This window comes from Microcaecilia unicolor, chromosome 3 (genome assembly GCF_901765095.1).
Source record: "Microcaecilia unicolor chromosome 3, aMicUni1.1, whole genome shotgun sequence".
NCBI classification, from domain to species: Eukaryota; Metazoa; Chordata; class Amphibia; order Gymnophiona; family Siphonopidae; genus Microcaecilia; species Microcaecilia unicolor.
In genome coordinates, this window is record NC_044033.1 from 214,025,660 (window position 1) to 214,141,700 (window position 116,041).

The 116,041-nt window shown below is 47.0% G+C and overlaps 2 protein-coding genes and 1 long non-coding RNA gene across 6 annotated transcripts; 1 reads left to right on the forward strand and 2 right to left on the reverse strand.

The window, feature by feature from the left end:
* Positions 1 to 904: 904 nt before the first annotated feature.
* Positions 905 to 102,092, reverse strand: SPACA4 (sperm acrosome associated 4). 4 transcript variants are annotated; one of them, XR_003941523.1, is made up of 4 exons: positions 101,903 to 102,092; positions 75,024 to 75,143; positions 74,306 to 74,684; positions 48,403 to 48,437 (listed from the first exon to the last, which is right to left on the reverse strand). XR_003941523.1 is itself a non-coding variant. In XM_030197445.1 (3 exons), exons 1-3 carry the CDS (start codon positions 101,952 to 101,954, stop codon positions 1,215 to 1,217), a joined length of 381 nt encoding a protein of 126 aa, XP_030053305.1. In that variant the 5' UTR covers positions 101,955 to 102,091; the 3' UTR covers positions 905 to 1,214. The 4 variants fall into 4 exon arrangements, 3 of the variants coding, with proteins under 3 accessions (XP_030053305.1, XP_030053304.1, XP_030053303.1); XM_030197445.1 differs by lacking the exons at positions 48,403 to 48,437; positions 74,306 to 74,684; positions 75,024 to 75,143 and adding exons at positions 905 to 1,423; positions 1,864 to 1,983 and having other exon boundaries at positions 101,903 to 102,091; XM_030197444.1 differs by lacking the exons at positions 48,403 to 48,437; positions 74,306 to 74,684; positions 75,024 to 75,143; positions 101,903 to 102,092 and adding exons at positions 905 to 1,423; positions 1,864 to 1,983; positions 24,127 to 24,358.
* On the forward strand, positions 27,342 to 28,035 carry LOC115466284 (sialic acid-binding Ig-like lectin 9). The gene is made up of 2 exons (XM_030197446.1): positions 27,342 to 27,430; positions 27,673 to 28,035. The coding sequence occupies exons 1-2, from the start codon at positions 27,394 to 27,396 to the stop codon at positions 27,984 to 27,986; spliced, it is 351 nt and encodes a 116-aa protein (XP_030053306.1). The 5' UTR covers positions 27,342 to 27,393; the 3' UTR covers positions 27,987 to 28,035.
* On the reverse strand, positions 57,996 to 69,432 carry LOC115466285. The gene is made up of 3 exons (XR_003941524.1): positions 69,422 to 69,432; positions 65,607 to 65,609; positions 57,996 to 58,086 (listed from the first exon to the last, which is right to left on the reverse strand). It is a non-coding gene; the product is annotated as an uncharacterized LOC115466285 (long non-coding RNA).
* Positions 102,093 to 116,041: the final 13,949 nt, after the last annotated feature.

Below are 116,041 nucleotides of genomic sequence, written 5' to 3' on the forward strand. Positions count from 1 at the left end.
GGGGGCACCCCCCCCCCCCCCGAAACTCTCCCAGAGCTGCCAAGGGGACCCGATCTTTGAAAGGGAGATGTTAAGCCATGCCCCATCTACACCCTACCTTGTCCAGTCACGCTTCCAGACCCGCCCACTTTCTCTCCAGGCTCTACCCCTGACAGATCTTGGCCATAGCACCAATAAGCCACCTCCTCCTCAGGCAGCAGGAGAGACATCTTAACAAAACATCATCTCCTTCTGCCACGGCCCAGCTGTGAGGTTTTGCAGCTCTAATCACAAGGCTGGTCCTACGGCAGCGGGAAATGTTGTCTTATTAATGCATCTGCTGAAGATGGAGGGGGAAGCAGCTCAGCAGAAGATCTTCACTCCCCAGCAAGGGTGCGGGAAATGAGCCACGAAAGCGGGAGTCTCTCCCACAGATTGAGGGAGACCGTGCGGGTCTGATCTCAAGGAGCTCCCTTGCTGAAGCTCTTCCTGAGTCACAGCCAACCCTCACTGTGAAAGAAGAAAAGAAAAATGTTCTCCCCTTGCTTGAGCACAGTACCTTGAGAGGCCTTTCGTAAAGAGGAAACAATTTGAAAAGTGATCTTTATTCTGTAAATTAATATGCAATTCCAAGCCAAACAAGGTTGAGAACGTGACTCTGGAAATGTTCCCTGCATGATCACTAGAATTTAAAGCTGTGGATTAATGTTTACAAGTCTCGACCTAGTACATCAGCCAGACCTCACTTGAGTTGCTGAAGAAGGCCCAACCAGAGGGGAAACAGCTAGCAACTGCTACTACTATTAACTTTTCATTTCTATAGTGCTATTGTATGTATGCAGCTCTGTACAAAACATGTATGATTCAATCCCTTGCTCGACAGAGCTTACAATCTATTCAAGGCAGACAAACAGGACAAATAAGGGATGAGGGAGTTAAATTTATTATGGGGATGATTAAATGGTACAGATAAAAATCATAGAGCTTCCTTTTAGTGAAAAGACATTGTCTCAAAACCAGCAACTTAAAAATGCTAAAATTGAAATAAAATGCAGTGATTCGTCCAGTCATGTGAAATGAGGAGAGTCAGACTCAGACTTCCTGATGTCGATGGAAGCCATTTTGTTTAGCGGAACAGGATGTCTACTCCCAACACCCACAGCAAGGAATGCCTTATTTTGAAGTAAATGCATAGGTGTGTGTGTGTTGGGGGAGGGAGGATGGGTGAGAGGACACTACAGGATCTTTGTCAGAAAGAAACACAGGAGAGCAGTAAGACCTGCAAGCAAGGAGAACCTGATGACCCCCACTCCCGAGTTGCAGAAGTCTTCCTCACAGCAGACGGTGGAGGTGGTATAGGTGACACCCACCCAGGATGTAGTGTCATTTACACCGCACCTGCTACGTTCCACACAGTTCCTTTTAGTGATGAGATGTGCCGAGCCTGGTGGAAGAAGAATTTTAAAAGAGTTAGTCTCCCCTTGGTGGTGTTGTAGACTTTTTTTGAAGTGTTACTGCAGAGTTACAGTGGCTTCAGAAGCTCGGGATGCGGTGCCTTTTTTTTTTTTTTTAATATCTAACTGAAGAACTATAAACTGTTCTCTTAGCTACAGGTGACCTCAGTGGTCATGGGAACAAACCAGAAACATATTAGAAGCTGTACACAGCAGTTCCCAAATAAAAGCCAAGATGGAGGAAAGCCAAGTGTGATAGCTCTTAATGAGATTATTATTATTAGCATTTGTATAGCGCTACCAGATGCACGCAGCGCTGAACACCTGACACAGAGAGACAGTCCCTGCTCAATAGAGCTTACAATCTAAAAATATCTAGATGGGAGAAGGGAAGGCCATGCAGCGAGGAAGTAGAGGTTATGCTACTCACCAGCTTTCCCTTTAATGGTTGCGCAGACCTCACCAGTGTTACATGTCACTGTGCTCTGGATACACGGGATGTCCCCCAAGGTGAAGTCGCATTTTATGCACCTTTTCACTTGTCCTTCTCCTGCAAGAGACAGAAACATGGTGGAGAATCAGATTAGGTCACTGGGAAAGCCCCTCCCCACCAAAAAAAATTCTAGAACATTCCTCGGTCCTGTGCTCTGTAACCGAGTCAGAATCCAAGAGTTACTCAGGGGCCCTTATACTAAGTTGCGTAGGCACGTAGGCGTGTCCTAGGTGCGTCAATTGTGAACTACCGCTCGACTACCGCATGGCCTGCGCAGTAATTGCATTTTTTATGCGTGTCCATTAAGAGGGTGGTAATCGGCGTTGTATGCGCGTGGACCATTACTGCCCGGTTAACGCGTGAGACTTTACTGCTAGGTCAATGGCTGGCGGTAAGGTCTCAGGCCCAAAGTGGGCGCGTGTCAATTTTTATTTTGCCGCAAGTCCATTTTCGGCTCCCCCCCAAAGGGCCTTTTTTGTAGGTGTGCTGAAAAATGGACCTGCGTGCTTCCAATACACATGCCTACACAAGCTCAGGCCATTTTTTGACGCACCTTAGTAAAAGGATCCCTTAGTCTCTTCCTGCGGTTACAGGCAGCAAGCTGACAGGGGCCACCAAGGGCACCACATACTGTTTTAAACTGGCAGTGGTCAGCTTTATGTCCAGATATTCAAGGCCAGGCAATGTCCAGGCACTGGCACTGGATCTCCGGGCAGATGTGACTGGATAAAACCAGGGCTTTTTTTGAGGGGGTACTTGGGGGTACTGAGTACCGGTACCTTTTCCATTGTCTACTAAAATTGACCCACGGACCCCAAATTTTAATGAAAGAGCTCAGGCTCTACACATCACTTCTGGCTATTGTGGGGTGGGTCCTTCAGTGATCACTCCACCCTTGATGGGTGGCCTAGCATTTGAGTACCGGCACCTTTTTTGCTAGAAAAAATGCACTGGATAGAACTTATGCATGCAGTTAAGTGCAATGTTCATTACTTAACTAAATTGTTTATTGTGTATTACTTTTACTATATCTCTCTTGTGAGGCAAATCAGAATGGTTTACAATCACTAAGGGGGCATTTTACTAAGGTGCGCTGAAAAATGGCCTGGAGACTAGTGTGGACATGTGTTTTGGATGCACACAGAATCATTTTTCAGCGCACCAAAAATGGACGTGCGGCAAAATGAAAATTGACACACATCCATTTTAGGTCTGAGACCTCACTGCCAGCCACTGACTTAGCGGTAAGGTCTCACGCACTAACTGGGCGGTAATCGTCCACACGCATACTATGACAATTACCACCTATGCGCTGGAAAATAAAATATATTTTCCGGTGCGTGTAGTGGACGCGCGTAAAAAATGAAATTACTGCACAGGCCATGCGGGAGCCGGGCGGTAGTTCAAAATCGACACACGTTGGACGCACATCGGCGCTTATGCGGTGTGTGGGGCTGCCCGATTACCGGACGGTAGTTCCAATTTCACACACGTTGTATGCGCGTAGGTGCTTACGCACCTTAAGGGCCCCTAAATAACTAAACGGGGAGGGGACACTGAATATCATCACTGGATGAGATGCAATGAGAGCAACGCAGCAAGCAAGACATAGACAAATGAAAGTAATAATCTTAAACAGATGTGGGGAAAGCAAGAGAAAAATAATATGCCATTAACTGAGTTTTGAATTTTGAAAAAGAGGTTTCCATCCTGAGGTAGAGGGAAAGATTATTCCAGAGGGTTAGCTTAGCAGGGTTTAAAAAAGGTTTGGATGGTTTCTTAAAGGAAAAGTCCATAGACCATTGTTAAAATGGACTTGGGGAAAATCCACTGCTTATTTCTAGAATAGGCAACATAAAATGTATTGTACTATTTTGGGGATCTTGCCAGGTACTTGTGACCTGAATTGGCCACTGTTAGAAACAGGATGCTGAGCTTGGTGGACCTTCGATCTGTCCCAGTATGGCAATATTTATGTACTTATGTACACTGAAGCACGAAGTTCTGTTAGTCTCTAGAAACACCTGTCATAAAGAAGGGATAAATAGAAGATGTTGTGTCACCCGAAGAACCCTATTAGTTGAGTAAGGAGTAAGATAGGCAGGCCAAAAAAGAGAGACAGTGCCCCAGTGTCCCCCAGCTTGAGCAGTTAGGTTTCTATAATCCTTGACCCTCCCTGGGATACACAATGCCGTTTTCTTAACAATATTGAAATATTTTCTATCTAGCAGGCTGCCAAAAATTTGTCATTGTAGTTGCAGACAGAACATTCTGGCGCCTGCTCTAGAAAATAGAGGTGTCGGAGTGGATCAGTCCGATCCGGATCCAATAGGATTCAAATTTGAGTTTTTGTAGGGAAATGTAAAACCTAAGGATTTGGGAGGAGATATGTATGCCGTCTAATTCCAGAGGTTTCCTTCATTTGAAAAAGGCTCACCTCCTGTACATTAACGCCACTGAGGGATTTAAACGTCTCAATCATATCCCCTTCCTTCCTTCTTTCCTTCCCTAGAGGGTCCAGCAAAGAAGTCTTTCCTCTCCCAGGAGACAGGGCCGTCGAGAGACTGAACATAGCCCAGGGCAGGGCTGCTGCCACCAGGTTCGGAGCAGGGCCACTGCCCTCCCCCTCGATCGCTGCCACTGCCGCCCCCTATCGCTGCTGCCCCCCCCCATCGCTGCTGCTGCTGCTGCCCCCGCAACATGATTGAAATACCTTGGTTGGCGGGGATCCTGAGGCCCCACCAGTAGAAGATGTCCTCCTCCAGCGCTGACTGCCTGCCCCTGAGGCTGCTTTTCCTCTCAGGACATGCTCAGTTTCAAAACTGAGCATGCGCTCCTGAGAGGAAAAGCAGCCGCTCAGCAATGGGCAGAAAAGCAGCGCTGGAGGAAGTTCCAGGTCCTCCTCAGCCTCCGGGGGGGGGGGGGACCGGCACCGGAGTTCTCTCTCTCGGGGGGGGGACCGGCGCCGGAGTTCTCTCTCTCCTGCTCCTGTTGGGACGTGATCACTCAGGTCCCATCACAAGCAGGAGAGAGAGAGAGACCCCGGCGCCAGGCCCTCCCCCCCTTGCAGGGGCGTATCTGGACTCCGGCGGTAGGGGGGGCCAGAGCCAGAGAGAGGGGGCACATTTTAGCGCGCCCCCCCCCGCCGCCGCCGCCGCCGCCGCCCCCACCGCCACCAATGACTTAGTCTCTCCACCCCCCTCCCGCCGCCAACCCTCCCCCGCTGCCGTTCTTACTTTTGCTGGCGGGGGACCCCAACCCCCGCCAGCCGAGGTCTGCTTCCACCTGCCGCTGCCTTCAAAACTTCTTCTTCAGCCGGCGGGGGACCCCAAACCCCGCCAGCCGCCCCGCGCTGTTTAAAATTCATCTTCGGCCTCCGTGGCCGTGCTGCTGGGATAGGCGGCGCTGTTGAAATCCACTTCGGAGTCTGACGTCGTTGTACGTTGTACGTGCTGCGACGTCAGACTCCGAAGTGGATTTCAACAGCGCCGCCTATCCCAGCAGCACGGCCACGGAGGCCGAAGATGAATTTTAAACAGCGCGGGGCGGCTGGCGGGGGTTTGGGGTCCCCCGCCGGCTGAAGAAGAAGTTTTGAAGGCAGCGGCAGGTGGAAGCAGACCTCGGCTGGCGGGGGTTGGGGTCCCCCGCCAGCAAAAGTAAGAACGGCAGCGGGGGAGGGTTGATGGCGGTAGGGGGGTCCAGGGCAAAATCTGCGGGGGCCCAGGCCCCTGAGGCCCCACGCAGATACGCCCCTGCCCCCTTGGAGGCCCGGGCCCGGGGAATTTTGCCCCCCCCCCCTCCTGTCTCGGCGGCCCTGCCAGGAGATTTGCCATTTCTTCCCTAGAGGAATTCAGCAAGGAAGTCTTTCCTCTCCCAGAGGGAATTCAGAGGTGAATAACCCCACCCTGGGGCCCACCGCAGCCTTTGCTCCCTGCTCAAGGGACTAAAAGAGAAGGAGAAATGGTAATATAGGGGCTGCCAGTGAAGCCTTAAGGAAGAGAATAAAGTATTCCCATTTTGCAGTTAACTTTTCAGAGGTCAGTCTGATCCACAGCTGTCCCTCTGAGGCACAGAGTGCCCTAAGGCAGAAAACATGTCCCCTGAGAGACTGGATTTAAACCTTAGTCAGAGATGAGCAGAGGTTGAAACTGCAGACAACTGAAAATCCTATTGGGGAAGGGATATAAGGCTGAAAGCAGTGGAATCGGTAAATGCCTACTTCCTAAAAACGACAACAGATATTTTACCCACTCAGCTGCTTATCCTTATTATCCTGCTCACAAGACAAGCTTAAAGCACTTTTAACACCAGCACCGGGATAAGAACACAATTAACCCTGGTACCACCCAAAGGGGGAGAGAAAGAGAGAGAGAGAGAAGACATTGAACAGTACATCATTATAACCACCTGAAAGACACTTTGTTACATTATTTTAAGGACTAAGATTATCTTCCCATCTTTATTGTTACTAGAGAAATGAAAGACCCTGGAGCTAGAAGTGCATGAAATTCCACCAAGAACACTTCTCAGTGTTTCTTTAATGAAATGCTATGACAAACATTGCAACCAATTTACATTAATCTTATGGACAATTTGTCTTTTGGTTTTCATTATTCTTTTACTGTACATACTTATTAAATATTGGTGTGCCCGTGAAAGGGACTTTTATCTTAAAGCCCCCTTGGTCTCTGGTACTTTTGCTGTTTTTCTTGGGGAGCTCACCAACCGAGCGGAAACCCTTTTCTAGTCCGTATGCCTTAGGGTTAAGGAGACGGAGCATGTAACAAAGGTTGTGGCCACAGATACCATAAATATATTATGTACCTGCCTCTAGGGTGACTCACAGCCCTAATCTGTGAGGAGGCTGCAAGAGCAGTGATTCCCAAACTTTTTTCTAAAATATTTTTCATACACTGTGAAACCCCACTTCTTCCTCCCCTGGAACTACATGTAGGACCCTCCTAACTCTGAGCCTACTGTATCGTTTAGCAGGGGTGTAGCCAGACTTCACAGTGGGAGGGGGCCTGAGGTGTGGGGGGTACATTTTGGTCTGCCCCTCGCCGCCCTGCCGCTCCCCACCCACTGCCGCCGCAAATACCTTGGCTGGCAGGGGTCCCCAACTCCTGCCAGCTGAAGCCTTCATCCAACGCCGGTCTCCAGCGCCGCTGTGTTGCCTGCCCTGCTCTCTCTTCCCCAAGCTTCCTGCATGCTCCTTTTAGTGAAATCGAGCATGCTCACTTTCACTTAAAGGAGCATGCCAGACATGAGGGGAAGGAAGAGACGGGCAGGCAATTTAGCGGCACCGGAGACCGGCACTGGACGAAGGCTTTAGCTAGTGGGGGTTGGGGACCCCCAACAGCAAAACTAGTGGCCCAGAGGAAATTTGCGTGGGCTCAGGCCCCTGTAGCCCCATGTAGCTACACCACTGGTCTAAAGGGGGCAGGAGCGATCCTCAGTTGCTCCTGCTTATACTGGTTGCTGGGACCTCTTGTGGCAGTCTAGCGGTACTGCTGCTTGAGGTTCCAGCAGCCATTTTGAGATTGGAGCTGGCATGGGGGCAGGAGCAGTCTGCCGTGCTCCTACCCATATTGGCTGTGGTTTCAAAAATAGCTGCCGGGACCTCTCATGGCAGTCTTGTGATACAGTAAACTAACATCATGCAAATTACTGCAGAGTTTAAAAACTTGCACAGACAGAAAAATGTTCACAAAAGCTGTGGTAGCCTGCATCTGGTTTATGCTCTGTCCTGGAGTCAAATTTCAGTTGGTTCAACATCTGTTCAATGAACGTATTGAAGTCAGACCTCAGGGTTAATTTGTGACTACAGTAATTAGCTCTACAGGAAGGGGTAGAGGATGGAATTTGTCTTTGATATACCACCTTTCTGTGAGGTTTTTTTGTATGTTTGTTTGTTTGAAGTGTGAATTAAGGTACTTCATGTTGAATTTCAGTGAATATTTATTACATATATCTCTCTATATCTATCTATCTATAACTATATCTATCCATATCAATATCTCTATCTCTCTATGGCCTCCTTTGACAAAGCAGTGTTACTAATTAGCATGAGCTGAAGCCCATGGGAACTGAATGGGTTTCTTTGCATTCAGTACTGTCTCTTTGTAAAAGTTCCCCCATCTCTCTCTTTTATTTATTTAGATTTTATACCTGAGACAGTGGAGGGTTAAGTGACTCGTCCAAGATCAAAAGAAGCAGTATGGATTTCAGTGGTGTTCCTTGGTCGGCTGCCAGCCGGGGTTGATTGCCACTGTGCACCCCCCCCCCCCGGGTGCAGCGTCCCCCCCCCCCCGGTGCTTCGCCTCCAAGCTCCCCCCCTCGGGTGCAGCACGACATCCACCAGGTGCAGCGTATGTCCCCATGGTGCTTCACCTCCAAGCTCCCCCCTCCTTCAGGTGCAGCACAACATTCACTGGGTGAGCATCCCCCCCCCCCCCCCCGGTGCATCGCCTCCAAGCTTCCCCTCCTCGGGTGCAGCATGACATCCACTGGGTGTAGTTCCCCCCCCCCCCCCCCCCAGTGCATAGTCTCCAAGCTTCCCCTCCTGGGTGCATTCTTCTTACCTCCTAGGGTGCTGGGAGCAGCCGTGCAGCTGTTGGCTCTGCCGGTTCCCTGCTCCCTCTGCCCCGGAACCGGAAGTAACATCAGAGGGAGCAGGGAACTGGCGGAGCTGACAGCCGCACAGCTGCTCCCTGCACTCCTCCTGCAGTGTGCACTCGGGGGGGGGGGGGACGGACTGCCCCCTCCGCCCCGCCCTCGGTACGCTGCTGAGTGATTTGGGGCTGTAACCACTAGGCTGCACCTCCACTCATAGATATAGAGATATAGAGAGAGATATAGGGGTCCTTTCAGAAATCTATATCTCTCTATAGGGCCCTTTTACTAAGGTGCATAGACACATCTGCGCTTCCAATGCGCATCAATTTGGAACTACCGCCAGGCTACCATGTGCCCCAGGCGGTGATTCAATTTTTTTACACGCGTCCGATACACACATAAGTACATAAGTATTGCCATACTGGGAAAGACCAAAGGTCCATCAAGCCCAGCATCCTGTTTCCAACAGTGGCCAATCCAGGTCACAATATACCTGGCAAGATCCCCAAAAAGTACAAAACATTTTAAGCTGCTTATCCCAGAAATAGTCTCAGGCCCAAAACGGACGCGTGCCAATTTTTATTTTGCTGCACGTCCATTTTTGGCCAAAAAAAGAGAGGCCTTTTTTGCAGGCGATCCAATACACGCGCCTACAACAGCGCAGTCCATTTCTTGGCGCACCTTAGTGGGCACTTGCCCAGAGTGGAGGAGTAGCCTAAGAACCTACAGAACTGGGTTCGATTCCCACTACAGTTCCTTGTGACTCTGGGCAAGTCACTTAACCCTCCATCATCCCAAGCACTAAGGGGTTCTTGTACTAAGGTGTGCTGAAAAATGGCCTGCACTGGTGTAGATACGTGTATCGGACGCGCGCAGGTCCATTTTTCAGCGCACCTGCAAAACAGGCCTTTTGTTTTGGGGGGGGGGGGCGAAAATGGACGTCGCAGCAAAATAAAAATTGGTGCGCATTCATTTTGGGCCTGAGACCTTACCGCCACCCATTGACTTAGCGGTAAGGTCTCACGCCTTAACCGAGTGGTAATCACCAGCGGGCTTACACTGCAGATTACCGCCCGGTTAGCGACCTGTGCCAGAACTTTTATGGTGCGCGTACTGGACACATGTAAAACATGAAATTACCACCCAGGCCACGTGGTAGCCGGGTGGTAGTTCTGAACTGGCGCTCGTTGGACGTGCATAGGCGCCTACGCAGCTTAGTAAAAGGCCCCCGGCCTAAATAAGTACCTGAATATAATATGTAAATTGCTTTGATTGTAACCACAGCAAGGCAGTATATCAAGTCCCATATCTATATATATATTGTGATAAGGAAGAGGCTATCCTACCCTGGTTAGGCCCCTAGAGGGCGCTGTTCCCCTAAAATGTCCAGGGAGAAGGGCTGGGTGAGTCACTAAAGGGAGCCAGTAAGGAGATGTATAGATGGAGGTCGCTAGGACCGGGGAGAGTCCTGGGGGTGGAAGCAGGTGCAGCAGGTTATGGGCTGGGTCCTGTTTGGCCATTAACCACTTAATACCCCACCTGAGTTGTGAGGGAGAGAGGAGAGCTAGCCGCTGCAGAAGAGAGCTGGTAGCTGAAGCAGGAAGATCCCCATGGAAAGTACTGGCTGAGCCCTATGGCCTGGTGGTGAACTGTGTGTTACAAAGAAGGACTGAGTTAATACGGCTGGGGTAAGAAGGCCCTAGAGCCCTGATGGCAAACCTATGACACGCGTGTCAGTACTGACACGCGTAGCCATTTTCGGTGACACGCGGCCGCATGTGGCCGCATACAGAGAAGCAGCAGCGTTCCCCGGGGCGGATCGCCGATGCGCCCCCCCCCCCCCAGGTGCAGCGCGACCTCCCCCCCCCCGGTGAAATCACCCCCCCCCGGTGCATGTTTACCCGCTGGGGGGGTGCCGTGTGCGCTCCTATTGGCTCCCTCCGAGTCCTCCGCTTGTTCCCTCCATGCTGCTCCCTCTGCCCCGGCTCCTGCACGGCCGTTAGGGGATCTTTGACCTCACTTCCGGCCGGCGGAGCAGAGAGCAGCGGAATGCCGTGGGGGACGCATCTCTGGGGGCCCTGTGATCGCCATTACCACATAACCACAGCAACCATCATGCAATCTACTGTTCTGGGGTGTCGTGGATTTCTAATTGACCATCATTACTGAGATAGGTGAGGGGGAGGCTGGGAGAGGCGAGGGCATGTGCTATGGGTGCCGTTTCCCGCCATTAGAAATAGCGGCAGCCATCTTAATTTACATAAGGTGGTCAGTTAGGCTAGTTAACCCCTAATTGCCTGCAGGGCTAACAGGCTATCTATAATTCTATCTTCTGTCACTGCCCCCCTGATGGAGAACCCAAAAAATAAAAAACCAAGGTTAAGTAAAGGAAGTGGTAGTAGCAGTAGCCGACCCTTTCAAGAGACATGGACCGAGATGTATGGCATTATAGAAAAAAATGGCAGATCATTTTGCGTTCTATGTACTGAAACGGTAGTAAGCAGAACGTGGAATATAAATAGACATTTTGAAACTAATCATTCCCAGCTCTTGAAAAAAAGTGAGGATGAAAGGAAGGAATACATTTCAAGGCAGCTACACTTTTATAAGAGCCAATCTAATTCCATCCTTAAATTTGTAAAAGGTTCTACAAATTTAACATCTGCAAGTTTGAGCATTGCTCACTCCATAGCTCAGCATGGAAAAGCACTCAGTGAGGGAGAATTTATTAAAGAAACTCTCCTAAGATGTACACCAGTTCTATTTCACGATATGCAGAATAAAGATGCAATTATTAAGAGAATATCTGAGTTACCACTCAGTAGAAATATCAATTGAAGATTTAGCCAATGAAATTCAGCAACAAAAAAGTCACTAATAGGCAGATTAGTTAAAGAATTCCCCCTCCCCCTCACTTATCTTAGTTCACGGCACCCCACACAAGTTAAATAATATCAAGACCAACAAAAGAAACCGACTGACAGATGAACAAAGAAGTCACTAAGCAGGTAAGTTAAATAATTAGTTTTTGGTTTATTAAATACAGTTATATATTACAATTATACATTTTTGTTATTTAAACTATAAATATCGCGAAATTATGTTTTTTTTTCTCGAAGTGACACACCACCCGAGTTATGCTCGGTTTTTTTGGCGAATTTTGACACACCAAGCTCAAAAGGTTGCCCATCACTGCCCTAGAGTATCAAGTATAAGAACTGTGTGCTACAAGGAAGGACTGTGTGTCCAGGACTGAGTTAGTACTGAGCCCAGATGCCTGTGTGGGAGGGCTCACGGGGAAGAAATCTGTTGGGTATTGAACTGTGCAAGAAGAAATGTTTAAGCTTTAAGATTGCACTGAGTAGGAAGAAATGGTTAAGCTGGAAGAACTGTTTAAGCTTGTGAAAGTGTTTTAAGCTAAAAAGAAGTGTGCCCCAGAGGCTGGAATAAAGATTTGTATGAGAAAAATCCTGTTGATGAGACCTGACTATGTTTGCCTTTTTGAGAACCAGGTCACCCCGAGTAGAAAGGGGTAGTAGACTAATTTGCATAAAATCTGCATACTGAGAACCAGCTCACCCTGAGTGAAAGAGGGACCTGGGATCCTGAGGTGGGAGCTTCATCTTCACAATATATGATTTATAACTTTCTATATCTATATATTTAATGGATGTTAAGAAATTTTATCCAACCTTCATGTCAGACTCAAAGTTTTGTTGGGTCAATAGCGCAAATCTTTTTCATCACTGGAGAAGCTCTGAGTGCACTGGCCTAAGCTCATAATTCTGTTCTTTTTGTATTCAACAGGGATTTTCTTCCTGCTCTCCTAACTTTAAATTCTGACCGTAGCTGCCTTAGGCACTCTGCATTTTCTTCTAATACTGCCACTCTGTGGGTCAGCTAAAGTTTCTGGCACTATTTCTAAAGAAGAACATAAGTTTAGCGTTAGGAAGGCTGATTATGGCATCCTTTTTATTCCTTGTCTCATTTCTCGCCTTTAAGACTTCTCTGTTTGTGGTTCAACTTGGTATGTGCATTTTCCTACGTTGTGGTTCTCTGTTCAGCTGCTGCTGTGATTTTACTGACGTTACAGTTCAAAGCTTTTCCTTATTTCATATGCAACCCTTGTTTGCTCAGTGAGCATCAGTGTGTTGGTGGGGGGCAGTTGACAGAGCAATCCACTTACTCAGCACTCTCCTTGCATCCAATAAGTCAGTCCAGAAGCAGCAGTTCTGAACCAACATGGGTTACTTTTTTATTTATTTGGATTTTGCTCACACCTTTTTCTGTAGTAGTTCAAGGTCAGGGCCGGTCTTAGCAAGTGATGGGGCCCTATCCTAGCCCCGCCCCCACCCTAGCTCCCGGGCCATCCCTTCCGAGCTCCAAGGCCCCCCACCCAGCTCCAAGGCCTCCCTCCCTCCCTGCCAGCTCCAAGCTGTGGCGTAGCCACGGGTGGGCCTGGGTGGGCCAGGGCCTACCCACTTAGGGTTCAGGCCCACCTAATAGTAGCACATGTTTAGTGGTAGCTGGTGGGGATCCCAAGCTCCACCAGCTGAAGACTTCCCTCTGATGGTAACGAAAAAAGCTACTCTCCACAATACCAATACCTGCTCATGCTCAGTTTTCAGCGTATTCCTGCTGCACTGCCAAGGTGCAAAGAAGCATTTTTCCACCAGCTGAGATATTTTTGGGGTGGGGGGGGAAGAACACTTGGTGCCCACCCACTTCTTGCCTAGGCCCACCCAAAATCTGTTGTCTGGCTACACCCCTGGCTCCAAGGCCCCCCTGCTTCCCACCCAGCTCCAAGGCCTCCCTGCTTCCCACCCAGCTTCAAGGCCCCCCTGCCTCCCAACTCCAAGGCCTGCCCCCCCCCCCGAATTTTAAAAGTTTACCTCGTCGACGTCAGGTTACAGCGGCCGGCAGGTAGCAGCAGCAGTGAAAAGCGTGCGAGCTGCTCGGTGCTTCGGGACTCGGGCCTCGCCCCGAGGGCGGGACTAGAGCTGAGAGAAGGAAAGGAAGGCTCCCGAGTCCCGAAGCGCTGAGCAGCTCGCACGCTTTTCACTGCTGCTGCTACCTGCCGGCCGCTGTAACCCAACGCCGACGAGGTAAACTTTTAAAAGTCAGAGGGAGGGGGAATTGGAGCTCGGGCGGTCGGGGTGAGTTCAAGTGCATCGCGCGAGGCCCTATGCAGTTGCTTTGGTCACCTTGCCCTAAGACCGGCCCTGTTCAAGGTGAGTTACATTCAGGTACACTGGTTATTTTCCTGTCCCAGGAGGGCTCATAATCTAAGTTTGTACCTGAGGCAATGGAGGGTTAAGTGACTTGCCCAAGATCATAAGGAGCAGAACTGGGATTTAAACCGGCCACCTCTGGATTGCAAGACCAGTGCTCTAACCACTAGGCCACTCCTCTACTAGTACCAACATTCCATGTAGAATCTCAAATAGTACCAACATTCCAAGTAGAATCTCAAATATATATATATATATATATATATATATATATATATATATATATATATATATATATATATATTTGTTACAGTTGTATCCCACATTTTCCCATTTAGATTTTGCTCACACCTTTTTCAGTAGTAGCTAAAGGTGAGTTACATTCAGGCACACTGGGTATTTCTCTGTCCCAGGAGGGCTCACAATCTAAGTTTGTATCTGAGGCAATGGAGGGTTAAGTGACTTGCCCAAGATCACAAGGAGCAGCATCAGAATCCTTAGACTTCACTGATATGGCAAAAAGGAGAAATTCTTTAGAGCTTCTATTTATGTTAACTGTATATCCCAGGTATTAGTAGCAAAAATCTTAGTTACCCTTACAGTCTCTTGTATACTCCTGAGCAGATATTTAAACTTTCAGTTACAGGATTTTCCCTTGGCCCGCATCAAGCCCCCTGTTACTTCAGCTTCCCAGCTTCCGGCCTATCTGAGGCTGACCCTATAATGACAAAGCTCATAGACCTCCTGGTCAAATGAATTCAGATGTTGCTGAAATCAATAAGTGGCCAATCGTTTAGTATCGCTGTCTATTCTGGATGACCTGCCCATCTGTACTGGACTCCTAGGCAACTCACCCCTTTGCCAGACCCAAAGGAGGATGGGAAATACCTGCAATAATTCTGGTTTTCAACCTAAGGATCTCCAGTTGCTGAACCATTCCAAACTAACCCAATCCAACCCATATGTGGGTGGGATGCTGGTCACTTGATAAGAAAAAAAGCCCAGCTCAAGCCAAGTTAGTTTTAATAGAGGCTGTGCTGGCACTCCAGGCTCTGTTCTAAATTTACTTGCGTTACATCGCGTTGCACCATGATCCTTCTTTTCTTCCAGTCGGCTGCAGACCTTTGCAGTGGTGAAAATTCAAACGCAGGTGGGTAGAGAATCTTAGGTTCTGCCTGCTTTCTGACAGACAGACGAGTTTGATCTTTTTCTTATCTCATAAGAACATAAGAGTAGCCATACTGGGTCAGACGAATGGTCCATCTAGCCCAGTATCCTGTTTTCCAAACAGTGGCCAATCCAGGTCACAAGTACCTGGCAGAAACCCAAATCGTGGCAACATCCAGAACCCCAAAGAGTAACAAGATTCCGGAATCCCCAAGAATAGCAAGATTCCATGAAGAATCTCAAGAGTAGCAACATTCCATGCTACCAATCCCAGGTCAAGCAGTTGCTTCCCCATGTCTGTCTCAATAGCAGACTATGGACTTTTCCTCCAGGAATTTGTCCAAATCTTTTTTAAACCCAGATACACTAACCGCTGTTACCACATCCTCCGGTAAAGAGTTCCAGAGCTTAACTATTCATTGAGTGAAAAAATATTTCCTCCTATTTGTTTTAAAAGTATTTTCATGTAACTTTCTCGAGTGTCCCCTTGTCTTTGTACTTTTGGAACGAGTAAAAAATTGATTTACTTCTACTCGTTCTGCACCCCTCAGGATTTTGTAGATGGTAGACCTCAATCATATCTCCCCTCATCTGTCTCTTTTCCAAGCTGAAGAGCCCTTCCTTACTAAAAGGAAGATTTCTGGCTACTACAGCTTTTGAACCTAAAAGACAAGAACTGGGAACCAGGCTACAAACCCTAGAAAGCTGCTGGACTGCTTCAGGTGATCACTGGATTGGGGAATCAGTCCACCACATTACCCCCCCCCCCCCCCCCCCCCCCCCGAAAAGGTGGTGAATTCATGGAACGGCCTCCAGGTGGAGACAGATTGCATCCAAGAAGGCTTGGGGAGGGAAAGGGAAATGGGACTTGATATACCACCTTTCTGAGGTTTTTGCAACTACATTCAAAGCGGTTTACATATATTCAGGTACTTATTTTGTACCAGGGGCAATGGAGGGTTAAGTGACTTGCCCAGAGTCACAAGGAGCTGCAGTGGGAATTGAGCCCAGTTCCCCAGGATCAAAGTCCACTGCACTAACTACTAGGCTACTCCTCCACTCCACGTGGGATAAGTATATAGGATCTCTAAGGGAGAGGAAGGGGTAGTAAATGGTATGAATGGGCAGACTGGATAAGCCATATGGTCTTTATCTACCTTCATTTTTCTCTGTTTCCATGGGGTTTTTTTTTCTATGCTTATGTTTATTAATTGCATAATATGCCACCTAATGAGTGGACACACAAAGCGGTTTAAGAAAATAAGATACCTTTTTTTATTGGACATAACTTAATACATTTCTTGATTAGCTTTCAAAGGTTGCCCTTCTTCGTCAGATCGGCTACCACACCTCTCTACAAAGCGGTTTAAAACTAAAATCACTTAATAGGACAGGAAAGAAGAAGAGACAGGAAGAAACAAAAATAAAACATAACCTTAGAAACATATACACATAGTAAACCAGTCTAGTTCTATCAAAAGCCTTTCGAGTACAATGGTTCCGAAGGAAGAGTTACAGGCAGGCATTCCACTGGGTCGGGGCAATATAGAAAAAGCAGGTTGATGGATGGACTCTAGACTAGGAAGATTCCCCAGATTTGCCAAGGTCAAGACTTCTTCTTAAGGATACGTTTCATTACATGGTTGCTCTGCAATATGAATATGGGGCTCATTTTCGAAAGAGAAAAATGTCCAAAAAGTATCATAAAAGCACCATCTGGACGGTTTTTTTTTCTCAAAATGTCCAAATCAGTATTTTTGGAACCTATTTTGCAGATGTTTATCTATGCATTTCGTCTGCAATACATCCAAATCACAAGAGGGCATGTCAGGGGCATTTCCAAGGCGGGCTTAGAGCGTGCCTAACATGCGGACGTTTTACAGCCATAATGGAACAAATTGAAAACATCTAGTGTGAAAACGTCAATGTTTTGGTCTAGATTGTTTCTCTAACGAATAAGACACAAAAAGATGACCTAAATGACCAGATGACCACTGGAGGGATTCAGGGATGACCCCCTCCCCTTACTCCCCCAGTGGTAACTGACCCCCTCCCATGCCCCAAAAATGTGAATAAAAATGTCAGCCTCAGATGTCCCTCATAGGGACGACTTCCCTATGAGAAAAGGCTAAAGCGGCTAGGGTTCTTTAGCTTGGAGAAAAGGCGGCTGAGGGGAGATATGATAGAGGCCTATAAAATAATGAGTGGAGTTGAATGGGTAGACGGGAAGCATATGTTTACTCTTTCCAAAAATACTAGTTCTAGGGGGCATGTGATGAAGCTACAATGTAGTAAATTTAAAACGAATCAGAGAAAATCTTTCTTCACTCAAAGTGTAATTAAACTCTGGAATTTGTTGCCAGAGAATGTGGTAAAGGTGGTTAGCTTAGCGGAGTTTAAAAAAGGTTTGGATGGCTTCCTAACGGAAAAGTCTACAGACCATTATTAAATGGACTCGGGGAAAATCCACTATTTCTGGGTTAAGCAGTATAAAATGTTTTGTACTTTTTGTGACCTGGATTGGCCACTGTTGGAAACAGGATGCTGGGCCTGATGGACCTTTGGTCTTTCCCAGTATGGCAATACTTATGTACTTATATAGGTCCATTAGAGCAGCAAGCAGATCCCCAGCAGCAGCCTACATTTTAAAGATTTGGAAATGAATTTCCTGCCTGGGGGTAGAGGAGTGTGGTAGTCTACTCTTAAGGGGGTAGCCATCCCTCAGCACAGATTCCTGTTTCCACTCTCCCCTCAGCTGGCTTGTGGAGTTTGCTGTAAGCCCAGCTGCGAATTGTTCACCAACCCAGTTACTCATAACTCTGTGGGTTTTGGATGGAAGATTCCATACCAGCCACACCCAGGCACGGCTCCTTTGCTAAATCAGCTTAAAAATAGGCACATACAAGACCCTTTGCAAACCAGTGACTCATTGCTCATGATACCTGGTTCCTTATAAGGTGTCTGCAAGCCAAGCAGAGAAAAATGATAACACATGACAGAGATGCCAAGCTACCCAGTTCCAGGCTGCAGACTTCATGGGCAGTCCAGATTTTGAACTTGTATCCCAAAACAATGTGGGATTTATAGCTGATTCTGCCCACTGAAATCAGTGCTGCAAGTCTATAATACACCAGGATGAGGTGGTCAGAAATCCAGGATTATCCCCAAATCTCCAGTCTGGAACTAGGTAACTTGGCATTTCTGATACGATAGAAGGAAGAATTATACATTTGAAGGCGGACTGACAGTGATCTGGGTCCCTGGGCAGTAAGCTCATTAGGCTCCCCCAGCTGCTGCCCACTGCCCCCCCCCACCGCGTGCTGCTGCCCCCCTCCTACACACAACACCCCTACCGCTGCAGCTGCCGTCCCCCCCCCAGCCTACCTTGAAAGGCCTGGTGGTCTAGTAGCTTCTTTGGGGGCAGGAGAGAACCCCATTCTTTCCTGCCCTCTATTGCTATTGTGCCTGGTGCCACCGTGTTTTCAAAATGGGTACCAAGACTTCCCGCGGTAGTCTCACGGGTCTTGACAGTCTCGCAAGATTGCTGCAGGGAGTCTCGGCAGCCATTTTAAAAATATGGCAGTGCCGGGCAGAATAGCGGCAGCAGGCAGGAAAGAGAGTAGTTCTTTCCTGTCCCTGCAGAGGCCACTAGACCACCAGGGCCCTTCAAGGTGGGGAGCATCTTCTGAGGCTCGTGAGGGGGGGGAGAGCCTCTGGGCCCTCGGGCACTGCCCGGTTATCCATATGGTCAGTCTGTCCTTGCTCTCATGCTTATTGATCGTGGATATCCAGAAAAGCAGACTGGCTGGGTGTGTCTCCAGGACTGGTTGCAGATTCACTGTGATCAGGTGATTCAAGCCTCAAAAACATTGTTCATTGTTTCCCAACCCTTTCCTGGAGGCACATCTAGCCCAGACCGATTTCAGCCTGCCTACTCTTGTGCTGTGAGGTGGAACAATCTGCCTCAGTCAAATTGACATGTTAATAATCTTTTAATTTTCCGCAGAGTTGTCAAGACTTTTCTGCTTAATTAAATAGATGCTAGACTTTTTTTTAACTGTTTGGTAGGATTTGTTTAATGTATATATTTTTGTTTGTTTTATGATTGTATATGTATTTTTGTAACCTGTTCTGGGCATTATCAGTGGAGCAAGCTAAATACATGAATGAATAAATAAATACATATGCATGAAAGAGATTTGCTGAGATGCCAAGTTACCCACACTGCTTTGGGATGTAAGTTCAAAACCAGGAATGGCCAAAGATCTACAGCCTGGAACTGAGTAACTTGGTAGCTCTGGGTTTGTAGAAACAGATCTGGAAGGGAGACAGCCAAGAGTAGTGCATAAAAATGTTTTCTTCACTCACAGACCCAACATGTTGCGTAGTCCAGCTCTTTGGTGCCAATGTTTTTTCAGATGTGTTTTATGTACACCATGATAGTAATGAATTTCACTGTTACGCCAGGATGAAAAGACATTCTTACAAATATAGCTGGACTACACAGCGTTTATATGGAGATTTAATTCAATTTGTATATAAGGACCCCAGACACAGGCCCACTGTTCCCTCTAAGCTGAGCGGGAGTCCTCCAACTGCATTGCTACCAGTAGGGGGCGATGTTTCAATATAGTCACTAGGGACAGGCAGGTTCTCTGGAGCTTGCCTGTCCCTCACTATTGAAAATGTGCTAGTGAAACAGCATCCCCCCACTGGCAGGACTGTAGGTGGAGGACTCCCGCTCAGCTTAGAAGGAACAGTGGCAGGCCGCAGGCACATGCCTGTGCTGGGTCTGTGAGGGAATAAACACATTAATATAATGGAGCATGTAATTTCCTTTGGCCATCTCTGTTCCTGCTCTGTTTCTTTGCGATCTCCGGGGTGTGTTTGTTCATCTGTTTCAGAGATTTGTATACAATGAAGGGTTTATAGTCAGCTGGTCAGTTTTGCTGACCTCTGCTGGTGTTGTGCCCGGAAATTCAATGCCGGGGGGCCCTGTTTGTGCCTCCAGGAGAGGGTTGGGAAGCACTGGTCTAAGGCACCAGACTTAAGAGCACCCGTTTCCTCGTGTTGGGTAGCCTGGTCTCCCACTTCCAAGACGGCCCTTTTGACTGGAAGGAGTGGAGGAGTGACCTAGTGGTTAGCGTGGTGGACTTTGGTCCTGGGGAACTGGGTTCGATTCCCACTGCAGGCACAGGCAGCTCCTTGTGACTCTGGGCAAGTCACTTAACCCTCCATTGCCCCAGGTACAAATAAGTACCTGTATACAATATGTAAGCCGCATTGAACCTGCTATGAGTGGGAAAGCGCGGGGTACAAATGTAACAAAAAAAAAAAAAAGAAGAGCCAAGCAGTTAAAGCAGCAGAGTGAGAACCAGGGAGGGCAGAGTTCAAATACTACTGATACACCTTGCAACGTCTACCTGGTTATCTCCTGCTCATAGGCAAACCCGGACAAACAGGCAGGCTGGCAAAATGTGCCCGGTTGCCCGGCCATGTCCTCAAAAAGAGGACATGTCCAGCTAAAACCAGATGTATGTAACTCTATGTATTGGGATTTATTAACCGCCTTCACCCAAGGCGGTGTACAGTACGTACGGTTTAACACCAAACTTATAATTTTATTAACAGCATAACAACAGTAAAACGTACAAGTATAAACATAAATATGATGAACGAGGAAAACTGGAAAACAGGAACCTAAAACCTAATAATAGGACTACCGTGAAACAGGATCAAAAATATACACGTTTAACAGCACCAAAATTCACATTTTTGGCAGTCTTTTCTGACGCCTTAGAATATTGTTAACCACAGTGATCTGCTTGTTCAGATATTGCGGTATATCAAGAAATCTCAATGAACGAACAAGAACATGTCCAGCAAGACATAACTGGATACTGCCACCGAAAACTGGGGAGACCACTGTGGCAGGTATCTGGCTAGTGCTGGGTTGTCTAGGGGCACAATCGTGGCAGTGATGATCCCCAGAGCTCTCTCCGATTAACACAGGACAGCTTGCTGGCGGCAGCCAGTGTTTTTAAAAAAATGCTGTCCCTGGTTGAATATTAGGCCCCTAAAGAATAAGCCCTCTGGGGAGAGGGAAATCCCTACTGCATTTGAATGTAACTCCTCTTAAGCTATTCATAAAAATGAGCAGAGCTAAATCCAAAATCCCTTATTCTTTCTCTTCTGATTTCTACATCTTCCTCGAAGGAGATTTTTAAAAAAAAATTTGCATGTAATAAATTTCTTACAAATAAACCCTTGAAATATAAAAGCACAATAGAGAAATACAAAAATAAAGAAAACGGAGTCCCTGCTGTTCTGGAAGCTCTTTCCATTTAGCTAAAGTGCTTGTCCTTAGGAGTTGACAGGATGCGAAGATCCCCATCAGGGCTTTGCTTCCATTCATATAACCCCCCCCCCCCCCAAACCTAAACATAGTAACATAATAAATGACAGCAGATAAAGACCTTTACGGTCCACGTCCATCAAGGTAAACTTATTTTACAAGGTATGTGATATTTTATATGTATACCCGAGCTCAATTTGTCCTTGCCATTCTCAGGGCATAGACCGTAGACGTCTGCCCAGCACTGTTCTGTTACTAAAAGTTCTGAAGATTCTGGAATTCCAAGGAGTTACAAGATTCTGGAATCCCAATTAGTAGCAACATTCCATGTAGAATCCCAAAGAGTAACTTAGTAACATAGTAAATGATGGCAGATAACGACCTGTACGGTCCATCCAGTCTGCCCAACAAGATAAACTCATTTTACATGGTATGTGATACTTTATACCCAAGTTTGATTTGTCCTTGCCATTCTCAGGGCACAGACCATAGAAGTCTGCCCAGCACTCTTCTTGTACTAAAAGTTCTGAAGCTAATATCAAAGCCCCTTAAAATTTACACTCCAGCTCATCCTTATCTATTCAGCCACGATCAGGGCGTAGACCATAGAAGTCTGCCCAGCACCGGTTTTGCTTCACAATTACAGGCTTTGCCACCCAATCTCCGCTAAGATTCTGTGGAACCATTCCTTCTAAACAGGATTCCTTTGTGTTTATCCCAGGCATGTTTGAATTCCATTACCGTTTTCATCTCCACCACCTCTCGCGGGGGGGCAATCCATGTATCTACCACCCTTTCCGTGAAAAAATAAAAAAGCCAGTGTACCCCCTTTGCCAAAAACCAAGCAAGGAGAAACAGAACAAAAAATGACCAGAGAAGTACCAACCAAGGGACATAGGGGAAGAGGGAGGGGGGAGGGAGGGAGGGAGGACAAGGGATATAGGTTTGGAAAAAGGGTATATGAGTCAGTTATTTGGTTGAATGTTAAAGCTGTTTTAAAAAAACTGCAATACCTATGGTTGTAACAAGTTTGAGAAGTGAATATGTTGTGCTTCTGTATTGTATGGGAAAACCACAAAATAAACAGTAAAAAAAAAGAAAAAGACATACATTCCATAGAGATCTATAAAATCCTGAAAAAGGTGGGAGCAAAAATCCAATAAATAAGTAAATAAACATCAAGACTCGACACAGTCCTGGGTTTTGGCTGTCCATTTCACTGTTTAATTAGGCTTCATCAGTGCTCGAATCACATCACCGTGCTCTGATCCAAGCCAAATTTCAAGCATGGCGCTTACTTGGATCAGAGCACAGCGATGTCATTTGAGCACTTAGGGCCCTTTTACTAAGCCACATAAGAGTCTACGCACGCTCAACTCACGCCAAGATTGAGTTACTGCACAGCTACCGCATGGCCCTTGCGGTAATTTCATTTTTGGCGCGCGCCCGCTACTGCCCAGTTACTGTGTGAGACTTTACCACCAGGTCAATGGCTGGCGGTAAGGTCTCAGACCCAAAATGGATGCGCGGCAATTTTGATTTTGCCGCACGTCCGTTTTCGTCAAAATTTTTAAAAAGGGCTTTTTTACAGGCACGCTGAAAAACGGATTGGCGCAAGCCCAAAACCTGCGCCTACACTACCGCAAACCATTTTTCAGCGCACCTTATTAAAAGGATCCCTTAGCCCCCTGATGAAGCTTGGTCAAATAGTGAAATGGAGAGCCCCGTTGGGCACAAGAATTAAGCTAAGTTCTTTTTTTTTGTTTGAAGTTACAATATTCTATGAATAACTGGAAAAATAATGTTTCATGAAATTTGAATTACAAAGTTAGAAGGCAGTTGGAGAAGACAGAGTCCACAATATATATGTATAAAATTTAAAAAATTATAATTTGGAAGGGGTTTTTAGACCCATGAGAAGACAGCTGGCACTAAGATGTTTTACTTGCTGCCAAGGTGGGACGTTTGAGGTCTTTTTCCTCCATTATTGATGACAGAGGAATTTGAATATCATACTGAATATGGTTTAGGATAACAGATATACAAATACAGTGAAATTTTCAGTTTATAAATTTGTCACATACACCTAATTTTTGCTGAAATTGTGTCTAGAAATCAGTTTGAAAATACAGCACAGCCAACTGATGAGCAGATTCTCAGTAGTGCCCCCTGCAGGTATCACACTGTTACAGCTGGAAAGAGAACTTAGGGTAGATTTATATAGACTTGGGTGTGGCTATAAACATTGAAGGATCCATAATCCAAAGTCTTGAAGATAAATATGTTTTTAAAAAAGTAAGAAAACTACAGAAGAAGACTAATAGTGCCTAGATTAGAATTAGGAACAGGGCAAGCAGATAGTTTTGAAACTAACTTTAATACAAGCAGCTGTCTAGGGTACTGCTTTAGAATGATGACATATAAAAGAGAGTTAATTAATTGGCGATATTCTGGAGCAAAGAAAAATCTGAAAACAGTTTTTCATACTCTTTAAATCCAAAGCCCATGTTGTGGTGTATGAGGATCACCTCCAGACCCCTCAAATGTCTGCAGTTGTGATTCATTCCTTCAGGAACCAACTCCAACCACAAAATTACAGAATACAAATATTTAAATAAGATTTAAAGAAAAATAAGATATCTCTCCAGAGAGAAACATACGATCTTACAGTCCTCAGAAAGGACAGACCCATCTTCCAGATTAAGAAGGTATTTTTTTTTTTTTTGGAGGGGGGAGATGTTTTTTTTCCATTTAACATAAAGCTGCTGATACTTGCTTTGGGGAACAAGAGAGCAAGAGAGATTTTAGAAACATATTTTTTGGATTTCTTACCAAAATGGATGCACAGGAGAGTGACCAGAATCAATAGAAGAAGCTTGTTCATGGTTTTTCTTTCAGCTGATCTCTTCCCAAACAGAAAAAGCTTAAAGTCCCCAAATTGGACAATCCAGTACTTTCCAGCTGTGCTTTCAGCTCCTCAATGCCTCTTAATCCAAAGGATGCTTTGAGGTCTTCTGTAAAATAACCTCAGCCCTTCCCTCAAACCTTACACAGCAATTACCTCTGATCCTGGGAGGCTTGTCTGTTCTCTACTGGCTTTCTAAAGAGCCTTCCAAAATCAGCTCCACCTTGTTTTGGAGAAAATCATGAGGGTGGGTGTTGGGCGAACTGGCAGCAAACCCTGACTGTTTTCAGCAGGAAAATGCATGTCACTGTGACTAATCCTGGAAAATATTTTTTACCTAGCAAACCCCCCCCCCCCCCAAAACCCACAACTTCTAGGGCCAAAATATATTGCTTTAACCCATCGCTTCTGTGGCTTCTACCAAATGTTCAACTTGTAACATGCATTTGTTTCCAGTCTTCAGTTTAAGATTGACAGGGGCACAGGGACACTTTCTGCCCTGGGGTTAGAGGGGAAGGGATGGGTGGTAATCAGGGCTGAGGGTTTATAAAAGCAAACACATCTCAGACTGATGGCATGTATTTAGGAGTGGGGGTTAAATGAGGAGTAAAGTAATAAAGTCATTAGTGATTGTAATATTGGATTTTTTTACGCTGTAAAGAGATGACGACAGATAAAGACCCGTATGGTCCATCCAGTCTGCCCAACAAGATAAACACATAGAGTAAGATATGATGCGACACAACATATGCATGCTTGATCTTAATTTATCCTTGTTATTTTCAGGGCACAGGCCGTAGAAGTCTGCTTAGCTTTTGGCCTTGTTATCCAACTACTGAAGTTGTCATCGAAGCCCCTCTCCAGCCCACCCAAATCTGTCCAGCCATGATCAGGGCACAGAATGTAGGAGTTTACCCAGCACTGACCTTGTTCTCCAACTACAGAAGCTGAATCTGTCCAGCCATCAACCGGGCACAAACCCTCGAAGTCTGCCCCGGCACTGGCTTTGCTTCTTAATTACTGGTGTTGTCAGCTTGTTTGGTTCCATGGCTTCTATATAGAATTCCTTTGTGTTTGTTCCAAGCATTTTTGAATTCCGTTAGCATTTTCATCTCCATCATCTCCCGCGGGAGGGCGTTCCTACCACCCTCTCCATGAAAAAGTACTTCTTCACATTATTCCTCAGTCTGCCCCCCCTGCAATATATAAGTGCATAAATATTTATTTGTTATATTTGTATCCCCCATTTTCCCACTTATTTGCAGCCTCAATGTGGCTTACATAATACCGTAAAGGCGTTCGCCAAGTATGGTAGATAACAAATACAAATACATACTGGGACAGACCAAAGGTCCATCAAGCCCAGCATCCTGTTTCCAACAGTGGCCAAGCCAGGTCACAAATACTTGGCAAGATCCCAAAAAAGTACAAAACATTGTATGCTGCTTATCCCAGAAATAAGCAGTGGAGTTTCCCCAAGTCCATTTTAATAATGGTCTATGGACTTTTCCTTTAGGAAGCCATCCAAACCTTTTTTAAACCCCGCAAAGCTAACCGTCTTTACCACATTCTCTGGCAACAAATTCCAGAGTTGAATTACACGTTGAGTGAAGAAAAACTTTCTCCAATTTTGTTTTAAATTTACTATTCTGTAGTTTCATCGCATGCCCCCTAGTCCTAGTATTTTTGCAAAGAGCAAACAAACTATTCACGTCTACCCGTTCCACTCCACTCATTGTTTTATAGACATCTATCATATCTCCCCTCATCCGTCTTTTCTCCAAGCTGAAGAGCCCTAGCTGCTTTAGCCTTTCCTCATAGGGAAGTTGTCCCATCCCCTTTATCATTTTCGTTTCCCTTCTCTGTATCTTTTCTAATTCCACTATATCTTTTTTGAGATGCAGTGACCAGAATTGAACACAATATTTGAGGTGTGGTCATACCTGTACGTTCCTCACCTGGCTCCAGGCCTGCGTGGCCGATTCGCCGGCGAGCCGTGGTCCGGCTGAGTAGCCAGCCATTTTGGATGTGGTTTCTCCAGGAGAGGTCGGCCACCATCTTGGAGTTGAGTAGTTTCAGGAAGGAAGCCCATATTTGGGCGAAGGGCATCTCTGCTGATGGGGGCAGCCATCTTGGATCAGCTGCACATGCTTGAGCCTAATTCCTCCCCTACTTAAGGCACTGCCTCCACCCCTTCATTGCTTCGGCTTCTGCTGCATAGAAGTCGTGGTTCACATCCGTGTTCCTTGTCGGTTATCCAGATTCCAGTGTTTCCTGTGTTCCAGACCATGGCTTGTTTCCTGACCACGCGTTGTGTTGCTGCCTGCCTTTGACCTTGGACTGTGTTTTGACTATTCTCAGCTCTACTGTTTTCCTGGCTCTTGGACTGTGTCTGTTGGCTACCTGTCTGGTCGGTGGTCATGCAACCCTGCCAGTTCCGGACGTCCTGCCGGCCGCTCGAACCCAGGGGCTCAACTCCTGGGGATCAGTGGCTAAGTGCAGGTGAAGCTAGGGGTTGTCTGGCTGCCTGACTGAGTGTGGTGGCACTCCATCTTCGCCGTGCCCAGTCGGAGCACAAGGGCTCACATCCCCAGTCATAACAATACCATGGAGCAATACAAAGGCAATCTCAATTCATGTTCTTTAGTTCTATCACCTTCCAGTCTCTGTAAAAGCAGGGCCGTGCCAACACGGTAAGCGGGGTAAGCGCCTCAGGGGGGCGCCTGCTTTCAAGGGCGCCGCTGCGGTGCTGCCCCGCCATACCGCTCCCCTGCTCCGCCTCCCACCTACCTTTAAAAAACCTTTTTGCAGGCAGTGCCTCGCGTCTGCCCGTCTGCTTGTAAAACAAGTAAATCTCTTCTCCTCGCCATCGTCGTGCCTCACTGTGTCCCGCCCTCCTCTGAGGTAACTTCCTATTTCCGCGAGGGCAGGACACAGTGAGACCCGATGATGACGAGAAGAGATTTACTTGTTTTACAAGCAGCCGGGCCCGGGCAGCTGCCTGCAACTCGGCTTCACAAAATGTTTAGCAGCATATTTTAACAGACAATGAAAACAAAACACCTTGATGATTTCCCTGATCTGTAGGGGACATATTGAACCTTGACTGCACAATCAGGATCGATGATGCCTTGAAGGATCATGGAAAATATTTCTTAAGGATACAGGGAGAGGATTTCAGTTACAGCTACAAAATGCCAAGCTCAACAAAACCATTTGTGAATGTAACAGGTGAGTACTGTTAAGTATTTTACGACTTTGTATCTGTCTGTTTGACTTTCTAGAATGATCGACAGCATTTCGCTCAGATGAACCAGACAGACGTGATTCATGTTGCTAAAGTTGCAGTACAGTGTGGAGCATGTGGCTGGATTTCCCCGTACTTTCCCCTGGTACTGGCTCTTGTTTACTACAGGGGTAATAACTGCGGGAGGTCTGGACTGTGACAGTCTCTTCCTGTGTCGCTTGTTTAGATCTGTGGGAGCAGCCTGAGCTCTGTCCCTATGCAGAGCTGGTTGCAGGGACTCCTGTGAATATCACCTGCACAGCTCCAGGGAGGTGCTCAGGAACCCCTCCCAGAATCACCTGGACAGGAACTTTAAATACAGCTAATTCCACACTTATCACCCAATCTATGAACAGGGACAGGACAGTCACCCATGCATCCATGATCTCCTTCATCCCATCTGTAGGAGACCAGAACAAAACACTGACCTGTAAGGTGTATTACCCTGCGGTAGGACAATCCATTAACACAAGGCTCAGCTTAAATGTGCAGTGTAAGTAACTTTCCTGTTTAGCTACTCTAAAGAATCAGTCACACAGCAAAGTAGAAATGAGACACTGGGGGGGGGGGGGGGGGGGGGGGGAATTCAAGCAGCGATTTTGCTCAGATCTAGCGCAAAAATTCTGGGGAAACGAAAGTGCAGGCACAGTTAAATATGGTAAAAATCATTATTGCCAAGGATTTTGCATTCTACTTTTTTTTAATCATTCTTTTTTTTACAGGCACTTTAAAGCTACAGAGCAAACCAGTCTTGTCTTTCATAACACAACCTCTAAGCCTAGCTTCATGTATTCCCGTTCTTCTCTACAGAAACTACAAATCCCAGTATATAATTAAAATAAATAATCAGAATTCCCTCTGAAGTAATCCACTCCCACACACAGAAACCTTAAAGGATATAACATGCTTGCCGTGGATCCTGAGTTACGTAAAGCCTTACTAAACCATCACTGTTCCTTATGCAAAATTACCCTTTTCTCTCCCAGATATTATCTTAAAGGGTTTCCAAATCTTTTCAAACGGAATCACTGTTTTGTGATGAATTCTGTTACCATTTGCATGATATAAACCCTCCATATCCTTCTAAAACAATTTTAAATATTTGGGGGTTAAGGGGCTTTTTACTTAAATGTGTTAAGCAACACACATTTAACACCTGGAAACCAGGTAAAAACCAGATGACCATGGGCAGGGAGAAGAAGCCTAATGGTTAGTGCAGTGGCCTGAGAACTAGGGGAACTGGGCTTGATTCCCACTACAGCTCCTTGTGACTGGGCAAGTTACTTAACCCTCCTTGCCCCAGGTACAAAATAAGTGCATACCCTCCTCCCCCATCTTAATTGATTTTGCATTAGTTTTCCTGTTTCCATCCATTGAACTGCCATTACTTTGATCATTTTCTGTCATGGGGGGGGGGGGGGGGGGGGGGGGGATGACACAGAAGCATTATTCAGGTAGCATGCTACACTTTCCACGTGCAAACTGGTAACTCACTATTAATATGGGCCACATACCATCTCCTAATTTGGCACCATGCATTAATGGGAACATAAATGCATGACCTGCAATAAAGTGTGGGAATGTCCCCAAAAGTAGCAGCGCAAAATTTGCAGGCATCATGCAGTAAAATCCTGCATTATGCAGCAGCAACTGCAGATTTTACTGCTGTGTAGTAAAAGGGTCCCTAAACGCTCTCACATTGCCAAGCTCACATCTTGCAGTAATGAAATGTTGGGTGATCAGTTTGTTTTTCCAAAAGCCTTTGGTGCAAAGAGCCTCAGTAGGAATATCTTGGAGGCCCATAGTAGCATATTCCCGGATATTTTCCAGATCCAGCCTGACACATTGTTCCCAAAAGGGTCAATTTTGGGCAGTCCCACCATGCTAAGGTATTAGTTGGATCCCATATTCTACTGACATCTGTTCTTTATCCCTGTATAAATTTGCAGGGGATTATGTGTAATTAGATACTTTCTATAATAGATTTTATAGGACATTGAAATTCATCTTTCACTCATGCAACAAGACACGTTTTATGGAGATTTTTGGCCAATGATGACATAATAACCTATTGAGTGCTGTGAAGATGTCAGTGATAAGTTTGCTGTAGCACCGAGGTTGATTGAGGTCTTTTCCTCCATGTGTTATTGTTATGATTTTTATTTTTATCTTCATTTTTGCTCAGCACTTTTAGGAACATCCTTCAGCAATTAACAATTTAGATTCTAAAGTATTTTGTTGAAAGGAATTTGAGTCATGTTTTGGAAGGCATCCAACAGATTACAGTTGATTGTAGAGTATGTGATGGTTGGTAGAGATACAAAGTAGATGATTTTGGTATTTATGGTATTTTATGCTGGGGGGGGGGGGCGCCGACTGATAGTCTGCAGGGGGGCACCAGAGACCCTAGGCACGGCCCTGTGTAAAAGGTCTGTTTGTGGATTAATTACTTTCAAATATTGGAATGTCTGTATCATATTACCCCTGTCTCTCCTTTCCTCCAGAGTATACACGTTGAGGACTTCGAGTCTCTCCTCCTATGTCTTGTGGCACACATCTCATACCATTTGCAACGCTTTTCTCTGAACCGCTTCGTCTTCAAGATACGGCCTCCAAAACTGAATACAATACTCCAAGTTGAGGTTGATGGTTGAAATTTGTTTATTGTTGATCTTAGGGGTGGGCAACCTCGGTCCTTGAGGGCCGCAACCCAGTTGGGTTTTCAGGACTTCTCCAATGAATATGCATCTTCTCTTCTTAATGAGTAACTCAGTTTCACTCTAGTTACAAACTCAATTACCTCCCACAAAAGTAACTTCAATTCCTGTTATCTTATTATACTATATTGAAAAAATTATTATTATTTAAAGACTGAACTATTGAACATGGAAATCAAGAATAGTGCCATCTGGCTGTAAGAGCACAGCAAAAGATTCAAGTTGGTGGATACAAGTTTCTCACACGATCTCAGAAGGCTATAAGGATTTTTGGGCATATTGATGGGCATACATTCTATGACTATTGACTAAGGGATTTTTTTTTTTACTAAGGTGTGCCGAAAATTGGCCTGCGCTGGTGTAGATGCGTGTATTGGTCGCGCGCAGGTCCATTTTTCAGCGCACCTGCATTAAAGGCCTTTTTGGGGGGGGTCAAAAATGGATGTGTGGCAAAATGAAAATTGACGCGCATCCATTTTGGGCCTGAGACCTTACCGCCACCCGCGCATCAAAAATGAAATTACCACCCGGGCCACATGCTAGCCGGGCGGTGGTTGAAAATTGACGCACGTAGGACATGCGTACGAGTCTATGCGGCTTAGTAAAAGGGCTCCTAAGTTGGTTATTTTGAAAGTGCATTACATGATGGACGTATACATCATAATAACTGTGGCATCTGGATAAGATGCTTATTTTTTATGTATTCTGCTGTGGTGTCACATTTGTCAATATATGAAAAATGCAAGCAATAGTGATGAAGCTGCAAAAAATATAGTTGAAGCAGTATGACTATTTTCCTTAGTCCTTCGGAAGAATGAGTGTGAGGTTATTTTAATAGTAGATGAGTGTGCGTGATTAAGTTAGTACATAAGTATTGCCACACTGGGACAAACCTAAGGTCCATCAAGCCCAGCATCCTGTTTCCAACAGTGGCCAATCCAGGTCACAAATACTTGGCAAGATCCCGAAAAAGTTCAATACATTTTATGCTGCTTATTCCAGAAATAAGCAGTGGATTTTTAATAATGGTCTATAGACGTTTCCTTTAGGAAGCAGTCCAAACCTTTTTAAAACTCTGCTAAGCTAATCACCTCTACCAAATTCTCTGGCAACAAATTCCAGAGTTTAATTTACATGTTAAGTGAAAAAAAATTTTCTCAGATTCGTTTTAAATTTACTAACTTGTAGTTTCATTGCATGCCCCCTAGTCCTAGTATTTTTGGAAATAGTATACATGCGATTCACATCTACCTGTTCCACTCCACTCCCCTCAGCCGTCTTTTCTCCAAGCTGAAGAACCCTAGCTGCTTCAGCTTGGAGAATGAGTGTGAATATATTTTGTACTGCTGCACTGACCCTATTGGTCCTTTTCATTGTCCTCTAGGCTTCTGGTTCTTGTCCCCTCCTTCCTGCAAGGCAGATTGTCCTTCTTGGCTCTGAGCACCTAGCACAGCTCTGTCCCTCTCCTGCTGGAAAATGGACTCTATTTTTCACCATTTGTCAAACTCATCTTCCTCCATTTAGCTCCACAATCTCCTTTTAAGCACAAACATTCTTTTGCCTAACCCTTTAAATAACTTCCTGTCATGGACCATCCTCTGTAATAAAGGAGTGCCTTCTCCAGACATCCCACATCCCATCTCTTTACAATAACGTCAGCTCGTCAGCAATTGTGAATATCCAGTACAATGACTCTTGCCCTGGGGAAGAAAGACTTCTGGTTTGCTTTTTTGCTTGCTGTAAATAACTGTTCTATTTATATTGCAATAAACCTTTGCAATTCAGGGGAAGAAAAAGTCTTCTTTGTGGATGCTGAATGTTTAACTGTCCAGATAGTAATGCATGAGTATGTTTTCTGAGGCCAGAAACATCCCCTCCTCCCAAATCAGAGAAGGATGATATCCCCTGATGTGGGGGGAGGGCCTGAAATTTGAATTTATGCCACTGGTGACTACATACTCAGAAAGGAGTTTCAAGCAAGGAGAAGTAGAGGCTGACCAGCAGATGAATCCAACACTGGAGATATTATGAAGAATTACTTAATTGTCGCTGATATAGGAGGAGCCGACATGGTCCATGTTTCGTTGTCGCAAAACGCCTACATAGTTCCTCGGAAAAGAAAAAGCATGCGCAAATAAACACTGCTGGCCATTTCGGTTTTACAGCAATCCTCGAGTCGGCATCTCCTGACTGTTTGGTATATAAAGTGTTTTCCGAGGAACTATTACAAGACCCCCGATGTAGACGTTTTGCGACGATGAAACACGGACCGTGTCGGATCCTCCTATATGTGCGACAATTCTTCATAATATCTCCAGTGTTGGATTCGTCTGTTGGTCAGCCTTTACTTCTCCTTGCTTTTCCGGAGATGGGAAGGCGGTAGAACTAGAGGACATGAATTGAGGTTGAAGGGGGGCAGACTCAGGACTAATGTCAGGAAGTATTTTTTCACGGAGAGGGTGGTGGATGTGTGGAATGCCCTCCCGCGGGAGGTGGTGAAGATGAAAACGGTAATGGAATTCAAACATGCGTGGGATAAACACAAAGGAATCCTGTTTAGAAGGAATGGTTCCGTGGAATCTTAGCGGAGATTGGGTGGCGATGCCAGAAACAAAACGGGAGCTGGGTAGACTTTGGTTTACGCCCTGGTCGTGACTGAATAGATAGGGATGGGCTGGGAGTGTAAATTTTAAGGGGCTTCAGAACTTAGTTCAATAACAGTACTGGGCAGACTTCTACGGTCTGTGCCCTGAGAAAGGCAAGGACAAATCAACCTCAGGTATACATATAAAGTATCACATATCATGTAAAATAAGTTTATCTTGTTGGGCAGACTGGATGGACCGTAAAGGTCTTTATCTACCATCATTTACTATGTTACTATACTGCTTATTTTCGAAAGAGAAGGGTGGCCATCTTCCGACACAAATCGGGAGATGGCCGGCCTTCTCCTAAACCCAGCCAAATCGGTATAATCGAAAGCCGATTTTGGCCGGCTTCAACTGCTTTCGGTTGCAGGGCTGGCCAAAGTTCAAGGGGGTGTGTCAGCAGGGTACTGAAGGTGGGAAGGGGGCATGGTTAAGAGATGGCCGGCTTCGGCTGATAATGGAAAAAGAAGGCCGGCTCTGACGAGCATTTGGCCGACTTTACTTGTTCCTTTTTTGTTCACGACCAAGCCTTGAAAGGTGCACGAATTGACCAGATGACCACCGGAGGGAATTGGGGATGACCTCCCCTTACTCCCCCAGTGGTCACCAACCCACTCCCACCAAAAATAAATTGTAAAAACATTTTTTGCCAGCCTCTATGCCAGCCTCAAATGTCATACCCAGCTCCATCACAGCACTATGCAGGTCCCTGGAGCAGTTTTAGTGGGTACTGCAGTGCACTTCAGGCAGGCGGACCCAGGCCCATCCCCTGTTACATTTGTGGTGGTAAATGTGAGCCCTCCAAAACCCACCCGAAACTCACTGTACCCACATCTAGGTGCTCCCATTCATCCCTAAGGGCTATGGTAGTGGTATACAGTTGTGGGGGTTTGGGTGTTGGGGGGGAGTTTGGCGGGCTCAGCACCCAAGGTAAGGGAGCTATGCACCTGGGAGTAATTTGTGAAGTCCACTGCAGTGCCCCCTAGGGTGCGCGGTTGGTGTCCTGGCATGTGAAGGGGACTAGTGCACTATTAATGCTGGCTCCTCCCACGACCAAATGGCTTGGATTTGGCCGGGTTTGAGATGGCCGCCATTAGTTTCCATTATCGGCAAAAACCAATGGCGGCGATCTCTAATGCAAGGACAAATCAAACTTAGGTTTACATATAAAGTATCACATACCATGTAAAATGAGTTTATCTTGTTGGGCAGACTGGATGGACCGCTCAGGTCTTTATCTCCCGTCATTTACTATGTTACTCTTTGGGGTTCTACATGGAATGTTGCTACTAATTGGGATTCCAGAATCTTCAGAACTTTTAGTACAAGAAGAGTGCTGGGTAGACTTCTACGGTCTGTGCCCTGAGAATGGCAAGGACAAATTAAACTCGGGTATAAAGTATCACATCCCATGTAAAATGAGTTTATCTTGTTGGGCAGACTGGATGGACCGTACAGGTCTTTATCTGCAATCATCTACTATGTTACCATGAACCAGGGAATAAGCCCCTCACTCCTATTCATTTCTCTGATGCAAACACTAGAAGAAAATTAAAGCAACCTTAAGATATCAATTGGTCTCTTTTTGCTCTGCAATAAAAGGCAGAGAGGAGCCCAGGGTGCACAAAAAACAGGTTTTTCTAAAGGGGTTTTGTCTTCTGAAAACACTGGATAGGTTTTCTGTTCCAGCTTTTGTGTGTGTGTGTGTGTGTGTGTGTGTGTGTGTGTGTGTGTGAGAGAGAGAGAGAGAGAGGTGGGGGTACATATAAGAGAGGGAGAACAGATGAAGGATGGGGGGACATGGGGGAAAGAGAGGGAGAGAGAAAGGGGGCAAGACTGGATGGGGGGGGGGAGAAAGAGAAATACAGAAAACAGGACAATGCTAGATTAGGAGAAAGAGAGAGCAGAGACAGGCTAATAGTGAATAGGAGATGGGGAGAGAGACAGGCAATGATGACAAATGGTGCGGGAGGGGGGGAAAAGAGAGAGAGAGCGAGAGAAGGGCAGAGAGAGAGACAGGGCCATCACAATTAGGAAAAATTAATTGGCCAGACAGCAAAGTTAGAAAAAATAATTTTATTTTTAATTTAGGATGAAGTAATGTAGTAGCCGTGTTAATCCATAAATAAAAGAAAAAATGGAAAATAAGGTGACAACTTTTTTTGCACAATACAATTGTTGACTAGCTATCAGAGGCCAAAATCACCTCCTTCAGGTCTGGACTGTATAGTGTTGTTATCATATGCTTGTCCTGACTTAAGGAAGGAGGTTTTGGCCTCTGAAAACTAGTTAAAAATGTAGCAAGTAAGTCCAATAAAAAGGCCTCACCTTATTTTCCATTTTATTTGTTAATTTATGATACAGCAACTGGAATATGTCAGTTTTTGACATTTATATCTGCTCTCTATGTGTGTCAGTACAGAGGGACATGTGTCACTCTCTATTTTTCTGATGTTGTACTATTTGCAAAGTGTGACTTCTTGGGGGTTGAGGAAGATGCTGGACTAGGGAGCTAGGCCTGTCTGGGAGGCAAGTGTTAACAGACTTGTATGTATTTCCTGAATACTGTAAATATTGTTGCATTATTTTGAATTTTTTTGGCACTTCCTGGAAGTGTGAGTATGTGATTCTCATAAAGAGCGTGAGTGTTTCGACCCTCTGAATGTTACAAAATGTGGCCCCTGATAGGAAAAGGCTGGACAAGTCTGCTGTAGTGGTTGTTCTCGTGTCACACCTGATGAAGTCTGAATGTACTCAAAAGTGGAGTACACGAGCGTCATCAAAGAAAGTCCAGAGAGTAGGGTAGGCTGGCTCTTCCAAAGGAGACGCTTGCTCAAACATGGGGTCTTTATTGAAAGTCATAAAGCAACTTAAACGACTCAACATAGCTACTGTGTTTCGGTGCCCAAGCGCCTGCTTCAGGAGTCTTACAGTATAGGCTGTACAGTGGTGATTCCAAGGTCAAATCCTACCAAAACAGATAAAAGTTGTCCACAGTATAAGGTGAACGCATACAACAGCAAAGGCTGAAAGATCAGTCTGAATGTACCATGGCACAGTGAGCGGGAGACATAGTCTTAGTCTGTAATGAGTACCAAGAAAAGTGGTTACCTATATTCAATCTTGATATTTTGCAAACTCTGATGGCTGAGGTGGGGGTGGGGGGCAGGGCACTAGGACAGGTTTGGGAAGCTGTGTCCTAGCTGCTGGGGTTTGGTCTTAACCCATCCCCTTTCTGTGCATATCTTAGGCGCATGGCCTGCCTCTAATCAGGAAAATCCAACCAACTATTGTCGTTTTTACAGCTCTCAGCACTTACTAGAGTCTCTGATTCTTTCGTAAGCAACTGCGTATTTATTGATAACCTCAGCTCTCTTCTCCACCCCTAAGGAACCCAATAAACCAGTGCTTCTCAACCCTCTTCTGGAGGCATACATAGCCAGCTGGGTTTTCAGGGTGAAAATGAGTATCCAAGTTATGTCATACAAATTAATTGTGGCAGTGGTGATTTATGTCAGTTGTCACCCGGAGCGCATCGCCACTGCGTACCCCCCCCGGGGCATCAACTCCTGGGGGTGCAGGGAGCAGTTGCACGTCTGTCGACTCCGCCGGTTCCCTGCACCGGAACAGGAAGTAATGTCAGAAGGAGCAGGGAACCGGCGCATCCGTGCACTCCCCTTGCAGCGTGCACCCTGGGCAGACCGCCCCCCCCCCCCAGCCTTGGTACACCACTGCATTGTGGTAATACTGAAAACTTGACCAGCTTGGTGTGCGCCTCCAGGAGAGCAAGCATTGCAATAAACACACCTCCAGGTTCCAGATTTTTCTATGAGAGGAAGAGGCCGTAGTAATCATGATTAGCATAAGGATTACCAGACCTGGGGGCCAGTGAAAGGGCTGTCTCGCCTGACCTCCGTCTCCAAACACCAAGAAACAGATGCTTAGAGCATTGCTTCTCAACCCAGTCAACGGAGCACGCTGAGCCAGTTGGGTTTTCAAGATAGCCACAATAAATATAAGTACACTAGTAAAAAAGGCCCGTTTCTGACACAAATGAAACGGGCGCTAGCAAGGTTTTCCTTGGAGTGTGTATGTTTGGGAGAGTGTATGTGAGAGTGACTGTTTGAGAGTCAGAGTGAAAGTGTGAGTGTGTGAGAGAGAGAGTGAGTCTGGGTGTGAGTGTGTTTGTGAGAGAGTGTGTGTGTGAGAATGAGAGTGTGTGCAAGTGTGTATGTGAGACACAGTGTGAGAGAGAGTGTGTGTGTGTGGGCGAGAGAGAGAGTGTCTGTGAGACACAGATTCTCTGTGAGAGTGAGTGTATGAGACCAAGCGAGTGTGTGAGTGACTGTGTGGCACATAGAGAGTGAATGTGATACAGTGTGAGACAGAGTGTGTGAGAGTGAGAGTCAGAAAGACATTGTATATGAGAGAGAGAGTGTGAGCCGTGCCCTCCCAATCCATGGCCATCTGTCCCCTGCCCCCTCCATTCATCCTTTTCCAGCAATTCCCCTATCTCCCTGAGCCCTGCCCTCCCAATCCATGGCCATCCATGTTTCTCTGTCACCTGCTCCCTCCATTCGTCCCTATCCAGCATTTCCCCTCTCTGCCTGAGGCCTGCCCTGCAATCCATATCCATCCATGCCCATCTGTCCCCTCCATTCATCCCTATCCAGCAATTCCCCTCTCCCTGAGTCCTGCCCTTCCAATCCATGTCCATCCATGCTCCTCTGTCACCTGGCCCCTCCATTTTTCCCTATCCAGCATTTCCCCTCTCTGCCTGAGGCCTGTCCTGCAATCCATATCCATCCATGCCCATCTGTCCCCTCCATTCATCCCTATCCAGCAATTCCCCTCTCCCTGAGTCCTGCCCTTCCAATCCATGTCCATCCATGCTCCTCTGTCACCTGGCCCCTCCATTTTTCCCTATCCAGCATTTCCCCTCTCTGCCTGAGGCCTGCCCTGCAATCCATATCCATCCATGCCCATCTGTCCCCTATCCAGCAATTCCCCTCTCCCTGAGCTCTGCCCTCCCAATCCATGCCCATCCATGCTCCTCTGTCCCCTGCCCCCTCCATTCTTCCTTTTCATGTAATTCCCCTCTCTTCCTTCCATGACCCCCCCTCGCATCCATGCTCCTCTCTGTCCCATGTCCCAGCCTGGCCCGCCCTCTTCTTCCCCCCCCCTCTTCGCATCCATGCTGTCGTTTTTCCCCTGCCCTCCTGCTCCCAGTGTTCAACTTTGCTGCCCACCCTCTTCTATCCCCCCAACATCCCTTTTCTTTTTTTTTTAATTTTTTTTATTTACCTCCGTGGTGGCGGTTCCGGCAGCGCAGCGTCAGGGAAGGAGGCGGCGTTTCCGACGTCTAGCCTTCCCTTCGCTGTGTTCCGCCTTCTTCTGACGTCATCATTGACGTCAGAAGAAGGCGGAACACAGCGAAGGGAAGGCTAGACGTCGGGAGCGCCGCCTCCTTCCCTGACGCTGCGCTGCCGGAACCGCCACCACAGAGGTAAATCTAATATAGTAAAACGCACCGTGCGTGGGTGCGATCCGTTTGTTTTTTTTTCTGCCCTCGCGATCCGTGTGTTTTCCCCGCCCTCGACGTCATGACATTTGACGCGAGGGCGGGGCAGAGACGGCTGGGTGGCTTCACACCACGAACACCACGAACGCCACGAACCCTCTTCAGAGAGTGTTTTAGTGACTTCAGAACGTTGTCCTCATTAGAACGTTCATGGTGCGTTTTATTATATTAGATAAGTATTGTCATACTGGGACAGACCAAAGGTCCATCAAGCCCAGTATCCTGTTTCCAACAGTGACCAATCCAGGTCACAAATACCTGGCAAGATCCCAAAAAAGTACAAAACATTTTATGCTGCTTATCCCAGAAATAAGCAGTGGAGTTTCCCCAAGTCCATTTTAATAATGGTCTTTGGACTTTTCCTTTAGGAAGTCGTCCAAACCTTTTTAAAACCCCGCTAAGTTAACTGCCTTTACCACATTCTCTGGCAATGAATTCCAGAGTATGATTACACGTTGAGTGAAGAAACATTTTCTCCGATTCGTTTTTTTTTTTTTGCATTTCCAAGCATATGACATCTTTAATTCTAATGAAATAAAATCTAAAAAAAAAAACCCCGTCTAAATCCAGAGTTTAATTACATGTTGAGTGAAGAAACATTTTCTCTGATTCATTTTAAATTGATTACTTTGTAGCTTCATCGAATGCCCCCTAGTCCTAGTAGATTTGGAAAGACGCTTCACGTCTACCCTTTCCACTCCACTCATTTTATAGACCTCTATCATATCTCCTCTCAGCCGCCTTTTCTCCAAGCCGAAGAGCCTTAGCCGCTTAAGCCTTTCCTCATAGGGAAGTCGTCCCATCCCCTTTATCATTTTCGTCGCCCTTCTTTGTACCTTTTCTAATTCCATGAGCATGCACTGTTTCCTTGGTATTGTAAAGGGGTCCGCTTCCTCCACTCTGGGTTGGGGCCGGCAGCCCTGTTAGGCTCACAGGTTTCCAGCAAAGAACCAGACTGCCATATGGACTTAATACTAAAGTGCTTTATTCTCAATTTAGTTCCACTCTCAAAATTGAAATGCAGTTCACAAACAGGGTTCGGGCCGGGTTCCAAACTCCAGCCAACATTCAGTTCCTTAACAATTCAGGCCCACTTCCCTGTTCCCTTGCACTACCTTCCCCTCTCCCTCAGAAGGGCTCAGTCAAAGTTCAGTCTGCTATTCTATACATCCCAATAATTAAACCCTTTCAAAAACAGTCTCTTCAAAGGAAACCACTATTTAATGCCCCTCCTTTTCACAGCACCCAGGAGGACCCTGTACCAAACAGGTCTGGCAGCATTCCTCCTACCTCACAGCACCACACCCCTGTGGCCTCTCACACTACCTTCATGTGCTGGACAGGGCTACATTTACATTCTCCCACTCCATGGCAGCTTACTCTTCCCCCCCAGGGAAGCTCCAGTGGCAGGCCCTCCTGTCCTCTAGGGCAGCTTCTCTCTTACTCAGTTTCCTCTCCCTCCTGGTGGCTGGGAGTCACCCAGAAATCTCTCCCCCTCTCACAGCTGGAGGGAATTATATACCTGAGATGCAGCTAAGGGACTGAGCTTCACCTCCCCTTCTCCCTCTAGTAGGGAAGGGAGTAACTGGCTCCCCTAGCACTGAACCACTGCTCCCCCCTGCTGGGCTTGGAAATCCATTCCACCCTTTGGGGCTACCCTCCTCTCTCCTGCTTGCAAGGGCTTCTGGGAACCGTAGTTCAGGGATTAGCTGCTTCTCTGTGGGGCCTCGAGTGCTAGCTTTGTCACAGTATGCAAATCTCTCTTAGAGGAAATATATAAAACAGGGTTTCCAGTTGGTTCCAGATTTGCCCAACAGGGTTGATCCAGTCCTGGGTTTACTACACTGCATGCAGGAACTTGTAGTTTTGATTTCCCTAATGTATTCTTTAAGACAGAGGTTCCCACTTCCAGTCCTGGAGTACTGTAGAAAATGAACCTAACTATGAACATTGGTTCAGGCCTAAAATGATTATAAAAGCTGACAGGCCAGAGCTTGTGTGACACTGGCCTGAACTCCAGTGTGGCTCAACTCATGATCTGTTGAGACACCCTGGAGCAAGCAGAAATGAAGAAGGGGCGAGGATGGAAAAACAGAGTAACATGGTTTAGCAACAAGATGGTCACAGATGTTTTAGTGAAAAATAGAACAAGATAACTCCTCAGGAAGATGACTATCCAGCTCATTTTCGAAAGAGATCGCCGGCGATCTTCCGACACAAATCGGGAGATCGCTGGCGATCTCTCAAAAGCGGCGAAATCGGTATAATTGAAAGCTGCTTTTTTGACACCATCATCGCTTTCCCGTTGCCGAGCCGGCGAAGGTTCAAGGAGGCGTGTCGGCGGCATAGCGAAGGTGGGGCATGGGCGGGCATGGACATGGCTACCAGATAGCCAGCTTCAGCGCATAATGGAAAAAACAAAAGCGGCGTTAATCAGTATTTCGCTGGTTTTACTTGGTCCTTTTATTTTCACGACGAAGCCTCAAAAAGGTGCCCCAACTGACCAGATGACCACCGGAGGGAATGGGGTATAACCTCCCTGTATTCCCCAAGTGGTCACCAACCCCCTCCCACACAAAAAAAAAATAATAAAAACCTTTTTTGCCAGCCTGTATGGCAGCCTCAAATGTCATACCAGCTCCCTGACAGCAGCATGCAGGTCCCTGGAGCAGTTTTTGTTGGTTGCAGTGGACTTCAGGCAGGCGGACCCAGGCCCATCCCCCCCTACCTGTTACACTTGTGGTGGTAAGTGTTGAGCCCTCCAACCCCCCCCCCCAAACCCACTGTATCCATTTGTAGGTGCCCCCCTTCACCCATAAGGGCTATGGTAATGGTGTACAGTTCTGGGCAGTGGGTTTTGGGGGGGAAGGGAAGGGTGCTATGCACCTGGAAGCTAATTTGTTTTTGTTTTTTAATTTTTAAGTGCCCCCTAGGGTGCCTGGTTGGTGTCCTGGCATGTCAGGGGGGCCAGTGCACTACAAATTCTGGCTCCTACCATGGCCAAATACCTTGCTTTTGTCCGGATTTGAGATGGCCAGGTCCGGTGTCCATTATGGCTGAAAATTGGAGCCGGCCATCTCATCTAAACCCGGTGATCCGCTGGCGATCCTATTCTAAACCCGGCGAGCGATTTGGCCACCGCCAAGCATATTTCGAAAATATGCTTGGCTCTGCCCGCTTACGGCGCCGGCCCCGAAGATGGCCGGCCATCAATTTCGCTGGCGCCGTTCAATTATGCCCCTCTATGTCTTCCAAGAAGAGCTAGTCCATTATTAGCTTTTCCAGTAAGTACTAACCACATTATTATAATAGCCAATCAGTGTAAACCATAATATTATCATATATCCAATAAGTGTGATTATTGTCAGATTATCTATGTAAGACCTGTTATGTTAATGAATGTATATAAGTAATTGTATTTCCTACTTCTTTGGAGACAGTCACAGCCAGTACCTTTGTGCAAGCAGGGCTGCTCTCCCATGAGAAACTAATCAATTGTATCTGCATTGGCAAGTAATAATAAAAGAATTGTTTTTCTTTTAAAAAATAAATCCTATTGCTTTCTCATACGTAGCCTTGGGTCTTTTATCTTTGCAAATTGGCTTTGGCTGTATTCTCATGAGAAATTACTATTTGCTTTCTATGCTTGGTAAGTAATAAAAAATTGCATTTCTCATACCTACGTAGCCTTGGTTTATTTATTCCACCTATTAGGGGGTGGCTGGTCCATACTACTCTAGTAAGGGATAAATAAACCTAAATAGTTCAGTACCCTTTGCCAGTCAGGTTTTCAGGATATCCACAATAAATGTGCATGCCTACTATCTCTATTGTATGCAAATGTCTCTCATGCATATTTGTGAGTAGTTATTTTCCTGAAACTCCCCAGGCGCTACCTGTATTACCACAATATTCATTAGAGAGAACCTGAAAACCCGACTTGTTGATGGCCCTCGAGAACTGGAAGTGGATATCTTAAAAATCAGACTGGCTGGCAAGGGGACAACCGGCGGTCAGCCGCCGATGGCCAGTGTTTTGTCCCCTGAGCAGCAAGTGTGGAACTGCTGCGAGACGGACTGCCCACAGATGAAAGAGTTGGCGAGTCCTTTGATTAGCGCTGGCGAAGGAGCGTCAACGCTTTTGGACCTGGAATAAACAACTCCATCGCTCCCGAATTATTCAACCACCATGCCCAAAGGAGTGGAGGAGTGAAACTGAGGACGTTTACAGCAGAACCCGAATCAGCGGGACTACTCCTAAACACCTAAGAGAAATCAACTTGGAGTTTTTGGCTCCTGGGGAGGTTACATTGAAAACCATCTGGAAGGCGCTTCAGGACCTAACGGTTTCAGATATAATTTTATTAGAGAGTTACATGGACAATTTAACTGAACCCTTTGAGAGTGAAAAATTGATATAACAAATGATTCTACATGAGCAAGAAGTGGTTATGATCTTGAAAATGATAATAGACCAGAAACTTTGAAAAAATAAAATGAACATTATTATAGATGATTAATATTGAGATTATTGTTTTTCCCAGAGTTCCGGGTATGACCAAGTTTTCCTCAGAAATATTTTTTCAATTATTACTTTAAAAGGAGTGAAGCCTGTGAAAACTGGGATTACTTTAATCAGTGGGATCTGAATTAGAGACTTAAGTATATGTATTGTTAAACAACTTCTGGTTTTTAAAAGAGAGAGTGTAATCAGCTCTATTATCTAGAGGAGTGGCCTAGTGGTTAGGGTGGTGGGCTCTGGGCCTGAGGAACTGAGTTTGATTCCCACTTCAGGCACAGGCAGCTCCTTGTGACTCTGGGCAAGTCACTTAACCCTCCATTGCCCCAGGTACAAATAAGTACCGTACCTGTATATAGTATGTAAGCTGCATTGAGCCTGCCATGAGTGGGAAAGTGTGGGGTACAAATGTAACAAAAAAAAAATATTGGACAATAAGTATGTTTTTAATGAAATGATTTGACTATACACCGTATTGGCCTTGAAGAAGCCATAGATGATCAATGTGGAATAATGAATTAGACGAGTAATATCTGGAGATAATCAGGTTAATACCACAATTTTTTTTTCTGTTTACTGCTTAATTGATCTCCTTATCTTGTTTCACTCTACCTATTTATTTTATTTTTTGTTACATTTGTACCCCACACTTTCCCACTCATAGCAGGCTCAATGCAGCAGGCAATGGAGGGTTAGGTGACTTGCCCAGAGTCACAAGGAGCTGCCTGTGCCGGGAATTGACCTCAATTCCTCAGGACCAAAGTCCACCACCCTAACCACTAGGCCACTCCTTAGACCACTAAGGAAGAGAATAGAATTACCTGATTGAAATAATTCCTATATATTACTTTCTCTGTATTTCTGGCAAGTTGTTTTATCGCTTGTAAAAATGTAAATGGTTATAAATAAAAAAAATATAAAAAATCAGACTGACTTGGGCCTCCCTGAGAACTGAGTTGAGAAACCCCAAGCCCTGGGATAAAATTAGGACTGGACGAACCCTGTCTAGTGAATCTGGAGCCAGTTGACAATTGTAAGGAGGCTTCTCAACCCAGTCCTCGGGCCACATCTGGTCCCATTGGGTTTTCAGGATATCCACAATGAAAGATTTGCATGCACTTCCTCCTTGGTATGCAAATCTCTCTCATGCATATTCATTGTGGATAAGTGAACTAGATGTGCAGGGCCAGTCTCAGGCAAGGGCGACAGGGGCGGTTGCACAGGGCCTCGCACTCCTAGGGGCCCCACATCCCTGGCACATCTGCCTCCTCATCTCGGAACTGCTCCATGCTTTAATGTGCATCTGCATTTCAGTAGAGAGCGATAGCAGTTTTCATAACCCATCGGCTGCTGAACCCAGAGCCTCCTCACTGCTGTGTCCCGCCCCTTTTGATGTCACTTCCTCTTTCTGAAAGGGTGGGATGCAGCAGCGAGGAGCCTCTGGCCTTGATGGCTGATGGGATATGAAAATTATTGAAGCTGCCTGCCACTCTCTACTGAAACGTAGTGGATGCATCTTAAGGTGTGGAGTGAGTGGATTTTATTTTATTTTTTATAAATTTTAAAAACCTTAATGGGGGCAGGACTAAGTAAAGAAGGGGCTATATGGCGGGGGCAGGGGAAGAGGGCCCCACTGAAGTGGTCTGCACAGGGCCCTGCAATTGCTAAGACTGGCCCTGTAGATGCACTCCGAGACCGGGTTGAGAAGCCCTGGATTAGAGTGGTTTCTTTGCTATCTTATCATTCCATGCCAACCATCTCAACCCAAGCTATCAGCTTGAATTCCTTCAGGGGAGTGGTTCTCAACCCATTCCTTGGGAAGCAGCACTTGAATGGAATCCCACATTATATGTGGATTACTAGAGATTGGTGTCAGCTCTCTAGAATCACTGGGTGGGAGAAAGCCCAGCCCAAAGGGCATGGGCGTAGTTTGACAGTTTCATTTGGGAGGGGGGGGGGCAAAGGGTGGGGAGTGTCTCTCTCTATATCCTTTGAGCCCGCCGCCACAGCACTGGAGTCTTCCAGTGGCGCCTAGTATCGCCCCCCCCCCCCGTCTTTCAATCCCCTGAGCCACCGGCAGCCTCAGTGAAAGCAGCACGCATGCTACTCCAGATCTGCCCCAGAGGCCCTTCTATCTCCTACAGCTTCCTGCCTACGCAGGAACAGGAAGTTGAAGGAGAAAGAAAGGCTTCCGGGGGCAGGTCTAAAGCAGCATGCATGCTGATTTCTCGCAGAGGCTGCCGGCAGCTCGGGGGATTGGAGGATGGGGTGGCAGCTCATTTAGGGGGGGCACTTCCCCCCCTTACCCCCCCAAACTAAGTCCATGCCAAAGGGGAGTAGTGTTGATATAAGTTGCAGAGAAAATATGAGGGAAGCACGTGGTCTTTGGTCACCTGTACCCCTGCTGGGACCCTTGGGGATCCTGGATTGCAGTATAACCTCAGGCTGAGAACAAGGAGTAGTTGCCTGCTTCTATAGTGGCAACTGGAAGGGAATCAGAGTGTCAGGTGGATAAGGGGAAGCCAGCCTGGAAGCAGGAACCAGAGCATGGGAAGCCTGTTCAAGGCCAGGGTTCAGCCCTGCACGGTGCATCGCTTGAAGAAGGACAGCCTAAAGGGTCTGTGCCAGGGGCGTGGCCAGACTTCGGCGGGAGGGGGAGCCAGAGCCCGAGGTGAGGGGGCACATTTTAGCCCCCCCGGCACCGCTGACCCCCTGCCCGCCATTACCGACTCCCCCCCGCTATTTCCGACCCCCCCCCACCATTACTGACCCCCCCGCCACTGCGACCCCTGCCAACGACCCTCTCGACCCCCCTTCCGCCGCCAACCCTCCCCCGCCGTCGCTGTGGGCTACCTTTGCTGGCGGGGGACCCCAATCCCCGCCAACCAAGGAGGTCCTCTTCTTCCTCCGAAGGCTTCGTTCTGTTTCTGACGACCTGCACGTGCAGGACATCAGGAACAGAACAAAGCCTTCGGAGGAAGAAGAGGACCTCCTCGGCTGGCGGGGATTGGGGTCCCCCGCCAGCAAAGGTAGCCCACAGCGACAGCAGGGGAGAGTTGGCGGCGGGAGGGGGGGGTCGAGAGGGTCATCAGCAGGGGGGGCCACGGCCAAATCTGCGGGGGTCCAGCCCCCCCTGGCCCCACGTAGCTATGCCACTGGTCTGCGCCTGAGGGAGTTGGATTAGTATCAGGAGTAACAGAAGCAGCCTTGGGTTTATTACTGGCACAACAGTATGGGTAAAGAAAAGGAAGAAGTGTACATATGTAAATAACACGAGATTGGAAGTATTACTGTAAATGCATCAGGAAGGGAAAAAAGTTCAGGGATTCCTCTTGAAGGGATAACTGAATAATTGAAAAGTGTATTGCCTTCGAGGCGCTTCACAGTTGACTGCTTAATTCTTGTGTTTTAAGGAAGTCCTACAGCCACATTTCCCTTGGTCTTTTATTCAGTGACAACTTAAAAAGATTTGTTTGACCCCTGATGCAGGCTTTGATGCCGAAACACGGCCATGTCAGGCCGTCATTTTATCATTAATAAAGGTTTTTTGGATTTCCTCTTCAACTCATCCTCACTTTTTGTGTCCATTGGAGCTTGAAGTCACTGTAAAATGTCTGACTTCTGAAGGATTGTACCATTGACAGCCTGTTGCAGGAGTTACAGTAAAAGATGAGTTGCATTTTGGAATCATCTGAGTGCTGTGTGGTTCTTGGAGGTGAGAGCGGAGATGCTTACCCTCTGGACTGAGGGTCCCTTTTACTAAGCCGCGTAGGCGCCCACGCACGCCCAATGCACGCCAAATTGGAGTTACCGTGTGGCCCTTGCGGTAATTTCAGTTTTGGAGTGCATCCGCTACGTGCGTCTGAAAAATATTTTTTATTTTCTGACGCGCAGCAGCTGCACGCATCAAGTGGCATTTGATGCGCATAGACCATTACCGCCCGGTTACCGTGTGAGACCTTACCACTAGGTCAAGGGCTGGTGGTAAGGTCTCAGACCCAAAATGTCCATTTTCGGCAAAAAATTTTCAAAGGCATTTTTGGTAGGTGCGATGAAAAATAATTCTGCGTGGGCCCAAAACGCGCATCTACTCTACCCCAGGCCATTTTTCAGTGCACCTTAGTGAAAGGACCCTTGAACCAGGTAATACCGGAAAGTGTCACACGCTCCCAGTACCCCAGATCTCTATTCAGGACTGCTGACCCAATCCGAAGCTCGACTGCAGTTGAACTGGAACTGTGAGCATGGTGTGTGTAGTCCGCTAACACACCTGGTAAACTTTAGCTTGTGGCCCGGGTCAAACTGAAGGGAATCCCCCTGAACTGAGCTAGTGGTGGGCTGTGAGACCTGGGTTACATGAACATTTATCTCACAAATATTCATTGTGGATATCCTGAAAACCCTAACTGGCAGGATGTGTCCCAAGGACTGAGTTGAGAACCCCTGAATTGAGAAAAGAAGCACCAGTCCAAATAAAGGAAGGCAACAGGATCATTTTTATTTCAGTGATTAAAAAGAAGTTAATTAAACATTGCAAAATAAGCCACATAATATAGAACATGCAGGGATCACTAATATTCTTATAGTGTGGAAAAGCTGAGTTAGGATAGCAGGTTCAGAGGTCCCAGAGATGCCAAGTTACCCAATTCCAGGATGGAGATTTAGGTTCAGTTCTAGATTTCTGACAACCTCATCCTGGTGTATTATGGGACTTGCAGCACCGATTTCAATGTTCAGGATCAAACACTACAAATCCCACAGTGCTTTGGAATGTAAGTTCAAAGCCAGGACTGGCTAAAAAGTCTCCAGTTCCAAGAGGAAGAACTTAGCTGGTCCTGGGTTTCCGAGAAACCCATTCTAATGCTTTATGGAAGCCACAAGACAGATTTCAATGGGTAGAATCAGGGACTGCAAATACCACAAAGCTTTGAGATGTGAATTCAAAACCAGGACTGTCCAAAATGTCTCCCTACTGGAACTGGGTCACACCTCAACTAGGGTGGGGGCCACTCTCATGTGACTCTCCAGGAGCTTCTTTGCTGGGGCTCTTTCACTGAGTCACAGCCTAACCTTGTTATAAAAGAAAACAAAAGGATGTTCTTCCCTTGCTTGAGTACAGGTATCTTGAGAGGCCTTGTATACATAACAGAAGTTTGAAACATGATCTTTATTGACCTTTCAGGCCAAACAAGTTTCAGGGTTGAGAATGCGGCTGTTCCCTGCATGAAAAGACCACACATAATCACTAGAATTGTAAGCCATGGATTAATGTTTACAACTCCTGGCCTGTACATCAGTCAGACTTCACTTACGTTGCCAAAGCTGGCCCAACCAGTGAAGAAATATCTAGCAATGATATAGATAACAATCCTAGCTCTTCTTTTCAGCCGAAGGACATCATCACCTCAAAATCAGCAACTTAAAAATGCTAAAATTAAAATAAAAATGCAGCAATTTGTCCAGTCATATGAAATGAAGAGAGTTATACCTAGGTTTATTAAACTTGAAGCAACAGTTTTCCTGATGCTGATGGCAGCCATTTTGTGCAGAGGCACAGGATGTCCACTCCAAGGAGGTTTAATGACAAGAGACGACATTAGCCTATCTGGCCCATTATATGGGCTGAAGCCAGTAGGCGGAACTTGTCACCCTATCAATTACATTGTTATTGGTGTACAAAAATGGCGGCTGCATTGGGGAGCATTAAAACCTCCTTGGGTGGAGTGGGTGGAGACTGACTTCAAGCTTGTAACATCATGTCATTAAACCTCTTTGGTCTACTCCCAGCACCCACAGCAAGGAATGCCTTATTTTCAAGTGAACGCATATATGTATGTGAGACTGAGGGGGAGAGGAGGAGGAAGGGGTAGAGGACACTACAGGATCTGTGACAGAGAGAAGCAAAGGAGTGCAATAAGGCCAGCAAGCAGGGAGAACCTAATCGCCTCCATCCCTGACTTAATTTCCTTGTTGCAGAGGTCTTCGTCACAGCAGAAAGTGGAGGCAGAATAGGAGAGCGATCCCAAGGATGTAGTGTCATTTTGAAACAGGCTAAGTGAATCAGAAGACAAAAGGCAAGTTGGTTCCAAAAACAATGCAACTTTATTGCTAGCAATGAACAGCATTGAGTTGTCTCAGGATACTGTGTGTCATAAATCATCTGACACTTACATTTATACTTCCCTGTTGGGCCTGCGCACTAGGCCCCTTATACATCACAGTGGACATGCGCAGTGAACATTTGTAGTTCTTACAGTATACACTTGTAGTTCACAGTACACACACGTCATAATACTGAAATGATACTGGCAAGGAAAACGAAACTTAGCATCTTCTTCTACACACACAATGCTCTCCTTTCTAGCACAGGAGATAAGATTCGTTAGGCTCAGAGATGCAGGGTGGGGGTGTCTACACCCTCCAAGGTCATCTATTCATATGACGCCTACGTGCAAGCTGGTCTTGTGTAAGCCTTGCCACTACTGTTACAAGCTGTATATCTAATGGCCCTACATTCTGTCTTACATTAGTAAACAGCAAACTGGGTAAGGCACAATACAATGTCCAGTACATTCATAAAGTATGCTCAAAAAGGCAAAAGCAGAGGTAGTATGCATAAGTATAAGTCCATCAGTAGGCACAAAACGTGAGGTTGTTCTGTTGGTCAGTAGTATCCGGCGTTCCACTCCTACAATTCCCCCCTTTTGATACTAGAACATTCATTCGGATGGAGAGTATCATCCCCAGAAGCCTGAAAGGGAAAAGAGAGACAAGAAGCATTAGCAAGGAGGCAAGAAGGAGCCCTAGGCCCTTGCGCAGCCGCTGGTTACTTCGCCGGGGTTGAGACGGAGGGTCCCTAGTGGAATCCCCCCCCCTTTGTAGCCAGTCTTGTGCTGGCACAAGGGCATTGGCCCATGAATTGACTCAGGAGGACAAAAGGCCGCGTCAGCCACAAGATTCTGCTTCATCAGATTGGGGGATGGGGAAATACATCTGGAGAGACATGAGTTGGGCGGCAGCCCGGCGGTCAGCGATACTTTCCATGGTGGAGCGGAGACACCTGAAAACAAAGGGGAGAGACAAAGGAATTAATAGGCAGGACAACAAAAACAGGCCACCCATAACGAGGAGGCCCTTGAGGCTCCCAGAGGTTGGCAGCCAGTTGGTGAGGGAGGAGGTCCAATCCCAAGCGCTGTTCCAGGTTTGGACGGGGACGTGAGCCAACTTAACCATCCGGTCAGTTATCTCTCTGATGACGTGGCTCTGGTCATCAATCTGTAGGCAGCAATTGCTGAGGTTAAATTTGCCGCACACTCCCCCCTCCTGGGCCAAGAGGTAGTCAAGAGCTAGGCGGTTCTGGTAAACTGCGGTAATGAGCTTAGTGTTCTGGCGGGCCAGGATGTTGAGGGCAAAGGCCGAATCGTTGGTGAGGATTTCGAGCATGGCCTGCAGGCGGATAATGCGATTCAGCATGTAGATAGGAGTACGATACCCATATGTGCCATCTTCAGCCCATGTGGCCGGTCCATAGTAATGAATGATACGTTCTGGCGGCCACTCGTTGTCCTTCCAGTCTCCTATCTGGACTTTGGGTTTGGTGTCTCGAGGGGACCGTTTACGTCTGCCAATGTTACCAGGCCCCTTTTCCATATAGAGGGGGATACCTAACGTCTCGCCGACGCGCAGGGGCAGAAGGAAGAAACTAGGGCGAACGGTGCCCAAGAGACAAGTACCGTACCAGCGGGCGGGGAGCTGTTCATAGGCCCTGCGGCCGCAAATGTAGTAGTAGCCCTCCGGAGCTACCCATTTAAGAGAGGCGTTTCCCCCGTATGTCCAGGTTGTATTCAGTGTGGGTTCAGTCCAAATGGGCACCGGAACGGGCAAGTTGTCCGTTTGCCACCACGTGGTACGACTTCCATTAAACTGGAGGACTCCCGTGCAAGTGGAATCTCCCACTGGAACGGAATAACGCTTTGAGGGAGCCCTGCTAGCGCACAGGGTCCCTATGATGTTGGTCCGCAGGGCCCATTCATAAGGTCTCGGACGTCGGGGAAAGGTAATGTTGGTAGTGTTAAGGGCGTCCCACATATACTGGCGAATCTCCTTCGCTTCCCAGGGCCATTGCTCACCCATATCGGTGCCCCCACAGACGAAACAATTGGCAATTCCAAGGGAGAGGACAATATTTTCGGCGAGGTTGAGGAACATGTTCCGAGCCTCGGGAGAAATGGGGAACTTAGTCGCTGCCTCCTCAGCGCGAGCAATTTCATCGAACACGTCTTGGTACCCGACAACCGTGGTCTGATAGTGTGTGGGTGTCTTTTGCTCAAGGCTCTGGCTGATGGTGATGAAGGTTATAGGGTCCGTTCCGGCCCCGTCGATGCCAAATCCCCAAGTTTGTCTCCAGGGGCTCTCCGGTCCCCTCAGCGGCCATTCAAGGAGCACGGTGTTATCGGATCCCCTGCGAATTTCACCTAGGCCGGGACATCCAGGGTAACCGCCTCCGGTGTAGGCACACACTCGTTCCCATCCCGAGGTCCGGGTGTCTGCAGCACAAGGTAACCAAGACCAAGGAGACCCATATCTTCCGTCTAAAGTGAGGGGGCAAACATACTTGTGATCATTTGCGTAGGCCTTGTGCGAAGCTAGACTTCCGCACTTGTGGGACCAGGGGTGTCTGTCGATAGCAACACAAACGTCAAAGGTAAGGGTGGCCACAGTCTGAGTACCACCTGCAATAATGCGGGTAGAATTCACGTAATACAGGATACCATCTCCCTGGACTCCCATAGAACCGACGTATTGGGGGAGGCCCACACTGAGGGTGACATTGTAGTATCGTGGCTTGACTGGACTGTGACAGATAGTGAGATTGCTCTGGAGACACCTGTGAAACTGCTGGAGTCCAGTCGGGGTTGTAATGGCACAAGCCGGAAGGGGCCGGCAATCGCCTTCCGGGGGCTGCGACTGATGGATGAGGGTGGTGATCAGGTGATATCCCCCCTCTATGCGATGGCGCACTAAGCACAAACACTCAGTGCAGTTCTGACTCAGGGTGAGAGGCTGGTTTGGGGATGGACAGAGGAGGAGTAAGAAGAGTGAAAGCAGCATCATAGGTATGGGGGAAGGTATCCCAATCTCTGCAGTAGGAAGATTATGAGACTCAGAATGAAGGCTGCGATAAACAGGGAGCCAAAGACGCAGTGGGTCCAATAGCTGAGCTTCTGTTGCTGGGTAGGCATGGATCTGGTTCACGTCTTCTTTAGGGTCAGCCGTAGTGGAGCGTCAGGATGTTGATGGGCAGTCCAAAGTTTAGGAGTGCCACCGGTAGGTGCAGCGGGTTTCAGTCTGGTCCAATGTATCCACACAGGGCTTCCTGCAATTTTAACAGCGGTTGGGGTAGTTAGGAGAACAAGGGAGGGCCCTTTCCACTTGGGCTTTAGACAGTCAGATTCATCCCACTCCTTTACCCAGACTTCCTCCCCTACCCTGAACTGATGTGTAGGACTAGTGAGAACTAGGGGACCTACACTCTCAGTATACTGCTGGATGTCTTGCACTACCTCGCGTAAGGCCTTCATCTGTTTCACTAAGGAACTCTCGCCCTGTATCTGCAAGGAGTCGGGAAAAGAGGGTAGTGGTGGTGGCCTGGCGTACATCATCTCGTAAGGAGTAAGGCCGGTAGCCTTGGGGGTGCACCTAAGGTGCAGCAAGGCCAGTGGAAGTAGGTCGGGCCATTTGGCTTTAGCTTCTTGACATAGCTTAGCGAGCTGGTTCTTCAGGGATCGGTTAGCTCTCTCCACTATTCCACTACTCTGGGGTCTCCAAGCACAATGTAACTTCCAATCGAGGCCCAGCCTCGTACTGAGCTGTTGGGTTACTTCGCTGGCAAATGCAGGCCCGTTGTCGGAGTTTATCTGCTTGGGGAGACCGTATCTGGGTAGGATATGATGAATCAGTAAGGAGGTGACTTCTTTAGCCATTTCCGTTCTGGTGGGCTGGGCTTCAATCCATCCGGTGTAGGTACACACGGCGACAAGGATGGCTTTGTAGCCCCGCGCTGGAGGCATATGTGTGAAGTCAATCTGGCAGACATGGAACGGACTAGTGCCGCGGAGGACATGTCCTGGCGTAGGACCAGGTCCCGTCCTGGGGTTGTTCCGAGCATAAGTTGCGCATTGACTGGAAGCGTTTTTAGTCCACAGGGACATCTTGTTGATGTAGTAGGTCTTCTCGAGCAGGCGCCCCAAGGCGTCCCTGCCCAGGTGGGTGCGGCTGTGGGCCTCTTTAGCCACCGTCCAGGCCAGGGCTTCGGGTATCCATATCCGCCCATCCTGTAATACCCACCAGCCATTGCGTGATTCCAGACCCTCTTGCCGGGCCCACTCAGTTTCTTGGGGGGTATAAACGGGGGTCTCTGTGGGGAGGTGAACGAAGAGTACGGGGTCAGAGGAATGAGAGACGTAAGGGAGTTGACTAGCCCTTTTTGCGGCATCATCCGCTCGTTGGTTTCCCCTGGCGATAGGGTCCATCCGGCCGGTATGGGCCCTGCAATGCATCACGGCTACCTTCTTTGGCTTCCATACTGACTCGAGTAGTTGGCAAATCTCAGTGGCGTTTGCGAGGCCCTTTCCTTCAGCAGTTAGGTATCCTCTCTCTTTGTATAAGGCCCCGTGCACCTGGTGAGTGAGGAAGGCGTATTTGGAGTCGGTATAGATGTTAACAACTTTTCCTTCAGCCCACAGGAGGGCTCTGGTGAGGGCAATCAGTTCCGCTTTCTGGGCTGATGTTCCGGGCGGCAGAGCCATAGCCTCGATGACATGGTCTTCAGACACAACAGCATAGCCAGCTCTTCGAGTTCCCTCTATCACTTGGCTGCTTCCGTCGGTGAACAAGATGATACCCCCTTGCCAGGGCTGATCCTTTAGATCAGGTCTGCTAGAATACACAGTAGCCATTACCTCTTCACAGTCATGGAGTGGCGGTTCAGGGGCCTGGAGGAGAGTCACGGGATTGAGGTTAGTTGTGTCCAGGATCCGTACCTCCGGATTTTCGCATAGGAGGGCCTGGTATTTAACCAATCGGGAGTTGGTCATCCACTTGGGTCCATGGCTTTCGAGCAGGCCACGGATGGTGTGGGGGGTAGTTACAAAGAGTGTTTGGCCAAACGTGAGTTTATTGGCCTCGTGTATCAATAGACAGGCCGCCGCAATGCTTCGGAGACACCCCGGCCATCCTCGTGCCACGTTGTCTATGCCCTTTGAGAGATATGCGACCGGGCATTGCCAGGTGCCGACCAATTGGGTAAGGACTCCAAGTGCCAATCCCTTCTTTTCGTCGATGAACAAGTGGAACGGCTTGGTCACATCCGGCAATCCGAGCGCTGGTGGGGCCACAAGGGCCTCCTTGAGGTCCTGAAGGGCTTTCAGTTCGTGTTTCCCCCACTGGAGGTTTTGGCCCTCGAGTTCAGGTCCTTTCAGTTTGGCGTACAAGTCTTGGGTTAGAACAGCGAAGTTAATGATCCAGATTCGACAGTATCCAGCTGCTCCTAGTAATGCCCGCAATTCCTTCTTATTTGCAGGAGTGGGTTGATTGCGAATGGCTTGAGTTCGGGGGGTACCGAGCCTTCGGGTTCCTTCTCGGAGGCGAAACCCCAGGTACTCGACTTCGATCTCACATATTTGGGCCTTTTTCCGGCTAGCTGGGTACCCCTGAGCTTCCAGAGTTTTCAAGAGGTAAAGGGTAGCTTCTGCACAGTCCGTGTACGTTTCACGGGCCACCAATAGGTCGTCCACGTATTGAACGACCGGCCCGCACTCGTCCTGGTACATCTTCAAGTCCTGGGCAAGTTGATCACCAAAGAGGGTGGGCGAGTTCTTGAATCCCTGGGGAAGCCGGGTCCATGTGAATTGCTGCTTAATCCCAGTCTGTAGATCCTCCCACGTGAAAGCAAACAGCTTCTGGCTGTCGACAGCAAGAGGGATGGAGAAGAAGGCGTCCTTCAGATCAATGACACTATACCACTTGGTCTGGGCTGGCACTTGGGCTAGAATGGAGTAGGGGTTCGGTACAAGGGCAACTATGTCGGCTACCTGGTTATTGACTTTCCTCAGGTCCTGGACAGGTCTGTATTCTGATGTCCCTGGCTTCTTAACGGGCAACAGTGGGGTGTTCCAAGCAGATCTGATCGGTTTGAGGACCCCTTGTCGGAGGAGTTTCTGTAGGTGAGTTTACATACTATGCCGGGCTGCATAAGGGATGTGGTATTGTCCTTGGTTGACGACTTGAGCATTTGGCTTAAGTTCAATCCAGATGGGAATAGCGTTAACGGCCAGTCCGCCGGGGTTCACTTCTGCCCATACGTTAGGCACCTCATCCATTAGGGCTCGCCTCTGTTGAGCAAAAGGGGTATCCTGGCCGTAACGGCAGTCGTCGGGGCCTGCAATTGGGGGGGCGTGTAGTCTCCATTCTTCCCTCACAGGGCAGACAAGCGTCACTGGTCGGTCTTCAAAGTGAGCTTCCACTTCACCCGTAGTCTTGAACTTCAAGGTGGCCTGGAGCTTGCAAAGTAGGTCTCGGCCAATCAAGGGGACTGGGCATCCGGGGATATGTATGAACTGATGAGACACCATCGTCCCTCCGATCTGGACTTGGCGTTCCTTGAGGAGGGGAGCTGTGAGTGACTTCCCGGAGGCCCCCACAATCGGTATGGTTTCTTTCGTGGCCGGGGCTATGGCAGTGGTGATAACAGATCGCTGGGCCCCAGTGTCTAGTAAGGCCTTCATTAATTGCGTCCCCACCCGGATCTCCACCAGAGGGTCAGTGGGGACTCTGCCCTCCCGGTCCCTTCATGCAGTATGGTCCCGGGTGGCGTCAAGGGCCATCTGCCATTCCTGTTGTTCATCACGTCCTCGGCCTCGGCCTCGGCCTCTTCTGGGACCTCTTGGGCGGTCGTCGTTCTCCACCTCTCTCGTCTGGTCTCGTGGCTTCTCCGGGCAGTCAGCCCACCAGTGCCCTTCTTCTCGACAGTTTGCGCACTGGTTACGTCCTATGGGGGACCGTGTTCCTCTTCCCCTTCGGCCCCTGCCTCTGCCCCGTGGTCTAGACCCCAGGCGTTCTTCCAGTACCAGGTCCCGTGGCCAACACATCTGCCTTCTCCCGCATCCGCCTGGTCGACTCCTTCCGGGCTTCCGTCTTCTCCTCTTGGTCGCGGTATCCGAATACGCGATCAGCTATAGCTTTCAGTTGGCTGATACTCATCCCTTCAAACCCCTCCGTTCTCTGTAGCTTTCTTCGTATATCCGGGGCTGACTGACTGACAAAACTCATAACCACTGTTGGGAGGTTCTTGGGATCTTCGGGGTTTATCGGACTATGCCTTCTAAATGCCTCCATAAGCCGTTCAAGAAAGTCCCCTGGGCTTTCGTCCTTCAGTTGGACTACGCTGTGGATTTTTCCCATATTGGTAACCTTCTGTTTCCCCTTTTTAAGGGCTGCCAGGTACGCCTGCTGATACCGGCGGATAACGGTTTGATCCTCGGCGGTTCGATAATCCCACGCAGGGGCAGCGGTGGGCGCCTCCGCTTCTATGAGGTTCTGTATGTTGGCATGGCCTGGGTTCGCATCCCGGACAGCTTGTTCCATATTCTGTTGTAAGAGGCGGCGTTCTTCAGTGGTTAGAATGTGGGCGCTCAATTGCCTAAGGTCACCCCATGTCGGATTATAACTATATATGATGCCTTCCACCAATTCTACCAGCTGTTCAGGTTTCTGGTCGTACGAGGGCCCATGCAATTTCCAGTTGTACAAGTCGGCACTGGAGAAGGGAACGTGGCTGTAGACGGTCGACTCAATGGGCTGGCCCCCTTCTTCTGCCGGGTTAGGGGTAAAGGTGGTAGATAGTCGGACTGGGTATAGGTTAGTAATCCCCGCCCTGCGGCTGGAAGGGAGGGTATTTTGCGGACTCGATTGGGGAAACCGAGTGATTTTCTTCACAACCCTTTTGCTCTTCCGTGAGGTTGCGGGGCCAGTTGACTCAGGTGAGCCTGGTCGGGAAGTCTCTCCGGCATCCGATTCTGACTCGGAAGCCTCGGCGTTATCCGGGCCCTCTGCCAGGCCCGCGAAGTCGGGGTATATGGGGGCGTATGGAGGTGGCGCAATATCGTCTTCGTACGCCTCCGTCATAGCAAGTATCGGGGCCTTCAGAGGCACCTTTTCGGGCAAACCCTGAACTTTCCCTCGGGTTTCCTTCGGGGGTTTCATTCTAGGAAGTGTGTTGGTAGTACGGGGCGTGGTCTCTGTCCTAGCAATAGTAGCACGGGGCGTGGTCTCTGTGGCTTCAATGCTAGGGGCTGTCGGCCTTATGGGGGCGGTCCCTGCAGCCTTCTGAACGGCAGCGGTTGCCGGGGTTTGGAGAGTGAAGGCATGGGTCTGCAGGGCTTTAAGTTTAGTTTTCCGGCCCTTTCTCTGGCTCACCACCATAAGGGCAGCTTTTTCTACTTTACGTTGGGCCCAGTCCGGCGGGTTCCGGACTACATTCAACCACGCTTCTATATACGGTATGTCCTCAGGACAGCCTGGGTTCCCCTCAACTATAACGATGTCCATAACCGCTGCCACCTTCTCATACTCAAATGACCCATCCGGAGGCCATTCCGCAATCCCCAACCCTGGCCACATAAATTGACATCGCTGTATCATCCCGGCCCTACTACATTTATCTCGGTCGAACATTTCGCTAAAGTGTTCCGTCATTAAGTCTAGAGGTGTGGAACCACCCCCGCCCATCCTAACCTGAGTGCCAAAGGAGAGACCACAGACAAAGGGGGAAAGGGATGGTGGAGGAGTAAGGGGTCTCTTTCCACCGGACACAGAAGGGTCAACACTCGGCCTGACCGGAACACGGTCGCCCGGTCCGGAAATGCAAGCCCACTCACACACTTTCATACGCCACAAGAAACCCTCCCGTTCGGTTTCTTCGCCCAAGCCTAGTGAGTTTCGGGACCTAGTCCGTATTAGTCACTGGCTAAAAGAGGGTGATCACGCCTCTTCTTCGGTCCTTACTGGGCCGGTCACTACGCTGAGTATACTCGCCTGTCCGTCGTCGTCGTTGCAGGCTGCGCCGTCGGTGCGCTTCTCTCCGGAGTCAGAAAAGGTGCCTTGCCGGAACCACACAACCCCTTTCCAGTCAGGCGGAATTGATCGGCCCTCCTCCGGGAGATGGACGCTGAAATCAGCGGTGGCCACTCACCACCTTCTCGGGAGGGGATCGATGACCCGACCTGACCGCAATGGGGGAGGGGAAAGAATATAATCCGATTTCCCTTTTGTAAACACTCCTGGCTGGCTCGCCAATGAAACAGGCTAAGTGAATCAGAAGACAAAAGGCAAGTTGGTTCCAAAAACAATGCAACTTTATTGCTAGCAATGAACAGCACTGAGTTGTCTCAGGATACTGTGTGTCATAAATCATCTGACACTTACATTTATACTTCCCTGTTGGGCATGCGCACTAGGCCCCTTATACATCACAGTGGACATGCGCAGTGAACATTTGTAGTTCTTACAGTATACACTTGTAGTTCACAGTACACACACGTCATAATACTGAAATGATACTGGACTTATACTTATGCATACTACCTCTGCTTTTGCCTTTTTGGGCATACTTTATGAATGTACTGGACATTGTATTGTGCCTTACCCAGTTTGCTGTTTACTAATGTAAGACAGAATGCAGGGCCATTAGATATACAGCTTGTAACAGTAGTGGCAAGGCTTACACAAGACCAGCTTGCATGTAGGCGTCATATGAATAGATGACCTTGGAGGGTGTAGACACCCCCACCCTGCATCTCTGAGCCTAACGAATCTTATCTCCTGTGCTAGAAAGGAGAGCATTGTGTGTGTAGAAGAAGATGCTAAGTTTCGTTTTCCTTGCCAGTATCATTTCAGTATTATGACGTGTGTGTACTGTGAACTACAAGTGTATACTGTAAGAACTACAAATGTTCACTGCGCATGTCCACTGTGATGTATAAGGGGCCTAGTGCGCAGGCCCAACAGGGAAGTATAAATGTAAGTGTCAGATGATTTATGACACACAGAGGCATATTTTCAAAGCACTTAGCCTCCCAAAGTTCCATAGAAACCTATGGAACTTAGCCTCCCAAAGTGCTTTGAAAATATGGCGAACAGTATCCTGAGACAACTCAGTGCTGTTCATTGCTAGCAATAAAGTTGCATTGTTTTTGGAACCAACTTGCCTTTTGTCTTCTGATTCACTTAGCCTGTTTCAATTTAATCCGCACTTGCTACGGTCCACACAGTTCCTTTTAGTGGTGACACTAGTTGAGCCTGACGGAAGAAGAATTTTAAACAGTTGGTCTCCTGGTGGTGTTACAGATTTTTTTTTTAAAGTCCTACTGCAATGGCTTCAGAAGCTCAGTGTTTCTCTTTTTTTAAACAAAATAGCTAACTAAGGGATCCTTTTACTAAGCCGCATAAGCGTCTACACTCACCCAACGCGTGCCAAAATGGAATTACCACATGGCTACTGCATGGCCCTTGCGGTAATTTCATTTTTGGCGCACGTCCGCTATGTGCACCAAGTGACATTTGGCGCGCATAGGTCATTACCTCCCGGTTACCGCGTGAGACTTTGCCGCTAGGTCAATGGCTGGCGGTAAGGTCTCAGACCCAAAATGGACACACGGCAATTTTTTTATTTTGCTGCACGTCCATTTTCGTCAAAAATTTTTAAAAGGCATTTTTTTTTTGCAGGTGCGCTGAAAAATGATTCTGCGTGTGCCCAAAACATGCGTCTACACTACCGCAGGTCATTTTTCAGAGCACCTTAGTAAAAGGACCCCTAAAGAACTACATCGTGCATTACACCAATGGTCTCTAACTGTTCTCATACCTCACACTAACATTATTGGCTTTTGTCTCACCTAGAATGTAAACAGCACTGAACCCTGGAAAGGGGATATTAGCGGTATACAAGAATTGATTTGATTTGATCCAGTTCTCTTAGCTATGGGAGACCTAAGTGGTCAAGAGAACAAATCAGAAATATCTTAGAAGCTGTACAGATAAAACACAGAATGGAGGAAGGCTGGGTGTAATGGCTCTTAATGAGATCTAGAAGGAAGAGGGGAAGGCAACACAGCAAGGAAGGAGAGGTTATGATACTCACCGACTTTCCCTGTAATGGTGGCACAGACCTCACCAGGGTTACAGGTAATTGTGGTCTCGAGACACGGCATCCCCTGAAAGGTGCCTTCACAATGTACGCACCTCCTCTGCTGTCCTTCTCCTGCAAGAGGCAGAAACACAGTGGAGGATCAGGACAGGATGCTCAAAGAAATTCTAAAATATTCCTTGGTCCTGCCCTCTGTAATGGAGTTAAAAGCCGGGAGTCACCGAGTCAATCCTGCCAGGTCAGAGGCTCCTTCCTATGACTACAGGCAGCAAACTGACAGGGGGCCAACAAGAGGGGCATAATCGAAAGGGGCGCCCAAGTTTTCCTGAGGATGTCCTCGCAGGACGTCCCGGCGAAGGGGCGGGGAAACCTGTATTATCGAAACTAGATGGGTGTCCATCTTTCGTTTCGATAATTTTTTTTGTATTTGTTGCATTTGTATCTCACATTTTTCCACCTCTTTGCAGGCTCAATGTGGCTTACAATACATCATGAATTGTGGAAATATATAAGAAAATATACATTTAATATAACAGAAGGATTTTGGGTAACATGATAATGATAAAACATGATAGTAGTTTAACAAACACATATTGTAAGGCAGTTCTGGATATATGTATACCCTTCTCCACCACCGCCAACTCCAGGCTCCGCCCTTTCTGCCTCGCCTCTCCCTATGCTTGGAATAAACTCCCTGAGCCCATATGCCAAGCCCCCTCCCTACCCATCTTCAAATCCCTACTCAAAACCCACCTCTTCAATGTCGCATTCGGCACCTAACCATTATACCTCTATACAAGTAATCTAGACTGCCCCAACTTGACATTTCGTCCTTTAGATTGTAAGCTCCTTTGAGCAGGGACTATCCTTATTTGTAAAACTGTACAGCGCTGCGTAACCCGAGTAGCGCTTTAGAAATGTTAAGTAGTAGTAGTAATTCATATTTGTTGATCTTTGTTGTATGCCTTGTTAAAGAGATGGGTCTTCAGTAGTTTGCGGAAGTTAGTTAGATCATGGATCGTTCTTAAGTTGCGCGATAGCGCATTCCAGAATTGTGTGCTCAGGTAGGAAAAGGTTGAAGCATGTGTTAGTTTGTATTTTAGACCTTTACAGTTGGGGAAGTGAAGATTGAGGAATGTGTGGGATGATTTTTTAGCATTCCTGGGTGGTAAGTCTATCAGGTCTGACATGTAGGCTGGAGTGTCTCCATGAATGATTTTGTGAACTAGGGTGCATATTTTGAATGTGATACGTTCTTTAAGTGGGAGCCAGTGTAGCTTTTCTCGCAGGGGTTTAGCACTTTCATATTTTGTTTTACCGAATATGAGTCTTGCTGCTGTGTTCTGAGCTGTCTGAAGTTTTTTAATTATTTGCTCTTTGCAGCCAGCGTAGAGTGCATTGCAGTAATCTAGATGACTGAGTACCAATGATTGTACCAGGTTGCGGAAGACGGTCCTTGGGAAGAAAGATCTTACTCTTTTTAATTTCCACATTGATTGGAACATCTTCTTGGTTGTGTTTTTCGCATGACTCTCCAGTGTTAGGTGTCGATCAGTGGTTACTCCAAGAATTTTTAGGGTGTCCCAAATTGGAAGATTCAGTTTTGATGTGTTAATGGTGGTGAATTTGTTCATGTTATGTTGCGAGGTGAGTTAGGCATTGGGTTTTTTCTGCATTGAGTTTCAGCTGGAATGCGTCCGCCCATGTGAGCATGATATGTAGGCTTTGGTTGATGTCATTGGAAATTTCCTTTAAATCTTGTTTAAATGGGATGTAGATTGTTACGTCGTCTGCATATATGTATGGGTTAAGGTTTTGGTTTGATAGTAGTTTCGCCAAGGGTATCATCATTAAATTGAATAAGGTCGGCGATAGGAGGGATCCCTGTGGAACTCCGCATTCAGGTATCCATGTAGCTGATGTAGTCAAATTGGATGTCACTTGGTATGATCGTGTGGTTAGGAACCCCTTGAACCAATTGAGAACGTTGCCTCCAACTCCGAAGTACTCAAGGATATGTAGTAGTATTCCATGATCAACCATGTTGAAGGCGCTAGACATATCAAATTGTAGTAGTAGTATGTTCTTGCCAGTTGCAATCATTTGTTTAAATTTATTCATGAGAGTGACTAGTACCGTTTCTGTGCTGTGGTTAGACTGGAATCCTGACTGGTAGTCGTGTAGTATTGAGAATTTGTTTAAATAGTTTGTGAGTTGTTTGGTTACCATTCCTTCCGTTAGTTTGGTTATTAAGGGAATGGATGCTACTGGCCTGTAGTTGGTTAATTCATTGGCACTCTTCTTTGCGTCTTTGGGTACAGGGGTGAGTAGAATGTTTCCTTTCTCCTTCGGGAAGAGTCCAATTTGTAACATAATATGGTCGGGGACGCCCAAATCGTGAAATTTAGGTCGACCTTAGTGATTGTCGTCCCAGATTTTCGGCGATATTGGAAACCGAGGACACCCATCTCAGAAACGACCAAATCCAAGCCCTTTGGTCATGGGAGGAGCCAGAATTCGTAGTGCACTGGTCCCCCGACATACCAGGACACCAACCGGGCACCCTACGGGGCACTGCAGTGGACTTCAGAAATTGCTCCCAGGTGTATAGCTCCCTTACCTTGTGTGCTGAGCCCCCCAAAACCTACTCCCCACAACTGTACACCACTACCATAGCCCTTAGGGGTGAAGGGGCCACTATCAGGATTGTGAGTTCTTGTACCAAGTGGAGCATAGATGGATGCGATGATACGTCTCCGGCCTCTGCTTGGCGGCCGAGCAACCCCGAGGTTCATCTGCGGTGACCGCCATTCCCTGGGGGTTGAGCCCCCAGGTGCAGACGGCCGACAGGACTTAAGTGGAAGGCCAATGAGAGGGGCGATGAGGAGACCCACTGGAGGAGAGCAGAAAGAAGTGGTCCAGGTGCAGGCAATGTCCAACAGACCGGCAACAGGCAGACAGGTAATTTAGGTACAAGCCAGGTCTTCAGGCAGGCAGCAGACGAGAGAGTAACTCAGGTACAAGCAAGGTCTTCAGAAAGGCAGCAGACAAGAGAGTAATCCAGGTACAGGCAAGGTCTTCAGGCAGGCAGCAGACGAGAGACAAGCAAAACACAGTGGTCAACTAGAAATCGAAGCAATGCAGCAGAGGAAGAGCTTCCCAGAAATAGTGCTGGCATCTGATGTCAGCAGGGACCAGCTGGAGAGGAGAGCATGAGCCCGCCAGCGGGGGAAGGCCAATCCCTGCGGAGCAAAGAGGCGGGGCCACGGCCCGAGCAGTCCACGAGACAGGGCTCTGGAGACCTACAGCATGGGTGGAAACGGCGGACAGCGCCAGAGAGGGAGTGTCGGGCCAACTACGGAGGTGAGGAACGTCGACCCAGCACAATGCCGCCGAAGGAGTGTCGGCCCCGCTACAGAGGTGAGGGATGTGACAGGCACCTACTTGTGGGTATAGTGGGTTTCTGGTGGGTTTTGAAGGGCTCACATTTGCCACCACAAGTGTAACAGGTGGGGGGGTGGGCGGGCCTGGGTCCGCCTGCCTGAAGTGCACTACACCCACTAAAACTGCTCCAGGGACCTGCATACTGCTGCGATGGGCCTGAGTATGACATTTGAGGCTGGCATAGAGGCTGAAAAAAATATTTTTTTACAGTTTTTTTTAGGTTGGGAGGGGGGTTAGTGACCACTGGGGTTGTAAGGGGAGGTCATCCCCGATTCCCTCCGGTGGTCATCTGGTCATTTAGGGCACATTTTTGTGGCTTGGTCATAAGAAAAAAAGGACCAGGTAAAGTCGTCCAAGTGTTCGTCAGGGACGCCCTTCTTTTTTCCATTATCGGTCGAGGACGCCCATGTGTTAGGCACACCCCAGTCCTACCTTTGCTATGCCTCCGACACTCCCCCGTGAGCTTCGGTCGTCCCCGCGATGGAAAGCAGCCGAGGACGCCCAAAATCGGCTTTCAATTATACCGATTTGGGCGACCCTGGGAGACGGACGCCCATCTCCCGATTTGAGTTGAAAGATAGGCGCCCTTCTCTTTCGAAAATGAGCCCAATAGCCACATTACCCTTCCCTGTCACCAAAGGCCAAGTCAGGAACAGGTAAAAGTGTTTGATTTTGTGCAGCCAATCCATTCTGTGACCATGTTTTAGAGGAGCTGCTGAATATGGATGGAGGATAGGGACACTGAGAGGGCAGATGCTGAACATGGGGGGAGGATAGGGACAGGGACACACACGGGATACACTGGACAGGATACATAAGGAGCACAGAGGGAAGATGGATGGTGGACATTGAGAGAGAAGAAATGTCAAAAGGACAGGAGACCCTGGAAAAAGAGTTAAGAAAAAACAGAGAAAAGCAGAACAGGGACACTGAGACCAAAGCAATGCTCAGACAACAAAGGTAGAAAAATGTAATTTTTTTTCAGAATTTATTAATTGTAATATCTAAGCTTTGGGAAATGTGCATCTCTGATATCTTGCATTTCAATTTCTATTTGTATTACTGTGACAGATTATATATATATATATATATATATATATATATATATATATATATGTCTGTAATGTGTTTTGGAGCTCTGAAGGGTTTCCTCTTCTCCCCCTCCCTCTCCATCTCCACTACCTTGGGAGAGATGATGTTACATGGTGCCCTATCTTAATTTGTTCTTCCGAGGCCCATTCACTCCTAGTTTTGCCACTTCATAGCAGCCTTTGGATAAGGTTGTAGTGAACGACCCCAAAGATTTTTGCAAAATAAACAGAGAAATCTTGAAAACAGGAATTTTCAGCCCAGTCAGATATGAGGAGAAAGAGTAGGAGGTTGACCACAGAAACCAAAGACTGGAACAGTGTACTTGGAAAAAAGGTTTATTCTCCTCATGTCTTTGTGGTTTCTCGTGGGACGTTCGAATTCTCTGTTCTGGCGGATTCTCCTGTTTTCATCCCAGTCTTCAGGACACACCAAGCCAGTCTGGGTTTCAGGATATCCATAATGGATATCCTGTACTGGAAGGCCCCGTGCCAACACAGAGCATCTTTGACTTGGCGCTGGAGGAGGTAGGCTACCAGCGGCTGCATGGGGAAGGGAAGGGGAAGATGATGGGGTTTGCGTTAAAAGACGCATGAGAAGACCTGAATACATATACCCTACAGGTTTCTTGGTCAGTTCCCAACTGGACAGTTCCCACCCACCAATTCCCACCTAGGACAATTCCCACCCATAACCCAAAAAATACAAAACGCACAAGGCAAGTAATTTCCCTCCCTTTTCTCTCCCAGATCGTCTGGGGGGGGGGGCAATGCCCCCCCAAACCCCCCAAACTAGGTTTGAACTTAATTCAGTCCCTCAAAATGACGCACTGATTATGATTTATAACAAATTAGTACGCTACCTATGAAAAGTTATTTTGTTATTATATGTCTTCTGTGTACATCCGTCTGCTGCTCTAACTTCCTTGTTCTAGATGCCATTAAAAAAAAAAAAAAAGCACTGCCAGGACTTACGGGACCCCATACAAGAAAGAAGCTACGGTTGGTTAAAAAAATAAATAAATAAAAGGCTAGGGAGGGTGGGAAGCGTCTCCCTTAAGTGTGAATTGTTCCAGGGGGAATTGGGACTTGATATACTGCCTTTCTGAGGTTTTTGCAACTACATTCAAAGCGGTTTACATATATTCAGGTACTTATTTTGTACTAGGGGCAATGGAGGGTTAAGTGACTTGCCCAGAGTCACAAGGAGCTGCAGTGGGAATTAAACTCAGTTCCCCGGGATCAAAATTCACTGCACTAACCACTAAGCTACTCCTCCACTAGCAACATTCTATGTAGAAGCCTGCCCTTGCAGATCAGCAATGCGGCCGCGCAGGCTTCTGTTTCTGTGAGGACAGACTCACAGAAACAGAAGCCTGTGCTGCTGCGTTGCTGATCTGCAAGGGCAGGCTTCTACATGGAATGTTGCTAGTGGAATAGCAACATTCCATGTAGAATCTCAAACAGTAGCAACAGAATCTCAAATAGTAGCAACATTCCATCTAAAATCTCCAATAGTAGCAACATTCCATGTAGAATCTCAAATAGGGAAAGGGAAATGGGACTTGATATACCGCCTTTCTGAGGTTTTTGCATCTACATTCAAAGCGGTTTACATATATCCAGGTACTTATTTTGTACCAGGGGCAATGGAGGGTTAAGTGACTTGCCCAGAGTCACAAGGAGCTGCAGTGGGAATTGAACTTAGTTCCCCAGGATCAAAGTCCACTGCACTAACCACTAGGCTACTCCTCCACTCCACAATTGGTGGGTGGGAGCTTGTCTGATACCCCCAAAATGAAAGAAGAGACAGGGGAGATATGATACAGACATTTAAATACTTGAAAGGTATTAATATAGAAACAAATCTTTTCTAGAGAAAAGGAAATGGTAAAACTAGAAGACATGAGTTGGGGTTGCAGGGTGGTAGACTTAGGAGTAATGTCAGGAAATTCTTTTTCACAGTGGGTGATCAAAGCCTGGGATGCCCTCCGGAGAGAGGTGATAGATACAAAAATGGTGATGGAATTCAAAACGGTGTGAGATGAACACAGAGGATCTTTAATTAGAAAATGGATGGTATTTAAAAAAAAAACCCTTAAATGGCTACATGTGTTTGGATGCTTAGATGGTGACTCCGGCTGTGATGAAATAGGGCTGGTGCCGGGCAGACTTGTATGGTCTGTGTCCTGCAAATGACAAGATGGCTAGGCTGGAGTGGGCTTCCACAGCATATTCAGTAGTTGGAATGTAAGGAAAGAAAGAACATGATCATGTATTTTAAACTAGTAAAAGAAGCCCATTTCAGAGCAAATGAAACGGGCGCTAGCAAGGTTTTCGTCGCCAACATCCCCCTCCGTCCCTGGGCAACCCCTTCGTTGTTCTGGCATTGCTCCGCCCCCAACGTCATGACGTTTGATGCGAGGGCGGGGACCGGAGCAATTTCCCCCCCCCCCCCCCGCCTCCCTCCCTGCCAACCCCTTCGTTGTTCTGCCATTGCTCCGTCCTCGAGGGCGGGGCCCAGAGTGATTTGGTGGCTTCACCACCACGAACCTTCGAACCTTTTTGAAGGAAGTCAGAGCTTGGCTTCACTGACGTCAGTGTCCTCAGAACGTTGAGGGTGAGTTTTATTATAGTAGATCATTTTCATTGCTGATTTAATCATCAATTGATAATGAGTGTGAATGTTGGGCAGACTGGATGGACCGTTCACATACTATGTTATATTATTATGTTACCATTGGGCTCATTTTCAAAACAGAAAAACGTCTAAAAAGTGTCATAAAGCAGCATGTGGACATTTTTCACACAAAAACATCCAAATCCATATTTTCAAAACCTATTTTTAGATGTTTTTCTATGAAGTCCGTCAGAAGTGTGTCTAAATCTCAAGGGGGGTGTGTCACTGGCGTGTTCAGGCCGGGACTTGGGCGTTCCTAAGACTTAGATGTTTTTCAGCCATAATGGAACAAAACAAAAACGCCCAGGACTAAAACTTAGACGTTTTGAGCTAGACCTGTTTTTATAACGAATAAGGCACAAAAAGGTGCCCTGAATACCCAGATGACCACTGGATGACCTCCCCTTATTCCCACAGTGGTCACTAACCCACTTCCACCACCCAAAAATGTGATGAAAAACATTACTTGCCAGCCTTAGATGTTATACTCAGGTCCATTAGAACAGCATGCAGGTCCCTGGAGTAGTCTAGTGGTGGGTGCAGTGCACTGCAGACAGGTGGACCCAGGCTCCTACCTCCCCCTACTTGTAGACAAAACTATGAGCCCTCCAAAACTCACGAGAAACCCACTGTACCCACATATAGGTGCCCACTTCATACAACATAAGGGGGTAACGGTGAGATGTGTACTTGGGAACTCTTATGTTGTCCAATGCAGCACCCCCTAGGGTGCCCCACTGCTCTGCTGGGATGTCTGTGTGGCCAGTCTACTAAGGGGGGGTCTTTCACTAAGGCACGCTGGCTTTTTTAGTGCACGTTAAAAATAGGCGTGTGTTAAACACTAAAGACGCCGTGGCGTCTTTAACTTTTAGCGCGCGCCTATTTTTACCGCGTGCTAAAAACACCAGCGTGTCTAAGTAAAAGACCCCCCTAAGAATGCTGCCCCCCCATATGTCCCAATGGCTTCTTCCTTTTGTGTTTTCTTCCTTTGGACTTTTTTTTCCCCCCGAAAATGGTCACAAAAGAAAAATGCACTGAGCACAAAACATCTATGAAATGACCATGTTCGAAACCAAAAGACTGACGTTTTTCTGGATCAAAGATTGCTACGGGGTTCTTTTACTAAGGTGCGCTGAAAATGGGCTGCGGTAGGCACGTGTTGTGGACACGCGCAGAGTTTTTCAGCGCACCTGTAAAAAAGGCCTTTACTACTACTACTACTATTTAGCATTTCTATAGCACTACAAGGCGTACGCAGCGCTGCACAAACATAGAAGAAAGACAGTCCCTGCTCAAAGAGCTTACAATCTAATAGACAAAAAATAAATAAAGTAAGCAAATCAAATCAATTAATGCGAACGGGAAGGAAGAGAGGAGGGTAGGTGGAGGCGAGTGGTTACAAGTGGTTACGAGTCAAAAGCAATGTTAAAGAGGTGGGCTTTCAGTCTAGATTTAAAGGTGGCCAAGGATGGGGCAAGACGTAGGGGCTCAGGAAGTTTATTCCAGGCGTAGGGTGCAGCGAGACAGAAGGCGCGAAGTCTGGAGTTGGCAGTAGTGGAGAAGGGAACAGATAAGAAGGATTTATCCATGGAGCGGAGTGCACGGGAAGGGGTGTAGGGAAGGATGAGTGTGGAGAGATATTGGGGAGCAGCAGAGTGAGTACATTTATAGGTTAGTAGAAGAAGTTTGAACAGGATGCGAAAACGGATAGGGAGCCAGTGAAGGGTCTTGAGGAGAGGGGTAGTATGAGTAAAGCGACCCTGGCGGAAGACAAGACGGGCAGCAGAGTTTTGAACCGACTGGAGAGGGGAGAGGTGACTAAGTGGGAGGCCAGCAAGAAGCAGATTGCAGTAGTCTAAACGAGAGGTGACAAGGGTGTGGATGAGGGTTTTGGTAGAGTGCTCGGAAAGAATGGGGTGGATTTGACGGATGTTGTAAAGAAAGAAACGACAAGTCTTGGCAATCTGCTGGATATGAGCAGAGAAGGAGAGAGAAGAGTCAAAGATGACCCCAAGGTTTCGAGCTGAGGAGACAGGGAGAATGAGAGAGCCATCAACAGAAATAGAAAACGGGGGGAGCAGGGAGGTGGGTTTGGGGGGGAAAATGAGAAGCTCGGTTTTGGTCATATTTAATTTCAGGTGGCGTTGAGACATCCAGACAGCAATGTCAGACAAGCACGCTGAAACTTTGGTTTGGATGCAAGGTGAGATATCAGGGGTAGAAAGGTAGATTTGGGAGTCATCAGCATAGAGATGGTAGGAAAAGCCATGGGATGAGATTAATGAACCAAGGGAAGAGGTGTAGATAGAAAAGAGGAGGGGACCAAGAACAGAACCCTGAGGTACGCCGACAGGCAGAGGGATAGAAGTAGAGGAGGATCCACCAGAGTGAACACTAAAGGTGCGGAGGGTGAGGTAGGAAGAGAACCAGGAAAGGACAGAGCCCTGGAATCCAAGTGAGGACAGGGTATCGAGGAGTATGCTGTGATCAACAGTGTCAAAAGCAGCAGAAAGATCAAGAAGAATGAGGATGGAATATTGACCTCTGGATTTAGCCAGTAATAGGTCATTGGAGACTTTAGTAAGCGCAGTTTCGGTTGAGTGGAGAGGGTGAAAACCAGATTGTAGTGGGTCAAGAATAGCATGTGAGGAGAGAAAATCAAGGCAGCGGCGGTGAACAGCACGCTCAAGTAATTTGGAGAGAAAAGGAAGGAGGGAGATGGGTCGGTAATTAGAGGGACAAGTAGGGTCGAGTGAAGGCTTCTTAAGGAGAGGTGTGACCACAGCATGTTTAAAGGCAGCAGGGACAGTCGCAGTGGAAAGTGAGAGGTTGAGAATGTGACAGATAAAAGGAATAAGAGCAGGTGAGATGGCATTAAGAAGGTGGGTGGGAATGGGATCAGAGGAACAGGTGGTACATTTTGAGGAAGAAATGAGAAGTGTAGTTTCCTCAATAGTAACTTCAGGAAAGGAGGAAAGGGAATGAGGGGAAGGAGAGAGAGGGGAATGGACTAGTGGAGGGAGAGGTGGTGAGGTAGAGAAAGCAAGGTTTATCTTTTGAACCTTGTTGTGAAAGGCCTTTAAAAAAATTGTGTCAAAAATGGACAACAGAAAAAGACCTGCACGGTCCATCCAGTCTGCCCAACAAGATAAACTCATATGGCTACTTTATATGTATACCTGACCTTGATTTGTATCTACCATTTTCAGGGCACAGACCGTAGAAGTCTGCCCAGTACTAGCCCTGCCTCCCAACCACCAGCCCCGCCTCCCACCACGGGCTCTGCCTCCCAAACTCTGCTAAGCTTCTGAGGATCCATTCCTTCTGAACAGGATTCCTTTATGTTTATCCCATGCATTTTTGAACTCCGTTACCTTTTTCATCTCCACCACCTCCCGCGGGAGGGCATTCCAAGTATCCACCACTCTCTCCGTGAAAAAATACTTCCTGACATTTTTCTTTAGTCTGCCCCCCTTCAACCTCATTTCATGTCCTCTACTTCTACCGCCTTCCCATCTCTGGAGCAGGCTCGTTTGCGGATTAATACCTTTCAAATATTTGAACGTCTGTATCATATCACCCCTGTTTCTCCTTTCCTCCAGGGTATACATGTTCAGGTCAGCAAGTCTCTCCTCATATGTCTTGTAACGCAAATCCCATACCATTTTTGTAGCTTTTCTTTGCACTGCTTCAATTCTTTTTACATCCTTAGCAAGATACGGCCTCCAAAACTGAACACAATACTCCAGGTGGGGCCTCACCAACGACTTGTACAGGGTAGGGTTTCCATATGGCTCCAGAAAAAGGAGGACGGATTGAGCCAGCCGAGTTTTACTTCCATTGCTTTCAATGGAAGTAATTGAGCCAGCTGGGTTTTACTTCCATTGCTTTCAATGGAAAGCAATGGAAGTAAAGCCCGGCTGGCTCAATCCGTCCTCCTTTTTCTGGAGCCATATGGTAACCCTAGTACAGGGGCATCAACACCTCCTATGCATGTCAAGTCGGAGTTACTGCCCGATTTTCACCACACGCCAGAAAAGAAAATATATTTTCTGGCATGCAGAGCAGACATGCATCAAAAATGAATTTGCCATATGGTAGCTGGGTGGTAACTCCAAATTGATGCACGTTGGGTGCACGTAGGCACCTACACGGCTTAGTAAAAGGGCTCCCAAGTTTGCCATTGATTTTTGGCAAAACGTCCAAAATTAGATTTAGACATATCGACCGTTCCCTTTCACACATGTCTCCTACTTCTCGAGTCATTGTTAAGAACAAATGATCTCCCTATTTTAAATTGGTATGTGGAGCGCGGCAGGGATTCCCATGGTCACCTCTGCTTTTTAATTTGGCTTTGGATCCAGTCCTGTTGCACTAAGACAAAATGACTTTATTCATGAAATAAGTCTAAAACCTTATTATGCTCCAGTCGTACCATAAAAAACAAACAAAAGAAAGGAAGAACAGGCCTTTGCACATAAAAACAGCAAAGGTGGCACAAAAGTCCAGCAAACATTGGGGTCCTTTCACTAAGCCACATAAGCGTGTACGCACGCCCAACACACGCCAAAATTATTTTCTGGCACGTCTCAATGAAATTACCGCCTGGCGCACACGGTAGCCAGGCAGTAACTCAGAATTGGCTAACGCAGCTTATTAAAAGGACCCCTTAGGCCATTTTTACTGCATGGACAAAATGGCTGAATATCTGAGTTTTTCTATTAATGGCCATGCTCTAATCTCCCTCTTTGCATGTGAACTCCCTACAGCTACCCATTATATAGGCAGTAAGGGCTCACATCAATGTTTCTTCTCAGGGCCGGTCCAAGGCAAGATGCTTCCTGAGGCGGAGCTTGCATGCTGCCCCCCCTCCCCTCCACCGGGCATTTTACCTGGTCACGGTGACTTTCCAAACCCAGCAGTGGCAGCGATTCCCATACGCTGCCGCTGCCACTGTCGGCACCCGCCTGTTCCCTTTACTGCGGCTGCCTGAGCGAAACAGGAAGTTACTTCAGATGGCCGCAGTAAAGGGAAGAAGTGGGTGCCGCTGGCGGCAAGGCAGTGTATGGGAATTGCTGCCGCTACCGGGTTTGGAAAGGCACTGTGACCAGATAAAACGCCACAAAACCGCCACCCGAGATGCTGCCCCTAAAGAGTGCTGCCTCAGGCCGCCGTCTCAGGTGGGCTAATGGTCGAACCGCCCCTGTTACCTCTAAGGAGTGACCTGGTGTATGTAAATGTTTTTTTCGTGTGAGCAACAGGTGTTTTAAAAAAACAACCATTTTTACGCCAGTATTAGCAACGTATTTCTGTATGCAGCAAAATCTGTGAGCGACACTCCTAAAATGTATGAGCAATCGCTCATGCGCTCTGCTTAAAGGGAACATCGGCTCATATTCTAACCACGCGCTAATCGGTTAGTGTGTAGTGATGTAGCTGCACTAAGGGGCCCTTTTATTAAGACACGGTAGGGCTAACACGCTTTTTCCCACAGCAGCTCAATGGGTGGCGGTAAGGACTCAAGCAGTAAATAGCCACGTGATACTTTTAAGTAGTATACCATGCCATGTTTTGTATTATTAGTTGAATATTTTTACTGCTGTAGCTGCCTATTGCTCATGTTTGATCTATTCTTACTGTACACCGCCTTGAGTGAATTCCTTCAAAAAGGCAGTAAATAAATCCTAAAAAATAAATAATAAAATAAATAAATGACTCAAGCTGTCATATTCCAAGAGGGAGATTTGACACAGTTCTGTGTTTTTGATAAACCCATCCTGATGCATTATGGGACTGATTTCAATGGCTAGAATCAGAGACTACAAATCTCACACTGCTTTGGGATATGAGTTCTAAATTAAGTCTGGTTAAAATGTCTCCCTCCTGGAACTAGGTAACCAGGCTGGGGGGGGGGGGGGGGGGGGGGCACCCCCCCCCCCCCCGAAACTCTCCCAGAGCTGCCAAGGGGACCCGATCTTTGAAAGGGAGATGTTAAGCCATGCCCCATCTACACCGTACCTTGTCCAGTCACGCTTCCAGACCCGCCCACTTTCTCTCCAGGCTCCACCCCTGACAGATCTTGGCCATAGCACCAATAAGCCACCTCCTCCTCAGGCAGCAGGAGAGACATCTTAACAAAACATCATCTCCTTCTGCCACGGCCCAGCTGTGAGGTTTTGCAGCTCTAATCACAAGGCTGGTCCTACGGCAGCGGGAAATGTTGTCTTATTAATGCATCTGCTGAAGATGGAGGGGGAAGCAGCTCAGGAGAAGATCTTCACTCCCCAGCAAGGGTGCGGGAAATGAGCCACGAAAGCGGGAGTCTCTCCCACAGATTGAGGGAGACCGTGCGGGTCTGATCTCAAGGAGCTCCCTTGCTGAAGCTCTTCCTGAGTCACAGCCAACCCTCACTGTGAAAGAAGAAAAGAAAAATGTTCTCCCCTTGCTTGAGCACAGTACCTTGAGAGGCCTTTCGTAAAGAGGAAACAGTTTGAAAAGTGATCTTTATTCTGTAAATTCATATGCAATTCCAAGCCAAACAAGGTTGAGAACGTGACTCTGGAAATGTTCCCTGCATGATCACTAGAATTTAAAGCTGTGGATTAATGTTTACAAGTCCCGACCTAGTACATCAGCCAGACCTCACTTGAGTTGCTGAAGAAGGCCCAACCAGAGGGGAAACAGCTAGCAACTGCTACTACTATTAACTTTTCATTTCTATAGTGCTATTAGATGTATGCAGCTCTGTAGAACAACATGTATGAGACAATCTCTTGCTCGACAGAGCTTACAATCTATTCAAGGCAGAGAAACAGGACAAATAAGGGATGAGGGAGTTAAATTTATTATGGGGATGATTAAATGATACAGATAAAAATCATAGAGCTTCCTTTTAGCAAAAAGACATTGTCTCAAAACCAGCAACTTAAAAATGCTAAAACTCAGCCTTCCTGATGCTGATGGAAGCCATTTTGTTTAGCGGAACAGGATGTCTACTCCCAACACCCACATCAAGGATTGCCTTATTTTGAAGTAAATGCATAGGTGTGTGTGTGTTGGTGGAGGGAGGATGGGTGAGAGGACACTACAGGATCTTTGTCAGAAAGAAACACAGGAGTGCAGTAAGGCCTGCAAGCAAGGAGAACCTGATGACCCCCACTCCCGACTCAGACTGATGGGGTTCCGATTTCGAGTTGCAGAGGTCTTCCTCACAGCAGACGGTGGAGGTGGTATAGGTGAGATGCCCCCAGGATGTAGTGTCATTTACACCGCACCTGCTACGTTCCACACAGTCCTTCTTAGTTATGAAATTTGCCGAGCCTGGTGGAAGAAGAATTTAAAAGAGTTAGTCTCCCCTTGGTGGTTTGTAGAGTTTTTTTGAAGTGTTACTGCAGAGTTACAGTGGCTTCAGAAGCTTGGGATGCGGTGGCCAGCGTTTTTTTTTTTTTTTTAATATCAAATTGAAGAACTATATACTGTTCTCTTAGCTACAGGCGACCCCAGTGGTCATGAGAACACCAGAAACATATTAGAAGTTGTACACAGCAGTTCCCAAATAAAAGCCAAGATGGAGGAAAGCCATGTGTGATGGCTCTTAATGAGATCTAGATGGGAGAAGGGAAGGCCATGCAGCGAGGAAGTAGAGGTTATGCTACTCACCAGCTTTCCCTTTAATGGATGCGCAGACCTCACCAGTGTTACATGTCACTGTGCTCTGGATACACGGGATGTCCCCCAAGGTGAATTCGCATTTTATGCACCTTTTCTGTTGTCCTGCTCCTGAAAGAGACAGAAACATGGTGGAGAATCAGATTAGGTCACTGGGAAAGCCCCTCCCCACCAAAAAAATTTCTAGAACATTCCTCGGTCCTGTGCTCTGTAACCGAGTCAGAATCCAAGAGTTGCTCAGGGGCCCTTATACTAAGTTGCGTAGGCACGTAGGCGTGTCCTAGGTGCGTCAATTGTGAACTACCGCTCGGCTTCCGCATGGCCTGCGCAGTAATTTCATTTTTTACTTCCGTCCACTAAGAGGGTGGTAATCAGCCTTGTACGCGCGTGGACCATTACTGCCCGGTTAACGCGTGAGACTTTATTGCTAGGTCAATGGTTGGCGGTAAGGTCTCAGGCCCACAATGGGCGCGGGCCAATTTTTATTTCGCCACAAGTCCATTTTCGCCCCCCTCCTCAAAAGGCCTTTTTTGTAGGTGCGCTGAAAAATGGACCTGCGCGCATCCAATACACATGCCTACACCAGCTCAGGCCATTTTTTGGCGCACCTTAGTAAAAGGATCCCTTAGTCCCTTCCTGCGGCTACAGGCAGCAAGCTGACAGGGGCCACCAAGGGCACCACATGGTAAAATTATGTATCATACCTGATAATTTTCTTTCCGTTAATCATAGCAGATCAATCCATAGACTGGTGGGTTGTGTCCATCTACCAGCAGGTGGAGATAGAGAGCAATCCTTTTGCCTCCCTATATGTGGTCATGTGCTACCGGAAACTCATCAGTATGTCGATATCAAAGCTCCATCCGCAGGACTCAGCACTTAGAGAATTACACCCTCAAAGGGACACTCTGCCCAGCTCACCACCACCGAAGCGGGGGAGGGGAATCAACCCAGCTCACTACCGCCGAAACGGGGGAGCGGAACCCACACCCGCTGACGCGGAGGGGACTGGCTTATCCTGCTACCGCAACCGCGGGAGGAGCTGGCTTACCCTAACACCGCCGAAGCGGGAGGGATACAAAGCTACCTTACTGCCGGACGAAGCGGGAGGGAGCGCCGGCAGAATTTAGTTATCAATCCAGCCACCGTCGAAACGGGGGGAGAGGAATGCAGCAGCTCACTGTAACACAAAATCGTCTCAACTTGAGAAAACTTCAATTGGAGAACTTGAACACGACGTTCTCCAGAACAGGAACTGAAGACTAAACTTGAACCTGAAATACAACCAGAACACAAACAATATAGAGATCTGGGAGGGGCTATGGATTGATCTGCTATGATTAATGGAAAGAAAATTATCAGGTATGATACATAATTTTAACTTCCATATCATCAAGCAGATCAATCCATAGACTGGTGGAATGTACCGAAGCAGTACTCACCCAGGGCGGGACATGGAAATCCCTGAACACAACACTGAAGCTCCAAACTGGGCCTCGGCCCGAGCAGCCACATCCAAGCAGTAATGTCGTGAGAAGATATGGGCAGATGCCCAAGTTGCCGCTCTACAAATCTCTTCCAAGGGGACGGATCTGGACTCTGCCATCGAGGCCGCCTGCGCTCTAGTAGAGTGCGCCTTCAGCTGAATAGGCGGAATCTTCCCTGCGGCCACATAAGCTGCCGCAATCGTCTCCTTGACCCAGCGTGCCACAGTAGGCTTAGATGCCTGCAGACCCCTACGAGGGCCTGCGAACAGCACGAACAGGTGATCTGATTTCCTGAAATCATTGGTCACTTCCAAGTATCCGATGATGACCCATCTAACATCCAGACATTTGAGAGCAGGGTACTCCTCTGGGTAATCCTCCCTAAGAAAGGAGGGTAGACAAAGCTGCTGATTCACATGGAAGCAAGAAACAATCTTGGGCAAGAAGGAAGGCACTGGGCAAATCGACACTCCTGCCTCAGTGAACCGCAGGAATGGCTCTCTGCACGAGAGCGCCTGGAGCTCGGAAACTCTTCTGGCTGAAGTGATAGCCACCAAAAAGACCGCTTTCAACGTCAGCGATGCCCTCAACAAGGGCTCAAAGGGTGGCTTCTGCAAGGCCCGTAGCACCAGATTGAGATTCCACGTAGGCACTATCAAGTGCAGAGGAGGGCGCAGGTGATTAACTCCTTTGAGAAAGTGCACCACATCTGGCTGCAAAGCCAGGGAAGCCCCCTTCAGACGACTCCTGAAGCAAGCTAGAGCTGCCACCTGGACTTTCAGCGAACTGAGCGACAGGCCTTTCTCCAGACCCTCTTGCAGGAACGCCAACACTGAAGAGATTGGAGCAGTGAAGGGCGATAGAGAGCCTGCCTCGCACTACAATGCAAAGGTACGCAAAACCCTGACGTAAGTGGTAGAAGTAGAGCGCTTCCTCGCTCTCAGCATAGTGGCGATGACCTTGTCCGAGAAGCCCTTCTTCCTCAGCCGCTTCCACTCAAGAGCCAGGCCATAAGACCAAAGGGGGAGGGATCCTCCATCACTACGGGACACTGATGCAAGAGGCCCCGCTCCGCTGGCAGCCGCAGAGGGCCATCCACTGAGAGTCTGATTAAGTCCGCATACCAGGGACGTCTGGGCCAATCCGGACCCACCAGGATCACCCGGCCTAGAACTCTGCCCATCATGGGCCAGGGCGGGAACACATAGAGAAGCTCCTGTGCCAACCACTGCTGGAGAAGAGCATCGACTCCCATAGATCGAGGGTCCCGTCCTCTGCTGAAAAAACGCGGCACTTGGCAATCATAATGGCCGAGCCCGCCGAGGCTGAGAGAGGGCCTTCCTCAGGAGAGACAATTTTCAAAATGCTCATGGCCTGCGCTAACAGGTTGGGCAAATCCTCTGAGCGAAAAAGCCGCACTGCAGAGGGGTCATCCGCTCCATCAGAGCGAGGATCAGTCTCCTCCAAAGAATCCCCTAAGGACCTTTGGGAGAACTCGATACACTGCCCTCATCCACATCAGAGGAGACAGAGTCCCCTAGGGTCTGGAGATCCACCGGAGGGCGTTTCATCATAGAAGCCTCGTCACCCTTGTCAGACAGGGGAGCAGGGGCAGCGTCTTGCATAAGAAAAGCCTAATGCAGCAGCAAAATAAACTCAGGGGAAAAAACCCCCAGTCTGTGCACTTCTGCAGCCTGGGCCACAGCCCTAGAGGCACTCTCAACCTGCACTCCCAAGAGCGGGGGAGAGGCACACTGCGCATCCAAAATGGCATCTGTCGTGACACTCCGTGAAGGAGCCGTGCGGGAAGAATGGCGCTTTAATTTCGCCGACTTTTTACTGTCGCCCGAGTCAAGGGCGACCATATCATTAATGTCTCCCACCTCAAGGGCGGCCCAAGAAGAAGCCGTCCGAGCAGTGTGGCCGGCCACAACCGGGAGGGCGGCCAGTGGGAGATGGGTGCCTAAGGCGGGAAAAACCACCGCACCGAAGGAAAACCCGGGGAACTCTCCTGACTCCGAAAAGGCGTTTCTGCCTTTGAGCCCCCCGCTTCCCCGCTAGACGCGCGCACGCGGTCCGGGGAGCGTCTTGTCTCGCCCTTGCCATCCGACGCCATAGCCACGTGGAGACCGTTCGGGAAACCCCCTGCCCGCTAGAAAAAGGTAAAATTACCTGCTTCTTGCTCCGAGCTGCAATGATTTGGAGTCCCAGTGAGCAGCTGCAAACAAAAGACATTTTTCTTTTCCTGTTTTTTGTTTTTTTTTTAAACGGAGCCAGCGGGAGGGGGGAGAAAAGGAGGGACCTGGAATCACCAGGTTTCACTTGCTCAAGAAGAGCCCTCAACCCCAGGTACTCAACAAAACCTAAACAATTGGGCTTGGAGACCTAGCCAGAGCTGCTGCTGTGTGACCACCACCTGCAAGAGAACATACTGGGGAGTTCCGGCAGCACATAACCACATATAGGGAGGCAAATGGATTGCTCTCTATCTTCACCTGCTGGTAGATGGACACAACCCACCAGTTTATGGATTGATCTGCTTGATGATATGGAAATTGTTTTAAACTGAGATTTCGGGGTAGATATTATTAGGCTGGCAGTGGTCAGCTTTATGTCCAGATATTCAATGCAAGGCGCTAGGCAATGTCCAGGCACTGGCACTGGATCTCCGGGCAGATGTGACTGGATAAAACCAGGACTTTTTTGAGGGGGTACTGAGTACTGGTACCTTTTCCATTGTCTGCTAAAATTGACCCACAGACCCCAAATTTTTAATGAAAGAGCTCAGGCTCTACACATCAATTCTGGCTATTGTGGGGTGGGTCCCTCAGTGATCACTCCACCCTTGATGGGTGGCCTAGCATTTGAGTACCAGCACCTTTTTTGCTAGAAAAAATGCATTGGATAGAACTTATGCAGTTAAGTGCAATGTTCATTACTTAACTAAATTGTTTATTGTGTATTACTTTTACTATACCATCTCTCTTGTGAGGCAAATCAGAATGATTTACAATCACCAATGGGCCATTTTACTAAGGTGTGCTGAAAAATGGCCTGGAGACTAGTGTGGACGTGTGTTTTGGATGCACACAGAATCATTTTTCAGCGCACCTGTAAAATATGTCTTTTTTTGGGGTTTTTTGACCAAAAATGGACGTGTGACAAAATGAAAATTGACATGCATCCATTTTGGGACTGAGACCTTACTGCCAGCCATTGACTTAACGGTAAGGTTTCACGCACTAACCAGGCGGTAATCGTCCACAAGCATACTATGACAATTACCACCTGTGCGCTGGAAAATAAAATATATATTTCTAGTGTGTGTAGTGGACGCGCGTAAAAAATAAAATGACCGCATGGGCCATGCCGGAGCCAGGTGATAGTTCAAAATTGACACGTGTTGGATGCACATCGGCGCTTATGCGGTGTGTGGGGCTGCCCGATTACCGCCGGGTAAGCCCCCAGCGCTAAAAAAATAAATAATATTTTGGCGCCGGAAGTGCATTGTGGGAGTCAGCGCTACAGCCAGGCTCCCGCTATAGCCTGGTAGTAGTGCCAAATCGCCATGTGTCAAGCCTGCAGTAGCCCTACCATGGCTTGGTAATCACATAAGTGCCAACTTTGCCTCCCGACCACCCACAAAATAGCTAGTTTTGGCGTGGGTGCTAACCTGGCATTTTCAGAAGCACTATCTAGTTAAGTACCATTTAATATACCTGGTTAGTACTGGACATGCAGTTTAAAGGGCCGGGAGCCTCACCATTAAAAATATTTTTTTGATTTATTTTAAATGATACAAACACTTGTAGACAAAGCTAATAAAATAATAATAATAATAATAATAATAAAAACAACAACAACAATTTAAAGAAAAAAACGAGGTTAGGACTGTTCAGTTTGGAAAAGAGACAGCTGAGGGGGGGTATGATTGAAATCTGCAAGATCCTGAGTGGTGTAGAACGGGTACAACTGAATCAGTTTTGCACTCTTTCAAAAAGTACAAAGACCAGGGGATACTCAATGAAATTACATGGAAATATTTTTAATGAATAGTTAAGTTCAGCAACTCATTGCTAGAGGATGTGGCATCAGCAGTTAGTATATTTGGGTTTTAAAAAGGTTTGGACAGGTTCCTGTGTAAAGTCTATAGTCTTCTATTGAGATAGACTTTGGAAAAGCCACTGCTTGCCCTGGGATTGGTAGCATGGAATCTTGCTACTCTTTGGGGTTCTACATGGAATCTTGTTACTCTTTGAGATTCTACGTAGAATCTTGCTATTCTTTGGGGATCTACATGGAATTTTGTTACTCTTTGAAAATACAGCACAGCCAACTGATGAGCAGATTCTCAGTAGTGCCCCCTGCAGGTATCACTCTGTTACAGCTGGAAAGAGAACTTAGGGTGGATTTATAGACTTGGGTGTGGCTATAAACACTGAAGGATCCATAATCCAAAGTCTTGAAGATAAATATGTTTTTTAAAAAAGTAAGAAAACTACAGAAGAAGACTAATAGTGCCTAGATTAGAATTAGGAACAGGGCAAGCTGATAGTTTTGAAACTAACTTTAATACAAGCAGCTGTCTAGGGTACTGCTTTAGAATGATGACATATATAAGAGAGTTAATTAATTGGCGATATTCTGGAGCAAAGAAAAATCTGAAAACAGTTTTTCATACTCTTTAAATCCAGAGCCCAGAGAGATCACGTGATGGAGTGAGAGGAGAGGACGTGTTTCTCTGTCTCTCGAGGAACCCTACCCCAGCAGCTTTAAAATAGCAGCAAAACAAGCCAGGAGGTGGAGATTTTCAACTCTAAATAACATAGGTATATGGACCAATACCTACTCCGAGTGGAAAAAGATATGCCCGGAAAGGCGGTAAAGAAAGAAGCAGAGAAGCAGTGCGGGGCCGGCGAATCCAACATGGCGGCCAGCCCGGTGCTGACGCCTTCGTCGCTGTTCACCCCTTCGCAACTTACCCAGCTGACGGAAGCAGTAAAGTCGGCCATGGCCCCGCAGCTCAACCAGCTCTCAGAACAACTCGCCGCGATGGAAACTTTGCTGAAAGACACGACGGACGGGGGACCTGGAAGGGCGGATAGTGGAGGTGGAGGACGTGGAACGCTCCCTACAAGCGCAAGTGCAGAAACTACAGAAGCTGGTAACAACGCAGTCCCAACAACTAGATGACCTCGAAAATCGTTCGAGGAGATCAAACCTACGCCTTGTAGGGATCCGTGAATTGGTCCCTGACAGCCTGCTTCAGACGCAGTTGGAGAAGTGGTTTAAAGAAGAATTTACGCTGTCCGACAGTGTCGGACCCCTGTGTCTGGAGCGGGCACACAGACTGGGCCAAAATGTAGAAGGCGGAGGGCGGCCACATGTTGTCATTGTAAAGGTTCACAAGTTTATACACAAGACGGAGATACTGCGGGGATCGCGGCAGAAATGGGACTCACTTGCCTTTGATGGAACTAAGATAAAAATTTTCCAGGACTATTCAATCGCGCTACAAGAGCGCCAACGTGCCTTTGGACCGATTTGCAAAAACCTTGCGGCGCAAAAATGATGATTTATGCTTAATTACCCAGTGCAACTAAAGGTCCTACAAAATGGAGCTTGGCAACTTTTTCACTCGCCACAAGAAGCACAAGATGGCCTCAAAGACTTCTTAGAAGCAGCTGACAAAGTCCCCTAAGCCCACACCACCGAATGTAAGAGACATAGACTGTATGAACAAGGGAGAGAGGTATGCATGTGACTAATAGGCACCCACTGAAATGCTAAGAATAACCGGGTTAAAGGGGGAGCACATGGGGGCTATTTAATACAGATGGGTAAGGACACACTGAGTACAGGCTAACTAGGCCAAGCTGGGGGGGGGGGGGGGACCCGACATCCACGATCTCACACCACAGGGTAGATGGGGTTTGTAAGGGGATGAGGACGAAGGGGTAGAGGGTGGAAGGGGGGGTGGGAGAGGCGAGGGTAGGGGGGGCGGGAAGGAGAGGAGGAAGAGCCTTAGGCCTGAAGGGTACGAATGGGGAGAGGACAGGTAGAGACAGCAGGAAGGCACATCTCAGATTAATGGGGGATTATACACACAGTAAACCCCAGCAGGTGCTGAAGGCTAGCAGTCACTGGAGAGGGGAGCAGTGGTTGATCTACATTGCAAACAGAAGGCTAACAGGGGATCGGGCAAGCCTGGGCGGCTGATCCCCAGAGGTGGAAGCGAGAATGATATGCAAGTTATCACAGGAACCTTGCACGGATGGTTAAGGTGACCCGTATTGTTTCTTGGAATGTGGGTGGCATAGCATCGCCAGTGAAAAGGTCGAAAATCTTGCAGGCTTTGCAGAGGCATAAGGCAGACGTGGCCTGTCTTCAGGAGACACGTCTTACAGAGGAGGAACATAACAAATTGAAAAGAGCATGGGTAGGGGAAGTATTTTCCTCTTCGGCAGAAGGCAGAAAGCAGGGGGTAGCCATACTAATAAGAAAAGGGTTAGCAGCAAAGGCAGAGCTCCTTAAAACAGACGCCCAAGGGAGATACATCATAATACGACTCTGGCTTCAGAATAGGGAATCCCTGGTAGTCTCTCTGTATGGACCGAACACCTACACACCATCTTTCTTTCAGTCCATAATAAAGCAATGCTCCCCCTCCCCAGCGGTGAAATTGCTGGTCTGTGGAGATTTCAACCTAATAGCAGACCCAGGGATGGATACCATGAATCCCAGAGAAGCACCACAGGGAGTGAGGAAACAGAGGGCGCTCCCAACATTTATAAGTACCTTGAATCTAGTAGATGCATGGTGGGCCCTACATCCAGAAACAAAAGATTACACACATTTATCAAAGGCGCATGGCACCAGCACGAGAATAGATTATATACTAATAGACAGACGAGCTTTCCCATGAGTGTGTGCCACTGGAATCGGCCCCACAGAGATCTCGGATCATGCACTTATATGGATGGAGATTGAGGCCCCAGAACATTACCAATCCCAAGGGGGATGGAGGTACCCAGGGTACCTACATGAAGACAGGGAATTCACGCAATACTTACATGCTAAATGGGGGGAATATGAGAGGTTTAACAGACAACACGAGATTAACCCCAAGCTATATTGGATGGCGTCCAAAGCGGTATTACGGGGCGACATTATAGCATTTGTACAAGCGGGTAAGAAACGGCAGGCAAGGGTGATTTTACACTTAGAAACTCAACTCCGGAAGGCCAAACGAAAATACGTGAACTCCCCGAATGCAATTACTAAAGAGCAGTATTTAGTGGCCCAGGTAATACTTAACACCTTAATTCATAAGCAAACTGTGCGATCTCTGACCTATTATAAGTGCAGACTACAGAGGTTTGGGAATAAGGCGGGTACCTTACTGGTGAGGTTGGTGGCAGTGGGAAGCTCAAGGAAAGTAATAACGGCAATCCAAGATTGTAGTGGGGCGACAAAGCACAAAAGTGAAGACATAGGGAAGATCTTTCACAGTTACTTTAGCACGCTCTATGAAGGCATACCAACCAAGGACATGGGACGATTAGCAAATTATTTAGAACAGGTAGGACTTCCCAAATTCTAGCCACAGCACATAGACCTGTTAAACAACCCCATAACAGGGCGGGAACTACAGGAAGCCATAAAAGCTCTGGCCTTGAGCTTGGCTCCAGGACCTGATGGCTTCATGGGAGAATACTATAAGACTTTGCCAAAGCCAGGGCTGGAAGCGTTGGGGAAATATTTGGAACACTCTATTGAGGACAGGGAATTCCCCCCGTACGCGAATGAAGCCCTGATAACGCTGACACTTAAGCCTGGGAAAGATGGGATGAAGCCGGGCTCTTATAGGCCCATTTCCCTGATTAACGTTGATGTAAAATTCCTGGCCCGAATTCTCGCAACACGCCTAGGACACTTACTCCCTGACCTCCTAGGAGAGAAGCAAGTGGGCTTTGTGAGGAATAGACAAGCGGGAAGTAATGTTAGGCGGTTGTTGCTAGCGATGGCAAAATGCCAGCAGGAACAGGAATCCGCATTAATACTCAGCCTGGATGCCGAACAGGCGTTTGATAGAGTGGATTGGGGATACCTGTTCGGATTATTAACATACATGGGAGTCCAGGGGTGGTTTGGAGACGCTCTGAAGGCATTGTACACTCACCCCCAGGCAGCAGTCTTGATAAACGGAGTGAAAGGAACATCATTTGAAATCAGGCAGGGGACGCGACAGGGTTGTCCGCTCTCGCCCCTCCTCTTTGTCCTGGCAATAGAACCTTTGCTTTGCGCCTTAAGGGCAGATGGAGGGGTGAGGGGGGTGACACTAGCAGGAGGTACAATCAAAGCTCTGGCATTCGCCGATGACCTATTGGTGATCACCCAAGACCCCGAACAGTCAATATCCAGGATTTTACGGGTGATCCAGGAATATGGGACCTTCTCAGGTTACAAACTGAACATACAAAAGTCTAAGGCCTTAGAAGTGCTACAGAGCGATATTGTAAGACAAAGATTGACCTTGCCCATAGAGTGGGAGGAGGAAGCAATAAAGTACCTGGGAGTAAGAATACCTCGAGACCTCCCACTAGTGTATGTCTGGAACGTAAGAAAGTTGATGAATGATACAAGAGTAAGCCTGCAACTGTGGCAGGGACTTCCCTTGTCACTTCTAGGATGGATAGCCTTGTATAACATGGTGATAGTACCCCGATGGCTGTACGTATTCCAGACATTGCCCTTATACTTGACCAGGGCGGACGAAATGAGGCTTAATAAGGTTCTAAAGGCATTTTTGTGGACCAAGAAGTTATCAATAGAAATCAAACAAAATAAAACATGGAAAAGAAAATAAGATGATACCTTTTTTATTGGACATAACTTAATGCATTTCTTGATTAGCTTTCGAAGGTTGCCCTTCTTCGTCAGATTGGAAATAAGCAAATGTGTTAGCAGATAGTATATATAAGAGAAACATCAAAGCATTACTTTGACAGTCTGACAGAGTGGGAGGGTGGGGGTATGCATGGGGACATCAAAGCATTTCATTGATATTCTAACAGGATGGGTGTTGGTAGGTGAGAGGAGGGTAATAAACAGAGAAATAAACAGAGAAATACAACTTTATGGTTTATAATGGGTTAGAAAACCCAGATCCTTATTAAGTCCTGTCTGTTGGGTGTTAAAATATTCAATCATTCTTATTTCAAAGGTCTTACATTCCTGTATTGTTTTAAAATTACCTTTCAGTATTCTTACTGTGAAATCACTGGTGTAGTGTTCTGGTCTTGTAAAGTGTTGGCCCACAGGGGTGGGGGCTTGACTGTGGACCAAGAAAAAACCAAGAATACCGCTGGCTACACTCCACTTGCCAGTGGAATATGGAGGCATGGGACTGTTAAACTTACGTTACATGACAGTTGCGAGCGGGATGAGACATTTGAATGATTGGCTAAGGCAAACACAATACTTCACGCCCACGCACCTGGAATTGCAAGAGACTGGGCAGAGGCATATCAGCTACCTGTTACACAGGGGAAGCAGGGGAGAGTCAAGTCTGTTGGTTGGGGCGCAGCTTTTGCTGGCTGCGCAGGTGGCATGGCGTTAGCTGTGTCGACACCACGGATTTGCGTACCGTGTAACTCCCTACCTCCCAATATGCGGCAACCCGGATTTCTTGCCTGGCCAGCTTCATACAGCTTTTGTGCGATGGAGGACCAAAGGCCTTTAGTATCTATCACAGGTGATAGATGCAGAAGGACAGATTAGACCCTGGGCAGCACTCCAGACCCAGTTCTCTTTAAGCCCAGTGGATTGGTTTCACTATATCTCTAGTCTTCCACAGGAGGCACTGGCAGAGGATGTACAGGAAGAGCTGGGATCAGCACTCTCGTTGGGGGCCCAACAGAAAGTCCCACTGACGTATCACCACCGGCACTTAAAGGACATGACAAAGGAGCCAGATTTTGAGACTTTATCGAACCGGTGGAGTGCAGAACTAGGGACTGAGATCTCGGCAGCAATGGTGCGGGAACATCTACTTGGCTACCGTAAGAATACAGACCAAACATACTATTGGGAACTACAATTTAAGTTCATATTGAGAGCTCAGATCCCCCCAAGATGAGCATTTCATATGGGACTATCGCCGGACGGAGCATGCCCTAAGTGCAAAGCGGCAGGGGCATCCTTGGGCCATATGTTTTGGGGCTGCCCCCAAGTCAGCAAGTTTTGGAGAGCGTTGACACAGCAGATTGCTGCTACCTGGGATATACAATGGAAAGTTGAGGCAAAACTGCTGTTTGGCCACCCACAGTTAATGGGCTGCCTGCCCAGAGGGTGTCGCTCATTCGTTTCCAGAGCTATAATGGTGGCAAAGAAGACAATTTTGTTGGCCTGGCTGTCGACGGAAGGCCCCACAACATCTCAATGGAGAGGGCAGATGATCCAACTGCTAAGAACTGAGAGAACGCGTATAAGAGATTGAAAGCCACTGACCACTGATTACTAACACATTTTGGAACTGCTGGACACCATTTTGGCTGACACTGACACCCCATGCGAGGGGACAAATAATGAACATGTGATATGGGCGTTAAAACCAGTTAGAAGGTGCTCATGCACTACGGAATGTACCTGTGATAGAGAGAGAGGGGAGGGTTGGGCCTGGGGGGGGGGGGGGGGGTAAGAGGAAGAGGCGGGAAGGAGGGGGAGAAAATGTAAAAAGTTACAGGAGCCGTTATCATTTGCTGTGACATATGTTTATGGATCCAGTCAGTTGAATGTGTTGATACCATGCTTGATGGAAATGTTATTGTGAAACGTCTCTTTAATAAAAATCATTGAAACATAAATCCAGAGCCCATGTTGTGGTGTATGAGGATCACCTCCAGACCCCTCAAATGTCTGCAGTTGTCGTTCATTCCTTCAGGAACCAACTCCAACCACAGGAGAGTGACCAGAATCAATAGAAGAAGCTTGTTCATGGTTTTTCTTTCAGCTGATCTCTTCCCAAACAGAAAAAGCTTAAAGTCCCCAAATTGGACAATCCAGTACTTTCCAGCTGTGCTTTCAGCTCCTCAATGCCTCTTAATCCAAAGGATGCTTTGAGGTCTTCTCTAAAATAACCTCAGCCCTTTCCTCAAACCTTACACAGCAATTACCTCGGATCCTGGGAGGCTTGTCTGTTCTCTACTGGCTTTCTAAAGAGCCTTCCAAAATCAACTCCACCTTGTTTTGGAGAAAATCATGAGGGTGGGTGCTGGTCATATACCTGCTGAACCAGTGCTAGGCAGACTTCTTAACTGAATAGATATGGATGGGCTGGAGTGTAAATTTAAGGGGCTTCGATGTTAGAACGTTTAGTACAAGAAGAGTGCTGGGCAGACTTCTACGGTCTGTGCCTTGAGAATGGCAAGGACAAATTAAACTCGGGTATAAAGTATCACATCCCATGTAAAATGGGTTTATCTTGCTGGGCAGACTGGATGGACCGTACAGGTCTTTATCTGCTGTCATTTACTATGTTACTATGAACCAGAGAATAAGCCCCTCACTTCTATTCATTTCTCTGATGCAAACACTAGAAGAAAATTAAAGCAAGCTTAAGATATCAATTGGTCTCTTTTTGCTCTGCAATAAAAGGCAGAGAGGAGCCCAGGGTGCACAAAAAACAGGTTTTTGTAAAGGGGTTTTGTCTTCTGAAAACACTGGATCAGTTTTCTGCTCCAGCTAGTGTGTGTGAGGTGGGGGGTGCATATAAGAGAGGGAGAACAGGTGAAGGATGGGGGGAAAAAAGAAAGAAAGAAAGAAAGATAAAAAGAGAGAAAAAGAAAGAAAGACTGGATGGGGGGGGGGGGAAGAAAGAGAGAGAGAGAGCGAGGGACAGGCTAATAGTGAATAGGAGATGGGGGAGAGAGACAGGCAATGATGAATGGGCTGGAGAGACAGCAGGGAGTGGAAATACTACATAGGAGGAGGGAGAGAAAGAGAGAAATGGGGGCAATGCTGCATGGGGGGGGGGAAGAGAAAAAACATGGTCATGGCAAACGGTGCGGGAGGGGGGAAAAGAGAGAGAGAGAGAGAGAGAGAGACAGGGCTACCACAATTAGGAAAAATTAATTGGCCAAATGTAGAAAAAATAATTTTATTTTTAATTTAGAATAAAGTAATGTAGAAGCTATGTTAATCCATGAATAAAAGATAAAATGGAAAATAAGGTGACAACTTTTTTTGCACAATACAGTTTTTGATGAGCTGTCGGAGGCCAAAACCACCTCCTTCAGGTCTGGACAGTATAGTGTTGTTATCGTATGCTTGACCTGACTTAAGGAAGGAGGTTTTTTTTTTGTTTTGTTACATTTGTACCTCGCGCTTTCCCACTCATGGCAGGCTCAATGAGGCTTACATGGGGCAATGGAGGGTTAAGTGACTTGCCCAGAGTCACAAGGAGCTGCCTGTGCCTGAAGTGGCCTCTGAAAACTAGTTAAAAATGTAGCAAGTAAGTCCAATTAAAAGGCATCACCTTATTTTCCATTTTATTTGTTAACTAGTAAAAAAGGCCCGTTTCTGAAAGCAATGAAACGGGCGCTAGCAAGGTTGTCCTCTAATGGTAATTATGTTTTTAAGGGAACTCTTGGGAGAGAGTATGTGTGAGAGAGTGAGAGAGAGAGAGAGAGAGAGTGTGTGTGATTGAGAGACAGAATGTGTGTCTGTGTGAGTGAGAGGAATGTAGTGTGTGTCCCCGTGTGCACCAATTATGCTCCCTCCCCTGCATTCATTCATATGCAGCAAAGGTCCTCTGTGCTGCATCTCTCCCCTGCCCCCTCCATCCATCCTGGTGCAGTGGCATAAAGCAGCATGTGGACGTTTTTACTACTACTACTACTACTACTATTTAGCATTTTTATAGCGATACAAAGCTTACGCAGCGCTGCACAAACATAGAAGAAAGACAATCCCTGCTCAAAGAGCTTACAATCTAATAGACAAAAATAAAACAAGCAAATCAATTAATGTGTAGAGGAAAGAGGCGAGGAGGGTAGGTGGAAGCGAGTGGTTACAAGAGGTTACAAGTCAAAAGCAATGTTAAAGAGGTGGGCTTTCAATCTAGATTTAAAGATGGTCAAGGATGGGGCAAGACGTAGGGGCTCAGAAAGTCTTTTCCAGGTGTAGGGTGCAGCGAGACAGAAGGCGCAAAGTCTGGAGTTGGCAGTAGTGGAGAAGGGAACAGATAAGAAGGATTTATCCATGGAGCGGAGTGCACGGGAAGGGGTGTAGGGAAGGACGAGTGTGGAGAGATACTGGGGAGCAGCAGAGTGAGTACATTTATAGGTTAGTAGAAGAAGTTTGAACAGGATGCGAAAACGGATAGGGAGCCAGTGAAGCGACCTGAGAGGGGTAGTATGAGTAAAGCGACTCTGGCGGAAGACGAGACGGGCAGCAGAGTTTTGAACCGACTGGAGAAGGGAGAGGTGACTAAGTGGGAGGCCAGCAAGAAGCAGATTGCAGTAGTCTAAACGAGAGGTGACAAGGGTGTGGATGAGGGTTCTGGTAGAGTGCTCGGAAAGAAAAGGGCGGATTTTACGGATGTTGTAAAGAAAGAAACGACAGGTCTTGGCGATCTGCTGGATATGAGTAGAGAAAGAGAGAGAGGAGTCAAAGATGACCCCAAGTTTATGAGCTGAAGAGACAGGGAGAATGAGAGAGCCATCAACAGAAATAGAAAACGGGGGGAGCAGGGAGGTGGGTTTGGGGTGAAAAATGAGAAGCTCGGTTTTGGTCATGTTTAATTTCAGGTTTAATTTTCACACAAAAACATCCAAATCCGTATTTTCAAAACCTATTTTTAGACGTTTTTCTATGAAGTCCGTCAGAAGTGTGTCTAAATCTCAAGGGGGTGTGTCACGGGCGTGTTCAGACCGGGACTTGGGCGTTCCTAAGACTTAGATGTTTTTCAGCCATAATGGAACAAAACAAAAACGCCCAGGACTAAAACTTAGACGTTTTGAGCTAGACCTGTTTTTATAACGAATAAGGCACAAAAAGGTACCCTGAATACCCAGATGACCACTGGATGACCTCCCCTTATTCCCACAGTGGTCACTAACCCACTTCCACCACCCAAAAATGTGATGAAAAACATTACTTGCCAGCCTTAGATGTTATACTCAGGTCCATTGGAACAGCATGCAGGTCCCTGGAGTAGTCTAGTGGTGGGTGCAGTGCACTGCAGACAGGTGGACCCAGGCTCCCACCTCCCCCTACTTGTAGACAAAACTGTGAGCCCTCCAACACTCACCAGAAACCCATTGTACCCACATTTAGGTGCCCCCTTCACCTGTAAGGGCTATGATAGTGGTGTACAGTTGGGGGTACTACTACTACTACTACTACTTGACATTTCTAAAGCGCTACTAGGGTTACGCAGCGCTGTACAATTTAACATAGAAGGACAGTCCCTGCTCAAAGGAGCTTACAATCTAAAGGACAAATGTACAGTCAGTCAAATAGGGGCTGTCTAGATTTCCTGAAAGGTATAAAGGTTAGGTGCCGAAAGCAACATTGAAGAGGTGGGCTTTGAGCAAGGATTTGAAGATGGGTAGGGAGGGGGCTTGGCCTAAGGGCTCAGGAAGTTTATTCCAAGCATAGGTTGAGGCGAGGCAGAATGAGCGGAGCCTGGAGTTGGCCGTGGTGGAGAAGGGTACTGAAAGGAGGGATTTGTCCTGTGAGCGGAGGTTACGAGCGGGAACGTAAGGGGAAATGAGGGTAGAGAGGTAATGAGGGGCTGCAGACTGAGTGCATTTATAGGTAAAAAGGAGAAGCTTGAACTGTATGCGGTATCTGATTGGAAGCCAGTGAAGTGACCTGAGAAGAGGGGTGATATGAGTATATTGGTTCAGGCGGAATATAAGACGTGCAGCAGAGTTCTGAACAGATTGAAGGGGGGATAGATGGCTAAGTGGGAGGCCAGTAAGGAGTAGGTTGCAGTAGTCAAGGTGAGAGGTAATGAGAGAGTGGACGAGAGTTCGGGTGGTGTGCTCATAGAGGAAAGGGCGAATTTTGCTGATGTTAAAGAGAAAGAAGCGACAGGTCTTGGCTATCTGCTGGATATGTGCAGAGAAGGAGAGGGAGGAGTCGAAGATGACTCCGAGGTTGCGGGCAGATGAAACGGGGAGGATGAGGGTGCCATCAACTGAAATAGAGAGTGGAGGAAGAGGAGAAGTGGGTTTTGGTGGAAAACAATAAGCTCGGTCTTGGACATGTTCAGTAGTGGATTTTGGGGGCTCAGCAGATAAGATAAGGGAGCAACAGTGAGATGTGTACCTGGGAGTATTTTATGAAGTCCACTGCAGCACCCCCTAGGGTGACCTATTGCTTTCCTGGGATGTCAGGGGGACCAGTCTACTAAAAATTCTGGCTCCTTCTACATCCCAATGGCTTGATTTTGTGCGTTTTGCACTTGGATGTTTTTTTTCTCAAAAATGGACCAAGAAAAAACAAAATGTCCAAATGAGAAAACATTGTTTTTTCGAAAACAAAAAATACACGTTTTTCTTTTTTGAAAATGACATTCTTTCCTATTCAGATTTTGGATGTTTTTTTGCAAAACGTCCAAAGTCGGACTTAGACGTCATATCGAAAATGTCCCTCTATGATGATAGCCGCAGGACCAGAGAAGCAAAATGGAGATGAGGCGCTGGACCCCGTGGAGGGGGGGGGGGGGGGGGGAAATAGGGAGGGGAAGAGGAGATGCTGGGCCATGTGACCGGGGGATGGAAAAGGAAAGAGATGCTCTCCTGCCAAGCCACCACCCTTGAATCCAACTTCTACAGGTCATCACGTTTTCTCACTACTTAAGGGTGAAAGTTAGGAGTGCGAGTATCTATGGGAAATCGCACACTGTTATTGATTTTCTGAAAGAGACTTGATAAGAGTAAACAGTTGGTTTAGAACAACAGCCTTTAAGTTGACTGGCTTATTGAGATACATTTCGTATAAATATTTGCTCTGAAGTATATATCCCATTTTGCCTGAATACCCAAATTAAGTAAACCTTTTTTGGTTCAGAACATACATTTTGGCCTGGACTGTTTTATTGGCTAAGAGAAGTATGCTGAGTAGGTGGACTGAAGTACTAACCAGCCTCCCGGCTTTTGCTACTCCCAGTCCTGACCTCAGAAAACCAGTCCATCCTATACTTACAAAACTTGCCCTGATACTCACCAGGCAACAAAGGGTTACAGACAGTGGTGTGCTGGTAAATGTTTAACAACAGGCTCTCTCCCGGTCCACCTCTGCACACCCCTGTCCACCTATGCGCCCCTCATCTACCTCTGCGCCCCCCCCCCCAAATTGCAGAGCTGGCTATAGCTGGGGAGAGAGCCTGGGGGGGGGGGGGGGGCAATGCATTACTCTCTCCAGGAAAAAAAATTAAATGATCCCAGGTTCCAATCGAACTCACGAAGGGAAGTCTAGAGATGGGCAGGGCTTTCAATGACGCAGCCGCTTCGACGGATGTAATAAAAAAATTTAAAACCCCCGGGGTGGCGCAGGCCGGGCGCAGGCAAACGAGGGCTGTGGGAGGTGAGGTAAGCGGGGTAAGCATGGCTTGTGGCGCCCTCCTGCCATGCTTACCTCGTTTACTGGAGCCAGCTCACTGTGCAGAACAACCGTCTCGCAAGATCTTAAAAAATTTAACAACCGGCTCCAGCACACCACTGGTTTACACCCCAACACAACAAAAATCTTGATATACAGATTCAGCCACACAAATCCTGATACCATGCTCCATCCTCAACCACTCAACCCCTTGCATCCTTGTCCAATACAGACACCCCAATTCTGTCACCCCAAAATGGAACAGCTCCTGATACACCAACTGAGATGTTCCTTTTTGGGGTGAGAGAAACCATAACACGCCTACACAGGTACACATTAATCTCCATCATCTTTTCCTCACAGAATCTGACAAAATCTGACACTTCAACATAAATGCACAAACCTTGGCACACTTTATGAACACGGGCACCTCTTCTTTTAAAGACTGCTAAATATGCATATATTACATGTGATCAATAAAACATTTGCCAGCTATCTTTAACCACTAGCCCTTCAAACACCTAAAACTTCAACATAGGCATTTTCTTTCTACAGCAGTTCAATCCTGGCCTCACAGATCCTAATATGTAAAATAGACATCAAAAGAAATAGAAGACAGTGAGAGCAGGAAACAACAGGCACTTGTGGGAAGCAAATCGGAAGGGAAATTTTCCACAGAGCCCCAATCCTATTTGGGACAAACTTTCCCTGCACATCTCTCTTGCACCAAGAAAGAGGGAGCCCCACCTGTCTTGCTATTTTCCTATATTGGAGGGAGCCAGACAGATTTCTAGGGCCATAATTTCTGGAGATGGGCTTGCATCATCAGAGTGCCACTGACCACCCTTCCCCCCCCCCCCCCCCCCAGGATAGCCATTAGAAATGTTCCCTAATATGCTGGTGCCCGGGCGCCTGAAGAGGCCATCCGGGCTCCTCCCAGGGGCTTTTAAGCCCCTGTCGCTCTTCCCCCTTTTTCAGCGGGGTGCCCATTGGGCGGCGGGAACATGCCCGTCACGCCTTGCGTGCACCCCGCTGGCTCGGTTGGTATGCCCATCGGTGCACGGCGCCATATTATAGGCGGCTCCGTGCACCCATGGGGGGCACTATGCCTTGCTTAACCAGCAGCCCAGCTGGATCTGTAAACAGTAAACACCTTTGCCCTTTCTGCAGTCTGGTAGGACTCCCTGCTGCTCCACTCCCACAGGCTGCCTCCTTTTGCATCAGCTGCTTGCCCTCCCATCCTGGGCTCCATTCAGAGCTGTAAAACCAGACAAGCAAAGGGGAGACACTCCCATGCACTTAAGAGGACCGCTGCACACACAAAACCCATCATGGGGGGGGGGGGGGAAACGAATCAGGGAACTCATGCTGACTTCTTCTCTATCCTTGTCTGATTCTCTCTCTCTTCTTACCTCTCACTTTCTGTTTCCTCCCTTCCTTCCCTCCTGTGGTTTCTCCCAGAGTAAAGCTGCAGATGGAGGTACAACACATCCGGCTCCCTCCATCTGCTCTAACTCTTTCCTTCTACTGGGTCTTTCCGACCTGCAACAGAAGTTGCAGCAGAGGGAAGGACCTGGGGCTGGCTGGAGAGAGTCTGCTGCAATCACTGCAGGCAGAGCTGGGTCCCCGTTTTAACAACTGGGTCGCAAAATTTTGGAAAAGATAACAACGGCTGGTGAGAGCCGGCTCCAGCACACCACTGGCACAGAGCTCTACCTCCAAGGAGGGTGATGGGAACCATGAGGCATTTGGTTTTGCCCTGAGTCCACTACAAATGTCCAGCTAAGCGCTGGACTCTCATACTTTCACTGCCATTGTAATGACAGCGGCTGTGGCCATCTTGCCTGATTCCTTGGTCGGCTTTGTAAGGGATGACTACTTTAAAAAAAGGCCAAATTTGTATCAATTACTGAGTTTCCAGAGAAGTACAGGATGTTTCTGGGTACTGGGCTAATTTATCAGCCTAGAGGGAGGCAGGAGGCATCGTCAGCCCATGGGCAGGAAGGAATCAAACTCATTGGCCTCTGAGGGCCAGAGAGATGGAAGTGGCAGTGGGTGGTTGGAAATGCAATAGCCTACATTTAAACATAGTAACATAGTAGATGATGGCAGGTAAAGACCTGAACGGGCCATCCAGTCTGCCCAACAGCCAAGCTCATTATCAATTCATGATTAAACTGACAATGAATGTAGTATAAAATACTTGATCCTGGTCTTTCTGTGCCCTTTTTGGGACAAAGACCACAGAAGTCTGCCTGGCTTATGTTCTGACTACTGGAGTTGCTGTCGAAGTCCCCTCCAGACCATCCTAATCTATCTTGTCATATGCGGGACACATTTGTAGAAAATAGACGTCAGCGACCCAGCCAGAGATTAGAGTTGAGGCATATCAAGGGACTCACCCAGGATTACTAGATTTACACACATGCCTGAGCTGGGCTTGTTTCATGAGAGTTTCTGCCATGCTAGAAATAACCCCACACCCTTCTGAGCACTCTCTGAATTTTGGGAGGGAACCCTGTCCTCCCACATTTAATTCAGTTTCTTAGGGAGGTTCCTCAGTTTCCTCCATCCAAGGGTGTTTGGACTTGCTCCAAGGTCACCCGGGTTGTACCTTGTATGTTACAATATTAAAAATGCTTAAAAGTCTTGATTGTTTAGCAAAGCTTTTCGAGAATAGATTAGTACTGATAGCATTTACACCTGAATTTTCATAGAAAGATCTGAATATAGACATTCTTGTTTTAATTTATTTTGTATTTTTTTAAATTTAATTTTGTATTTTTATAATTTAGAATCTATTTGCGTTTTTATTCTACATTTTCTATTCTTTTAATGTTCTTTATTTTTATTTTATTTATTTGTACCTGACATAACGCTTTTGCTGGCAAACAGATCAAAGCGTTTCACAGTAAAAATAACATTAAAGCAAAGAAGAAAAGAATTACAATCGCCACAGGAAAGCTAACATCCACACAGAAAAGAAGAATAATCCCTATGGAACCCATTACCTGCCACCCGGCTCCCCACATAAGAATCTTTTACCATAGGGAGCCGTCATACTTTGATTTCTACTTAAAGACACCTTCCAGTTCTCTGTCTCCCTATAAATTAGTGGATCCCAAACCTGGTGGCACCCCAGCCAGTCAGGTTTTCAGGATATCCACAATGAATATTCATGAGAGAGATTTGCATGCAGTCCGAGTCAGGAGTTACCCTTGCACTGCTGATATTCAGATAGTTATTTTCACAACTTATAGACCACCTATACCTAAGCAGTTCCCCAACCCCAAAGCACTAGCCAATGGCTACTCCCTGGGCAATGGAGGGTTAAGTGACTTGCCCAGGGTCACAAGGAGCTGTGGTGGGAATCAGACCCCCAGTTTCCCAAAGATTTCAACCCACTGCCCCAATTGTTAGGCAGCAGCAGGAATCAAACCCAGTCCCCCAACCCACTGCACCTAACCACCAGGCTACTCCTCCACTCCTTAGGAACTGTTGAATATTGATAGCACCCGGGTGACTCCCAGAAGGCCACCAACTGCCTGAATATTCAATGTCATTACCCGGATAGGAGTTCGGCACTCAAAATTCAGCCACAATCCAGCCAGTGTATCAAAAAAATGCTGATTGTCACTGGTTGAATATTACGCCTGTGGACTATAAGTCCTCTGGGAAGAGGGAAATCTGTACTGTACTTGAATGTAACTGCCCTTGAGCTGTTACTAAAAATGTTACTAAATCCGAAATCCCATATTCCATCTCTTCTGATTTCTACATCTTCCTCTAAGGAGGTGTTGTAGTGTTTGGGGAGCTCTTTCTGTTTAGCTGTTCTTGTCCTTATGAAACGGAGTTAACAGGATGGGAAGATCTTCATCAGATCCCCATCAAGGCATTGCATCCATTCATGTAAAGCATGAGTACAGCAAGGATGGCTGAAGAACAGTTCTTCACCAGAGCTGTATGTGGGCATCACACTGATACACATAAAGTATGAATACAGCATGGACAGCTGAAAAGCAGATCCCACCAAAGCCCCATGCAGGCATCACACTGATACATATAAAGCATGAATACAGCATGGACAGCTGAAGAGCAGATCCCTACCAAAGCCCCATGCAGGCATCACACTGATACATATAAAGCATGAATACAGCATGGACAGCTGAAGAGTAAATCCCCACCAAAGCCCCATGCAGGCATCACACTGATACATATAAAGCATGAATACAGCATGGACCGCTGAAGAGCAGAACTCTACCAAAGCCCCATGCAGGTATCAACATGTAAAGAATGAATACAACACAGATCACTGATTATCAGATTCTCAGTAGTGATGCCCTGCCCTCTGCAGGTATCACACCAATATATCCCATCTTTTTAATGCATCACTTAGCTGCTTGTATTAAAATTAGCTGATTCTAATCTAGGTACTATCCCACCCTGGATTCTATATAGTGCACTAGAGATATGTGATGAAATTGGATTCTACAACAATGTATTTATATTTTGCTCACACCTTTTTCACTAGTAGCTCAAGGTGAGTCCAAGGAGGACTCACAATCTAAGTTTGTACCTAAGGCAATGGAGGGTTAAGTGACTTGCCCAAGATCACAAGGAGCAGCAGTGGGATTTGAACCGGCAACCTGTGGACTGCAAGACCTGTGCTCTAACCACTAGGCCACTCCTGTTAACAAGCAAATGAACACTGATAACAGTACTTAACAAGCAATAATAAGCTCTAATTAGCACTGATTAGAATTTAGGCGCACAACTCGCTAAGCATATTCTGTAACGATGTGCACCGAACTTCTAATGTGCGTAGGTAAAAAGTAACATGGTTATGGGCGAGGAAATGGGTGTTTTATGGGCGTTCTGAAATGTATGTGCCTAGTTATACAATATGGCCCAGTGCGCCTAAATCTACACACTGGGATTTATGCCACATTTTCATTGGTGTAAATGGTGCATAGATTTAGGCGCTGAAATACCAACTAAGTGCTTTCTATAATTGGCGCCTAAATCTAGGCACCGCTTAGAGAATACGCTTAGTCGGCAACAATTTTGGCACTGATTTTATAGGCACCTGTATATTATGGGCACTGCCATGAACCATGGTTTAGGCCTGAGAGGCCTAAGAACTGAAAGAGCACAGAACCAGAGACAATAGAAAAGCTGACAGATTAAAAGTCTGCTGGGACTCTTGTTTGACTTCTGTGTGATTCAAAGCCTCATGATCTGTTGCTGATCTAAGCAGACACCCCTTATGCAGACAAGAAATGAGGAAGGGGCGAGGGTGCTAATAAGCTTTGCAGACAAGTTTTGCAAGATAAAGGAAACAGATGTTCAATATGGAGAACGAAGTAGTTCCTTTGGAAAACAACTGTGCAGGATAAGGCCTTCTGAGAATAGCTAAACTCGCTAATTACTTCAATGAAAAAATTAACAACCTACGTAAAACGCTACCTCAGAACAATGCTAACACCAAAAACTTCATCAGTAATCTGGACCCAAATCCTGGAGAATACCCAGCCAACCGAACCTGGTCAAACTTCACGCTCACCGTCGAAACAGTAACCCAGGCAATCAAAAGGTTCTCCAGCACCCATTGCAAACTGGATACCTGCCCCAGCTACCTACTAAAATCCGCCCCTGACCGCTTCACAACAGAGCTCACATCCCACCTTAACTATATGCTCCAACAAGGTCTTTTCCCTGAGGAACACAGCAACATCCTACTCACCCCAATCCCAAAAGATACCAAGAAAACAGCAACCGAAATTACCAACTACCACCCAGTTGCATCTATACCACTAGCAATTAAATTGATGAAGAGCATGGTGACCAAACAGATTACCGACTACTTGGACAAGTTCTCAATACTCCACGAATCACAATTGGGTTTCCGCCCCCTTCATAGCACCGAAGCTGTGCTAGTCACTCTCCTGGCCAAATTCAAGCAGGAAATAGCCATAGGTAAAAGTATATTTCACCTACAATTTGACATGTCGAGCGCATTCTACATGGTACCACAAAACACTACTGAGACTCCTAGACTATTTCGGAATTGGAGGAAACATACTCAACTGGATCAAAGGTTTCCTAACCACCAGAACATACCAAGTAAAATCAAAATCAAACATATCACCACCTTTGAAAGCAGACTGCTGAGTACCTCAAGGATCACCACTATCACCAATACTCTTCAACATAATGATGATCCCACTAGCCAGGGCATTATCAAAGCAAGGCCTCAACCCGTTCATCTACGCAGATGATGTCACAATTTACATTCCCTTCAGACATGATCTAACAGAAATCAACAACGAAATTAAACTCGGCTTGAATACTATGGATTCATGGGCAAACTACTTTCAATTGAAACTGAGTACTGAAAAAAACACATTGTCTCATCCTCTCATCTGAACACAATGCCTACAAACCAACAACCTTAATCACCCCAGAACACACCCTCCCTATTTCAAACAGCTTGAAAATACTCGGCGTGACAATCGACCGCACCTCGCTCTTGAAAGCCAAGTGAACCCTACAACAAAGAAAATGTTCCACTCGATGTGGAAACTTAAACGCTTAAAACCTTTCTTCCTGAGGGAAATATTTCGTAGCTTAATACAATCAATGGTGCTAAGTCACGTAGACTATTGCAACGGAAGTTACACTGGATGCAAAGAACAACTTACAAAGAAACTCTAGACCGCTCAGAATACAGCAGCCAGACTAATATTTGGCAAATCACGATTCGACAGTGCCAAGCCCCTCCGTGAAAAACTGCATTGGCTGCCAATCAAAGAACGTATTACTTTCAAAATCTGCACCCTGGTTCACAAAATTATCTATGGCCAAGTACCAGGATATATGACAGAACTAATAGACCTACCACTCAGAAACATAACCAGATCATCGCGAACATACCTAAACCTCCACTATCCAAACTGCAAAAAAATTAAATACAAAACAACCTATGCGTCAAGCTTCTCCTATACAAGCACACAATTATGGAACGCACTGCCAAATGTTGTGAAGACAACCTTCAACCATCTAAACTTCAGGAAATTATTAAAGTCCTACCTGTTCAAAAAGGCATACCCCGCCGACCCAACATAAATGCCTGCACTCTGCAACACAACATAACCAAAGTTTGTACTGGACACTAAATAATCTTTCCTCTCCTTGATTCCCATTGTAATTGAAACACATGTTCCTTACTCAACCATAATACCACCTGTATTTGTTTCTTTACCGGACTGGCGAATGCCTCTGCGGTACTATGTAAGCCACATTGAGCCTGCAAATAGGTGGGAAAATGTGGGACACAAATGTAACAAATAAATAAATAAATAGATAAATAAATAAATAAATAATCTCACTATCAGCATTTTCAGTGAGCACTAACCACATTATTACCCTACTAGTAAAAAAGCCCCGTTTCTGATGCAAATGAAAAGGGGGCTAGCAAGGTTTTCTTCTGTGTGCATGTGGGAGTGTGTGTGTCCCTGCTCTCTGCCCTCTCTCCCTTCCCCTGTGCTGTGTGTCCCCTCTGCTCTCTGTCCCCTCCCCCCTCGGAGTCGAGTCCTTCAGTGTTAAGTTTCCTGCTGTGCTGTGTTTGTGTTACAGAGATAGTGAGGGCTTCTGCCCTCTCTCCCCTCCCCCCTCTGAGTCCTTCACTGTTACAGAGAGAGCGATTTGATTCCGTGCTTTGCTGTGTTTTCCTTCACTGTTTGTGTACAGAGAGAGCGAGGGCGGAACAGACACTCATGGGGAAACCGGATATCTCTCCCCCTTCACACTTCCGGCTGGAGGCTTCATTTAGAACGTTGGTGGTACCTTTTATATATAGAGATATCCAATAAGTATTAACCACAGAATTACCATATCCAGTAAGTTCAATTATTGTCATATTACGCGTGCATAACTTGTTACCTTAATGAGAATATATAAGTGATTGTATTTCCTGGAGATGTTGGACGCAGACAGCATTTCTATGCAGCAGTGTCTCTCTCTCCCAAAAGCATTTACTGATTGTATTGCATTTGGTATGTAGGGGAAATAAAGTAACTGATTGCTTTCACAAGACACAGCCTTGTGGTCTTTTGTCCCTCCAAATTGTGGGTTGGTGGTACACAAAGATTTGGGAGGGAGTATAAAGAACCATATATAGAATCTTCCCCTATATGGTTTTCCTACTTTTTAAAAACATATTTATCTCCAAGACTAGATCCAGTATCCTTCAATGCTTATGGCCCATCCTTTATGTTTATAAATCGACCCTAAGTTCCCTTTCTAGCTGTGTAAGGAAATCAATACATGAAATTCTGGAACAATACGGAAATCCCCAAACTGCTTTTCATAATATTTAAATCCAGGCCACACCTTTTGATGCATGAGGAACACTGAAATGTCTGTATTTGTCACTCATTCCTTCAGGGAGCCACCAGCTTCAGCCACAAGGTGACACAATATAAATAGTTTATAGTTTAAATAAATGACAAGCTTTCAAGAAAATAATCTACCTTCCCAGAGAGAAACAGAAGACTTTCAGTCCTCAAAAATGGACGAATCTATCTCCCATTAAAATAACCCCCAAAAAAACCTTCCATAACCTTCCTTTAAACGAGATTCAGAAGTTTTTTTGTTGTTTGGGGAGATGGCATTTTTTTTCTTTACCATCTCATAAGAAACAAAATATGTTTTTCCTTTTAACCTAAAAGTGGTATAAATTTTGGAAACAGGTTTGTTGGTTTTTCTTACCAAAATGAATGCACAGGAGAGCGACCAAACCCCACAGGATAAGCTTGTTCATGCTTTTTATTTCAAGCTGATCTCTTCCCAGAAAAAATCCCCTAGATGGTCAGTCTGGTACTTTCAAGCTCTGCTTCCACACTGCCTCTTCGTCCGTCCGAGGGATGCTGTGAGGTCTTCTGCAAAGAAACTTCTCCTCTCCTTTCCAGGTAATTATATATACACCCAGCCATTACCTCGGATCCTGGGAAGCTTGTCTGGATTTCTAAAGAGCCTCCCCAAAACTACTCCACCTCATTTTTTGGGATAATCATGAGGGAGGGTGATGGGGAGAGACAGGACAGCAAACCCTAAGTGTTTATAATAAGAAAATCTGACCAATAGGGGGGGGGGTCTTTTACTAAGGTGCACTCATGTTTTTAGTGCGTGCTAAAAATAGGAGCGCGCTAAATGTTAGAGACGCCAATGCATTCCTATGGGCGTCTAACGTTTAGCGAGCGCCCAATTTCAGTGCGTGCAAGAAATGTGAGCGCGTTTTAGTAAAAGACCCCCCCCCCCCCAAATAACTTCATTGTCCAAAAATACTAAATATTGGGAAGAACTGTTGCATTGACCCACCTCTTCTCTGACCTCCTATCAAAAGATTAAACTTGTATAACGCACCTGTTTCCAATCCTCTATTTAGGAGTGACAGCACGCTTTTCTGCCCTGGGGTTTGCCTTTCAAAAATGATTGCGAGGAGGGGCAGGATTGGATGGTAATCAGAAGAGAGGCCTGAAGGGTTAATGAGTAAAGACCCCTCTGACTGATACATGTAAAGCATGAATACAGCATGGACAGCTGAAGAACAGATCTTCACGGAGCTGTATGCAGGCAATTGGGATAAACTGACGGGGGGGGGGGGGGGGGGGGGGTGGTGGTAAACTGAAGGCAAGTTCTTTGTACAATTAAACAAGATATAATGAATGGTCTAAGTTACAGTGTGTGTAGCAAGCTAGTCCAGGTGCAGAATGAGTGTATAGTCACTCACCTTATGTATTAAAGGCTTGGGAGAAGAGCCAGGCTTTCACCTGCTTCCTGAAGTAGAGGTCGTTGGAGTATACGTAGCCCCTCTGGAATAAATTCCAGAGTGTGGGGGCTACTCTTGAGAAGACTCGCTGGCGGGTATCACATCGTGCCTCTGTATCACTCCATGGTGCACCTGCACCTTGAGTATTGTATGCAGTTCTGATCACTATCCCTCATAATTCTATAAAGTTGCCACAATTGCGCGCAAATTAATTTGAATAATGAGTCAATGAGTGCCAATAATTGACTTTTGAAATCAACTAACATGGAAAAAGGAGCACAGAAGTGTGAGGGCCATGGGCATTTTGGGGTGGAGCATAGGCATGGATTTAGTTGCATACACAATTATAGAAAAAGGGAGTTCCACACATATATTTAGGCAGGGTATTTGCACTATGTTTTCACTGGTGCAAATGGAGTGCCTAAATTTGCATGTGACCCCTTTGTTTAAACACTGTTCTTTAAACCATGCCTAACTTTAGGCCTGGCTTATAGAATAGTGCTTAAGCGGGGGGGGGGGGGGGGGGGGGGGGGGTTCTGTGCTGATTTTATAGGTGCAATTTATAGAATTCATCTCTATCTAAAAAAGGATATAGTGGAATTAGAAAAGATACAAAGAAAGGCAACCAAATGATAAAAAAAAGATGGAAGGACTCTCATGGAACAGCTAAAGAGGTTAAGGCTCTTCAGCTTGGAGAAGAGACAGCTGAGGGGAGATAGGATAAAAGTCTAACAGGCACTTGTGAGCTGGATTGGCCACTGTTGGAAACAGGATACCGGGCTTGATGGTTCTTTGGTCTGACCCAGTATGGCTAGTCTTATTTTTGAATGTTACAATAAAAATGTAGCGTCTTTAGGTTACAGAAATATGGAGTAGCTTAGTGGTTAGTGCAGCAGACTTTGATCCTGGGAGCTGGTTCAGTTCCCACTGCAGCTCCTTGTGACTCTGGGCAAGTCACTTAACCCTCCATTGCCTCAGGTACAAAATAAGTACCTGTATATAATATGTATACTGCTTTGAATGTAGTTGTCAAAAAAAAAAAAAACACAGAAAGGCAGTATATCATGTCCCATTCCTTTTCCCTTTAAAAGTACACAGACTCTTGAACGGCCATGTTTTACATTTTGAAGCACTGAGAAGGCTGGTGGCGCTTCATGCCACATCTAAGAATAACATCCCCCTGAACTGGTGGTCCACAATTGAAAGATAAACCAGTTTTAGTTAATAGAGATAGAAAACCCCTGACCTCTATGTCCCATCAATCTTTGGGACATCAACCAGGTCTGTGTGTCAGGATACCTATGCAAATGTTCATGAAGGATGTCTCCAGAGCTTGGACTATGAATCACGTTGATCTACACACCTTCAAATCTTGAAAATCAGGTTTGATTGAGAGTCCCTAGCGTCAGCTTTGGAACACCCTGCTATAGGGCTGTGGCTCTCATATAAGTCTTCAGAAGAACCATGTGATTGGTGGAGTTTTCATGAGATCCACAGGGAATACACAGGAAATAGACCTGTGTCCAGTACCGATGTTGAACACTAAGGTATCTCATGGACATTAATTTTCTATGTCCCAGATACCCAACTGGAAGGTCTCAGAGGACCACGCTGAGATCCAATCACTGTTCTACAGTGACCAGATATTTATGTTTATTTTAATTAAACTTAAAATCAAAGCAGTTTATAATTTAAAACAAGAGAAGAAAAGAAAACATAGTAGATGATGGCAGATAAAGACCAGTACAGTCCATCCAGTCTGCCCAACAAGATAAACTCATTGTGTGAGCTACTTTATATATATTTTTTGTTACATTTATACCCCACGCTTTCCCACTCATGGCAGGATCAATGTGGCAGGCAATTCCCACTCATGGCAGGCTATGGAGGGTTAAGTGACTTGCCCAGAGTCACAAGGAGCTGCCTGTGCCAGGAATCAAACTCAGTTCCTCAAGACCAAAGTCCACCACCCTAACCACTAGGCCACTCCTCCACACATATACATATACTTTATATGTATATCTGACCTTGATTTGTCCTTGCTATTTCAGAGCACAGACTGTAGAAGTCTGCCCAGCACTAACTTTGCTTCCCAATCACCAGTGTTTGTTACCACCCAATTTCCGCTAAGCTTCTGTGGATCCATTCCTTCTGTGTTTATCCCACACATTTTTGAATTCCGTTACCGTTTTCATCTCCATCACCTCCCGCGGGAGGGCATTCCAATCATCCACCACCCTCTCTGTGAAAAAAGACTTCCTGACATTTTTCCTGAGTCTGCCCCCCTTCAACCTCAATTCATGTCCTCTAGTTCTACCGCCTTCCCGTCTCCGGAAAAAGGTTTGTTTGAGGATTAATACCTTTCAAATAAATAGGACAGATGACTCCATTTCTGTTGCTCAGGCTAACCCACGCCTGGTTTATCCTCTACCATTGCATGTTAGATTTGCAGTTCTCATGGCCCTGTTTTATGAATTTTGGGCTGTGGGCTCCATCCATATATTCCAGCATGCACTGGGAGAAAGATAAATCCAGGACTGGATCTATCTCACCAGCAGAATGGAACTAGATGGTTAGTATCATACCCCAGCCCCCCCCCCCCCCAAGTTATATATTCAAGCCTTCCTGGGATCCAGCATGGAATCAGAAAAGGATAGTCTGTTTTATCTGTGAAACAACAGTGACACATTCCAGCAATCGGTTTCCTAGACTTTGTTAAATGTCTCCAGCTGTGAGCAGGCAGGTGAAAAGGGATCACGGAAGTCACGAGGAAAGGGGGTGCAGAGAGCAGGGGAACCCCAGCAGGGCAGATTTCATAAGCACCACTCCGGCATTCAGAAAGCCAGACTACCGGAGGCTGAAAGACTAGCAGGGTTAAGGAAGAAGGGGAGGAACTACCATTCCCAGAATCCCTCTCTTCCCCACCGGCTGTGCAGGAGCTAGGGAGGAGATAGAAGATTGGGAAATGGTTTCTGAGGAAGGTAATGAGGGCCAGCTGGAGAGGTTGGGGGCAGACGTTACCATATGGCTCCAGAAAAAGGAGGACAGATTGAGCCAGTCTGGGTTTTACTTCCATAATTCCATTGCTTTCAATGGAAACAAAACCTGGACTGGATCAATGTGTCCTCCTTTTTCTGGAGCCAAATGGTAACCCTAGAAGCTGGGGATGAGGATAAAATGGAGGTTGCTGAAGGACTGGAGAAGGAGCAGATGGAGATTGGGGCTTTGGCCCAAACGAGGAAAGGTATGTGAGGGGGTGGCTGGCAGCTCCTTGGAGACAGTGGTGGAAGACCGGAGGAGAGAGGCTGAGGCACTGGGGGAGGTCTCTGCTAAAGAGGGGACAGGTGCTGGCCTCAGGAAAGAGACAGGAGCGGAGTACAATTCAAACCCCAGCATGACCAAGGGGGGAAAAGTGCTGTTTATCTGGGCTGTAAGATGAAGCAGGAAAAGCTATATAAACTGTTTTGATACTGGAAAATGCTGGGGCTACAAAATACAAAGCTGCTGGGTTTCCTTGCTGGATATGCTCTGTTCCAAAGAGAAGTAATTTTGGTTTAAAAGGAGTGAAGTTACATGGACTGTTTAAACCCTGAATGAGACTTTGGCAGCAAACCTTAACAACCTGGGATTAAGGTGTTTCCCTTTGTGTTTATGCTGAATGGAAGCAAGAAAATAACGTTTTTTTTTCTTATAAACGTTTTGCCTTGATTGAGCCTCTGTGGAAACAGTAGAGGGAGGAGGAAGTCCTGCGAGCTCTCAGGGGATCTGGCGCTGAGTCCCAGAACAGGCCAAGGTGGTGTGGAGTGAGGCAACAGTCCTGGAAGGGGGACCAGCTACACAGCCCTTTAAGAACGTTAGATGCAGATTTTCTGATCTGTCATCTTGCCCCCTGTGTTCCATGATAAACTGGTAGAGTGAATTATCATTTATAATTACCTATAAGAGGCAGCCAAACTCAGCAAAATCAAACCAAGAATATCCAGTTATGGGAGTAGCCAAAACTGAGGTGATCTGCTGTTAACTCCCTGTTCTGAGCTCCTGTCCCTACCTCACCTTCATGAAGATCCCCAGGGGCTGCTGCATCTCCTGTATTAATCTGGGATCTTGGAATTAAGTCCAACAGGTTTGGCCAGTAGCCCTGTAACCTTCAGGGCCAACATGCATGGACAATTGTCAGTGTCCCTCTGGAAAATCTTGTTTAATCCTTGTCTGGGAGACTGGTCTGGGTCGAATTGCCAATGTAGTGGACCAGTTCAAGATACAGTTAAAAATATGTTCTTATGTTCTGCAATTAGCATGAGGTTCAACGCTGATAACAAAATCTAAGATACCAGACAATCTCTGGGAAATACAGCTTTTTGCATGCAAACATATTAATACTAACATACTAGGTACTTATTGTGAAAAAAAACCAGAGCATAATTATTATGAATTCTGATCTGAATCCATAGAGAATTCCAAATTTGGGCCAATACATATGCCATACCTGAAGAAATATCTTCCTAGAACAAAGACCTTTTGGATCAGGAAATTGTAATAAAAAGGATTATGTAATCTCTCCAATTTAGCTAATCATGAAAAACCTATTAGGTTTAACATACATATTGAGGGGCTTTACCATGGATTATATTAAAAATCATCATGTAGCCCTAACTGGTTAGGGCTGATGAGACCCCTTATGGGTTTGGCAGAGCTCCACGGGGTGGGGGTGGGGTGTCCCCAAATGCACAGCTGTCAGTCTTTGATCTCTGTGTTGGAAATGATTCTTAAGCAAAAGGTCAGACTGTCACTTTAGTATTGGTTTCGCAGTGTTGGTTTATTCCCGAGAGCAAATTGGATGACAGTATTCAATCCACAGGCAATCAAATGAAAATACACATACAGTTCTAGCAGCCTTTATTTTTGGCTAAAGCTAGCCCATGGTTTTCTAAGTTCCAGGGAGCTGGCTAGGATGGCACAGCAGTGGGGCCGATGTCCCTGTCTCCCTGAGCTGATGTGATGCCAGGCTCCTGAATTCTACCTCCTGGGAGCTGGCTAGGATGTCGCAGCAGTGGGGCTGATGTCCCTGTCTCCTGAGCTGATGTGATGCCAGGCTCCTGAATTCTACCTCCTGGGAGCTGGCTAGGATGTCGCAGCAGTGGGGCCGATGTCCCTGTCTCCCTGAGCTGATGTGATGCCAGGCTCCTGAATTCTACCTCCTGGAAGCTGGCTAGGGTGACACAGCAGTGGGGCCGATGTCCCTGTCTCCCTGAGCTGATGTGATGCCAGGCTCCTGAATTCTACCTCCTGGGAGCTGGCTAGGATGTCGCAGCAGTGGGCCGATGTCCCTGTCTCCCTGAGCTGATGTGATGCCAGGCTCCTGAATTCTACCTCCTGGAAGCTGGCTAGGGTGGCACAGCAGTGGGGCCGATGTCCCTGTCTCCCTGAGCTGATGTGATGCCAGGCTCCTGAATTCTACCTCCTGGGAGCTGGCTAGGATGTCGCAGCAGTGGGGCGATGTCCCTGTCTCTCTGAGCTGATGTGAAGCCAGGCTCCTGAATTCTACCTCCTGGAAGCTGGCTAGGGTGGCACAGCAGTGGGGCCGATGTCCCTGTCTCCCTGAGCTGATGTGATGCCAGGCTCCTGAATTCTACCTCCTGGGAGCTGGCTAGGATGTCACAGCAGTGGGGCCGATGTCCCTGTCTCCCTGAGCTGATGTGATGCCAGGCTCCTGAATTCTACCTCCTGGAAGCTGGCTAGGGTGGCACAGCAGTGGGGCCGATGTCCCTGTCTCCCTGAGCTGATGTGATGCAGGCTTCTGAATTCTACCTTCTGGGAGCTGGCTAGGATGGTACAGCATTGGGGCCGATATCCCTGTCTCTAGGAGCTGATGTGATGCCAAGATCCTGCATTCTACCCAATGATAATACAACATAGGTCTTAGCAGTTCTCTTGTTCATCAGCGGCCATTCCCAAGAACTGGAAAGGCATCTTGAGTAGTAACACACTTTCTTCTAGGGGTTAAAGGGAAAAAAAAAAAGTTAGAAGCAGGGTGTGAAGTTGAGTTTCAGAACTCATGCAGTCATGCATCATTCCTTCACCTTCCTCCTGCACACTTCCCCAGATTGCTAAGTTAGGGGCCCTTTTACTAAGCTGCGGTACAGAGGGCTCTGATCTAGCGGTGGGGGCCATTTTTGCCACACATGGACGCCTGCTTTACCGCAGTGGGTTAAAAGGCTGAAAAAAGGACATGGCCACGTGGTAAGATTGCTCTTACCACATGACCAAGCTGGGGGGGGGGGGGGAGGGCTCTCTTGCTAACCTGGCGGTAACCGGGTTAGCGTGTGGTGCTGCCTGATTACCACCGGGTAACCCCCTGCGGAAATATCTTTTCACTATTTCTGCTAGCCCCAGAAATGCCGCATGCTGCGGGTGGAACTACGCCGGTGCCCACATTGGTCCAGAGGTAGTTCCATTTGGTGTACGGTAAGCCCGCGGTGGGCTTACCACCGCTTAGTAAAAGGACCCCTTAGGGCTCTCTAATAGTGGAAGAGTAGCCAGAGCAGTGAACTGAGGAATCAGAGTTCAAATCCTCACCCTGGTGCTCCTTGTGACCTTGCTCCATTGCCTCAGATACAAACTTAGGGCTCTCCTTTCTAGGCTGCATTTTGGCAATAATGTAGCTCATTGCCAAGTGCCTAGGGCAGACTGGATGGACCATACAGGTCTTTATCTGCCGTCATCTACTATGTACTCTGTTACTATGAATGAATAATGCAGCTCGCATGAAACTTTGGAAGCTATGAAACGTTAACAGCATCTCAAGAGATATTAACTGTCTTCTGGGAGCACTGACCAGGGCCGTGCCAACACGGTAAGCGCAGTAAGCACCGCAGGGGGGCGCCGCGCCGTCGCGTTGTATTTTTTTAAAAACCTTACTCCTCCGCTCCCCTCCATCCCCGATTCCCCAGCAATTAAAATTTACCTCGCTCCGCCTCCGACGACCTGCGCAACGTCAGTGAAAGCGCTGCCTGTCTGACGCTCTCCAACAGCCTTCCCTTCGCTTGTTCGTTCCCTCTGTGTCCTGCCCTCAAGGAAATGACGTCAGAAAAAGGCGGGACACAGAGGGGAACGAACAAGCGAAGGGAAGGCTGGTGGAGAGATGTCAGACAGCAGCTGCTTTCACTGACGCTGCGCAGATGTCGGAGGGAGGTAAATTTAAAAGTCTGGGGGGGGGGGCGCGCACGCCCGTGCGCCAACTGATTAGTCTGCAGGGGGGGCGCCAGAGGACCCTAGGTACCGCCCCTGGCACTGACCTGTCTGAATGTGAGCCAGTGCTCCTAGTAATGCATTCAAAGAGGCAGTGAACGTTTGAAAATAGCCCCTCCCCCCGCATCCACCCATTCTGTGCCCTTTTTTTTTTAAATGGAGGGTCCCCATGAATAATGCGCTTACAAAGTTTAACACAAGCTGCTTTATTCATTCAGGCTAACAATGAGCTACCTTGCAAATTTTACAAAAGGGATTCCGGGGTCGGGGATCAGAGGGAGGCATCGCAATTAAAAAAAAAAAAAAGATTGGAGGAAAGGCTATTTGGGACATTCGTCGACTCTTGCGAGCATAATCTGTGGCATGCAGAAAGGTAACTCTATGCAAATCTATGCACGCAGAACTTGCGCGCCAGGTGGGGGAGCCGTTGGACACACGCACACAGAGGTTTTGATTGGCTTCGTCGCATTTGCCGCGCCAGAATCGCTAGCGCGGCTTTCTAAAAAGGGGTCCTTAGTCCACTTTTTAAAGGTAATATATAGAAATAAACAGAACAAAACAAAATAATGAGTTACTCCAAAATCTATATGTTATTGTTTATTTAGATTTGCTCACAACTTTTCCGTAGTAGCTCAAGGTGAGTTACATTCAGGTATTCTGGATATTTCTCTGTCCCAGGAGGGCTCACAATCTAAGTTTTGTACCTGAGGGACAATGGGGGCTTAAGTGACTTGCCAAGATCACAAGGAGCAGCAGCGGGATTTGAAGCGGCCACCTCTGGACTGCAAAACCAGTGTCTCTAACCACTAGGCCACTCCTCCACTCAATTGTGCCTTAATTTCTACGTGGAAGTCGAAGTGTATTCTATAACAATGTGTGCAACTTAATTGGTTAACTACCTAATCTGCACTGTCAATGTTTTAGCGGTGGGGCGGGTCTGGGGCGGAGAGTGGGTGTGCTCTGCGCTAATTGGTTAGTGCAGCCACATTCCCGCGCACTAACCGATTAGCGCAGGTTTAGCCCGTGAGTCCCTATCGCCTACAAAATAGGCACTAATGGCCACGTGCTAATGACCACGTGCTAATGGGAAAGTTAGCGCGTGGCCATTAATACAGAAAATAGAAAAATCAGCCATTTTACTCCTGCGGAAAAATGGCCATAGCGAACGGGGGGGGGGGGGCTGGTCTGATGTGGGGTGTGTACACAAAAGATGCACCTACTTTAATACACCACTGCCGTAGCATGTGGGGAAAATTCCACGTAAAAGTGCACCAAGGCCACTTTTTGTCGCAGCTTAGTAAAAGGACCCCTTAGATTATAAGCCCTCTGGGGCAAGGACCTACCAATACGCTAAAAGAGAGGAGGGAGAGAGGAGACATGATAGAAACGTTTAAATATCTCAAGGGCATTTATGTACAGGAAGAGAGCCTTTTTCAAATGAAGGAGAGCTCTGGAATGAGGGGGCATGTGACAAAGTTAAGAGGGAATAGGCTTAGGAGTAACCTAAGGAAGTATTATTTCACAGAAAGGGTGGTGGAGGCATGGAATGGCCTCCCAGTGGAGGTGGTGGAGTCAAGGACTGTTCCAGAATTTAAAAAGGCATGGGATAAGCATGTGACATCACTTAGGAACAGGAAGAATTAGGGGTTACAGAGGATGGGCAGACTGGATGGGTCATATGGCCTTTATCTGCCGTCATGTTTCTATGTTTCTACCTGACTTGTGTAACTGCCCTGGAATTTGACCTTGAAAAGGAGATTATTTATTTATTTATTAGGATTTATTTACTTCCTTTTTGAAGGAATTCACTCAAGGCGGTGTACAGTAAGAATAGATCAAACATGAGCAATAGACAATTACAGCAGGGGCGTAGCCAGACAGCAGATTTTGGCTGGGCCTAGGCAAGTGGGTGGGCACCAAATGTTCTCTCTCCCACCCCCACACCAAAAAAATATCTCAGCTGGTGGGAAAATGCTTCTCTCCAGTCTCCACCTTGGTAGTCTGCAGCAGGCATGTGCTGAAAACTGAGCATGCGAAGGTGCTGCTATTGTGGAGAGCAGCATTTTCATTACCATGTGCTACTGTTGGATGGGCCTGAGCCCTAAGTGGTGGGCCCCGGCCCACCCAGGCCCACCTGTGGCTACGCCACTGAATTACAGCAGTAAAAATATTCAAAAATAATACAAAGTATGGCATGGTATACTATTTACAATGTCAACACAATATGTAATAGAACATTATAATTGATAGTGAAGGGTAAAGCAAAGATGTAACATACAGAAGGCTAAGAAAGTAGGAAGAGTTAGAGTAAGGTGATTGATTTAAAGAAGTTGCACATGAGGTCAGAGAGGAAATGTTAATGTTATCTCAGCTAGGGTAGGAGTGGATAAACATGTCCTGCTGCAGTTAGATTAAATCTAACCAAATTGAAATTACTACTACTACTATTATCATTTCTATGCTACAAGGCATACGCAGCACTGTACAACACACAAAAAGACAGTCCCTGCTCAAAGAGCTTACAATCTAGATAAGACAGGTAAACAGACAGAACAATAAGGGTAAGGGAATAAAGAGGTGAGGATAAAAGGACAGGGCAAGTGAGTAGTGGTTAGGAGTCAAAAGCAGTGGTAAAGAGGTGGGCTTTAAGTTTGGACTTGAAAACGGCCAAAGACAGGGCTAGATATAGAGGCTCGGGTAGTGGCCCTCCCTCCCAACCTGAAGCCAGAAGGAATTACAAAGAGATTTTCTTATGAGTTCCTCACATCTAGGCACTGGACAGAGGAGTAGTCTAATGGTAAGAGCAGGGGGCTGGGTGCCAAAAGGTTCAGCTTCAAATCCCCTGGCAGCTCCTTGTGGTCTTGGGCAAGCTACTAGTTAACACTCCATTGGCTGGGGACAGTGCTGGCAACCTGTCCCACACAGGGCCTAGCAGGGAAACAGTTACACTTGTGGCAGCCACCATGAGTCATTCACAGCTGGGCACTTGTGTGTACAGGGAGTAACAACAACAAACATGGCACAAAGACACATTTCAGGGAGAGAGTGTGTGAACAGATGGGAGCTTATGAGTAATAGAGAGGGGAAGTTAATGACCACAATTGGAAGTGTGTATGGGGGTGTCGGGGGGAGGGGTTAGAGTCAGCCCTGTTCCCTCTCCCATTTCCTTTACTTCTTGTGCTTGGTCTGATATTTTGGCTGGGTCCAGAGTTAACACAAGTGGGCACTAGGCATACAGTAGTGAAATAGTGAAGGTGTGAATTTATTTTAAAGCCTGTTTCACACAAAAACACTTTGATGACTCAGCGATGCCTTGGAGTGGAGGAGTGGCCTAGTGGTTTGATCCTGGGGAACTGAGTTTGATTCCCACTGCAGCTCCTTGTGACTCTGGGCAAGTCACTTAACCCTCCATTGCCCCTGGTACAAAATAAGTACCTGCATATATGTAAACTGCTTTGAATGTAGTTGCAAAAACCTCAGAAAGGCAGTATATCAAGTCCCATTTCCCTTTCCCCTCTGTGTCACAACAGCCACTTGTTACTTTGCTGTTTCTTGCCCTCTGGTGGCTTCTCACTGATGGCGGAAAGTCTGATAAAGTGTTTCAGGTAAGTGTAATAATTTGGCAATGCCAACTTTTTATTTAGATATTTATATGGATGAGAAAGATGAGAATCAAACGGTACAGTATAGGGGGTGAAGTGCTTCAGTGTGCGAAGGAAGAGCGGGACTTGGGGGTGATTGTGTCTGGCGACCTTAAAGCTTTCAAACAGTTAGAAAAAGTGACGGCCAAAGCCAGAAGGATGCTTGGGTGCATAAAGAGAGACATGATCAGCAGGAAAAAGGAGGTGATAGTGCCGTTGTATAAGTCTCTGGTGAGGCCTCATTTGGAGTACTGCATGCAGCTCTGGAGACCGCACCTATGGAAAGATTAAACAGGATGGAGTTGGTCCAGAGGGCGGCTACGAAATTAGTAAGCGGTCTTGAATGCAAAAATTATAGGGACAGGCTTATGAACCTCAACATGTATACGCTGGCAGAGAGGAGGGAGAGAGGAGACATGATAGAGACGTTTAAATATCTCAAGGGCATTTATGTACAGGAAGAGAGGCTTTTTCAAATGGAGAGCTCTGGAATGAGGGGGCATATAACGGTAAATCCAAATAAAGTTAAGAGGGAATAGGCTTAGGAGTAACCTAAGGAAGTACTATTTCACAGAAAGGGTGGTGGAGGCGTGGAATGGCCTCCCGGTGGAGGTGGTGGAGTCGAGGACTGTTCCAGAATTTAAAAAGGCATGGGATAAGCATGTGGGATCGCTTAGGAACAGGAAGAATTAGGGGTTACAGAGGATGGGCAGACTGGATGGGTCATATGGCCTTTATCCCACTATAAATCATAAAATTATACAACTTTGTCACTCTCTTATCAGCCATTCATCTCTCCCTGTTTCTCGCCCACCCACCCACCCCACCCTCTTCCTGTGAGTCTGCCATTGAAATGCTTTTGTGTTTCATTTATATTCTGATATTTGTCAACATTTGTTCATTTCTGATCTGAAGAAGCTTTGAAAGCTAATTAAAAAATGTATTGAATTAGTCCAATAAAAAAGGTATGTCTCATTTTCTTTTTTTATCTTTGTTTTTTCTCTTTATTACCTTTAAAAGTGGACTAACATGGCTACCACCATAGGCGCCCGGTAGAAGAGGCTTAAGCCGCAAGCGTCTCTCTCTCTCTTTCATCCCCCCCATGCACCGTTTATCCCTCGCACTCCCTCCCTGCAGTCCCTATAATTAGCGTCTCTCTCTCTCTATCTCTCTCACTCCCTCCAATGTGCTTTAGATCGCTCATCGCTGCAGGTAGCGGCACACCAACCTTATTACAGCTTGCTTCGGGGCTTCGGCCTGATGCTGATGGCATGACGTGCCCCGCCTCCTCTGACCAGCCTTCCTGCTTCCGCGAGGGCTGGACGCATCATAAGGAAGGCTGGTCAGAGGAGGCGGGGCACGTCATGCCATCAGCATCAGGCCGAAGCCCCGTAGCAACTGTAATAAGGTTGGTGTGTCGCTACCGGCAGCGATGGGCGATCTAAAGCACATTGGAGGGAGTGAGAGGATAGAGAGAGACGCTAATTATAGGGACTGCAGGGAGGGAGTACGAGGGATAAATGGTGCACCGGGGGGGGGGGGGGGAATGAGAACCTGTCAGTAAAGGGGGGTGGGCTCGTTTAAAGGCAGGGCTACAGAAATTATAGTGGGACTTAGAGGGAGAGACTGGGGGGGTGGCAGAAGAGAGCTTGCTTGCTGAATCTTTGGGGGAGAGAGAGATGAGGCCTTCAGCTCTCTCACAAAGGTTCAGCTTGAACCTTTGGGAGAGAAAGAGAGCTGAAAGTGCTGCTCTGATAGTCCTTGGTGGGGTAGGGAAGGGGGCAGGCAGGCAGGAGGAAGAAAAAATATGTAAGACCCTGGAGGGGAGACAAGTTATAGATGTGGACTGGGGGGCGGAGGGGAAAGAGAGCTTGCTGAACCTGCGGGGGAGAGCTGATATTCAGCCATGGTGGTAATATTTGATTTAAAGAGAGAAAACTGCACAAGGAGGAAGAAAATAGGCAGAAGCTGGATCCACTGGACAGTCAAGTCTGTGGAGGACCCATCTTTTACTTACGGATGTAGGGCAAGAAATGAAGAAGAAAGGCAGAAAGTAAAGAAAGAAATGGAAAGGAAGCCCTGGAAACGGAGTTAAGAGGAAAGATAGCAGCAGAATCGGATACTGGGCCGATGATCAGAAAAACAAAGTCACCAGACAACAAAGGTAGAAAAGATCATTTATTTTCATTA

Excerpts from the sequence above, each read along its gene's own strand:
- SPACA4 (XM_030197443.1), bottom strand. The coding sequence starts at position 101,954 with ATGAACAAGCTTATCCTGTGGGGTTTGGTCGCTCTCCTGTGCATTCAT. Across the intron at positions 75,144-101,902 it reads TCTCCTGTGCATTCATTTTG|GAGCAGGACAACAGAAAAGG; the intron begins GTAAGAAAAACC and ends TGTCTCTTTCAG. Across the intron at positions 74,685-75,023 it reads ATCCATTAAAGGGAAAGCTG|GCTCGGCAAATTTCATAACT; the intron begins GTGAGTAGCATA and ends TTCTTCCACCAG.
- LOC115466284 (XM_030197446.1), top strand. The coding sequence starts at position 27,394 with ATGCCAAGCTCAACAAAACCATTTGTGAATGTAACAG. Across the intron at positions 27,431-27,672 it reads ACCATTTGTGAATGTAACAG|ATCTGTGGGAGCAGCCTGAG; the intron begins GTGAGTACTGTT and ends TCGCTTGTTTAG.